At 46.7% G+C, this 121,896-nt stretch overlaps 12 protein-coding genes and 1 pseudogene across 23 annotated transcripts; 7 read left to right on the forward strand and 6 right to left on the reverse strand.

Annotated features, from left to right (window-relative positions):
• The first annotated feature begins 13,645 nt into the window (after positions 1-13,645).
• LOC118920145 (GTP-binding nuclear protein Ran-like) lies at positions 13,646-14,496 on the forward strand (annotated as a pseudogene).
• A 17,344-nt stretch (positions 14,497-31,840) lies between these two features.
• On the reverse strand, positions 31,841-33,309 carry WFDC3 (WAP four-disulfide core domain 3). Its single transcript, XM_057503288.1, is given in 2 exon segments — positions 31,841-31,950; positions 33,168-33,309. Coding segments are annotated over 2 exon segments (252 nt in total).
• Positions 33,310-35,553: 2,244 nt separating this feature from the next.
• Positions 35,554-55,803, forward strand: DNTTIP1 (deoxynucleotidyltransferase terminal interacting protein 1). Its single transcript, XM_036902152.2, has 13 exons — positions 35,554-35,744; positions 36,295-36,365; positions 37,029-37,125; positions 41,226-41,324; positions 46,340-46,408; positions 46,670-46,726; positions 46,984-47,042; positions 47,933-47,978; positions 50,149-50,207; positions 50,309-50,369; positions 53,655-53,726; positions 55,272-55,327; positions 55,425-55,803. Exons 1-13 carry the CDS (start codon positions 35,640-35,642, stop codon positions 55,561-55,563), a joined length of 990 nt encoding a protein of 329 aa, XP_036758047.1. The 5' UTR covers positions 35,554-35,639; the 3' UTR covers positions 55,564-55,803.
• A 583-nt stretch (positions 55,804-56,386) lies between these two features.
• UBE2C (ubiquitin conjugating enzyme E2 C) lies at positions 56,387-59,715 on the forward strand. Of its 3 annotated transcripts, none has more exons than XM_036902153.2 (6): positions 56,387-56,832; positions 57,380-57,407; positions 57,925-58,011; positions 58,612-58,816; positions 58,937-58,996; positions 59,470-59,715. In XM_036902153.2, the coding sequence occupies exons 1-6, from the start codon at positions 56,654-56,656 to the stop codon at positions 59,526-59,528; spliced, it is 618 nt and encodes a 205-aa protein (XP_036758048.1). In that variant the 5' UTR covers positions 56,387-56,653; the 3' UTR covers positions 59,529-59,715. The 3 variants fall into 3 exon arrangements, with proteins under 3 accessions (XP_036758048.1, XP_057359012.1, XP_057359011.1); XM_057503029.1 differs by having other exon boundaries at positions 56,398-57,234; XM_057503028.1 differs by having other exon boundaries at positions 56,398-57,035.
• Positions 59,716-63,702: 3,987 nt separating this feature from the next.
• On the reverse strand, positions 63,703-66,615 carry TNNC2 (troponin C2, fast skeletal type). Of its 2 annotated transcripts, XM_036902150.2 has the most exons (7): positions 66,468-66,615; positions 65,281-65,407; positions 64,968-65,019; positions 64,688-64,831; positions 64,481-64,595; positions 64,182-64,318; positions 63,703-63,878 (listed from the first exon to the last, which is right to left on the reverse strand). In XM_036902150.2, the coding sequence occupies exons 2-7, from the start codon at positions 65,284-65,286 to the stop codon at positions 63,847-63,849; spliced, it is 486 nt and encodes a 161-aa protein (XP_036758045.1). In that variant the 5' UTR covers positions 65,287-65,407; positions 66,468-66,615; the 3' UTR covers positions 63,703-63,846. The 2 variants fall into 2 exon arrangements, with proteins under 2 accessions (XP_036758045.1, XP_036758046.1); XM_036902151.2 differs by lacking the exon at positions 65,281-65,407 and having other exon boundaries at positions 66,468-66,572.
• Positions 66,616-69,902: 3,287 nt separating this feature from the next.
• On the forward strand, positions 69,903-75,328 carry SNX21 (sorting nexin family member 21). The gene is made up of 3 exons (XM_036902143.2): positions 69,903-70,555; positions 71,027-71,184; positions 74,227-75,328. Exons 1-3 carry the CDS (start codon positions 70,294-70,296, stop codon positions 74,899-74,901), a joined length of 1,095 nt encoding a protein of 364 aa, XP_036758038.2. The 5' UTR covers positions 69,903-70,293; the 3' UTR covers positions 74,902-75,328.
• Positions 75,321-86,078, reverse strand: ACOT8 (acyl-CoA thioesterase 8). 3 transcript variants are annotated; one of them, XM_036902145.2, is made up of 6 exons: positions 85,879-86,077; positions 84,426-84,562; positions 79,962-80,187; positions 77,748-77,905; positions 77,087-77,184; positions 75,321-75,566 (listed from the first exon to the last, which is right to left on the reverse strand). In XM_036902145.2, the coding sequence occupies exons 1-6, from the start codon at positions 85,995-85,997 to the stop codon at positions 75,507-75,509; spliced, it is 798 nt and encodes a 265-aa protein (XP_036758040.1). In that variant the 5' UTR covers positions 85,998-86,077; the 3' UTR covers positions 75,321-75,506. The 3 variants fall into 3 exon arrangements, with proteins under 3 accessions (XP_036758040.1, XP_036758039.1, XP_036758041.1); XM_036902144.2 differs by having other exon boundaries at positions 76,990-77,184; XM_036902146.2 differs by lacking the exon at positions 77,087-77,184 and having other exon boundaries at positions 85,879-86,078.
• Positions 86,079-86,386: 308 nt separating this feature from the next.
• On the forward strand, positions 86,387-99,049 carry ZSWIM1 (zinc finger SWIM-type containing 1). 2 transcript variants are annotated; one of them, XM_057503032.1, is made up of 2 exons: positions 86,387-86,619; positions 97,312-99,049. In XM_057503032.1, exon 2 carries the CDS (start codon positions 97,459-97,461, stop codon positions 98,827-98,829), a length of 1,371 nt encoding a protein of 456 aa, XP_057359015.1. In that variant the 5' UTR covers positions 86,387-86,619; positions 97,312-97,458; the 3' UTR covers positions 98,830-99,049. The 2 variants fall into 2 exon arrangements, with proteins under 2 accessions (XP_057359015.1, XP_036758034.2); XM_036902139.2 differs by lacking the exon at positions 86,387-86,619 and adding an exon at positions 96,309-96,547.
• ZSWIM3 (zinc finger SWIM-type containing 3) lies at positions 86,465-95,022 on the forward strand. Its single transcript, XM_036902133.2, has 2 exons — positions 86,465-86,619; positions 92,950-95,022. The coding sequence occupies exons 1-2, from the start codon at positions 86,465-86,467 to the stop codon at positions 94,853-94,855; spliced, it is 2,061 nt and encodes a 686-aa protein (XP_036758028.2). The 3' UTR covers positions 94,856-95,022.
• Positions 99,050-99,988: 939 nt separating the features above from the next.
• Positions 99,989-101,023, reverse strand: SPATA25 (spermatogenesis associated 25). Its single transcript, XM_036900570.2, is given in 3 exon segments — positions 99,989-100,096; positions 100,098-100,615; positions 100,972-101,023. Coding segments are annotated over 3 exon segments (678 nt in total).
• Positions 101,024-101,944: 921 nt separating this feature from the next.
• On the reverse strand, positions 101,945-103,730 carry NEURL2 (neuralized E3 ubiquitin protein ligase 2). Of its 2 annotated transcripts, none has more exons than XM_036902148.2 (2): positions 102,989-103,730; positions 101,945-102,186 (listed from the first exon to the last, which is right to left on the reverse strand). In XM_036902148.2, the coding sequence occupies exons 1-2, from the start codon at positions 103,728-103,730 to the stop codon at positions 102,071-102,073; spliced, it is 858 nt and encodes a 285-aa protein (XP_036758043.2). In that variant the 3' UTR covers positions 101,945-102,070. The 2 variants fall into 2 exon arrangements, with proteins under 2 accessions (XP_036758043.2, XP_036758044.1); XM_036902149.2 differs by having other exon boundaries at positions 102,079-102,200.
• Positions 103,731-103,970: 240 nt separating this feature from the next.
• Positions 103,971-109,989, forward strand: CTSA (cathepsin A). 5 transcript variants are annotated; one of them, XM_036902136.2, is made up of 15 exons: positions 103,972-104,121; positions 104,309-104,487; positions 104,631-104,742; positions 105,002-105,052; positions 105,140-105,226; positions 105,458-105,613; positions 105,950-106,041; positions 106,384-106,468; positions 107,026-107,117; positions 107,199-107,277; positions 107,368-107,507; positions 108,181-108,256; positions 108,929-109,018; positions 109,126-109,263; positions 109,538-109,989. In XM_036902136.2, exons 2-15 carry the CDS (start codon positions 104,309-104,311, stop codon positions 109,619-109,621), a joined length of 1,461 nt encoding a protein of 486 aa, XP_036758031.2. In that variant the 5' UTR covers positions 103,972-104,121; the 3' UTR covers positions 109,622-109,989. The 5 variants fall into 5 exon arrangements, with proteins under 5 accessions (XP_057359013.1, XP_036758031.2, XP_057359014.1 ...); XM_036902138.2 differs by having other exon boundaries at positions 103,975-104,121; positions 109,159-109,263; XM_036902137.2 differs by having other exon boundaries at positions 104,069-104,167.
• PLTP (phospholipid transfer protein) lies at positions 109,803-119,404 on the reverse strand. Its single transcript, XM_036902134.2, has 16 exons — positions 119,245-119,404; positions 118,533-118,643; positions 118,348-118,447; positions 117,560-117,688; positions 117,106-117,261; positions 116,075-116,138; positions 115,930-115,993; positions 115,129-115,220; positions 114,045-114,221; positions 113,896-113,955; positions 112,591-112,755; positions 112,431-112,498; positions 110,980-111,022; positions 110,818-110,881; positions 110,658-110,734; positions 109,803-110,237 (listed from the first exon to the last, which is right to left on the reverse strand). Exons 2-16 carry the CDS (start codon positions 118,630-118,632, stop codon positions 110,106-110,108), a joined length of 1,491 nt encoding a protein of 496 aa, XP_036758029.2. The 5' UTR covers positions 118,633-118,643; positions 119,245-119,404; the 3' UTR covers positions 109,803-110,105.
• Positions 119,405-121,896: the final 2,492 nt, after the last annotated feature.

The following is a 121,896-nucleotide window of genomic DNA, read 5'->3' on the forward strand; positions in this document are numbered from 1 at the left end:
CTGAGATCCTAATATAATGGTGGTTCCAGGGCCCAGCTAGGTTAAGAAGTGTACAAAAACAGGTACAATTGGACTTCCCAGAGTTTATTGTTTTCCCTTCTTCCAATACACCCTGAGAAACAGATGACTAACCCGAAGAGAAAACAGATTTCCATAGGAAACATATCTAGGGCAGAAGTATAGGTATGTTCCCAGAGCAGGGGGAAGAAAAGGGCCTAGTGTTACTTAGGAAGTGGTAAGTGGGTGTAAATAAGATGAGACTGAATTATTGTGGAGTCTCTGACTGGAATTTTCCACTACCCACTGTAAATCAACCAGGAGAAATGCAAGTTAAGAGCTTTGGGCTTTGGCCCTTCTTCCCTGCACTGCCTCCCACTCCTCCATCCTTCCACCACATACACGATAATAGCAAAACAGTTCATATTCCCAAGGACAAATATCACACACAAAAAATCGACCATAAGCATGCCAACAAAGAGAAACAAGCTAAATAGCTAATATGACATAACCCAGAATTAATGGAAGAGATAAATAGGGATGACAGTGGATATATTAGGATGTTAAAACAAAAACATATATTAACAAAGAAGAGCCAATAAAAAACACAAGTTTTGGAAACTACAAAAGTGATCTAAATGACATAATAACTGAAATAAATATAAAGGATATAAAATAGCCAAAGAATGAATTAGCGTTGGCAGAAGATTAGGTTGAGGAGCCCTCAGAAATATCTGAAAACGATAAAGAAATTTTAAAATATAAAAATTAAGGCAGGGGAAGATGGAAGACTAGGAAGAACCAAGAATCTGTCTTCCCACATAGACAGTGCTGGCATCAGCAGAATCTGATATAACGATTTTGGAACTCTGGAGTCTATTGAAGGCTTGTAAAAGTCCAGAGAAAGACCTTAGATGGTAACTGTAGTTAATTCCAGTCAGTTTCAGCTTTTAGCACAGTAGCAGCTACACATTCCCTACCCCCCGCCACATGACAGGCTGCTGTGCACATCTCCCTGGGGCAGCTTAAACACAGCTGTAGCAGCCAGGTGAGCCAAAAGGTGCTGTCCTCCAAATATTAGGAATATTGTCTGATTGCTAATTGCTGCTTCTGATCACAGAATGCGCACAAAAAAACACCTCCCCTCATTGTTGTATGCCCCTCCCCCTCCAGCTGAAATGTCCTCCAGGGATTTAAGGGACCAATGCCCTTTTTCATGCCCTTCATTTTTGTCTTCTTCTCCTTTTATGAGCTAGACAGTAACGACTAGACACATTTGAAAACAATGGCATGTATTGGGAAAATTGTAAAGTGACCGTTCCTGCCCAGGAAAAGGCTCAGAAAAGATGTTGGAATACCTTAAGTTTACATTTCAGGCTGATGCTCAGCTCAGGGACAGCTTAAAGCAATCAAAAAAACAAAACATACAAACAAACAGACACTTTGCAAAAATAGTAACAAAATAAAACAGCATACCCTGGAGGGGAGAATTTGATTTCTGGAGTTAATCACATTATGAGATTTAAATATCCAGTTTTCATTTTTAAAAATCACAAGACATACAAAGTAACACAAAAGTATGGCCCGTTCAAATTAAAAAATAAGTCAGTACTAACTGTCCCCCAAAAATATTTGATGGCAGATCTGCTAGATAAAGATTTTAAAACAACTGTCTTAAAGATGCTCGAAGAACTAATGTGGAGGAAGTCAAGAAAACAATGTATGAACAAAATAGAAATATTAATGAGGAGATATTTTTTAAAATAAGAAGAAACTGAAAAGAAAATACAGAGCTGAAAAGTTCAATGACTGAAATGAAAAATTTCAGAAGAAAAAAGCAGCAAACTTAAAGATAAAACAGTGGAAATTATTGAGTCTAAAAAACACAAGGAAAAAAGATTGACATGAATAAAGGGACTTGTGGGACCCCAAAAAGCAGAGCAACATATGCATTATGGGGAGTCTCAGAAGGAGAGAGGGAGAGAGAGAGAAGAGGGTGGAGAGAATATTTGAAGAAAAGTGACTGAAAACTTCTCAAATTTGATGAAATATATGAACATAAACACCCAAGAAGTTCAACAAACTGCAAATAAGATGAACTCAAAGAGATGAACACCAAGACACATTATAATTAAACTTTCAAAAGCTAAAGACAAATAAAGCATCTTGAAAGCATTGAGAGATAAGACATCACATATAAAAGATTACAAAAAAAATAACAGCGGATTTTTCATCAGAAACTTTAGGAGCCAGTAGATAGGGAGCCAATATAGTCAAAATGCTAGAAGAAAAAAACCTGTCAACCAGGAATCCCATTACTGGCAAAACTGTCCTTCAAAAATGAGGGAGACAGGGATCAACCAAGACAGGAAGCTGCTGAACTCCCCTTTCCCACAGACACAACAAATGGATCAACTACTTTTGAAAGAAATCCAGAATCTGAGTGACTCCTACACATTCGGTGAATGAGAAAACAGCCATATTGAAATAGATAGGAAAGCCAGAGACACACTCTCCCCATAAACCCCAACCCAGCACAGTGCCACACAATCAGGGAGGAGCTCCCAACTCTCAGCTTCTCCCTGAAGAACAAAGTGTTTGGAACCCAAATTTAGTGCCCCAACTTTTAAGACTCCCAACTAAGGGATGGGCCCCCCAAACACCTAGCTCTGAAGGCCAATGAGGCTTTCATCCACAAGACCCGCAAGACTATAGTAAACAAAAAAGCAGTTGTTAATGGGCACTTGCACACTCACTGAGACTATGCCTCCAGGATTCAGTGCAGAGGCAGCAGGCAAAATAGCCTTCTCAACAGTCTTCCCTTGAGGGGTCCATCTGCATACTTTGAAAGCTGCTGTCTGAACATCAGGCTTCTAATTTAGCATTGAAGAGGTTAGCTGTACTCCTTCCCAGATAATAGAGAAACCAGTGGTCATCTGCCCCCTCATTTCCCTATAGCCTACAATTCCGCCTCTAGGTATATACCCAAAGTAAATGAAAGTAAGACATGGAAGAGATATCTGCACTCCTGTGTTCATTGCAGCATTAGTCACAACAGCCAAGATATCGAAACAACCTAAGTACCTAAGTGTTTGTCAACAGATGAATGGATAATGAAGATGTGTGTGTGTGTGTGTGTGTGTGCGTGTGTGTGTGTGTGTGATGGAATATTATTCAGCCATGGGAAAGAAGGAAATCCTACCATTTCTGATAACAAGGATGGACTTTGAGGGCATTATGCTAAGTGAGGTTACCTCAGAGAAAGGCAAATACTGTATGTATGATATCACTTTTCTGTGGAATATAGAAAAGTCAAACTCTTGAAAACAGTGAGTAAAATGATGATTACCAGGGACTGGGGGATGGGAGGGATGGGGAGATGTTGTTTAAGGGAACAAACTTGCAACTATTAGATAAATAGTTCCTGGAGATCTAATTATAGTCAACAATAATGTATTATAAACCTCAAAGATGCTAAGAAACTAGATATTGTTCTTACCAGAAAAAAGAAATTATAATTATGTGATATTATAGAGTTGTTAGCTAATACTACACTGGTAATCATATTGTAAAATATACATGTATCAAATCGACACATTGTACACCTTAAACTTTCACAGTGTTATATCTCAATGTAAAAAAATAATAATTATTATGGTCCCAGGAGCTCCCAAGGGAAGGGATTTGATAGGGCCGGGATCATGGAATCTTGCACAAAATCTAGTTGTCACTCAAGAGATAGATGCTCTTGTTATATATATCTACAACTTCAAATCCAGATGCAGACCAAAATCTGATAGGTGAGGTAATGGAGAGAAAATCTTATTGTCAGCACAAGTGCAATGAGAAAGCCCATTTTTCAGACTCTAAATATCTCCCCAAATAGATATTTATTAATAACAAAGGAAAAAGAGCAATTTTGCAGTAGAGAAGCCTGTCAGACAGGTTCTTAATCAAGTAATTAAAATCATTATCACCAATGGGACAAATAAACATTGTGAACCACTTAATATGATGCCATGACAAGAACACAGTATCTGTAATATTCTGGTCAATATTCATAACCTAGGTCTAATCATGAGGAAACATTAGAAAAACTCAAATAGAGGAACATTGTACAAAATGCCTGGCTTGTGGTCTATAAAACTTCAAGATCATAAAAATCAAGAAATTGATACAGATTAAAAAAGACTAGAGTGACATTATGATTAGATGAAACACATACTGGATCAATCCTTTCTATTCAAAAGGAGGATACTGGAACAATTGGCAAAATTTGAATGGATCTCTGGACAAAGGGCCTAAAAGAGTTCTCCATACTAGTCTTATAATTCTTATGTGAGTATGAAACTCCTTTAAAATAAAATATTTTTTAAAAACTGGACAGTGACTGTAATTGGGTATGTGATGGGGACTTGATAATGGGGGGAATCTATTAACCACAAAGTTGCTCATGTGATTGTATATTAATGATACCATAATAAAAAAAATAACAAATATTTTTAAAAATTACTCTGGATTCAGATATGAAAGCAACCAAAATGCCCATCAATAGATGAAGGGACAAAGAGTGGTACATATACACAATGGAATATTATTCAGCCATTAAAAATAAATCCTGCCATTTGTGACAACATGGATGGACCTAGAGGGTATTATGCTAAGTGAAATAACCCAGGTGGAGGAAAACAATACCATATGATTTTATTTGTGGAGTATAAAAATAATGCAAAACAGAAGAAACAAAATAGTGGTAGACGCATAGACACTGAGAAGTGACTGGTGCTTGCCATGGATGGGCTTAGAGTGGGTGAGTGGGGAGAGTGAGGGGGATAAAAGAGCACAAAAATTCTCATTCATAATATAAGGTGGTCATGGGAATTGTAGTAAAATAAAATTGTTTATATTTATTTGTATTTTCACCCACGTGATCTCTTAGTTTCTCATAAAGGTACAGTTAAGCCTTGAACAACATGGATGGAACTGTGTTAGTCCACTTACATGTGGATTCTTCTCAATAAATATACTGGAAAACTTTTTGGAGATGTGTAACAATTAGAAAAAACTTTTCTCTAGCTTATTTTATTATAAGAACAGTATACAATACATACAGCATACAAATATGTGTTAATTGGCTGTTCATGTTATTGGTAAGGCTTCTGGTCAACAATAGGCTATTAGTAGCTAAGTTTTGGGGGAGTCAAAAGTTATACATGAATTTTCAACTGTGTGGAGAGTTGTTTGGGGTCAACTTTTATAAGTGTTCACCAATGACAGACACATAATGCTACAATAATAAAGAAAAGAGAGCTTGACCCAATCAGGGAAGCCATGGAATGTGTGTGTGTGTGTGTGTCATGGAATATTATGTCATGGTTCACAGAAGAAACGGCCATTGAGCCAAAACCTCATGAATGAAGCAGAGCAATGAAGAGATAAGGGAAGAAAAATCCAGGCAGAGAGAATACTATCTACAAAAACCCTGTATTGAAGGAAAAGTAATGGGTATAAGAGACCGAAATAAATTCCATAAAGTAGGAGATGGAAGTATAGGAGGAAGCTTTGAGCAAGACAAGATGCCTCTAGAAATGGGAAAACATAAGGTAAGTGAATATACAGGCACTGATAAATGCCCTTACTTCTTGTGCTGTGAGGTAAATTTCTAAAATTCTCGGAGCAGTATAATACTATTTACTACAATGACTGTAAGGCATTCAGTATGTCCATTAAGGTTGGCATTGACAAAGATGTAATGGACCAATAAAAAGCAAATCTAATGGGATGATTAAAAAGTTCTAGAGATGGGCAGTGGTGATGGTTGCACAATAATGTGAATGTACTTGATTCACTGAACTGTACACCTAAAAGTGGTTAAAATAGTAAATTATGTATCATGTATATTTTAGCACAGTAAAAATGTCTAATCATTATAACAATACATATCTAGCAAAGGTCCCAAATAATCTACTATTTGTCCTACTATAGAATGGTAATAAATTGGTTTCAGAGCAAATAGGACACTTATAAGTTGGAAGTCTCTTTTGTTAAAGTATGCATAGCTTCCATGTCTAAGACTGTGGCTATGGTTATCACGAGTTTATTGACCTACTGATGGGATATTCAAGCAAGATGATGATGACATTTACAAAGTGCCATATCTGGTCCACTTGACTATTAGAAGTACCTTCTATACTGAGAATCTCTAATGAACAGTTACATGGGTTCTAATGAACTGTTATGGGTCCATTTATTCAACAAATTATTCTTGAACAACAATTACATGTCATAAATGAATGCTCCATCCACATTTCCCTTCTCTAAAATTTGTTCTTACCAATTTTCCAATCTCACTTTTTCTACTATCCTTGCAATATAGTCAGGCCATCACAACTGCTCACAAATCCACGAATTAGGCTATCTTTGCTTCCAGATAAAGTAGACAAGGAGGGATATTTTCTCAAGTTCTTCCCACTGGGAAAATGTCCATTCCTCACTGTCCTCAGGGCAATGCAGCTATAAATGTTGATGCAGTTCATTTCCAATTGACTCTAACACACATATCATAGAAAGATTATGCAAAACAGACAATGTTCTTCCCATTAGTCATCTGGTCTTCCAGGAATCCCTGAAGAAGCCATAAGTGTGGATTTTAAATTCTGTGCCAGTACAACAAGAAAAGGGTATTTCATATATTGAGGGTGTAATTTGCCTGCTCATAATATTTACCTATGCCTTGGGGGCCATCTCATACCTGGTCTAAAGTGGACGCCTTCCTTATTTTGATGGACTGTTAATGGGTTCTCTAGGTACTCCAAGTTTTCTCAAGCACCTTTTTTTCATAGACTTTTACCAGACAAAGCACAGAGTTAATGACCCTCACTGTTTTCTACCTCGTAACATTTTCACCCAATGTCTTAGACCCCACGCACTGGAATAGAACATTTCATCTTCTCTCCCTGGGGACCTGCAGTTCAGAACGTTCACTCCCATGCTTGCACATGACCATACAGGAACTTTAGGAAACCAATATTTAAATAATAGTCTTCAGGTAACCCTTCTTCTGAACACATGGGGGAAGAATACAAGGCATCCAGCACTCCAAAACACATTTATTACTCCATCATAGCCTAGGGCCTCTCCCACTCAGCCCTGCTACCACTCAGCCTTGTCCTAATAGGGGCAATGGAGCTGGTGATAAAGAAAAGCAAAGATGTTGACCCTTTGGAAACATGGAACCAGTACCTTCAGATTCATTTTACTCCAACCTCTGACCCTGATCTTTCTCCACACTATGGAAAGTGTACTCCAGCCAACACCAGACACTTAGGCTCTACCCATTGACTATTAAATCAGGTTTCAAGGTCTTTAGACAATTTCATTATGAAAGCCTTAAAAAAAAGAATCATGTCCCACTTGGTTCCAATAAGGCATGATCTAGCAAGGCAGAGAAACTAACTGTATATTGTGCACATTATCAATGCAGGGCAGGATCATAATTTACACAATAGAACTCAAATATGGAAAAGCCATTAGATATTATCAGAAATTTTTAATATGTTTAACATTTTTCAAAAATAATGTCCCACTCATAACCATATAGAGGTTACTCAGATTTGTTACTACATGGAATTTACAATATAAATCTTATGATAACAGGGAGTCATAAGATGTAATGGAATTGATATAGTCTCTGCATACAGGCTGGACTTTTTTAATCCCTTCTTATTTATAGTGTTGAAATACAAAATAATAATTTATTTCCTTATCAAAGCAAAAATATCCCAGTACCAAAAGAGAATAGAATTAAGATTTGCCCAGTATGAACCAAAATCCCTGAAGATTAAAAGACTGGGTTCTCTGACTCATAACTAAATACGTGCAGCTCCCAATCCTCCCATTCATGATTTATTCCTGTTCACACTTATGGGAAAAAAGGGACACCATGACTGAGAGCCCAATATGTGGATGGACAGTTCTACAAAGAAAAACTGGGATGCTACTACCAGTTGAGGGCTATAATGCTGAGCAGACAAAACCAAAATATTTACTACATTCTACCCCTTGACTCTTCAACTCATATGCACTGCCTTCCATTCATTAACTTTTTTAAGGCTTCTGATTAACATAGCCAAAAGATTTACCCACTCCCCAGAAAGAGACAATCAAAAGTCCCATTTACTACCTCAACTAGCTTTAAGGCTAGAATTTCACAGGTGTAAAGTCCCTTCTTTCTTTGCACTATCTGAATCCTGCCTGGAAATTCTACAACCAGGATATCAAATGGCAAGTTTCTACATCAACCAAAATATCTTAAATAAAACAGTAGGTAAAATGGAAAAGAGGAAAGTGCATTTAATTCCATAATAGAAGCAAGGAAAATAGGTAGCATACATAAGGACGTAGTTAGTTTTAATAATATCCCTCCTCCAGATACATTCCATATCCCCCCACCTCTGGCCAGAACCTCCATTGTACACACTGGTAAACCAAATCAACATTCTAGACAAAAGAAATATGAGCTCATGGCAGGATTTCCTGGGTAATTTTTAGTCCTTGCATCTTTCAGGCCTTCATGTCTTCAAGCCTCCATGAGACTTTACCACTTAGAAGGATGTACGATACATGCTCTAGGGCTTAGAGTCCCTGCAGTGAAGCATTAACTATATCCCCCTTTATAATCAGGTTCATACACTTTAAATAAAAATATAACCCTTCTTTTCCTGTTTTTCCAGGTACATGAGAATTCCCATTGAGGCCATAAGTATGGGTTAAGGAAGCTGTGACAACACAGCACAAAGAGGCAGAACTGGGAGTGAAATATACCGGCAGCGACATTGCCAGGTTCAATACAGACTCCTGCTCTGTAATGCAATGCTACCGGGCACATGGGCATTTCTCAAAAACCTTCAAGTATCAGTTTTGTACCAGACAGAGAAGAAAATGTAATAGCAAAATAAATAAAGTCACCTCACACCAGACAAAATAGCCACTATCCAAAAGACAAGAAATAACAAGTGCTGGTGAGAATGTGGAGAAAAGGGAACCCTCCTACACTGTTGGTGGGAATGTAAATTGGTCCAGCCACTGTGGAAAATAGTATGCAGGTTCCTCAAAAAACTAAAAATAGAGATACCATATGACCCAGCAACTCCACTTCTGAGAATTTACCCGAAGAAAACAAAATCACTAATTTGAAAAGATATGTGCACACCTCATGTTCACTGCAGCATTATTTACAATAGCAAAGATCCCAGGCACCCATTGATAGATGAATGGAAAAAGATATGGTGCATATACACAGTAGAATATTATTCAACCATAAAAAAGAAGGAAATCTTGCCATTTGTGACAACACAGATGGATATCATACTAAGAGAAATAAGCCAGGTGGAGAAAGATAAATACCATATGATTTCACTTATATGTGGAATCTAAAAAACAAAACAAACAAGCAGATGAAAAAGAAATAGACCCATAAATATAGACAACAAACTGTTGGTTACCACTGGGAGGAGGCTGGAAGGATGGGTAAAATAGGTGAAGGGGATAAAGAAGTACAAACTACAAATTATAAAAATAAGTAGCCATAGAATGGAAATACTCCATAAAGAATATAACCAGTAATATGGTTATCTCTTGGTATGATAATGGAGTAATTGCATTTTATCATGGCAAGCATCTACTAATGTGTATAATTACCGAGTCACTATGTTACATATGAAGCCAATATAATATTGTATATCAATTTTATTCCAACAAAAAATGCAATAAATAAATTAATTTAATTAATAGCCCTTGTTGCTGTCTGCCTCACATCTCTCTCATCTGAAGTTTCATGCTCTATGGCTTCCACTAAAATACAACATCCTCCCAGGGACATGCAGTGCCAGGCATTCACTACATGACAGCAGAGAGATATGTTATGCAAAACACCAAGGCATCCAGCATCACGGGAGATAGTCACCCAACTCATCATAGCTGAGGCTCCCTCCCATTCATTTCTGCTGTCACCTAGCATTTGCCTTACTGGTAACTGAGCTGGTTAGCAGGCTACACAAAAAACGTTGGCTCTATTGGAACCATAGAGCAAGTCACCTCTTTCCCAACTCAGGCATTTCTCAAAAACCTTCAATTATAAGTTTTCTACCAGACAGAGCAGAAAATGCACTAGCAAAAAAATAAAGGAAAGTGAATGACCTTTTTGCTCTCTGCCTCACATCTCTTTCATCTAGAGTTTTATGCTTATGCCTTCCACTGAAGTAGAACATCTCATTTTTCCCCCCAGAGACATCCAGCGCCCTCTTTCCCACCTGGCCCAACAATGAGGAATAAACATCAAGAATTTAGCTTCTACCAGGTAGTTCTTAAGTGCTCGCACCATACACACCAAAAAATGATAACTAAATGAGGTGATGAAATGTTAAATCACTGATTATGGTGATTATTTCACAACGTACACATATATCAAAACATCAGGTGGTACATTATAAGTAGACACAATTTTTATACCTCAATAGAGTTGAATAAAATCAGTGAAACCTAAAATAAATAAGTAAACAAAACCTGAAGTTCTCTAAGAAATAAAATACATTGGAATAATGGAGAAAAAAAAGAGACTTTAGCCTTATCCTTTACCTGCTGGATCAAGTTTAAATACCTTTGCATAAATTCACCATGAAAGACTTAAACATGTCTATTTAGTTCTCTAAACCCAGAACCCAGCACAAAATGTGTCATGGAGGTATAATTTGGTAATAGTGCATTGACTGTATGGATAAAGTAGAGCAGTATCCGAACCAAGGCACAGAAACTCAGAGATGCTAAAATAAAATTTATTTTCTATAACTGAACTACACTTTACAAGCTCTCAGTCTTCCTAGACATCTATGGATGTTTCAAATTTAAATATTATCTTTCCAGATTAAAGTATTCATTTTGGATACTCACACTTCCTCTCCCCTCCTTTCTCATTTTTTCCTCTCCATTTGCCCTATGTGTGGTTTACATTATTTGGGGCCTTATGTATTATAGTGTGTCAGAAAAAGAAAAACAAGTGTCTGGTCGTCACTGGCCTCACACTGGCCTTTGTGCCTTGACCCCTTTGTTTGCTGCCTTCTCTCCAGCACAGTTTGGCCCTCTGAACAGACACTTATTAGGCCCCCTACACTGGTATATAATGTGCTGCAGTTCCTTCCAAGTGGTCATTTTAGGTTGCGAATGCAACCGGTACTAAAGAACACACACTTCGCTAGTGTCTCTTTCTAAAACAACCAAAAGCACACACCCATACCCCAAAGGGAGACAAACAAATCTCCATCTGCTCTTTTAACCATTTCCAAATCTAAGGTATCTGGATCTCAGCTCTCGGGTCTTATAGTACTATACAAATCTTAACAAAAACTAGGCAACATCTAAACGGTAACTTTAACCACTCACATAACCTAAATAAATATATATATATATATATATATATATATATATATATATATATATGCACACCCTAAATAAAACATTGGGAGAGTTTTCTTTCAATTTTATAACACAATGAGCAAGGAAATACAAGTAGCTTTATTTGTGTCATTCAGTATAAGACTATAGCTCATCTTTATGCCACCCCTCCTCCATCATATACCACATTTCCCTGCCTTCATTCAGCACCTCAAATAATCTGGGGTTTTTTTACCCTGTCATGGACCAGACCTTCATTCCTGAAGAATAAGATGTATCCCTGATGGAAACCACCTAAATGTCCATTGATGGATGGATGGATAAGGAAATAATTTTGTATATTTACACTGGAATATTATTCAGCCATATAAAAGAGGAAATTCTGCCATCTGTGATAACATGGGTGAGCATAGAGGGGATTGTGCTAAGTGAAATAAGACAGACACGAAAGGACAAATACTATGTGATCTCACTTATGTGTAGAATCTGAAGAAGTCAAACAATAGTTGCCTGGGGCTGAGAGGTGGGAGAAATGGGGAGATGTAAGTCAAAAGGTACAAATTTTCGGTGATAAGATGAATATGTTCTGGGAATTTGATATACAACATGATGATTTTGTAGTTAATAATATAGTGTTTTATAGTTGAAATTTGCTAAAACAAAAAGGTAACTATGCCAGGTGATGGATATGTGTTAACTTGATTGTGGTGATCATTTCACAATGTATATGCATATCAAAACATCACATTGCACACCTTACATATGCACAATTTTTACTTATTAATTATATCTCAATATAGCTTGGGCGGGGAGGGGAGGGAACAGTAGGCCTGACTTATCATTTCATGTTTTTATATCTCAAGTGTTCTAGCTTCTATTAAGCTTTACTACTTAATACAGTAGTAGTTAGGTACTCCAGGAAACCCATTCATATCTTTCACTTGTCCCACTGTGCCACATTAGCCCCATTTTCCCCTGATAGAGACAATTGAATAAAATTGAGAGTCCAGAAATAAAGTCTTACATTTTTGATCAGTTAGTTTTCAACAAGGGGACCAAGATAATTCAATGGGGAATTCAATAGCCTTTTCAACAAATGGTACTAGATAATTGGATATACACATGCAAAAGAGTGAAGTCAGACTTCTACCTCATCTCATATACAAAAACTAACTCAAAATGGATCAAAGACCTAAATGTAAGAGCTAACATTATGCAGTTCTTAGAAGAAAGCAGGCAAATCTTTGTAACCTTGGGATAGGCAATGGTTTCTTAGTATGACATCAAAAGCACAAGCGACAAAGGGAAAAATACATACATTGGATTTTATCAAAGTTAAAAACTTTTGTGCTTCAAATGGCACCATCAAGAAAGTGAAAAGATAACCCACAAAATGGTAAAACTATTTGTAGATTATATCTTTGATAAGGGACTGGTATTCAGAATATATAAAGAACTCTTACAACTCAAAAATAAGAAGACATGGGGACTTGATGATGGGGGGAGTCTAGTAACCATAATGTTGCTCATGTACTTGTAGATTAATGATATCAAAATTAAAAATAATGATAATAAATAAATAAGGTAATAAATTAATTAAAACAACTAATTTTAAAAATTGGCAAAGAGTTTGAATAGACATTTCTCCAAAGATATACAAATAAACAATAAGCACATGAAAAGACACCCAACACTATTAGTCATTACAGAAATGCAAATCAAAACCATAAGATATCACTTCACATCCACTAGGATGGCTATAATCAAAAAGTTAGACAATAACAGGTGTTGACAAGAATATGGAGAAACTGGAACCCTCATCCATTGCTAGTGGGATTGTGAAGTGAAGAGCTGCTTTGGAAAGTTGTCTGGAGTTCCTTAAAAAGTTGAATACATAGTTACTATATGATCCAGCCATTCCACTTCCAACTGTATACTCAACAGAAATGAAAGCATATGTCTACAAAAAAAGTTGTAGATGAATGTTCATGTAAGTATTATTCATAATAGCCAAAAAAATGGAAATAACCCAGCTATCCATCAGTTGATGAATAGATAAGTAAAATGTGATATATTCATACAATGGAATATTATTCAGCAATAAAAAGGAATGGAGTACTGATACATGCTACAACATGGGTGAACCTTGAAAATATTATGCTAAGATGGGCACAGAAATACTTTTGAAAGAAACATCATGATGGCTTCCCAAGGACAACCCCAAGTTCAGTTCAAACTTGTATTGGTTGGTAATGGTGGTACAGGAAAAACTATATTTATGAAACATTATTTAACCCTTGAATTTGAGAGGTAAGTAGCTGCCTTGGGTGTTGAGGTCCATCCCCTTGTGTTCCATACCAACAGAAAAGCTGTTAATTTCAATGTATGGATACAGCTGGTCAGAAGAAATTTGGTTGACTGATTTGGCTATTATATCCGAACCCAATGTGCATTATATCTTATGTAACATTTGATTTAACTTACAAGAATGTGCCTACCTGCCATGGACACCTGGTAAGAGTATGGGAAAACGTCCCCATTGTGCTATATGGCAATAAAGTGGATATTAAGGACAGGAAAGTTAAGGCAAAATCTATTCCACTGAAAAAAAGAATCTTCAGTACTATGTCATTTCTGTCTAAAGTAACTATGACTTTGCAAAGCCATTCCCCTGGCTTTCTAGAAAACTAATTCAAGACACTAACTTGGAGTTTGTTGCATGTCTTCTCTTGCCCCCACCAGAGGTTATTATGGACCCAGCTTTGGCAGCACATTATGAGCATGACTTAGAGGTTGCTCAGACAACTGCTCTCCCATACGATGATGATGACCTGCGAGAAAATGAAGCCAGAGCCAGTTTTAAAGGAAACTTTCCTGTGATGTCAGTGGTGCAGAATGTGTTGACACTTTACAATGTAGCTGAGCAAACATGTGCTTAATCTTTGGGATGCTGAAAGAGATGAATGGGCTTTGGAGTGAATGTAGCAGTAAAAAAAAAAGAAAAGTCTTCATTTTTTGGGCCCATGTATTTAGCTGTTTTAGAATGTATCTATTTCCTTCTTGAGTTTCAAATATAAGACTGCTACAGTCACATCACAATATTCAGTGGTGAAACCTTGTTATTGTCATTCCCATTCCTTTTCATTTACAATCAGGATGAAGTTGTATTTCAAATATCTAAAAAGAAAGAAAGAAAATATTATGTTAAGTGAAAGAATTCAGACACATAAGCCCAGGTTGTATGATTCCAATTATGTAAAATGTACAGAGAAGGAAAATTTATAGAGACAGAAAGTAAATTAGTAGTTACCATGTCCTAGAGAAATGGGAGAATGGGGCAGGGGGTTTCTTTTTGAAGTGATGAAAATGTACTGGAATTAGGGGTGATAGTTGCACAATTTTGTGGATATACTTAAAACCACTTTAAATTTGTGAATTTTTAGAGTATGTAAATTATATCACAATTTTAAAAACAGTGTGGTGCTTACACAGGAATAGAAATATTTATAGATACATCAAAGAGAAAATCTAGAAATAGATCCAAGCATAATTGAGAATCTGATGAAGTTTGCATTTCAAATCAAGAGAAATTTAATGTATTCTTCAATAAATGATAGAACAATTTGCTATTCATTTGATATTATAATAAAATTAGATTCTACCCCACATCACATAAAAAAGTAAATTTCAAATAAATTAGGGCCGTGAATGTAGAAAAGTAAAATGATAAACTAATAGAGAAAGTCCAAGAAAATGTTTTTCTAAATTTGGAGTGGTAAAAGACTAAGAAAAAGAGTAAACTTAGAAGACGCTAAATTTGTTTATGTGTTTATGAATGACATTTAATTATAAAATTCTATAAATATTAAAAGTACTCAATTGAAGAAACTGCAATAGGAAGAGAGGGCAAATGATATCCGGGGGAAAATATTCATAGCAAATATAACTATTAAGATTCATAATTTATAAAGTATTCTTGTAAATCAGTAAGAAAAAAGATATCCCAAGATAAAAATAACCAAAGGGTAGGAAGAGGCAATTCAGATTCAAAATGTCAGTAACAATGCTAAAATATTTTCATCCCCACTAGTAGTCAGGGAAATGTAAATGAAAACAGCAATGGTCTGCCATTTTCACTTATTAGATTTACCAAAAGACAAGTGTTGGCAAGGTAGTCATGAACTGGTCAGTATCTTCTGTATTTTATATTGCATATGCTTTTGACCCGGAAGCCCACCTCTAAAAATTTATGCCATAGAAATAATTGTACATAAAGATCCATGTACAAGAATATTCACTACACTATTATTCGTAATTGTTATTTAAAATAACCTAATTGGCCATTAATCCAAAAAAAGTTATGATACATTGATACAGCTATTGATATAGCTATATATAGCATTATATAGCCTTGAAGCTCTTTTGAAGTTCAGCAATATAATAGTTTTTAAGGGATAAAACCAAGTCCCAGATCCATCAGCATAGCATGACTTCAATTATGTCTTTGATTTTTTAAAACTAAGATTGAAGCTCTCTCAATGAAACCCACTTAATAAATTAATTGGCACCCCATTTCCTATATAAAATATACTGACTGATGACTGGTAGTTACTATGCGGGAGGGGTTGGGGTGGCTAGGTGGGAAGTGTGAGGAGGATAAAAGGGCACAAAAATTCTCAATCATAATATAAGTTAGTCATGGGGATAGTAGTACGCATGGATAATATAGCCAATGACTGTAATACCTTTCTATGTTGACAGATAGTAACTGCTATAGTGGGGGTGATGATTTAATAATATGGGTAACTGGCAAACCACTGTGTTGTATACTTGAAACTAATTTAAGATTGTGCATCAACTATACTTCAATTAGATATATTATATATTATTGTATATAACATATACAATAATATTACATATTTTATAATTATATAATTATAATATATAGTATATGTGTAATGTATACTATATATAAAAATGATGTTTTTATGTATTATTTATCATTGTAATATATAGTATATATATGCAACATATATACTACATTTTATATATATATATATAGGTGTGTGTGTGTGTGTGTATATATATACTGACTTATTTGTTCCCACCTTGGGAGACATGGGTAGTAGATGGCTAGAACATAATTTATCCTCAAAAGGGTGATGTTAGCATTTAGAGGAGCAAAGAATACTACTATACCTCGAGACAGGTCTCTAAGCATATGGCGGGGAATGGAAATTGGATGCAAGGGCTGAGAGAAATGACTTTCTTTACTTTCTCTGTTTCAATAAAGAAACTGATGGGAATAAATACAGATGGTCCCTGAGTTACAAGGTTTGACTTAGCATTTTTCCATTCAGTGAAAATCATACTTTGAATTTTGAATTTTGATCTTTTTCCCAGGCTAGTAATGGGTGGAATGATATTCTAATGCTGGCCATAGCTGTGAGCAATTCTGAGTTAACATTCATGCCATTCATACCATTAGAACCATTCTGCACCCATATAAAATTCTGTTTTTCACTTTCAGTACAGTACTCAATAAATTACTTGAGATACACAATACTTTATTATATAATAGGCTTTGTGTTAGATGATTTTGCCCAGCTGTAGCCTAATGTGTTTTGAGCATGTTTAAAGTAGCCTAAACTAAGCTATGAAGAGGAAGCTAAAGGAAACACAGACAGTAGGTTAGGTGCATTAAGTGCATTTTCAACTTACAATTTTCCATTTACGGTGGGTTTTTGGGGCTGTAACCCCACCCATGAGTTGAGAAAGATACGTACCTTTTTATCTTTCTGCATTTTTAAAATATTTTCACTAGAACAGATTAAAAGACACAGAAAAATGTCAACAAATTTTGATAGAACTTACCAGTGTAATCATCACTCCAGTAAAATCAGCATTTATTTAAATTTCATTCATGTTTATTAATGGCTCAGGCATTCTGTATTTTGAATCATTTTGAATAATTTTATTTTGTGGAGAATTTTATACTTTTAAGCATAAAAAACGCATAAGCTATTTCCTAATACATTTTTTGTCTCTTCCATGTTTGAATTCTACCCTTCTTATTAATTAAATGATTAATGTCATTGCCATTATTGAAAATGTTTATTTCTTCTCCATGTTTCTTGGCCATTCTTGCCTAAGTTTTGTCTATTTTAATGGTGTTTTTAAAGTACAGACTTTTTATCATATTTGGCAATTTTAGTGCTTTTTTCTAATTCATTAATTTCAACTACTGTCTTCATCAATATCTTTTGTTTACTGTCTTTATGTTTATTTTGCTGGTTTTGCTCCAGTTTCTAAGGTTCAAGGCTCCATTAACTTACTTCCAATTTTTCATATTTATATACCAAAGCACTGATTATAGTTTATTCACAGCAGTTCATCATAGAGATCCTGAGCCATGCATAGTCATGATCCCTGGATGTGGAGGAGAGAGGGGGAGGCTGGGGCTCACCAGCAGAGCTCTGACAAACCGTGACTTTGCAAGCTAAACGGCTGGTAATCCAAGCACACACTGTCCTGCTCACTAGGCTGACTCTGGCTGCACCAGAACCCTGCTCAGTCTTGGGCCCTGGGGAGATGAAATCAGAGACATGGGTTCAACTCCTCACAAGAAAATGAGCTCCACCCTAAGATATAAAGTCAGTCCAGTCCAGGATTCTATCTGCCGTCTGCAACACCATGAAGCCTGAATGGATCCACTTTTCTTCGTGTCTCCTCTTTTCCAAGCCCCTCCATACCCATTCAAGTGGCCTGTTTCCTGGACACCTCAGACAAGAATTGTGTGAAAGTGGACATCTTGGAGGTAAAGCAAAATAAGAAGGCAACCCCAGAGGACACTGTGAAGGAGAAGGAGGTCCACGCAGCCTGGGCGATCCTGCAGAATCAAGTCCTCTTATCTCAAAACGTTTGGCTCTAGAGCATCTGAGTCCAAGAATTATATTGAGTTTCGTCTATGGGTTGGAAAAGGAGGAAGACAGAGAGTAGAATCAACTTAAATTTTTTCCAGGGGATTTCAGTATATGAGGAGTGGGAATTAGGAAAATTGGATTAATGTCAGGAGTGTTCAGGAAATTCCTTTGTCAGTATGGCCATGTGTGCCTGTGTATTAAATGAGTTGCAATTCTATTTGACATGTGTATAGGACCACTGTGTTGCATTCCAGAGACAAAGAGTAGCAGAGGACATCATTCGCACGCTTGGGGCACTCACATTCTACTTATTTAAATCAATTTTCTCAATTCAAATTATAATGGACACATATGAAATACTTAGGGTAAATGTTAATTCCTAATTGTGGATAAGGGCTGTAGTTTGACTTCAAGACTGACATTAACTCCTTCTTTGTCTCCAACATGGTCATCACTGCTCACTCTAGCCACCTATCTCCATGGTCCCAGTACGCCCATGTGAGTCTGAATGGGCAGGCACAAAGCGGGGCTGGGTGGGAGAGGACAGGCTCCAGTGGAGGAAAGGAAGATCTTCTGCCAGGCTAAGCATTTCCAGCCTATCCTTCAGGAGTAACTGCACAGTGTCAAAGACCTTTTTTAAGCATGTGTGTTTGCAGAGATCCTGGAGGTGAAAGTAAGGGCTCTGACCTGTGTTCTTGGGGGAGCAAAACAGAGGTTCACTTCCAGTGTCATGGGAAAGCACGTGGCAAGTCAGGAAACTGGGATATATTTACCAAGAAGGAATGCTGTGATAGACAGAGGGAGCCTCAAGCCTTTCTTGCTTTCAGCTCTGTGATAGCAGTTACCTACTTTCCTTCTCCAACCGACCCAGGGAAGCCTAGAATGAGCATTAGGAGTCTGAGCCCAGGAGGAAAAGAACGCCAACTCGGTAGCAGAAAAGAAAACCTAACTATGGGATTCTCATGTGCAGAGATCTGCAACTACCCTCCAGTGACTGGCCGCTGTAAGTCCATTTATGTCCAATTCTACTACAACATCTTGACATTTTTGTGTGAGCCCTTCATCTTCTCTGCCTGTGGAGGCAACAGAAACAACTTTAAACATAAATATGTCTGTGAACATTTCTGTCTTCCGGCAAAGTAAGTCTCTCAGCTCCTCACCTCACCTCCAATGACACCAAAAACAAGGAACCACAGTTTTTTTCAGGAGAAGCCAGGGGAAACTGAGCCATGGGATAAGAAATTCAACCTGGGTTGGGCACAATCAGTCATAGGCTTAAACTTCAATGCCACAGGCCATTTAGTCGAACAAATCTCTTTTAAAACTGTGAAAATTGAAGCCAGAGAGGCTAATGACTTCCAAGCTCCCTCAGGAGAAGGACACAAATCCAGACCCACTAGCTCTCCACCCAGCACCTCACTACTACGACGATGGCCCAGGTCTTCAAGATCCTGTCCAACAAGTTCCTGGTGCACAGGTGAAAGCTGTGAGTGTCAGGAGAGCAGAGGAAGACCCGGATTATGGTTCAGCATCTAAGGTGAATGACTAAACAGTAACTTATGCTCAAGAGCAGAAGACATTACATTATTAATTTACATATCCTCAGAGTGTACTATATTTTTGCTCATTGGTATTTTATGGATAAAGGTATGGATCAGGAGAGACATGAGTATTAAAAACAGCTGTGAAGTTCTGCTAAGATCTAAGGGACCCACTGATTCTACCAATGACCATAACAATCACTAAATTTATCTATTTATTAACAGGGACTGAGGTGAAGGAAGACCAAATGCTTACTACAACAGAGGAAACAAGGAAAAAGGAATATTCTTTATGAACGATTCTGTCAAAATTATTCTGAGTAAATTTCTGGAAGTTTTTTTGTATTTCTTTTTATTGAAGGAGAGTTGATATACAATATTATACAATATATTTTCAAGTACACAACACAGTGGTTCAACAGTTACCTCACCCCAACTGGTACAGTTACAGTTTCCGGAAGTTTTTTGAATGAAGAATTCTTGCTAATTTCCTTGCCCAGATTTGCCTTTCACCTGATTGGATATATAAAATTTTAACTGAAAAATTCCTGTATGTCATCCCTGGTCTAATTTCCTTCATCTCTCCCATCCTAGGTTCTTCCAAAGTAAACTACAAACTATCTCTTTGAAAGCACCAACCTACCTATGTAATGAGTCAGTCTGTATAAAGGCGATCATTGCTGGTATCTTCTTGGCATGACCTGCCAAAACTGAGTTTCTTTCTGTATTTTGTTACTGATCTCAGGGGATTTCCATGTAAGTGACACAAATAATCATCATTGAATTATTCCCAAATAAATGAGTATTTAACTCCCAACAATGCACATATTCTAGGGAAGTGGCTCTCGTACCCCAGGTACCAGCAATATAGAAACTGTGACTTTACAGCTGGGAGCTACAAGTCTTGAACCAAGCTGAACCTCTACAGTCCAAGTATGATGGGTTTTTCCCCTTTGCCTGAATGCCCCATTCATATTCTCATCAAGAATCCACCCTCACAAATGAGTCCAGTGATACGACCAGTCTAGGCCAGTATTCTAAGGTCTCACCAGCAGGGGGACCTGTAGCCCAGGGTAAAGCAACAAGTGGGTATCTAGCTCATCCTAGCTCAGTCCCAGCAATGGCAACCCCCTGCTTCTGGACTATGGGGAGAGGCTTAAAGAAATCTTGGAAACTGGTAGAAAGCATAGGTTATAAAAATGTTACTCTAACGCCTCACTCAGGAGTTACTCCTGTGCAAAAAAGGACAAATGAAACAAGAAGGTAGCCTCTGGGTACTGAGTCAAAGTCTAGTACCCCACACCATTCTGAGCACATGTAAAACTTTGTTCTGGGCCTGACATCATAAGTACAACCCACCTGGTGGCCATTCATGGATTCTAAAGATTATTCTCCCTCTAACTATCATGAAACATAGTGTTACACAAAAGTGCCTTTAAAAATCTTTCAGAAGTATATTCTAGTATTCCAAAGAATTACTATAAGTAAAATATTTCCTGGAGACCAAGAATTGGTAAGAATGACCACCCAAAGTCCATTTGAGCCTCAGGTTTTCACATTTCTTCTGGGCACTTGAGTGATTGCCTGAGTTTCCTTCTCATTCGGTTCTAATTTTGTCTCTAAGAAAAAGGCGTGTGTGCGCGCTCTCTGTGAGGCAGAAGGAAGATATGCAGAGTGCTCACGGAGGTCAGTGAAAAGGCACACAGCCATATGATGTTTGCAAGCCTTCCTGCAGAACTACGTACTCAAGGGGAGACCCAGGACATAAACCTACAAGGTGCCCAAATGGGTATCGCATTGAATTCAATAAGATATTTTGAAGGGATGATCACTGACAAAAACGGGACATATAAAATGCAGAAAATAAATAAAACAAGCTCTTAGGGTACACACCAATAACAGAATGAAAAAGACTCTGGTCCTGACTCTGATCTCTTCCCCAAGGCACATCTGATTACTAGAGAAACTGAGAGGGGAAAATTCCATTTTATAGGACAGAGAAATTAAAAGTAGTTTACCAATGATTTGCTTTCTGGTTCCATGAGCCCTAAGAAAAAGGATTCAGTGGTACAGATCTTGGAATGTGGCACAAGTTTGAATGTCATTCAAGAGATACTCAGTGCATTTTGTCCTCACATCTGCATGCAGAGCAGGACCTGAGAGAAAATGTAATGAAGGGGAAATCCCATCATCATCCCAAAAAACTGATCTCTTCCCCATACAACCCTCCCCTTCCATCTCCGGTAGAGGAATAAACAGATCAGGAGAAAACCTCCAATCTGATAGATCTTTCCTTCCTGTTATTTCCACGTCCAGTACCCTGACACCAGTTCCATCCCGCCAGGGTCTCCTCATCAGAGCCATTCATGATCTGACAACTTCTAAGCCTCTTTAATTCCATCTGCTGCTGTTGGAAGAATTGTCCTCAAGTGCCATTTCTGTTTTTCAAACCCTTGATCTAGGACATTCTGTGTCTGTGGTTATAATCTTAATTCCACCCAATACCCAAGCCCCCATGTCTGTCCTCTATTATTACTGTTTCTTATCCTGTGTTTTGTCTCAACTTCACTAATCTTTTTGTATCATGGATATTAGGAAGGGAAAGTGACTTAAAAGATTATCTAATCCAGTGGTGACCTATCGTACATCCTGGAACTAAAGATCTGAAGTGTGAGCCGACTGGGCATCAGTCTCATAGTATTTCATAGTTTCATGTCATTTATATCCCAGCACCTTGGCTTTCAGCTGGGAACTTTCTTCCGTGCATGATGCAATCTCTCCCTACTTCTTCATTCATTCAACACCTTCATTGAGCACCTATTATAAGCCAGGTACCACATGAGACATGGTGTAAAGTAGTGAGCAAAGAGGGCCTTACCCTGTCCTCAAGGAACTGACAATCTGGAGAGGAGATAGACATTCATCTAATAACCACTCAAGTACCTGATGATAAACTGTGATACCTAATCTACAAGAAGCACATAGGGTGTTATTAATAGGTAGAGGTGCTGAACTTGATCTACCCATGACTTGGTCTGGGGGACTATGTAAATAGATCTGCCCTAGCAAAGCATAAAACCAAATCTTCACAAATTCAACATGATCCAGCAATAATTCCATTGTCTGCTAGAAAAAAACACAACATGCTTCAGAGGAAGATGACACAACCCCAGTCCTCTTCCATGTATCATCTGCAATGTATATTATTTAATAAAAAATTATGATATATTCAAAGAACAGGAAAATGTGACCCATAGTCAGGGAAAAAATTAGGTACAGATACACAAGTTATCTATATGTTGACATGAGCAAATAAGACAAGATAATTATGATAAAGCTATTTAAAATCTACAGAAAAAGTTGGCTATAATAGATGAAGAGTTGAGGGATTTGAGGAAACATCTGGCAAATGTAAAATGTAAAAAAAGGAAACAAATTCTAGGACTGGAAATATAATACCTATAATTTATTGTATGGAAATAATAGCACAATCGTCAGAGCAGAAGAAATAATTAATGAAAGTGAAGATAACTCAATAGTAATCATCCAAAGTGAAGCACAAAGAGAAAAAAAGTTTTGAAAAGGAACAAATTCTCAATGCCCTCAATGCATGTAGTATCATGCACACTACCTGCATGTAAATAGTAGTCCTAGAAGCTGAGGGCAAAGAGAAAGGGTGAAGAGTACCTTCTTCCAAACAGGATTTAAGGAACTTAATACTATGAAACACATTGCATGAAACTGGAAATCATTAAGCCAAGGCTTAAAAACAGCAGAGACAAGTAATGAAAGAAGGTCACAGGAAGAAATTAATTTTGACAGAGAAACAGAATAGCAATAGCTAACATTTGTTGAGTGTCTTCATTTTGTGTCGGGCTCTGGGCTGTGTTCTGTTTATATATTGACTCTTCCCAGCAATCCTGAGAGGTGGGTAAAATAACAGTGTTATTATCCTCATTCATTTTGCATAGAGCTAATAAGCAGCAGAAGAGTCTGCATTCAAACCCAGCCCTCACTCCAAAACCCAAGCTCTTGACACTCTGGTAGCCAAAGCAAACATAAAACATGGGCACTAGGGCACCTGCCTTTCTAGCCAACTCACCTTTGGCAACACAGTGGGTGCCCAGCAACTTATTTCCCTCTTACTCCCATGGAAACGTTTTCCTGACCTTGAGCTTCCACAAAGAATTTGCCCTGTGCTTTTCTACAAGAAATACTGATACAATGTGATGGATAATGTCCCCCAAGGTGAATGTTACCAAAACCAAAGAAGCTTTGCACATTATATGAACAAGAGCATAGTGTTAGATCTTAACCTATTCCATGCAATTCAGTAGACATCTGGAGTAGAGACCCAGGCTATGCAACTTTTTCTCAAAGTGGCTTGAAAAAACTGAGAGGAACTCAGATTTTTCCCTTCCCTATAAAACTATCATTTTGTTTCTCTTGCCTGGAAATGTTCTCTGACTTAGACCTCTGCTGCTCTCTGGCGGCCCTGAGAATGAAAGTACCCAGCAAAGAATTTCCACTCCAAACTCCAGGCCCAGTTCCTGCTCCCACACAGGCCCCCAAAGTGAGCCCACGATCCAAGGCAAGGAGCCTCTGATCTCCCCACCACTCCAAATAGGTCTTGAGCCCTCACCAAACACCCTTCATCCCATCTTCATCCCTGCCCCACCCTCACAAACTCCATTGCATTTCCCTGTCCTGGGTGCACGGACATCCTGGTCCATACTGGGCCACCATGGCCAGGTCACTGTTGGAAGAAAACTATTTGAGAGCTGCTATGTGATGGTCAGTACATAAGAACAGGATGGCAGAGTGACCAGAGAATGAAGATGAATAAGAAAGGATGAAAGGGAGAGTATGAATGGGTCAGAGTTCATGCTCCGAGTTCCTTGTCCAATGGGCTGAGTTCCTTCCACCTGGGACCTGCTCTCAAGGCTGGAAGGGACCTGAAATCTCATGGAGCCTGACTTTTCTCTCTCTCTTTTTCTTTCTTTCTCTGGCTACAGATTTGCCCCAGTTCACGCAGCCGATCTGGACTAGGACCCAGAATTAGTCCTGCCAGTCCCTCTTTTCTGTCCCAAGCTCTCACAGTTGACCCTGAACCACCAGCCTACTACTTTATAGTGAGACAAAGAGAATATCAACATCAGAAGGGTTTTGAAGTCACACAGACCAAGGTTCAAACCCTAGCCCTGTGACTCACTGGGACCTGGGACACTTAAGTTATTTAAAATTTTTCATGCTCAGGTTCCTCATCTGAAAAATTCAGGGACCTCACAGAGTCACTATGAGGATTAAATAAGATTGTGCATATGTTCTTAACTCAGAGCCTGGGACACAGTGCTCAGTATTACCCGCTAACTTGTACTGGGGGCTTCTTCACTCTTTCCCTTAAGCTTGTGAATCTTTATGAAGCTGGCCTTCTATGCGCCAACCCCCTTGACAAGGGGGCTTAACTTGGGTAGGAAAAGGAAAGTTACCCTCAAGGGCAGCTCCTTGCCAAGGGCATGGGTTGAGCCTCCCACCCCTCTCTCTGTACATACTCCACTTACCAGTGACAATATGTCCCACCAGAAAGCAGTGAGACCAAGAACAGCAGCAAGGACAGGATACAGGGACCCATGGTGTTGCTGGGGCTGAGGGTACATGTGGAGCCAGGGATTTCTACCACCAGATGGTCAAGGAAAGGGATGGAGAAGGGAGGAGCTGCAAGACGCACTAGCTCTGGTCAAATAACAGGTCTTGGTCAACCCAGGGTTGAGGACTGGCAAGTGTCAGAGCCCCAGAAATTCTGCCCTACTGCAAGAAAGTATTGGAAGAGGTCATCAGAGGACACGATCACTGGTTGACCCTCAAGTTGGCCCCAGGCAATCAGGGGCCCCTCACCCCTCTCCCCTATCCCCTATCCCCTGTCCTCGGAATATTCAGAAGCCAGAAGAGAGAAAGGGAGGACAAAATCATAGCATGTATGGGGAAAAGTTTCTTAAGGTATACCTACCTCACCTTTTTCCACTAAAGTTGGAAATTACAAAAGCATTTTTGCAATATTCAAGGTGAGCACTGAAAAACCTATTTTCCTTTGTTATAAAAGTCCTGCCTACTTAGCAATTTCTGTCCAAAGTTTAAATGCATATGTCCTTTGACACAGTATGGCACATACAGTTCATTACCTACCTACCCCCAAAGCATTCTCTCCTCCTCCCTTGATTTTTTATATCTACTTGGTGACTTCGCCCAACAGAAGTGACTCCATGTCAGGCCTGTTGATTTCAGTTGACACCCTAAAATTAGCTTCTGACAAGGCTGAAAAGCCACAAACCTCCCCCTCCCTGATCTTCAGTTTCCTGTTGATTCACCTTGGGAGCTTCCCTGTATGCCGAGGCCTGTACGTGGAGGGCAAGGAGAGACTGAAGGAGGGGCAGATCCACTCCAGTTCGCGGGTGGTAGTTTTAACAAGCAGGGGAAATTACATATGAGGCTTGCCCTGGGTGGCCACAGATGAGGAGAACTCTACATCTGCCCACCAGAATCCTCAAAGCTTATATAGAGCCTTAAAGGGGTTCAAGTCACATCTACTGTCCCGATGGTCCCAACAGCACATTGGTCTCCCAAGGCCACATCCTTGAAATGGCTCCGGCATGTTAAAAATGTACATGTTTATATGCACACATGTCCATGCAATAGTGATACTTTATATTCTTTCTTTTTTTTAGTGCTGGCCATAAACTATTGAGTTCATTTCAAGACTTGCAGTTTGAAAAACACTGCTGAAGAATAACCCTCTGTGGCCAACATATGATTTGCCAACTGCATATCCATTCTCCTTCCTTCTTACAGTGGTAGATGTCTACACTGGTGGCCTCTGATGAATCACAATCCCTGAAATTCATGTCCTTGTATAGTCACCTCCCATACTGTCTCTGGGCTGGACCATGTGACTTGGTTTGAACACCAGGACATCAGCAAGTATGATACACACAAAGACTTGATAAGCACTTGTCCTCTTAGAATACTCCCTCTTGGAAACAGGCTGCTGTGCTATAAAAGTGAGATGCCCCATAGGGAGAGAATGTGGATAAAGAGAGGAACCCTGGGCATTCCAGCCACAGCCAAGTTCCCTGATGAGCCACAAGCCGCACGCAACAGCGTGAGTGGCCTAGCTACAGCATCTGGGCATAAGAACTACCCAGCTGAGCCCACCCAACCCACACAACTTTGAGAAGGAATAAACAGTTATGTCAAGCCAGTAAGTTTGGGAGGGCTTGCTATGCGGCAGTAGGTAACTGAAACACTTGTAAAACCCCCTGTTTGTTGCAAAAGGCAATGAGCTCAGCCAGCTAAAATGACTTGCTTCCCCATATTCCCTTGTAACTAGGGGTGACCAAAACCAAGACATACACTGGGAAAACTTTTGTATTCCAAATACAAGGAATATACTTTTCAAACTGCCCCCCTGGCTTCCTCTTCTTCCAGTACAAGGGCAGACATGACACAGGGAGGCAGAGCAGCCTCCTGTCAACCATGAAGCAACTGGTATGAGGATAAAGTCAAGCACTGCAAAGAAGAAAGAGAAATAACCCCACCCTGTTAGCATTCTGGAGCCACGACACCAGCCCTGGCACCTACTTCAGACCTCCTGTTATGTGAGAAGACAAAGCCCTGTTAGGTTAATTTTGTGTTGTGGACAGCCAAACTCCCTGATGTGCCCCTTCACCACCCCTATGAAGATAAACTCAGAGAAGAGAAGGGGTTTGCCCAGAACTACAGAGTGAGTCAGCAGCAAAGCAGAACAAAACTCAGCCTCTTGGTTTGCATGAAGCATTCTTTCTGCTACACCATCCTTAAAACACACAGGCACATGGCCAGGCCCTCAGGAGCAGGCGCGCCCGAAGACACCACACCCAAACTGAACCAATGCGCTGTGACCCAGCCATCTCAGTGTGACCGACTCCAGAGCCCTTTAAACCATGGCCACATGCACTTCACTACCCTCCCCAGAGGCTCTGCCAAAGCCAAATCAGCAAGTGCTGGGACTCAGCCCAGTTCTGCCAAAGAGAAGACACAGTGGTGGGCAGTTTTAGGGGTTATGAAAACTTACAAACGAACCAATGTGCTGGAAGTCCCAGAGGCAAATCCTAGGCTTGGTGATTCACTAGGACTCACAGATGCACTGGCTAGTTACACTCACAGCCATGATTTATTACAGCAAAAGGATACGAACAGCAGAGTCATCAAACGGAAAAGATGCATGAGAAAAAATCCAGAAGAAACCAAGTACAAGCTTCCCAGAGTCCTGCAGAATTGTGAGAAATAAATCTCTGTTGTTTATAAGCCACCCATCCTGGGGTATCCTGTTCTAGCAGCCTGAACAGACTAAGACACTGCTTTATCACTCTATGAGGTAAATATCCGTATCTCCACTTCACAGAAAACAAAAGTGAGGTTCAGAGAAATGGAAGAACTTGTCCAAGGCCACACAGCAAGCAGAAGAGCCAGGATTCAGACTATGCTCAGACCAGTACTGCCTCATGGGAACAGGTCCCAGCAGCTGCCCTGTGCCCTCAGGCAACCTGTCCCTCCACCTTACAAACAGACCAGCCCTGGCTACAGTAAACCTCTGGCAATGGCAGAGCTTAGAGAAAGCAGGAAGTGTTCATTGCCCAGGACAGAGAGCTTCCTGGGATGGGATGTAGCCACCAGCCCTCTCTACGGCTGGAGCTGGAGCTAAGTAGTTAACTCCTAACACAGCAGCTGATATCGCATCGCACCACCCTATGAACCCCACTCAGCCAGTACGCTCTGGGAGATCTGTGGGGATACCACTATTCCAGCCTGTGTAGCTCCAAGGAAAAAGGAAGCCTCATCTGGGCTGGCCAGGGTCCAGAGCAGCTCACAGAGGTGCCTTGCCTGAATGCCAGCCTCACCCTCAGCCCCAGCAATTCAGCCATCAGCTTCAAAAGCTGGGAAGACTGTGCCAGGCCCTGGAAGCTGGCAGTGAGTGACCTACCCAAGACAGATTCCCAGGCTCTGTGCAGAACTGGGTCTCAAGAGTCCTGGCAAGGAGTACAACCCTCTATTCTCTCTTGTGGGCAGACTGCCCAAGGGAGCTGCCTAGGCCACTGGATTCAGGGAGGCGGCCTGCTACCTGAGGAGATTCGGCCTGAAGAAAAGCGGTTGTCACATATTATGGAGCTTTAGGGTCTCAGAGAGAAAGTCATCAGGGGATAAGAAAACAATCTTGGTTCTCAAAAAAAGGGGCTGGTTAGAAATTGTGCTACTGATGAAGCCTACCTTAGCAGGCACGAGGAAGGGTGTTAATGTATATTAAAGGCCAAACATTTTACATACTTTGATTCATTACAACAATCTCTGAGGTTTATTCTTCTCCTTTTATAGAGAAGAGAACTGAGGCTCAGAGAAGCAGAAGAGATTTGACCAGGGGCTTGCTGGCCAGTAACTGGCGAGCCTCAGGCTTGAACCCAGGACTCTGACAGCCAACACCGAGGCTGTTCCTCTGTAATATGCTCCCACATGCACTCAGGTGAGCGAATGGTTCCAGTTCCTTTAGAAAAATAATGGAAGACCCCATTTCAGATAGCAAAGACAATAAAATAACCTAGACGTTAACTTACCAAAAAACATGTTAAGACTACAAAACATCTAAATACACTTGGACAATGAGAGGATTTAAATATTTAACATTATAAAAATGTCAGTTCTCCCTATGTTGATTTACGCATCTAACACTTCTCCAAGAAAAGTAACCTCAGTATAGGGAGCAGGGGGAGTGAGGAGTAGAACAGATAATATGATCATAAAACATATTTGGAAGCACAACCAACCAAAAGCAGCCATGAAAATCCCAAAATGGAAGGAAAATGGGAAGGGGCTAGCTGTAGGAGACACATCAGCAACTTCTAATACCTTCTGGGGACCTCTCAAGGGAATGGGCTTAGACAGGAATAGAGCAGAACGTTCTGGTCACTTTTACTTCCAGATTCTCTCAACAGTGTCACTGCTTCTCCATCCCCACTGCCACCTCCTTGTCTAACTGAATCCCACCAGGAAGACCCTCTCCCGCCCTATCTCTAAACACGCTAGCTTTCCTCCAGTTACTCCAATGTGGCAAGCTCCTCTTCATCCTAAGACTTTTGCACTTGCTTCTCTCTTTTCCTCGAATATTCATCACACCCCTTACCTGGCTAACCTCAACTCCAGGGTGCGGGTTAAAAGTCACTACCTCAGATAGGTCTTCCTTGACTCCCCAGGCTAATGCAAGTGCTCTGTTACTCTATCACCCCGCACCCTTCCGTTTTCCTTGGTGTCCTTACCACAGCTTCAAATTACATATTTATTTGCAGGCTTATTTGTTAAAGCCTCTTTCTCCCCAATAGACTGTGAGCCAGATGAAGGCAGGGATGGGATCTGTCCGTGAATGGGAGTAACACCATCTTGTCAGATCCGCCATAGTGATGGACGGATCACCTTGACACTCCCTTTCCTTTGACATACTAGCACTCTTTAGATAATATCCAGCTTGGAACAATTAAAATTGTTCCCTAGGGGAGGACTCCTTGCTCTAAATTCCAGTGATGATACTAGATGTCAGCCCCTGTCCCGTTGTGCACACAAGTGGTTGTCCTGCACATAGGCCCTTTCTCCCCAGCCGCTATAAATCAGACTCCCTAAACACAAAGACCTGCAGAGACCTATGCGCCTTGAGGCCATCCAGGACAAGCTTCTGTAGGTAAGCTCCCCCATAATAAACCTCTGTTGAATTCCAGTGGACTTGTCAGCCTCTTCCTTTGGTCTCACAGCCCCATTAGCCTTTGGGGGGCAGTTTGCTCCTACCTCCAGGAGGAACAACCTCGAACCCATCATTGCATCTGGTAAACAGTAAACACTCAACAAATATTTGTTGAAGAAATGATGTATAAATGATGAATTAGGTCATGAGGGCCCTTTCAGAAAAGAAATCTCTTTCAAACACCTCTCTCTACCAGAACCAGAATAAAATAGGACACATTTCCAATAGGAGATGGCCTTCCTGTGTGTGGACAGAGGGACCGAGTCTCAGAAGCAAGTGAGTGGGGAGAAGAATAGGTATTCTCAAGATATTTTAGTAGAAAATGCTGTACTGACAGTGGGAATTGGGAATTATGCAACAACTTTTTAATCTGCCTGCAAATAAGGATATGCTGAGATTTCCCTTCTAGCAGCCTCCTCTGCTTGCCTGGACCACATACCACAAATCATCACAGTCAGGGTACCCTTTGTGTATCTACTTTCAGGGAAGTTCTTAGCATATGGCAGGCACTCAATTACTGTTTTTCAAAGTAAAGCAAAACCAACAGTCAGATGGTGTGTGCTGGTCAAAAGAAAAAATCACAGGCCTATAATGGAGTCACTTGAAGTTATGGTCTCCATGTCAGTAAACCAAGATTTAACACCCAACTTAAGTGCAGTTCCAACCCACTCAGGAATGTATCCTTTACCAGCCAAACTGGAATTTCCTGGAGGTAATTATCTGGGAGACCCTTCCCTCATAGGAGGGCAATCTTGGCCTAAACAATGCCTTCCTTGCTTATAAGTTATTTTCTTTTTTCTGTGGTCTCTTTACCTTTATTGTTTTAATATGCTGTTTATTGAAGTGTAGTTGGTATACAATATTATAGTGGTTGCAGGTGTACAATATCGTTATTTGACATTTATTTATCTTTAAAAACCTTTCTTTCCTATAGCCCATTGTAGCTGCCCTCTGTGTGCTAGAAGGGATGCTGCTGTATTCTAAAGCCAATTAGATCTTCAAATTTACTTGGTTGAATTTTATGTTTTAACAGTGCATATTTGAGAAAGAAACAAGCAGGTCAGACCACGGGATATGGCGCAGTTTCTTACCCAGCCTCTGGTTGAAGAGTGGGGCTACATAGCTCTAGCAGCCGAAATACAGCATTTCCTTACGCCTGGACATGTCTCCTCAGTGACACACCTTTTAAAACAGGATTGTTTCTGAACAACCCTGGGACAATTGCCTTATGCCCCTGTAGCAAAATAGAGAGACAGCCACAAAAAAGAGATAATGGCGCCTTGTCACCGGTGAGCATAGCAAAAGGGAAAGTCAGGAAGGAAGCCCTGAGCTTCTTAAGGCCTCTCAACTCTTCTACTAAAGCACAGATGATAGAAACAACGATACTAGCTCACATTGTAACATTTAGGGAGTTTCCCTTGTGCCCAGAACCTCTCCTCTGATCCTCACAATTCTATGAGGAACCAACAATGATCCCCATTTTACAGATAAGGAAATTGAGGCTTAACAATTTAACACTTAAAAAGGACTATTTATGGCTTACTTAAGGCTTTAAAAGGCCTGCCTGGTCCTAGGGTCTACTCCTTTCATCACTATATTAAACAGGCTTCCCTTCACAACTTCGCCCTCCAGCCTCACAGGAGCACTGAGTTCAAAGTCCAAGACAGAGATAATCAGTTATGTGTTCCTGCTGGAAGGCAAAGACCTGGGAATGCTGAGTCATTAAAGGAGGAGAGGCCCCAAAAGGGGGAAGAGGTGCAAGCTAGATTTCAGGAGCCAGCTGGGGAGGCTGGAAGCACTCTTGGTCGTTCTAGCCCAGAGGAAAGGTCAGAAAACATCCTTGGGTTTTGCCCCTCATGCCAACTTACCATTAGGAATGATTTGGCAGACCCAACCGCACAGTCTGGGGCAGCCTTTCTGTCCAGCCAGACACGATTCATTCACCCCTCTGGCATAGGACTTCACAACCCGGACGGCATTCTCCTTCTCTCACTGCAAAAGACAGGACGCAAGGTTGGGGTTACTGACTAGTTATAGAAATGGGGAATGGAAGCCAAGGGCACTTCAAGGACTTTGAGCCTCTCCAAAATATCTCTGCAACTACTTTCCCCTCCTCCTACACAACCACTAACATGCCCACCACTACTAAATATCCAACCATTCTGCTGATAGAGAAAGTTTAGGGTGATCCTGTTCTCATTTAAGGAGCTCTAGGGGAAAACTAGAACCTCTACTAAGACGGGCTGGAAGTTATATCTCCATGTCCAGAGAGGTTAAAGAAAGCCAAGAAGACCTACCCTGGCTGTTGCAAGAATCTACATCGTGTCCTACACAAATGATCATCTCCATAAATGAGGCCCCTGGCTCTGGGAAGAGGCAGGGGGTGACTTCTTCTCTACTTACTTTCTGTTAGTTAGCCAGAGATCCCAAATGATAGCTCACCATACTCTCCTTCAGATGCCCAGGATGTCAGGGACCTAAGAGCAAGAAGGGCCTTCAGGTATTAGAGACAGTTCAACAAAATGACAATGCTGAAAGTTGTAATGAGAGGCCCTCTCCAGCCAGAGATGTACACCCAACCCATCTTCCTTTTCACAATATTTATTCCCCAAGGAAGTCTCCTGACAAGAAGAGTGATTGGGAAGCTCTCCTGACAAGCTGGTGTGTGGGAAAATTCCTGGCACTACTGTTAAAAACAAAATTCAATCTTGTAAATTTAAAGATCTAATTGGCTTTATTAAAATGATTCATGACTCAGTAGCAACCCTTCTAGCAAACAGAAGGGAACTCTGGCAAGCTACAGAGTTCTTGCCTGTAAAGGCATAGAGAGAGAGAGCATTTAAAAGAATTTATTAGCAAGGAATTCACTGTTTAGGCAAGGTTATCCCCCTAAGGGGAAAGGCTCCCCAAGGGGATTACTGCCAGAAGGTTCCAGTTTGGCTGGTTAAAGGTTACATCCCTGAAGGTGTTGAAACTACAGTTAGGTTAGATGTTACATCTTGATTGACTGATATGGGGGTCTTAAATTTAAGTGACTCCATTATGGGCCTATGATGTTTCTTTTTAACACCAACGAAGGACACATATGATGGTGGTGATCAAACTCTGTAATGCAATATACATAACACCAAAGAGGAACAGAGTGGGTAGCTAGGAAAATGTAAGGGTGGCCCTCAAATAAAGGATCAAAGGACTTTGGAGGAACACAGCTGAAATGAAAGAGGGAAGGACCAAAAGAATCAAGGCTAATAAAATGCACTGTGGCTCCAGTTCATCCTAGCAACCTAGAAAGCAGAGAATGGAACAGACTACTTAGAAATCCTCAAAAAGCTACAGTGAAACTGTATTTGAGTTTGTTCAGAACAAATACAAATGCACCAAAAACCTACATCTTGGTACCCTCTGGCCCACACAGTCCATTCTTGGACTGTATGAAGGCTAGTTGACAGGATCCAAAAGAAGAGCTGCCGTAACTCAATTAGTCTAGACCATATATACCCCCTTTTTCTTTATCTCCTCTTCCTCTACCTCTTTTTATTTTTCAATCTGTCCTGCTTATGACTTTGGTCAGCCATAATACCTAATGGTGCTCACTGATACTGCTTAGTCCAGTGAGGTTAAAAGGCAGAGGACATTAAAGGCCCAAGGTAAAAACCTCCTTAAGAGGACCGAAGAACTTGATGCCACAAAGTTGTTTTATTGTTTTAAGGCTGATATTGGAACGTGGAGATAATGACTATTTGTTGATGATCTAATATGTGCTTTAGGTACATTATTTATTTTAATCCTCACAATAACCTTGCAGAGGTAAGAAAGAGTTCAGAGGGGCTAAGAAAAAATGCCCAAAGTCATAAAGCTAGTAAGTGATGGCTGTTGGAACAGTAACAACAGATAGCACTGTTTTGGGTATTTACTTGTGCCATAGTTCTAAGTGCTTCATAGGATTTAACTCAATCCTCACTATAACCTTGTGAGTTAGGCATCCCACATTCTACAGATGGGGAAACTGAGGCACAGAAAGAAACGTAGGTCACACAATAAGCAGTTAAACAAAGGCAGGCAGTCCAATTCCAGAGTCAATGTTCTTAGTCACCGTATCAGACTGGATTTGAGCTGTCTTTCTAAGTGCAATATTTATGCACTTTTTCCTACCCCGTATTTTGACCTGGTAAAAGCAACTTTCTCTACCACCCATAAATGGATTTAATTCTATTCGGGGACATCTCACTTCTAAGGCCGAGCCATGGAGAGTCTGAGGTACTCCACAGCTGTTAAGTCCCTGCATCCCCAGCCCACACCAGAATCACCCATCTAGGGAGAGAAGCCCAGTTCCCTGGGGCTGGGGAAGTCCACGGTCTGAGATCCACCTTGATGCTGATGCCTCAGATGCAAGAGGCCCCTGGAGACAAGGCTTGGAGAGAGCCGGTGGGTGTATTCTTGGATGGCTCGGGCCAGACCCATCTTGTTGGGTTTCTGGGTCCCCGCAAGAGGCCCAGTCCAATTATGTGGGCCGGGAAACGGGCATATTAAAATCTACAGTTTTCAAAGACTGAACGTCTGGAGCCGCGATAACACTGCCCTCTGCTCCCCAACCCAGCCCATGAAAACCTGTTCCCCTCATCCAGCCCTGCATTTCTCCACCGGCCTCAGACCAGCCGGAGAACAATGCTTGACTGAAAACCCCCAGTCCACACCCGAGGTGCCACCGGTCCAGAGAGGAAGCCCCAACCACCCCACACACACATCTCCGGGCGTCCGGGAACCCCGCGAGATGTGGGAGTTTGGTTCCCAGGGTAACTCCTCAGCGCGCCGCGTCGCGCTTCCGGGTCCGCGAATTGAGCGCTTCTGTGACGTCACGAGGTCCCTTCCCGGCCGGTGGCAGAGTCGGACTGAGGTTGCGGTGGCGGGGGCGTCATGGGGGCCACTGGCGATGTCGAGCAGCCGCGGGGACCCGGCGGGGCTGAGCGGGTAGGCCCCGAGCCGGGAGATGCGGGCGCAGCGGGGCAGCTGGTTCCCAAGGTGAGGGCGCCCCCGACGAGGCCACAGCCGGGCCGGGGCTCGGGCGGGCAGGGCCTCGGGGTCCGCGGACTAAACGCGGGGGCTGGCGCCGCCGAGGGGTTTTCGCTGTCCAACGACCTGGATTCAAAATCTGTTGCCGCCCTCCTAGCTAGGTGACGTGGGCCAGTCCTGTCAACCCCCTGGGCTACAGTTTCCTCTTCTATGATATGGAGGTGATTAGGACCTGTCTCATAAAGTTGTGGGGACGGGATATAAATGCGGGTAAAGCGCCCAGCACCTCGGCTGCCACAGAGTAGGCCCCCGTGAACACTGGTTCCCTTCCTCCTGCCGTTCCAGAAGAGGTGGAGTTGGGACTTTTAAGGCAGGAAACTTGCTCAGTTCTCTTCCCAGGCAGGGCCTACCAACTGCTGCCCTCTCGCATACCCCAAGGTGAGAGAGGTAGTGAAAGCACCTGAGAAGCAAGGATGTCTAGGTTTAACTTCATACTCAACCTCCACCTCCACCCCAGTGTCACGGGCCTCACTGACACCTGCTCCCTTGGTTCCCACAGAACCCTTGGAACCTAATGATAAAGCACCGGCAGGTGCAGCGAAGGGGCCGTCGCTCACAGATGACAACAAGGTAAGGCTGGCCCTGGGTGGGACTTAGGTCCCAGGCATTGGCTTGGATGGCAGCCTTGGGGGCCCCTCTGCACAGGACTCAGAAGTGCTTGTCAGCCAGTAGAAAGAGCACTGGACTAAGAAAGAGGAGACTCAGATTCTGTAACTTTAGTGTGACCTTGAAAGCCACTCTCCCCCACGCCCTGTCTCACACTGAACTCTTGTACAAAACCGGTATAGTAGGGTGGGGAGCATTGATTAAAAAGTGCCTGAGATCCCTAACACCAGCTCCATGGTTGAGGGCTCTAATGAGGTGGACTTGTATGGAGGTTAGAAAAGAAAGTGGAGCTAATACTAGTATTCATCTCAGGGAGGGAGAGAGCACAAAAGAGCCTTTGGGATGCTGATTATATTTCTTGATTGGGAAGTGATGAAATGGTTGTTCACTAAAATGGTTGTTTATATTTCCTAAAATAATACCCATTTCATAAAGTTATGGTGAGAAGGAAATAAAGCCATACATCTCTGTGGTTTGCCTAGAGAATACAGCTGGGAATACAGCTACTTTTCAATAGAAGCTGTCTATTATTTTTCATTAACGGATCCTATATCAGTAATTGACTGGGCAGTCTAGGAGAGGATATGTTTGGGATGTGGCCCCCAACTGTGTCTCTCTTGAATGCAGTTTCACAGACCCTTCCATCTCCATGGACCTCCTCCGAGCTGTCTTGCAGCCTAGCATCAATGAGGAGATCCAGACTGTCCTCAACAAGTACATGAAGGTGAGACAAACGATAAAAAAATTAACAGGGAAAAAGACTCATAGGCAGTCCTTTCTTGCACACTCTGGTTCTCTCTAGTACACACAATTGTGTAAAGTTTTCCAGTTCTGAACCCCCCAGAACTTTGTTCCTTCTTTGGGGGTAATTTGAATACCCCTTTAGCTGAACTATTACGAAGATAAAATGACTAAGTGTAATGTACTCAGCACTGTGCTTGGAACAGAACAAGTACTTTGATTACTCATTTAATATCATCATCATTTTTGTTACATAAAATTCTTTCCTAGGCCTATAAATAAACTTCTGCATGACTCCCCCTGACTGTCCCATGGATGCTTCAAACTCACCATATTCAGAACTAAACTCTGTTTTTCTTCCTAAACCTCTTCCTCTTATGTTTATTCATTCCAAGAAGAATTTCCATGCTGGTAGGCACTGTTCTCAGCACTGGAGATGAAGTAGTGAGCAAGATGAACAATATCCTTGACCTTTATAAACAAATATATACTATGTTAGAGAATGTCAGTGAGCGTGACCAGTGGGGAACAGGAGTGCTAGTTTATAGATGGTGTCTAGAAAAGCCACATCTGAGCAGTGACCCAAATAAAGTGAGGAAAGAACAAGCCATGCAGATACCTGGGAGAAAGCAGTCCAGGCAGAAGGAACAAGGGAGCATGCTTGGCACAGTCAAAGCAACAAAGTAGCCAGTGTGGCTGGAGCAGACTGAGCCAAAAGAGTGGTAGGATAGGCCATCAGAGAAGTAACGGGCCCAGTTCATGCAGAACCTTTGAAGCTGTGGTAAGAACTTTGGACTTTACTATGTGTAATTTGGAAGCTCTTAGAGAGTTTTGAGCGGAGCACATGATATGAACGTTTTGAAGGGTCATCCTGACTGTTATGTAGAGAAAAGACAGCAGGAGGCTGAGTTAAGAGGCCTAAGATGATAGTGGCCTTTGGTATTAGCAGCAAAGATGTTGGGAAAAAGTCAGATTCTGTATATATTGTAAAGCAACAGATATATTTTTAGCAATAGAATTTGCTGGTGATTTGCATATTCAGGATAGAAGAAAAGGAGAAGTAAATGACTCCCAAGTGATTGAGAAAAATAGAACAAAATAGAATTACCATTGACTTAATGTGAGGAAAACAGGAACAAGAAGGTGAAATCAGAAACTTGGTTTTGGACATGTTAAGTTTGAATAGGACAACCATTCACTTAAAAACCAGAAACCAGGGATGCTGCCTTCTTTCTTCAGCTTCATCTTTGATATCCAGCCGTGGAGTCCGTGCATCCCACCTCACCATCTGTCAAGTGTGCCCCTCTTCTTCCCTGCCTCTGCCTGGGCTCAGGCCTTCATTATTTTCCACCCAGGCTCCTGTTATAATCTGTACCTGCCTCTGTTCTTTCCCTCATTCAGCCCATCCTCCATATAGCTGCCAGTGAGCTCTAAAATGTAAATCCAGTGGTCTCACTCCCCTATTTAATTCCCTCAGCAACTTTCCATTGTTTTCTGGGTAAAATAAAGATTCCTCAGTATGGCATACATGGCCCACTGTGATCAGACCCAGCCACATTCCCAGTATACCCTGTCATTACTACCCCTAATTTTTGTATGTTCCAGAATGTGCCAGGTGTTTTCATACCTCCACACCTTTATATGTGCAAAAATAAGCCACTAGGAAAAGGCTAGGCCAGGATTCAGTCCAGGATCACCTGCCTCCAAAGCCCTTTCTTTGTTGTTTGCCAATAGTGGTTAGTGATTCAAGAACTTTATCTCCTAGGCAAATGCTAGATAAATACAATTTGTGGCTCTGGGCTCCTTTTCTATATCACACTTGTTTTCAGACAAAGCACAAAGGACATGATTACATCACAGCTTCAGATGACTTCATGCTCTTGATTAACCCTGATCACTTTGATGACCTCCCCAAGTCTCATTCTCCATTTTCTTAAAAATATTTAGGATAACTTCTAGATATGGCCAATCTTATCTAAGACATCATTAATCTTTGTTGATTTATTTCTGTGTTTACTAAATGCATGCCTCTTTTAAAAAATACATTTTTATAAAATGGATTGATAGATGGACAAAGGGATAAGTCAGTAGATATGTGATAGCAAATGTAACAAAATGTTAACTGTGGAGGTGGGAGTATTAGATATTCATTGATTGAATAGTTCTTTCAACCTGTCTATATGTTTGAAATTTTTCATAAAATATTGAGAAAATAATATACAGATATTTTAAAAAGTAAAAACCAAAAGTCACTAAAAACTCATCTCCCAGAGATACCAAACTGTTAACAGCAACTATATAGTCTCATATTTGTGTGTGTGTGTGTGCATGCACATGTGCATCTTTAAAAAATTACATAGGCTCATTTTACAGAGTGTTCTGCAATTCAGTATTTTCATTTAACAATATATTTTGTCATATTTCTAGGTCAATACATAATAGCTCAACCTGATTGTTCTGTGGTAGTTGTAGAGTAGTCAGTTGTGTGAATGAACCACAATTTAATGAGGTAGTTTCTGGGACATTCAGATGTTTCCCACTTTTTCTCTACTACAAACAGTGTTAACACTAAACATTTTAAATATTCATCTTTATTCACTTATGAGAGTATTTCTGAGTGTAAATTCCTAGAAATGGAACTGGTGGGTAAAAGGGGAAACAGATTTTTCTGTCAAGAAAATTTCCCTCCAAAAAGGTTGTGCCATTCTGTATTTCTACCAAAAGTGTTCGGGAATGCCTTAGTCATGACCAGAGTTCATTCTCAGGCCCAAAGGCAGCTGGCCCAAAGATAGCTTATACTATAGTCATCCCTATTGCACTGCCCACCTCACAGGCTGATTATAAAGTATCCAAATTATTTTAAGTAGATCTCAGCCAGTAATCAATATTGAACAACAGTATTAATCTCTAGTTTTTACTTTTTTGAAGTCAAGTTCATCTGATCATTCCATTTAATTTGGCCTGAAGAATTTTATTCTTAAACTCATGAGGTTTCTAATCCAATGCTTTCAGACTCTTCTCCTTGGTTTGATGTTAACAATGAAGGCACTTGACCTTGCTAAATATAAAAAGACAGTGCATCCCCATAGTTGTCTCCCACAGTAGGAGAATTGGTTATAGGTTCCAGAATTTTTCTCAATGACACTGTATCCCAGAAACACAACTTGGATTCTCACTATGAGTGGGATGTGTTCCCTGTGCCTGGGTCCAGGGCCTTACATCACCTCTCCCTGGGTGTTTTCAGGCGCAAGCTCTCCTTCTTACCTAGTGGAGGAGCCTTCTGCCTTCTCTTTCCCCCATCCCACTGGGGCTGCTGGTATCCTGGGCCCCTGGCCTGGTCTCATGCCTCGCATCCCACCAATGTTTCTTTGGATGGGCAAAGCCAGAGTTCAAGTAGGACTTTCTACTCTCTGCATCTTTTCTGGCCTGTCTGACCTGTTTATCTTAGGCAGTGGCATTTGTATTTCTTCTATAGAGGTAATCCATGTACATGATAAAACTGAGAGACCACAGATAAGCAAAAAAATACAAATATACATAATGTCACCACTGTTACTTTAATATTTCTTCTGTCTCTGTTTGCTTTTGCTATTTTACATAAATAGGATCATACTATACCAACCAAACTATTTTATACCCTGCTTCCTTCACCTAGCAATATAGCATGAATACATTTAATCATCAATATACTTTTTCATGTCAAAGTATATTCTCCTATACCACCCTTACTGTGATTTTTAGTATTTGCCTGTTACTTTGTGATATGGATATACCATAATTTATTTAAGCTATACTTGGACATTTAGGTTAGTCTTTGATTTTGTACTATTTACACATTAATGCCATAATGATCTTCCTCTGGGCACCTCCATGATTATTATTATCCTCCTTAAACAAGGATTGAATGGGGAAGTAGAGCCTGGGATTTGAATCTAAATCTGTCTGATCTCAAAGCCGTGTTCAAAATCACTGTTCCCTACTATATGAAGGTGGGAAAAGAGCTTTTCTTTTATGTCTGTTTCCTTCAAGTTGATGCAAATAAGTAGGACCTCTGACCTTGTCCTCTGTTGTACTTCTCCCTAGTTCTTCCAGAAGGCAGCACTGAACGTGCGAGAAAATGTCGGGGAAGAGGTGGATGCAGAGCAGCTGACCCAGGAGGCCTGTCGGAGCTGCCTAGAACAAGTGAGACCAGAGGGGGCAGGAGGTGCAGGTACAGGGTTAGCGCTCGGGGCTCAGCTAAGAAATGTGATCCTGTCGTCACCGGTGTTTGGGGGATGCCAACAAGCCACTCACACCCAAGCAGGACTTGGAGCTGTTGCTGACAGAAGGGAGGTAGCTCCTCTGTGCCAGGTACGTGATAGATGCTTTCACACGCAGTAGTTCATTGGCATCTCCAAAGGCATGTTTTAGTCCGTGCTTTGATGAGGAAGTGGTAGCTTAGGACAAGCATGAATGGGAGTAGCTAAGGTCTGCCTCGCCTCTGCAAGTGCTTGGTGATGATCCTGCATGTAGTCACAGCCCCTTTTGGTATCACAGGGACTACCACCTCTGCTGCCTCCCTGCCTCTCGAGGTGTGGTCAGGAGGCATGGCATCTGGCCTGTAAGTGGCTGTGTTCCCAAGACAGTAGTGAACCTGTTTGTATGTGTCAACTTCTGTGATTACTAGGAATTGTCAGCATCACTCAGATTCTGTGCTTGACTAGGAAACCATTAGCTGTCAAGATGGAAATTTCTTCATAATCAGAGCCACCAGGGCTGGTTTGAGTTCAGTCCTATGAGGGTGATTATCATGAGGTAAGAAAGAGTAGTGTCTTCTGGGAGACTGGCTAGCCAACTACTCAGGCAGAGCCACAGAAAAGAGCAAGACCAGGGCCTGGACCTCAGCTTTAAAAGGGCAGAACTCCATCCTGTCAGTGCAGTGAAAGCCGATGTGATTCTTATAGAATATTAAATGTAAGTTCACCAAATTCATAAGAGGCCAGCTCCCTAATTGACTCTGGGAATATAGTATATTATCATCAGTTGTAATATTTGCTGGCAATAAAACATGGAAGTTTGCTAATTTCTTAAAAGTCTGAGCTGAATCAAGATTAAATTGATAAAACCTTCACTCTCACATCCCACAACACTTTCTTGAATTTATTTAAATCTTCAGCTGATATGTATTGAGAGCCAACTATATGCCCAATGCTATTCTAGGCCCCAGCAGTGCTGTGCAAAACAGACATAGCCCCCAGAGCCCTGACATTACTTCAGTAATCACACAATAGATCTGTAATTACAAACTGCTGTAAGTGCTATAAGCATAGGAAGCAATGAGAAGGTATGCTAAAGGGTACAGAGCCCAGGGGCAGAAGGGAGCTTAGTATTTCTAAGGAACAGAAAGAAACAGTGTCACTGGTTCTCAGAGGTGGAGAGGTAAGCAGAGGCCAAATCAGGCAGAGCAAATGCAATTATCAGTATGGAGTTCTAAGCAGAAGAGCTGCCTGGTGAAAACTGAAGTTGAAGTGAATCGGGCATAACCTACATGCCGTGAATGGTTATACCTTCCAGTCTCCTGAATCCCCATGTCTACCTTGCAGGGTTCCCCCTTTCCAATACTGATGTAACTGGGAAGCCAGAGTACAGACCAGATCAGGTGGTCAGAACACATAGAATCTGAGTGGGAAGGCAGAAAGCCCAACATCCAACTTGAAACCAGATGAATCAAACTTTTAAGAAGTCTCTTAACCTTTTTGACCCTCAATTTCCTCATCTCTAAAGTTGGGCATAAGACCACTCCCTGCCACCAGTGGTTTGCTATGAGGATGAAATGGCACAGTATACATAAACTACAACACAGCGTGGGTACATACAACAGAGAACATACTAGATATTAAACAAATACTAGTTATATTCAAAACTACACATAATACATATTGCTGCCTCATCACAGAGCCTAGCTCTCAGGTGGCCAGGGACTTGGAAGCTCTTTGGGGTCCCCTGTCTAAACTGCATGCAGAACTTCTTGTTGCATTAAAAGAATCTTGAGGCTGGACATGATAGAATTAGAGTAACTTTTAATAGTTTGAGTTGGATTAAGATTTGATTTGCTGGTTGTTACATCAGATCCCACATTAGGACCATCTCAGTGTTATTCCCAAATCTCCATTGCTGCCCCTTTACATGTATTTCATAGGGAGAAATGGCTGATCTTACCTACAGCCCGTTGCCTTGGGTTTTTTGTTTGTTTAATTTTGTTTTGCAGGGTAGTTGTTTTTATGCATTTTATTTATGCAAGTATAATACATTCATTAAGAAAAGTTTTGCATGTTGGTTAAGAATTCAAGCTTTCTCTTGATTTAGACTGCCTAGATACAAGATACCACTGCTTAGCTGTGTGACCTCAGCCAAGTTACCACATCATACTAAGCCTCAGTTTTCTCGTCTGCAAAATAGGGAGTTTCTACCTCGTAGGATTGTTGATTAATTTTGTTAATTCAAAGTTTCTTGTAATTAAATGTGCAAATACTCTTAAAGCATTTAGATCAGTAACAAAGACTCAATAAATATCACTTGATGCTAGTGCTATATTAAAATTTAAAAATACAAATTATAAAAAAGAAAATGAAAACTTCTCATAATCTCACTACCAGCAATAACTTCTATTACCATTTTGATGAGTTTCCTTCTTTTCCCAATGTATTTTTTTACACATGTGTTCATTCACTGGGGCACCAGGAATACAGCAGGGAACAAAAACAGACCCCTCTTGAACTCACAACCCCCTTCAGCTGCCACACTCTCTCTCTGTTCCCTATTACAGCCAGGCTTCGGGAAGAGGGGCCACCATAGCTCCACTTTGTCACTTCCTGTTCATTCCTGTGCACACTTGGTTTTGGCTTCAGTCCTCACCACTTCACTGCAGCCCCTCTTTTCAGGGTTACCAGTAACCTCCATGTTGTCCAGTCCTGTGGACACCCACTGTCCTTAGCTAACTCTGCTTCTGTGCGGCATTCGTCCCTGTGGGTCATTCCATGTTTCTTGGAACACGCTTCCCTCGGCTCCAGGGCCTGGACTTGGCTCCAGCCACACTGGCCGCCCCTCCTCGGCCTCCTGGGCCAGCTCAGCTTCTCCACCTGGCCTCCAACTGCGGGGGCATTCCTGAGTTGTGCCCTCTCACCCATTCTCTTCCGTGGCCCACTCTAGGTGATGTCATCTGGTCCTGTGGCTTTGAAGCCAACTTAGCTGCTCTTGAACTCCAAATGGATATCTCAGCCCTAAGCTCCTTCCACTCTTACCTTCCTCCAGACGGTTTTCACAATAGTCAGACCCATCTTTTCAAAGATGAATCAGATTGTGTCACTCTCCTTTTTAAATCCCTTCAGTGACTTCCCATGGTGGGCAAAGTAAAGCTCTAATGCCCTACTGTGACCCACAGAGCCTTATGTGAACTGGCCCTTTCTATTTCCTTAACTTCACCTCACACCCCACCCACCCCCACCCCCACCCCCACTTACTGACTCTCTTCTGACTGTGCTGGAGTCCTTTCTGCTTCTGCAGCACACCAAGCTCGAGGGCCTTTGCACTTGCTGTTCTCACTGTCTGGCACACTTAACTCTTCACCCAGCTGGCTCCTTCTCTTCACATTTAGCTTAAATATCACCTCATCAAAGAGACCTTCCCTGGCCACTTCGTTAAGGTAGCCCCCATCTTACTCCCTTCCTCGCCTCCAGGTAATCTCTTATCTTCACTTGTTTGTTTCTATTATTTATTTCAGTCTGAAATTATTAATAGTTCATACATTTTCTGCCTCTTCCCACTCCTAACTCTGCTAAAATCTTGAGCTTTACCAGAGTTGAGACCTGATCTTGTTCACTGCTGTATTCCCAGCCCTAGAATATGACTCTTAATATGTATACAGTAAGTGTGTGTTGAATGACTGAGTGAATGCATGGATGAACAAATGGCAAATGAACAAACAGGGTTCCTGCTCTCATAGAACTTAGAACCTCATTAGGCAGATAAGTATGAATTAAATTACTATACAAACATGTGCCTAGTTACACATTGAGATTTGCATACTCTTCACTGAAAAGGAAAGATCATTTGGAGGAGATCATGAGCTCAAGTTTGGACTTTAGCAAATTTGGGACATCCATGCATAGACATGGGGCAGACTGTTATATAAATCTAGAGCTAAAAGGAGAGGCTACAGCTGAAGATAAACCAGGGCTTCATCAGTTTACAGATGTTAATTGAAGCTGTGAGCATAGGTGAAAGCAGATAGAATACCCAATGAAAGTAGAATGAACCAGACTGAGGAGGCTGAGCCAGCAAGGAAGGCTGAGAAAGATGGCCAGAGAAGTGGAGGAAGGCCAGCAGCCAAGAGCAAAGGGGCGTGCTCGGGCTGTGTGGTGCTGCTCCAGGAAGCCCCCGGATCCAGCTCTTCAAGGGGCCCACAGGCCCTGCCAGCCTTGCCGCGCTCCTCACTCACCACTCTGCCGCCTGTTACTTGCCAGGGCATCATGTTCTTCTTCAAACAAGCCACATCTGTTCCCACCGTAGGGCTGTCATGCTCCTCCCTGCTGCTACACTTCTCAGCTCTTCTGGCCGCTGCCTTTTCCCATCTCAGCCTGGACACTGCCTTCCCAGCAAGGCCTCCCCTCTCATAATCCTGTCATATCTGCCTGGGTTTTTTTCTTCAGAGCATTTATCATGATCCAAAACTATCTTGACTACATGTTTATTTATTTGCTTATTGCCCGAATCACCCACAGAATATCAGCTCCACAGGAGCAAGGACCTTGCTTGTGCTGCTTGCTGCTGTGTCTCCAGCGCTTATGTACTAGGTGCTCAGTACTTAGGAAATGCAAAACAGCTTACTGAGGAATATATATTGTAGTAATGCATTTAGAAAACATATTTACATGAAAATTAATAATTTACATTGCAATATTAATGATATTCTCTGGGTACTGATATTGCAGCTTTGATTTTTTTTGCTTATTAACATTTTCTAATTTTTCAACAATGATCATTAATTACTTGAGCTTCTCTTCTTTTTTTTTTAAGATACCTGTATGCATATCTTGGGATGCCCTTGCCCTGACCATAGAAAAGTTTTATCCCAGCTTGGAGTTATGTCTATAAAAATGGAAGTGGAAAGGCTTACCCACCAAAATAGTGACTGTTAACACTTGGTCTTTTCCCTTCAGGCGAAACTACTGTTTCCTGATGGAGAAAAAATAATGCCCAGATCGATCCATGAGCTTCCAGGAATAAAGGTCAGAGTCACTGTGTCCTGGGGTATTGGAGGGGCAGACCCATCAGGCTGGCAGGCAGGTGACCTGTATGGGCCCAGGGAGGTTCCATGTACCACCCGTTTGTATGCCCAGCTCCAAATAGCATCTATGCTGGGAGGACTTCTAAGGCCTGGCTCAGGGAGGGGCTGAGGATGTAAGCCAGGGACTCTGTCTTCTGCAACTCAGGGCACCTGTTGCTCCCAGGCACTGGCCTTCCACTGACTCCCTTCCCTTCTTTTCCAGCGTGCCAAGCAGGCAGAAGAGGAATGTGCCCATCGCGGAAGCCCCATTCCCAGAAAGGTAAACCATCTTGACTTTTTCTGGCTGGGAAGAGGATCTAGAGCTCCAGAAGAAGGTAGTGGGCTTCCTTAATGCACCTGTGGACCTTTTGAGCACAAGAATCAGGAACCCTGGAAACTGTCACTCTCCCTTTTCACTCTCAAGAGTCATTTGGTCTCTTTGGAAAATTATCTCCACCAAGTGACCCAGGACCTACCAGTGGGATGGGAAGGGGCTTCCCACAGGGCTGGGCCTCTGACAGCTGTTCTTTATGGCAGAGGAAGGGACGGCCTCCTGGACACATGATCTCAAATGACCGGGCAGCTGCCGGCATGGTGTAAGTAGGGGCCGCCCCGTGCTCAGAGCCAAAGGTGGGAAGGGGAGTGGGCCCGGAAGGGAGGAGGCCAGAGTTCTGTGCCAAGCGATTAAGTTACCATGGAGGAGGGTTACTCTGGTTTGAGGGGTAGGGAAAGAAGGCAGCAAGGAGACGGTTTTACCCTGTTTTTACCCCAGAGCAGTTCAGCCCAGCTAGATTACACACCAGTTTTTTTTTGTTGTTAGTAGATATTGAATGCTTATAATGTGCCATAACTGGTCTGAACACCTTACGTACTTTACCTTTTAATCCTTACAGCCACATTCTAAGGAAGGTATAATTAATTTTTGCAAGTAAGAAAACAATTACTTGCCCAAGGTCATCAGCTAGTCAGGGGCAAAACTACTGCCTCACCTCCACAGTGGTCATTTTCAAAGATTCTTGAAGCAACAGAATCTTTTCAGACAAAACTTTATGTGGAAGTCCAATACATAAAGCAGATACAGCCACAGTGGTCTGGTTGAGAGCAATGGGGATAGTGTGAAACCACTTGAGATGGAATAATATTAATCCTCCTGCCTCAGATTTGTATCCCACCTGCAGCACTCCAATTCCGCACAAATGCTAGACAGTTAGGGCAGGTGCTCTCATCTCCTCTCAACAGATGAGGAAACTACAACTCAGGGAGATTCCTGGACTTGCCCACTGGCTACATAATTTTAGAGCTAGTCCAGGAATGGCTTCAAGCCCATTGCTTTTGCCTTTGTACCTCCTCTAGTGGGTTACTAGGCAGAAGCACAGCCAGAGCTAAAGGGAGTGTGTGAGGAGCCCCCCGCTACCAACAGCGAGCTTTCCTCCAGCCCCAGGCCTCACCCTGGAGTGCTTCACCTCTCTTCTTTCCTTCCAATCAGATGGAAACCAAAATCCTGTGAACCAATTCGCAGAGAAGGCCCCAAGGTATGATTATGGCAGTCACTGCTATCCCGGGAAGACTCAGTCAAGGCTCTGGGTCGCCCCAGGAGGCCAGGGCAGAGAAGGCGTGTGCACACCATCCCAGAGCTGTCTTGCCCCTCCACCTCCCCCCACCTCCATATCTGGCCTCTCAGAAGGATTCAAAGTAGGGATTGAAATTAGGGGCAAAACAAAGAGAGGGCTTGAGTCTTCACCAAAACCTCCCTGTAAACACTAATGGTCACTAATACTCACTTTTTTTTTTAATTGTACATGTTTATTTTATTTATTTATTTATTTTTAATTTTTTTATTAAGGTATGATTGATATACACTCTTATGAAGGTTTCACATGAGAAAACAATGTGGTTACTACATTTACCCATTTTATCAAGTCCCCACCCATACCCCAATGCAGTCACTGTCCATCAGTGCAGCAAGATGCCACAGAGTCACTATGTGCTACACTGTTCTCCCTGTAATCCCCCACACCATGTGACTGATACTCACTTCTTAACATATGACAGGCATTGCCCTAAATTTTTTTATATGAATTATCTCACTTGATCTTTATAAAGATTATGAGATAGATTCTGTTACCCTTCTGTAGTCGAGGAGCTTTCTTTCCTGACTAGCTTGCTTGTGGGCAGAAATTATTTTATCTAGTTACACACTTAAATGCACTTGAGTGTGTATTAATGCTTAGAGACTTGCTCAGAGTCACGTACCTAGCCAAGTCTCAGACCTGAGGTCCACTGACACCAAAGCCTGTGCTCTTAACCATTAGCCCCTACTGCCTCCAGAACAACTGCTCACAACCCTTTTAGCAGTAGAATTCTTTCATCAAATAAAATCATATATGGAAGCCCAGTAAGGTAGGTGAAAGCTCTACTGCCCTGTGGAGGCCATGTCCAGTAGAAATGGCCCACCTCTTCTCTGACTGGCCTCTCTGCCTTCAGAGAGGTGAGCACACCTTTCTTCTGAAATTCTGCTCCCTTAGAGTGATCCTACATTCTCTGAGATCATTCTGCTCCTCCTCAAACATCCCTTCTCTCTTCTGAGTTGTTCTTCCTGAGCAGCAACCCATATAAATAGGTATTTTCCAGAATTCTCTCCTTGGCCCACTTCACTCCCTAAAGTTTCTCTGGATTATCTAAGTCACTCATGCTTATGGTTTCAGGGACCAGTATGTGCTAAAGTTGCCATACCTCTTTGTTCATCCCTTAGCTCTCTTTCCTACTGTGTGCTAGACCTCCTTGCCTAGAATTTGCATAGCATTTCAAACTCAGCATATCCAAAATTGAAATCAGAATCGTCCCTCATAGACTTTTGACATCATCTACTTTAGTCATCTTTCCCTCTCCCTTTCCTTCCCCTGTCTACATCCAGTCACATCCTGGATGATTCTCTTTCCTAAATATATCAGGGCTCCTGTTCGTCCTACTGCTCTCCCAGCTCAGACCCTCATCTTCTTTCAAAAATGCTTTATTAAACGCTCTAAACTGCTCTCGCTTCCTCTAGTGTTGGCACTTCAAATCCATTAACCACACTGTGGAAGAGTCAGCTCTCTTTAAAGCAAATCTGGCTGTCCCTGTTTAGAGGCCCTCAATAACTCCCCAGGGCCTACAGAAAAGTAAAATGCAAACCTCTAAACAAAGGGTCTCCAGCCCCTCTCTGCTTCTCAGCTGATAGCAGCCTCATCAATTCCACTCCCTAAATTGCTCTCTTTCCTTTAGCAACACCATGCTTGAGGTTTCTCCAACATGCCAAGCCAGCTCTCCCCTGCCTCTGTTCATGCTGCCCCTTCTTCCTCCCTTCGGCCCTAACTTGTGCTCATCCTTTCAGAATTAACTTGGGAATTGCCTCTTCAAGGAAGCCTTCTTGTTACCCCTTCTTTTGGCTCCCTCATGCCCTGCACTCATCTGTGTCATTGTCCATCTCATGATGGTACAGTTATCTGTAGAGATGTCTGTGGCCCCTGGAGAAGAGGCAGAATTTTATTCATCACCTATCCCTGTGTCTAGCACAGGGCCTAGCATACGGTCCGCACTCGGTTTTTAGAATCAACTGTTTTGAGTGATGGACAAGGATGGTGGTAGGAGAGGCAGGAAGAGGAGTGTTTCTGTCCTGCCCACCAGATAAACCTTACCCTCGCCAGCCCCTTTCTTTTTTCATAGTGGGACCCAGCTCGGCTGAATGAATCTACCACCTTTGTGTTGGGATCTCGAGCCAACAAGTAAGTCTAAAAGCTTTGGTGTGAAGGGAGGGGAAAACTTGAGAGTCTACCACTGGCCCTGCAGCTGCTGGAATCCTTACCACTCATCTGTTACTTTGCAGGGCCCTGGGGATGGGGGGCACCAGAGGGAGAATCTACATCAAGCACCCATACCTCTTTAAGGTAGGTGAGTGCTGGGAGTTAGGCCATTGCAGGGGGAGTAGATGGCTCTGGGAAATCTAGATGGCAGAGCAGCTTGGAACAAGCACTTATCCCAAATCAGGACACCTGGGTTCTAGTTGCCCTCCTGCCCTTAACCTTGACCTTCTGTAGTTTACTCAACACCTCTGTGCTTCAATAATAATAGCTCCTTTCCAGATATGTTTATTGTGCACCAAATCACAGTTTTAATTGCTAAACTTGAATTATCTCATGGAACTTCTCTTTAAGAGAGGTATTGTTATCCATATTTTACAAATCAAAAATAAAGGCAGTTTAAAATAAATAAATAAAGGCAGGTTGAGAAACGCTAACTTACTTGCCCAAAGTTTCTCACCTAGTAAGTGGTGAGTCAGGATTCAAATCTGGGTCTGTCTGCAGCAAAGCCTGTTCAGTTGTCTATAAAATAAAGAGATTGGAAGAAGCAGCAGTTCTAACCCTTTTCAAAGAGGGGACTCCTCACTCAGCAGTTGTGCTTCCGTCTCCACTACTTAAGAAAATACTGGGGTGGGGGGGACCATGAAGTCACTCGCCCTCCAGAATGAATCTGTATTTTATCAGTCACAAAAGCATCCAAATATATTAGAAAAACAGTAGTGTGCATGTGTTCAAGACATGGTTTTTTGCACCTATACATAAGACTTGGTACCCCTTGCCAGACATACAGCTCTTCTGGGGTCCCAGAATCATAGGCTCTCTCTACCGCATTCTATGTGAGTTCAAGTTCTTTTAAGGGCAGACCTACTTCCTCCACATTTTTGATCTTACATCCTGGGATTCCCAACACATAGACAACCTGACCTGCTTGGTACTTCATTTTCCTCTGGTAGTGTCTCCATTCCTGCCATTCCCATCCTGCTGTTGATGACCTCCCTCCCCAACCCTTAACTCTGCTGGACTATTCTTTAAGATCCACCTCTTCCAAGACTCTTGCTAGTATTGTCCCCCAAATATATTGTGCTTTTGGACCTACTTTGAACTTCTCTTGCACAATGGTTAAGAGTGTGGTTTCACTCCTGTTGCCATTACTTACTAGCTGTGTGACCTTAGGCAAAGGGCTCCACCATGTCTGGGCCTTTTGTCGTCTATAAAATGAGAATGATTCAGAACAACCTTTTAGGGTAGATAGAATTAAGAGAGTGCAGTAAAGCACCCAGCACAATGCCTGGCACATAGTAAGGGCTCAACAAATGTTAAGGATTATTACCGGCATACATTCCCAATTCTTAGACCCACCATTTGTAATCAGCTCCTGACCCACACTCTCATGACCAGTGAATACTCTCTCTCATTTTGATCTTTTCAGTCTAAGAAGTAGAGGGAAAATGTTGTCTTACTTTTAATTTCTATTAGTGACAATAAGTATCTTTTCACTCATTTAGTGTATTTTCTGTAAACTGTATCTTTTGCCCATTTTTCTGTCCTACTAAAGGCATTATTCAAGTTTTTCCTCTCCTTTTTAAATTTTTTAAATTATAGAAATAATATATAAACTAATTCTTGTAAAAATATTCAAACAGAAGCTAATAGGGAATAAAACAAAGTTCCCCTTCACCCTTGATTCTGACTCTCCTTCCCTAGAGGCCACTACCAACCACATGGTGGCATCTTTCAGTCCCCTGCTGATGCACATATGGGTGTGATATTTCATTTATGTTATTGAGATCAGACTATATATATTATTCTCTGATTTTATTTTTTTCCCCAAAAGATTCATTCATTCATTGAACATATATTTATTGAATGCTGAGAATTCTCAAAGTGCCAGAGTACAGAAGTGAACAAGACACACAAATATGAAGTTCTTGCCTGCATAAGCTTCCATTCTAATGCAGGGCAAGCTATGGCATGTGGACCAAATCCAGCCTATAGCCTGTTTTGTCCAAGTCTGGGTTTTTACGTTTTTAAAGGGTGATTAAAAAAAATATGTGACAAAGGTAGATGTGGCCACAAAGCCTAAAATATTTACTGACTGTCATTATAGAAAAAGTATGCTGACCACTATAAATCTAGTAGATAACATCCTACAGATTTGTCCATGTTATTAAATTAAGTCTCCCTCATTTTAATTCTTAACAGCTATGTAGAATTCATAGGATAGATATTCCATAACATTACTTCCCTGTTAATGGAGTTAAGTTTTCTACAACAGTTTTGCTGTTGTACATGAGGCTGTTCCAAACATCTTTGTGCACATGTGTGGGTGATTCTGAAAAATAAACCCTGGAAATGAAATTGCTGGGTCAGAAAAACACTTTAAAATTTTTTATTAATATTTGAATTACTTGGGTTTATGCACTGAAACAGATATAATACTGTATGTCACCTATTCTTCAATTTTTAAAAAGGAAAAAAAATTTTTATTACTTGGGAAATGAGATGGTTAAACTCCAAAGGTTAATAACCATAGATTTCACAGCTTGATCTCTATTTCAGATGTTCTAACAATTTAGAAACCCTACATTTACTGAGCACTTACTGTGTGTCAGTTACCATTTTTATGCGCTATCTCGTGTATTCTTTCTTTTTTTTAAATTTATATATGGATTTTCCCGTTTTATTGAGATATAATTGACATAAAATATTATATAAGTTTAAGGTGCACAAGATAATGATTTCACATATGTATATGTTGTCAAATGATTACATTACATTTAGTTAACAACCATCACCTCACATAGTTACAGATTTTTGTGTGTGATGAGAATTTTTTGTGTGTATCTCATGTATTCTTAACAGCAACCCTATAAGTATTAATACTCTCTGTTTTACACAATCTAATAAGTGGAAGAAACCAGAATTTAAACTTTATTTGTCTAACTCTAAAACCATGTTCTTAGTCATGAGGCTCTTCTCCTCCCCCAGAGCAAGAAATGTCCTGATTTTTTGTTTTAGAAAATATCTAACAATAATCACATGCTGTAAGCCTCCTCAGCTCATCCTTTCCAAGAGGATTAGAGCTCTAAAATAATAGCCATCAGTCTCTACCAGTTACCAGAGATGCTGTGATTTGAGAAAGGAAAGGGGTAGGAATTAGAAGTGTACTAAACCTCTGGGAATTGGGACCCATACCCTGGCCTCCTGGGTGTGGCTCCGCCTGCTCAGAAGGGTTTGATGCACCCTCTACACCCACCAGGCTAGGGAGAGCTCTTGTTAAGAACTGCTCAAGGGCCAAGGGTATTCTGCGGGACCACAAGAGAAAAGCCCTCTCACAGGCTGATGTCTCCCCTGTAACTTCCTCCTTCACAGTATGCAGCTGACCCCCAGGACAAGCACTGGCTGGCTGAGCAGCATCACATGCGGGCAACAGGGGGGAAGATGGTAAGCAATGGTGACATGTGCCACTGCCACAGAGCTCCCCAGCTGAGGGAACTGGGTTTTGGTTATTGGTAGCACTGAGACTCTCAAAGACTGATGAATGTGGAAAGGGAGACTTGTGAGGATAGAGAGGGCCCACTCCTTCCTGCTAAGGACGAGACTGTAATCCCAGAATTCCCTTCCCTGTCCCTAGGTCTCCCACACCACCCCCTCACTGTCCCACATCATCCCCCATATTCAGATTGTATTAGCTGTGCAGGTACAAGACACACTTAACACTACTTTTCCCTTGTGCCCATTGACAGATTCACTCATCAATCTTAACTCCCTTGTACCAGACACAGCTATAAATCTTGTCTCAACACAGTGCTCCAGGCAGCATCCCTTGTCAGGAGGAGTTAGCACATGCCATGAAACTTGTCTGCCACACCTGGCAGCTCCAGAATCCTCTACTTAGAGTTCTCAGCTCGTACCAAGCAACTACCTTAGGAAAATCATCATTACATGTGTTCTAAAACTATCATGGAGGGCTTTGTCCATCACGTGCAGTGTTCCCACTCACTCAGTTCCACTGCTGAAACTGCTCCTTTTAGAATCCAGTGGTCTTGCAAACCAGTATGTTATCTTCTTTCTGACAATGAAAGCTGTCTGTTATTTTACTACTCTATTTATCCCTATACTGTTTCAAAAAAGATTGCAGGGTGCTTACCATTGGTACATAAAATGCAACATAGCATAAATAAGAAATAGGGAGGAAAGGGAAAGAGAGGTTCTAGAATTAATCCATGAGCAAGATTAGTTTTAAAAGGGTTTTTTTTTTAGTTCATTGCTGACCTGGGAGACCTGTATACTCTTAAGGGTTTTCACAAATTCAGCTCTAGCCTCTTCTCAAGGACACCTGATCTACTACATAGTTCACAGTGCCCATAACGTGAAGACAATCAAATTACTATTCAAGGGACACAATTATTGCTAACCCTAAGACTAGAAGGAATTCTCTCCCACAGAAGACTTTCTCATGTAATGAACATCCCCTACAGGTAAGCTCACGAGAGTGCTTTCTCCACTGTGGACTGTGGCATTGTGCCCAAGCAGGTCTTCAGACACCAGTGCAGTACAGCCCAGTTACTAGACAGTGGTGCCGTTCCTCGTGTTGTTCCTTTTGCCATGAAGTTCCAAACCGAATTATCTTAGTTCCTAGAGTTAATGTATGGCTTCCTCCTCCTGATTTCCTGTTTCCCTGTGTATTTTACTAGCTCTCTTGACATTTCACTTTAAACTAACTCAGGGTCCTTCTTTAAAACAGGAGGCTATAAATCAAGTAGTCACCAGTCCCCACTCCTCCACCCGTACTTTCTATTTGAGTGAGATGTTGGTGCAAGGAACTATATTTCCCAGTCTCTCCCTAGTTAACTCTCCCCTACGAAATTGTAAACTATGCCCCCTACCCTTTCAGCCCTTAAATTAAGCAGATGTTTAATAAAGTGTTACTAATTTGGACTGAAATCAGTCTGAAGCAGTGACCACTCTCCTTTGCTCCTGCCCCAGGCCTACCTCCTCATTGAGGAGGACATCCGGGACCTCGCTGCCAGCGATGACTACAGGTAAAACAAGTGGTCTGTCTCCTGCCTGCCCCCTGACCTACCCACAGCAGACCCTGGGATGATCTTGGGTCTACATTCTCCTCCATGTCTGTTCCAGAGGATGCCTGGACCTGAAGTTAGAGGAGCTGAAGTCCTTTGTCCTACCCTCCTGGATAGTTGAGAAGATGAAAAAGTACATGGAGACACTACGGACAGAGAATGAGCATCGCGCTGTTGGAGCATCTTCACAAACCTGAAGCCCACTCCCCTGGGGACACTTGGCAGCTCCCCTCCATGGCCCTCATAACCCACATACGGGTGAGGCCACTGCTGGGACTGCTCCTAGATGATCTCAGCAGCATTAAGCTGTGCCTGGGCTAGTTTGTAGTGACTCACTGCAGAGCACCCCCAGACTGGCATGTAGTTAGACCTTTGTAAAGTTATTGGGGTAAGATAGCTTGTAAATAGTTTGTAATAAACACAGACGGCGAGCCTGCTATTTGGTCTGCTTTATGGGGGCTGACAAACCATCAAGGGTTGTAGAAGTGGGAATGGGAAAAAAGGACCTGGTAACTACCCTATTCCAAGTTAGACCTAGGAAGGTCCCACTGCCCCATGCATATTTGCTTTAGGAGATGAAACGAATCACCATGTATCGTGCCTACCTTCCCTATTTCTTCACCCAACCAAGGTATGAAAGTAGAATAGGATAGCTGACACTATGGGGGGTTGATGACAGACCAGAAGAAAAAGTGGCTTCTATTACCCCCATTTCACAGGTTAAAACAGTAAGTGATGTGCCCAAGGTCACACAGCAAACCGTTGGAGAAGCAGCATATGAACCTGTTTTCTAATAGGGAGTCTCCTCCAGCCAACAGCCTCTAGTCTTTACCCTCGCACGAATTTTCAGACACTTACGGCCCTAACAGAGGTGCCTAGGCATTTTAATAGGACGAGCAGAGGTTTCTGGTTTGAGGGAAAGGTACCAGGGCCGCAAGACTGGAGACCCACCCTTTCCCTGGGAGTAGGGATCACGGCTGTGCGTGCTGAGTGTTCCCGGCCAAGCCAGGGATTTGACCTGAAAGGGCTCGTCCCACGTGGACTTATTCTCAGCCCTTTAATGGCTGGCTTTTTCCAAAGGTCGCCAATCCGCTAGGATTTGTTAGTTAGTGGCAGCCTCTTCTGCCAATTGTCCCTCAGAAGTAGGATCCCGCTGTCCAATAGTGGTCCGCTGGTAGGCGGGTCTGGCACTTGCGCGGTGACAGAGCGCTATGGCGCGCTCCATTGGCCGGATCAAACCCAAGCGAGGCTCTAATTGGCCAGTGCTTCCGGAGGGTTGCAATTCAAATGCGGGCGGGTGGGCCCGACGCCCTGCAGTTGCAGTCGTGTTCTCTCAGTTCCTGTCCTACTGCCAGCGCCGCCCGGATGGCCTCCCAGAACCGCGACCCGGCCGCCGCCAGCGTCACCGCCCCCCGGAAAGGAGCTGAGCCCAGCGGAGGCGCCGCCCGAGGCCCCGTGGGCAAGAGGTGAGCAGTGCGGAGGTAACACTTTCTGGGCCTAGCACGTTCTGGGCACTGGGACCGAGAGCGAAGAGTTCCAGGGCCCCCACCTCTTCCTGGAGCGAGTGAGATAGGGGAGGTGGGGGCACCCTCCAGGAGCTCGGGCTGCCCTCCGAGACTCTCCTGAAGAAGGACCGAACGGATAGGGACGCTGTCAGGATGCTCCATGGGTGAGTCAAGAGGAAGAGAGAGGCTCCGGGCGCCCTCGGTGGCTTGACGGCGCGGAGGAGGTGAGATATTGACGTCCGACACGGAGAGAGACTAGACACCAAAGAAGCAAAGGGAGTTAAAAACAAGCCAGAACCGTTCTTCGGGAGCCTGGAATTTGGGAGGGTGAGGGCTCACTAGGACCCTCCCGTGGAAATGGGGGTGAGTGTGCCCCAGCTGAGGGCGACCTCTGGGTAGGGGGGACACCTCCAAGATGGCTCCTCCAGAAAGACTGGGGTGGGAGGAGATGCATCACCTGGAGCCCTGGCCCATCCAGACTCCCAGATGACTCACGCTCATTTTGCAGGCTACAGCAGGAACTGATGACCCTCATGGTGAGTGACCGGCCCAGATCCCCCCCCAAGCTGGCCCACCCTGCCGCCTCCCACTCACTTATCAGTAGCCTCTTGCTACGTCAGGCGCTTTGCTAGACACGGGTAAAAAGATGAGTCAGCTCTCTCCTGGGAAGAAGTTAGTACACCCCACCCTTCCAGCAGTCTACTCCTGTCTCCCACAATGACGTTCTCTCTAAAAACTCAGCCCAGAAGTCTTACTAGGTCTTCCCCCAGTCCTACATTTCCCTACTTCCCTGCCCTAAGAGTTACCCACACCAACTCTCCACCCTTCTTAATATTCCTAGTCCTGTCATCCCTCAAATCATCCAGTGCTGATACTGTATCTCTCTAGCCTGTGCATAGTCTCTGGGCCTTGAATATCACAACACTCGACATCATGTTGAACTGAATTCCCAGCAACCAAGACTGGGGAAATGTAATGAGATTAGGGGGAAGGGGTTCACCCACTGACCCAAAAGTGTACTCTGCAGCCCAGCAAGTGTTGTTTCCTCCCCAGATGTCTGGCGACAAAGGAATTTCTGCCTTCCCTGAATCAGACAACCTTTTCAAATGGGTGGGGACCATCCATGGAGCAGCTGGCACAGTAAGTGTAGGATCAGGGTAGGTGAGTACGACTTTGCTGCGAGAGGGGGTAGGTGAAATCCAAGTGCCAGGTCTGCTTCAAGTCTTCAGTCTGGCAGACACTCTCCCGTGTCTATTCCTGTACTCGAGCCTGTGGCCCTGGTCTCCCTCTGTCTTGTAAGAAGGTGGGTTTAAAGCTGGGCTCACCATCATAGATGCCCACAGGGGGCAGTCAGCACAGCAACAAATGGAGGGCAAGTGAGGGCTTTGGCCAATGAGAGGGCATAGGTCTCAAAATGGCAGCTTCCCTTTGCTTCACATTTGGATTAAGATTATTGAGAAATCCAGATCTGTGTCCAAAATCTAATTTTAACACGTTAGCAACTAATGTTCTAATTGGACTAATAATGCCCAGCTGTGGTATCAGCATCGCCAGTTGGCAGCTCTTAGACCAAAAGATCACTGATGTTCCCACCAGATAGGAGGGAAGGCGCCAGAACCAGTGTAATACTTAGTTTCTGTCAAGTCCCACACAAACCCAAAGGTCCTAACAAGCCCCCCTTATGTGGGGCTCGGGTTGGGACGTGAGGTTCACTCTCCACCTCTGTTTCTCTGATGCCAGGTATACGAAGACCTGAGGTATAAGCTCTCTCTGGAGTTCCCCAGTGGCTACCCTTACAATGCGCCCACGGTGAGGTTCCTCACACCCTGCTACCACCCCAACGTGGACACCCAGGGTAACATCTGCCTGGACATCCTGAAGGACAAGTGGTCTGCCCTGTATGACGTCAGGACCATCCTGCTCTCCATCCAGAGCCTGCTCGGAGGTGACTTCTGAAACCAGCCCCTCCCTTGCAACCTGGAAACCTGTCAGGACACCCCTGGGCTAGCCTCTTACACCCCCATCCATCTACCCCCAACCATTCTCCTTTGCTCTCCACCTGCAGAGCCCAACATTGACAGCCCTTTGAACACACATGCTGCCGAGCTCTGGAAAAACCCCACAGGTGGGTCCTTCATCCTCCGGAGCACTGGATGATCCCTCCCCAGCCTTCAAAGGCTCCCTCAAACAGCAGAATCCCAGTGACATGGGACTGTGTCCTGAGAACTGGGTTGGAGATGGGGAAGGGGGGTCAACCGAGGTAACCCAGTTCTGCCTCTGCCTTGATGTTTCTGGTTTGCCTGTTTGCTATAAAATCAGAAAATTGGCCCTTTCCACATTAATGTAGGCTGAGGGGCTTTTTAAGTAGAAGGCAAAGCTTTGTGCAAATAACTTTGCTCACCAAGGCACCCTGGTCCTCTCCCCCACTTCCCTGGAAGCAGAACCCATCCAGGACACCCAACTGGGTGAGCAGTAGAGGGAGAATCTGCTGTGCTGGAAACCCCGCCCCAGCTCCCCAAACTCCTCCAACCCTTGCATCCTTGCCGCTCTCCAGCCCTCCTTCCCCATCACTCCTGAGACCTGCCTGTTCTCTTCCAGCCTTTAAGGAGTACCTTCAAGAAACCTACTCAAAGCAGGTCTCCAGCCAAGAACCCTGACTGTCCAGCCTCTCTCCTGTGTTGTCTTTTTATTTTTTCCTTAGATGGTCTGTCCTTTCCTTGATTTCTCTATAGAACTCTGTATCTTAAGCTGTGGTGTCATTTTTGTTTTGTTTGTTTTTTAAATTAAGTCTCTGGTTGAGCCCTTGTGAATATAGTAAATAAATACATTTTGGGTTTTTTACAAGTTGCCGCCTTGTAGTTGTCTTAGAGTTAGGGGTGCTCAGGGTCGGTGGAGTTCAGGCTTGGGATCTGGGCTCTTGCCCTGCTCCTCTCCAGGGAGTAGAAGCGGCTGATCGGTTGTAGGGCTGAGCAGCGGGATGCAGGATTTATTCCCTTGTGACCTTAGTTATTTTATGACTACATCTGTTTCCTCATCTATAAAATGGGTGGCACAAAATGCCTATTTCTATGGAGTTGTAACATGCACCAGGAATGTTAGTGAATGTTGGAGCTGGCCCAGCTGTTAAAGATTAGACAGAAAGACCTAAAGCTGTGTAGAGAGTGTGTGCGTGTGCAATAGATGGTTCTGGCCCTGGAAATGGAGAAGGAAACCACTCAGGCCTGAGCTCACACTTGCCCGTTGCCCAGGCCCCCCATGGATGGCTCCACCTCTGAGGGGGCACATTCACCTCCTGCTCCATCTCCACCAGAAGTTCCTCCAGCCACTGCATCCACTGGCCCAGGTCCCCACCCTGCAAGCCTGGACCCCTGGCCTGACAGCTGGGTTGCAGTAGGAGCAGGCAGGGGGAAGAGCAGGCTGAGGTAATGGTCAGGTCCTGGTCCTGCAGGAAGATCTCCAAGGTGGACAACTCAGCACCCAGCACACTCCAGGCCTGGGTCTTGGCCTTCTCATCCAACATGGAAGTCAGGAAGTTGGGCAGGGAGGGGGAGGAGATAGCAGAGGGGCCAACAGCAAGGTTCTCACCTACCCCTTCCTCTTACTCCTGCAAGCCCAGGCCCTTTATTGCTTTGTGTCCCCACCAAGCAGCCACATGTGAGAAGTGACCTTGTCTGGGACTGAAACAGACGTCCTCTTCTGCTTCCTCCTTTTGGGTTGTGCTGTTAGCTCTCTCCAGGAGGCTTCAGCACTGCGTGTAAATCTTGGGATCTTTTTCAAATGCATATTTTGGAAGATGGTGCGGCCTGAGGTTCTGTATTTCGAATCTGTTCCCAGGTAATAATCATTGCTGTGGTCTAGTTAAACAGGTGTAGAGCAGTGTTCTCTATGTGTGGGAGTTCCACCTTTCACCTGGAACTTGTTAGAAATGCAAATTCTTGACCCCAACAAGCTCTCGGGGCTATTCTAAAGCTCTCACAATTTTGAAAATCGCCAGGTTAGAGGATGTTGGAGAAGAGCAGAGCCCAGAACCTGGCACTAAACTAGTTCTTAAATGCTGGCCAAAGTGGTTGTGTTTTTGCCTGCCTTATGGAGCATGTCCGTGTGATCCTTGACCTTCCTGTTTGGTCCCCCAGATGATCACTTGGCCTACCAGTTTCAGTCACAGTGACCCAACTCTACATTGTAGTTCAGAGCCAAAGTGTTAACCTGAAATTAGTCCCTGGGAGAAAGTAAAATTATTTTACTAATTGAGTTAAAAGAGGAGGGAGTCATCTGGGTTGCTGGTGGAGACAGTTGCCAACGGAAGAAAGCCACGCAGAGACCAACAGCTGAGAGATGAAGATGACATTGCTTGAGACTCTGGCCTCTATGTCATGACTGTGCATCCCAGTCTCAAGACCCAACAATCCCTTTTTAGTATAAGTCAGTTTGATTGGATATCTGACACTTGCAACAAAAAACCTAGTATAGTAAGTATTAGAAGGTAGGATTGTTCTGTTCCCATTCACCTGGCAGGATTATCATTTGCCTACAGGGTCAAGACCCTATGCCTAGGCTGTGGGTAAAACAGAAAAGGACACAGTCTTGTCCTCAGAGGTTAAAGTTCAGGGCATAGATAGGCATGTTGACTGGGCCAAATGCCCTATAGAGTGATGAGCTCAGACCTGCTGGGCAGAACAACTTGTGTTAGAGTCCCTGTTCCACCCCTGTGTTACTGGTATACACTTGGGCATTTAGACTTTAACCCCTCCATAAAATGGAATTATTAGTAGCTTTATCATAGATGGAAGACCTTAGAATAGTGTCTGGCACATAGTAAGAACTCAATAAACAAGTACTAGACTCACATGTGGCTATGAAAGCTCAGAGGCAGAGCACCTAACAGACTAGGAGGGTCAAGGAAGGCTTTCTGGAGAAGGATTGGGTCAGGAGGGAGGAAAAAGAAAGCACACTCCTTGGATAGCAGGAAGTTCAAGGATATGGGAGAGAGGGAGGAACACAGACTGGTGAAGTAACAAGTTGGTTCACAAGGGCTCAAAAGGCTCTGGCCTTTAGCTCTAAAGGCTAAGGCCTATTAAAATGCTTGGGCTTTATCTTGAGGGCAACAGGCAGCTAATGAAGCCTTGAGCAGAGCAGTGACATGATCAGATTTGGTGTTAGAAAGATCCTTCTGGCTGCCACCTGAGAAAGGAATGGAAGGGAGGAGTTAACTGTTCTCAGGGGCCTGGTAAGCAATGGCAGCAACCATATTACATTGGGTGGGGGAGACGTGGAGAGCAGGGACAGAATGGTGAGGAGACAGAGTAGCAGGGCATAGCAAGGAAGTTGGAGTGAGAAATGAGCTCCAGAATCCCTGACTCCAGTCCGGTCCCTGAGATAGGAAAGAGGAGAACAAGACAGCTGGAGGGGCAGTTACCAGTTTAGAGCAGAGCCAGTTTGAAGTACTCAGGACATCCAGGTAAAACTGTCAACAGGTAGGTGGCACCCCAGGTAAGAGACTTGCTCCTGTTTGCACCATAGAGTGATATGTCTCCTCACTATGCCTTGTTTCATCAACTGAATGTAAATGGAGATAATAACAGCATCCAGCTCCAGGGTTGCGCAGAAGAATGAGACAATCCCTGCCAGGCACAGCACACAGTAGGCAATCAATGGGGATTACTGAGCTCCAGCACTGATCCTGGCCAGAAACAGAAACTGGGAAACATGAATGAGACAGAAAGGGGAGAAAAGAACATGAAGGAGCTGGAGAGGAAGCACTGTGACAGTAACAGTAGAGCCCAGTGTTTCAAGACGGTGGTAATGTTAATAATAGCATTTATTAAATGCTGACAACGTGCCGGGCTCTGTTCTAAGCACTTTACACACAGTAACTAGTTCTCACAACTCTGTGAGGTGAGTACTCTCATTATCCCCATTTTAGAAATTAGAAAACAACCAGAGTTGTCACTGGCAGTGGGGCTTCAAACTCAGGCAGTCTGACTCTAAACTACCATTGCACCTGACACCTGTTATATAATTGGGTTATGGACAAAGAGCCGTGGAAGTCACAGAGTGCAGCATGTCCCCCTAGCAGGGATCAAGAGAAGAGAAGATGGTTTCTGAGCTGGGTGTTGGTATTTTGGAGATGGTATCTGAGCTGGGCTGAAGAATTTTCCAGGCTTATTAGAGGAGCACAAGCATTCCAAGGAGAGAGAACAGCATGTGCAAAGGCCCAAAGGCTGGTAAGTATACCCCCACTATCCACAGCAGGAATGATAAATTGCCCCGTGTAGCAGGAGCTCTGGAGGGGAGGGGTGGCTGTGACAGGGAGGGCCAGAAAGGAAGGAATTTAGATTTCATTCTAGTTGCAGTGGAGAGCGCCTTGAAGAACTGTCAGCAGGCAAGTGGCCAGATCAGATTTCATTTTAGCTGATGGCCCTCTGCTGTATGCATGGATGGGGATGGAAGGCAGGGATGGGGTGGAGATGATGAGGTCAGGACCTTCCTGGCTATGTGCCCCCAACTTCCCCTACTATGGCCAGGACGGAGCACCTATAAGCGCTCAGAAAAACAGAGGAATAGAAAAAGTCAAGTATGAGTAATGCTTCCTGGGATGGATGGACAACAACTCCCCCCACCCTAACCGTGTGCACCCAAGACCAAAAGGCTCCAGAAAGGACGGTGGGAAAGAAAGGGGCTGTGCCCTCACCCTATCAGCTGTCGGGCACTGCACTCTCCCGCAGGCCGCCGGCTTACCCAGGCTCGGCTCGAAGCCCCTGTGGCCGGTCTCCCTCCTCCAGCGCCCAGCGCCACCCGCTCCTTCGGTTCTCCCCTCACTCAGGCCACGGCTTTGCAGTGTTTGCTTTTATTTCTTCCAGACACAGACCCCGAAGGGGCCGCGCTTTGTCCTGGGACGGGGAATGAGTGCCGGTGGGGGTGGCGCCCTCTGCGCCCAAGGGACGCGCGGTCTCGTGGCAGGCGCGGGCCGGCTTCTTACTGCACGCCCTCCATCATCTTCAGGAACTCTGCAGGTAGGGAGAGGGAGGGGAGGTCAGGCGCCCTCGGAACACCGAGGCCTGTGCCAGGGGCTCAGTGTCAGGGAAGAAGTAAGGCCTGGCCAGGGCTCCGGCCACGCGGAGAGATGCCGTGGCGTTAATGGGTAAATTGCACAAAACCGCGCAGAGCTCACATCTCGCCCCAGAGTCCAGAAGAACTTGCCCTCGCCCCTAACAAGGCTAAGGACACGCGCGTCGGTGCCAGCTGCACGGGTGGCACGCCCTGGCCTCCCCCGCGTGGCGCCTAGCTCCCCTCGCTCCCGCAGCCCTCACCGTCGAAGTCGATGCGGCCGTCGTTGTTCTTGTCACCGTCTTTCATCAGGGAATCGAGCTCCTCCTCCGTCACGTGCTCCCCAGAAGCCCTGAAAATCTCGGCCAGTTCCTCCGCGTCGATGTAGCCGTCCGCGTTCCTTCGGGGCGGAGGAACCGGGTGGGGCTCAGGGAAGGCTGGGCGAGCTGCCCTGGCCACGCGGACGCCCCCTCGCTCATCCCCCAACCGTGGGACCTAAGTGCCCTGCCGGCCAGACCAGGGCTGCTCAGCGCCTTGCCCGAGCCGCCTGTGCCCAGTGCACCTGTCAAAGATGCGGAAACACTCGGCCAGCTCCTCCTCGGTCTTCCCTTTGGCGTCCTCTTTCATCTGGCGCACCATCATGACCAAGAACTCCTCAAAGTCGATAGTGCCGCTGCCTAAGGGCAGCAGGTGGTGAGTGAGCTTCGCCCTGGAAGCCTGCGTCTCCCCACCACCCGTGCATCCCTGCCTGGAGGGGCCACCTACTCACCATCTTCATCCACCTCCTCAATGATGGCGTCCAGCTCCTCTTTGGTGGGTGTCTGGCCCAGCATCCTCATCACGGTGCCCAACTCCTTGACGCTGATGTCTCCACCGCCATCAGCATCAAACATGTCAAAGGCAGCCTTGAACTCTGCCAGAGGAAGGAGGGCAGAGGGCTGGGGTGAGCCTGGCTGTGAGGTGGCCTCACATCTTCCCTCCCACTCCCACGTTGCCCAAACACTCCCCAGCATACATCCACCAGACAGCTGGCACCCACTCCCACTCACCAGCGATCATCTCCTCGCTGAGGTAGGACCGGGCCTCAGCCTGCTGGTCGGTCTGCAGAAGACAGGAGAATCAGCGGGCAGAACGGGCAGCCAGGAATGCGTTCTTGCCTTAGCCCTGCGCCCCTCAACCCCCACTTCTGCAGGTGCCCCTCGGTCTGGAAGAACAACTCCAAACTAGCAACACCTTCTGCATGCTCCCACAGCACCCAACCCCCAGTTTTGAAGAACTAAGGAGGAAACAGACTATGCCCAGAACCTCTCACTCGTCAAGTCAGGGATCCCCCAGGAACCTTGGGCAAGCCACTTAATGTACCCTCATCTCTTCTCAGCAGCTTTTCAGGGATGAGATGAAATCAGGGATGTTGAAAGGCCTTTGTGAAGCGCCAGCACCATTCCAGCGTGACTCTCCAGTTCTCCCCAGCTCCTAACAGTGCCTAGTACTTTAATAGGTGCCCAATAAATGTTCGTTCTCAAATAAATAATGCAACACAAAGTTACTGAGCACCTACTAAGTGTCAGGCCATAGACAGGGCACTGTACCACCAAGAAATGTCAGACACATCATCCCTCCCGTCCAAAATGTGCATAGATGGAAATTTTAAGCCTTCTTCTTATGATTCAGTCACTGGAGTAAATCCCACTCATGCTGGGCAGAAAGTGAAGGGGGGGCATATAGGGCGAAAGTGATATTTGTGGGGGTTTCTGGTCACATCTAAGCTAAGTCATCTGGGTAGGGGGCTTTGGACTGAGGCCAGGGGTGAGGAGGGGCTGAGGCACCCAAGGAGTTCGGCTGCCTGGCCGCTGGCCCTCCTTCTTGTTCCCCTCCCTCGCCCCTCCTCCTTTTCAAGCCAGGCTATTCTTAGTCTGGCACAGGCAACAGCAGCCGTCCTCGGTGTCTGGTTACTCCTTGAAGTGAAGTGGGGAGGAGGATCTCGGAGGAAAATGACAGCCCCAAATCAGAACCCTCTCTGGGAGGCTGGGTCTCTTCACTCTGGTTTGTCATCTTCTGCCCCTTCCCATCACCCTTGGAGCTCGTGGGGTCCTGCGCCCCCTAAGAGCTGGCTCAAAGTCCTGCAGGCCTCCCGTCTTGCAAAGGAGTCTTTCTTCTCTCACTGACAGTACGAGGGTTTGGCAAGTCTTCTAACCCGCCCCTGCCATTGGATTGCTGGGTGTCTCACTCGGGCCCTCAGGGTCCCCATCTCTACCATGAGGGAGACAAATTAAACCTCCTTACAGTTCTATGACTGACATTGCTGGACGCCTCAGAAGGTCTGCAGGGCCTCGGCACACCCGGAGGATCAATCCCTAGAATATCACAGCCCTCTGCTTCCAAGGTCCAAAGCCTTCTTCCTAGGCTTCCTCCTAGACACCTGGGCTCCAGGAACCTTCATGTTTCATCTTCAAACATGCCAGTTACTGCCCTACAGAGCACCCATCTTGCCTGAAAGAGGCCCAGAAATGCTCCAGTAAACTAAGGATGAAGACCCTTCTTGTCCTTACCATGGTCGCTAGTCTCAGGGACTCCTCTGCTCCAGGTCTGCACTCCACCACCCAAAGATGCCCTGACCCACTCCAGCCCCTAGGATTTGTAGGGGCACCCCCTCCTCCCACCTCCCTGCACCCCAGGACTGGATGCCCTAGCCAATCAGATCCTGGGGTCAGCAAGCACCCCCCCCTCCCAGAATCCTAGCCCATTACCTAATTTAGCCAAGGGCCCTTGCAGAGAAATTTAAGCCTCTGAGCAGGTGGCAGGCCTTGACGTCCTGGATTCTTGGGAGGAGAAGCCGCCCTGCTCCCAATGCCTTAGCAAGCCCCTGCTCAAGAAGCACACTTGCTCCCAGATGGGTGAGGATGGTCAGAAGAGATAAAAGCCAGGGAGCCTGCTGGAACCAGAAGAGGACAAGCCTTCACATTCAAAACCAAAGATCAAGTCCTGTCTCTGCAAGCTGTGTAAACTTGGGCAGGCAGCAATGGCACGCTGAGCTTCAGTTTCCTCATCTGTAAGATGGGGATAGTCATAACCTCCCTCCCAGAGAGAAACTGTGGTAAATGGGAGCCCAGGTGTCATCCGGCATGGGCCAGCTACATAGGGTTGGCGCTTGGCAAGTGGAATGTCCTGTCTGAATCATGGTCCTGTCTTTAAATCTAGGGGTAGGGAATAGGAGGAGGGGAAATTGACAGCCACAATTATTGAACCTCTACAGCATGCCACATGCTGTGTGAAGCATTTTAACCACATGATCTCATCTAGTACTCATCCTATGAGGTAGCAACTATTATTATTCCCTTTTTACTGAGAAGTTTTGTAAATCATAAAGGTCTTTAGTCATGTTGATGGTTCCTACTAATCCTGACTGAGGGGAACCTGGGACAGACAATCCTTCAGGGGCCTGTCCAGAAGAAGAAATGTATGGAGGGGTCTGGGAAACAGGATGGGCATTTGGAGAAGAAATAAACACTGAAAACAGGTTCTTCTCCAGGGAAAAGGTGTTTGGGATTCACATTTTTGGGGGGAGGGGGACCATGAGAAGACTCTCTAAGCAGATGAAGGGGCAGCTGGCCCCTTCCGAGAGCTTGGCGAAGAAGTCTGGAGGGGCTCAGCTGGAGTGAAGGGGGAGATCAAGTGAAGTCCAAAGGGAGCCCAAGCTGAAATTCCACAGGGTCCAGGCTGGGTGTTTTAGGGGTAGGCAGTGCTCATGGATAGCAGCTAAGTTAACAGAAAGAGCACTGAGGTGACTAAGCACTGAGCCTGGAGCCAGTGGACAGGGGCTGGACACCAAGGAAGGCAGAGGGACAGTGGCAACTGGGCTGCTTGCTGTCTTCCTCTATATTTAGACATTCCCAAGAAAAGCTCATTGGAGTGAGGCCAGGCTAAATAAGGCCTCCCCCAGTCAGGCAGAGGGCTAAGGGGCAACAACACCCAGGGGATTCCAATTTGGACACAACACTAGAACCTCTTGATCCCTTTGGAACACAAGAATGGAACCCTCAGCAATCATTTGCTCATTAATAGAAAAGGTCCAAACTTACTCCATTCTCACTCTTTTCCCCTCCCTATCTTGCATGCTGATCTGCTCTGATCAGACTAAAATACAACTCCAGACACCACCTTAATAGCCTCCAGGCCTTTGCACATGCTGTTTATTCTGCCAGGAACTCCCATCACCTGCCTACGTCCCTATCATCTTTCTCAGCTTTAACATCACTTCCTCCAGGATGCCTCCTCTCCTACACCAAGGCCAAAGGAGTTCAAGGTGGTCTCCAGTAGTTTTTTCAGTTGCAGCACTGAGCATGCCACATGATCACAACCTGTTCTGAGTTCCTGACCAGACACTGTTACCTGTTCACCATTGCATTCCCCAGTACCCACCACTTGACACTTAGCAAGTGTTCGATAAACACTGTGTTCTTATAAGAACAACTGAACTATGGCATATGGTTTGATATAAGGAAGAACTTCCTAATAGTCACAGTAGAATAATGAGAATGCAAAGCCTCACAAGGTAATGAGCTTCCTGTTCCTGAATGTATACCAGCAGTCTGATGACCATCTCCCAGAGGGCTATAGGGAGATATCCATACAGAGTCTAACAGTAGTGGAAAATACAAGACGTCAGATCTAGTTCTGGCCCTGTTTATATGACCCCAGGTAAGCCCCTTCCCCTCACTTAGCCTCAGACTACCAATCTGTAAAATGGAAGTGCTAGACCAGATTTCTGACAACACATAGTTTTATGAACACCTGCTTTGTACACAGACTTGCAAGGCCTATGCCAAAGCACAAGTTAATATTCAGCCAATATTTGTTGAGTGTTGAATGAATGAAGTATGTCTTTTTTGCCCTAACACCCTGCCTATAAGATGAAGAGTGGGTTAGAGCTTTGAAATTATACAGACTTGACCTTCAATCCCAGCTCCCCTATTTCCTAGCTGTATATTTTGGGAAAATTAATTTGCCTCAGTTTCTTCATCTTGGAAGTGGACTGTTATTGTCTAATAACAGCCTCCTCCCCAGGACGTTGTAGAGTTGAGATGTGACCTATGTAAAGTGCCCAGAACAGGATGTTGGACACAGTGGAACTCAAGAAATGAGAGTCCTGCCCTTTCTGCACACAGGGAGGTCAGGGAGTCTTTTCCATTCAAAACTTACCCCCCACATCCCTCTATCCTGTGCCATTCATGAAAGGTAGAAGCCACAAGAGATTTTGTTATATAACCAACAGTATCTGCCCTGCTAGGGACTGGTATCTAGGCCTTCTGATAGGAAGTGACAATAAATTCTTCCTGACCTACTGCTACCCTCCGGATAAAAGATAAAAGCCCTGCAGAGGAGTTACTGAGATTACCAGGCCGTGCTTGGGAAAAGAAGAGGATGTGGAACTCAGGAGACCTGGGCTGCAAGGCCTTACACTCAAACCTCTTCCCCTGTTTGCCTACTTTCTTTGTGTGAAGCTCAAATGAGATTTGTGAACACTATAAAAACAATAATCATTATATAACTGGTCATTTTGTCAGCCCTTGCTCTGTGCCAGGCACTGCACCAGGGTCCTCACAAAAGCTGCAAAATTAGTATTGGTATTAACTGTTCCTGTTTTAGATATGAGAAGACCTAGGCTTAGCGAGGTCGGATTCCAACTCGGACCAGGTGTCTTCTCTTGGCCTCAGTTTCCTCACTGGGGCGAGAGATGAACTTCCTACTGTTGCATAATGACTTCAGAAAGTTAGGAGCGCTGGGTGGAAATTGGGGGATGGCTCAGCTGGGTCTCCGGGAGAGGAAGGAGGTTTCAAGGAGGGTATGAGGCCCTCCGATTGGGGACCATCCCGCAGGAGGCCTGGGGCTGGCCCAGGCCTATCCAGGATTCCCAAATCCGTCCTGCAGCGAAGGGCCCAGGATTCCCGGGCGACTCCAGGGAGCAGGCGGGGCCGGAGGCGGGGCGGCGGCAGGAAGGGGCCGGAACGGCGCTTGGAGCGGCCTGGGCCGGGCGGAGTGTGGCCGGCCTCTGTAAGCCGCCGGGGGCTGCATCGGGACCCCTAGGCGGCGGCACGCTCCCGAGTGTCCCCACGGGACGCAGGAGGTGGGGACGCGCCAGTGGGATAAAGAGACGTGGAGAGGGGCCCGGGCCCTTCCCGGGAAGGCCGCACTAATCTGCGCGGGTGAAGGGAGGGCGACGCGGGCCGGGACCCGGACGCGCAGGACCCCCCAGCGGGCAGGGGCGGGGCCTCCGCGGCGCCCCTCCCTCCCCCGGCCCGGGCCCTCCCCGCCCGGGGCCCGGGTCTCCCTCCCCTGCCGGCCCGACCTGGTGCCGCGCGCTCCCCCCGGGGTGCCATGGCCTCGCGGCTCTTGCACCGGCTGCGGCACGCCCTGGCCGGCGACAGCCCCGGGGAGGCGGCGGCCGGCCCCGAAGCCGAGCAGTTCCCGGAGAGCTCGGAGCTGGGGGACGACGACGCCGAGGGCCTGTCCTCCCGCCTCAGCGGCACCCTCAGCTTCACCAGTGCCGAGGACGAGGACGACGAGGGCGAAGAGGGCGACGAGGAGGTCGCCCCCGACCCGCTGTCCCCCGGTGACGGAGCGTCGGGAGAGGACGCAGGCGAGTGCGGGAGGTCAGCGGCGAGAAGTCCGGGCAGGGCTAGGCCTCCGCCCAGCCGCGTTCCCGAGGGCATCCGGCGCGCTGAGCTGACCCGGCCCGAACTCGGCCACCTAAGTGCCCCAACCGCCCCTCGGCAGTGTGACCTTGAGGGACTCAACACCTCTCTGCGTCGTTTACCCTTGGGTCAAATAGGGGAAATCACGCCCATCTCAGGGCTGCTGCAGGCCCTAAATGTCAGGGACCTGGGATACAAACGGTAACCAGGTGGCAGGGATGTTCTAGGGGCGGAGTTATTTAGAGCCCACTGTCTGCCAGGCACCCTGTTTGGCCCTCTCTGGCCCCCCAGTTTACATTTGCGTGAAATGGGGATAAACCTGTCACCTGTTGGGAGGATAAATGAGGTCATGGCACATGGTTTATGTCCATCCCGGCCCCAAGCCCGCTGAGGTAACTGGTCTTGGGTTCATGCAGAACGGAGCCCTCCACCCGATGGGCAGCGGGGCAGTCAGCTCCTGACCCGGCAGTTGCAGGATTTCTGGAAGAAGTCCCGGTACACCCTGGTACCCCAGCGGCTGCTCTTCGAGGTGACCAGCGCCAACGTGGTCAAGGACCCACCCTCCAAGTACGTGGTGAGTGAGGGTCCAGGCACCTCTGGGCTGTGAACAGTCCCCAAGTCTAATGAAAAGTAGGGTAGACTCCCAATTTCCTGGGAGGCTGGGGAGGCAAGATCTGACTGTGTAATTATAAATGGCTGCCCCATTTTACAGACGAGGAAACAGAGGCCAAAAAGGGGACAGGGCTTAAACAAGTTCTCAGGCAAATATCTTAGGTTTTCTGAGGGATTATAGACTTCCTCCTTTACTGGTTTTGAGATTAAGAGAACTGGTGTGTGTGTGCCCCGCCCTACCCAGGGTTTTGCAAATTGTAGTAAGATAAAGATACTCAAGAAAGAATATTATCTGGGTCAGACGTGAACCCAAGTTGCATCAGTTAGTGGTTAAAAATACGAGTTTTGGAGCCAGACCTTGATTCAGATCCCTTACTTCCAGTTGTTTGACTTTAGGTGCATGTATAACCTTGATGACCTGGTTTCCTCTGAGCAACAGGGCTAATGCAGAGGATTGATGAATTAAATGAGACAGTGTTCAGAAAGCCCTTAGCATTGTGGCAGCATTATGAAGGTCTCCATAAAATGGTAGTTCTATTATGATTACTTAACTTTGGATGGAAAATGCCTGGGATCTGGGGCCTGTTGTGACCTTACAACTTACGTGAATCAATTCTTGAGCACCCACCCTGTACAGAATAATCTTGTCCTTAAGGGCTAGATTTAGGGGGTTGGGGTAAAGGGCAGTGTGGGGGAGGGCCTGGAGACACTGATGTAAAGAAGGACGTCTCTGAGGTCCTGAGAGGCAGGTCTGCTCTCTGCTCTCACCACCCTCCTCCATCTCTGACTCAGCAGAAGGGGCCTGGAGCCCTGTCCCACATCTGGACCTCTCCACTCCTTTCTGCTGCTGTCAGTAAACAAGGGCCACACCCATGGGGTGACTGCTTCAATTTGAGCAGGGATTGACTCCAACGAGCAAGTCTTAAATGCAGAAGTTCTGGCCTGGTGTCAGGCACAGGAAGGGGGTCCCAAGGATCAGTTATCAAGTTGCAGCCAAGAAATAAGGAATGTGGGTCTTTCTCTGAAGAGAATGACAAGATAAGAGTAGGATGGCCAAGTGTGCCCTGGCCTGTGTCTGGGGAAACAAAGCACCTCCTTTGTCCAATGGGGACCCTAAATCCCGATTTAACTCCTGGTGGTTAAGAGCACAGGGTTTGGAATTAGGCCGGCCTGGGTTTGAATCTCACCTGGGCCATTCACCAGCTTGTGACCTAGCATAAGCTTTGGAGCCCTTCGCCTCCTCTTTGAGCCCACTTCCTCTGCTGTCAGACAGAGAGAGGGAAGGATACCTTCCTTGCACTGCTGTTGGGATGATTAAGTGAACGGGGGAGACTATAAATTACTCAGCACAGCACTCAGCATGGGGTAGCTGCTCACTTAATGGAGCTCCTGTCATTACCCATCTCGAGGGGACATAACAAGGACGAGAGATATGCATATAAAAATTTTTTTGCCAAAAAAGTAAAAAATAAAAACCAGATGACTATATGGGTTTGTTACAGACCAGTGTCCCTGAAGTGTGTTGGGCAGAAAACTGTTTTCCTCTAATGTTAATAAATGTGCCTTAAAACAAGAAAAGATTTTGCAGTCAATGCTCTTTGGGAATGCAGAGCTGAATGAGAGTGAAATTAAGTTTCTTTATGGTTAAACTTTTAAACCTTAATACTGATGTGCACTGTGCAATCTTTGTGCCGATAAAGAAAGCAAACTTAATTAACCAGAGGTGTCTATAACATTGGCAATTTCACAGAACAAACTCAAGGAAAAAATCTGGGTTTGGTGTTAATATGCCTTTAGCATCTAACACTTGCTAATCCCCCTTTTAACCCTGTTGACTCAGCATTATTATAGATTAATCCATATCGTCTCTCAGATGTGAGGGAAGACGCTTTGTGGTCATTCTGTTCTGTTTCCCAAACACCAGTCATTGGGGTACCACCTTCATGATTCTTGTTGTAGCTAAATGCTACTTGTATCATTCTTTGCGTAGTATTTTTCTTTAAGTAAACCTTTTTTTCCCTTAAATTTACATTTAAAAGGCAATTTTATAACACTACTGTATACAGAAAGGCTCACTAGCCATAAAGATAACCATAAAAATAAAAGCAGTGAAAACGAAACGGTCTCAATTAAACCCTGCCTGGATGCTATTACATAAAGGCCCTGACCTGAGATTTCATTTTATGGCTTTTTTCTAAAAATGGAGCTGAGAAGTGTTGGAGAAGTGCACTTTCAAAAACAAACCAAGAGCTTCTCAATTTGTATTCAGAAAGATTCGAGAAAATTAAGGGGAGGGAGGCAGGGGCAGTCACCTCCTCTCTCTTATTTGTTTACTCTAGTACATACCACCTAAAATCCCAGGACCAACATTTGTACATTTCCCACACCTGAGTAAACACTGACCTGGGCCAAGGCTTCATTCACTGAAGAACGAAGCAGACCCAAGAGGGGGTCTGACATCACATGGTGAGGAAATAGCTGACTTGGGGTTAGAACCTGATTCTGAGTCCTGTGTACTTTTCACAGTGAGCACTGCAGGCTCGGAAGACTCCTCCAGGTTTCTTGTGGAATAACCTGGCTAAGGGTGGGGGCTCTGTCCAGAGTAGAACAAAAGCTCCAAGCTGGTCCTGAAGGTTGGCTCAGAGGCCCAAGGAGTCAGCCCAGGTTTCAGCTCACCCCTGGTTTCCCAGAGGGGCTATCAGAAGAGCTTACTGCCCAGGGGAGTACCCCCTGGAAGGGGGAAAAGGATAGCAGCTCCAGGTACTGAAGCTCATCTCTGTCTTTCTCTCCCTGTGCTGCCTTGGGCCTGGGTCATTTCAGACGAGCCTCAGGTAAGATGGGACCGGGGTCTCTAGCTGCTGCCCAGCAGCTCCCACAGCAGCTCCTGGGCACGGTCTCAGGGGTGAAGGGAAGAGGTGGGGGAACAGAGCTTCAAATGTGGGTGTAGGGAGGGAAGTGGGCCATGGGTAACTTGCACCAACCCTGACCCACACCCTCCATGCAGCTCTACACCCTCGCCGTGATGGGTCCAGGGCCATCAGATCACCAGCCAGCCCAGATCTCTCGCCGCTACTCAGACTTTGAACGGTTGCACCGAAACCTGCAGCGGCAGTTCCGGGGCCCCATGGCTGCCATTGCCTTCCCTCGTAAGCGCCTGCGCCGGAATTTTACTGCAGAGACCATTGCCCGCCGCAGCCGGGCCTTCGAGCAGTTTTTGGGCCACCTACAGGCAGTGCCTGAGCTGCGCCATGCCCCAGACCTGCAGGACTTCTTCGTGCTGCCTGAGCTGCGGCGGGCACAGAGCCTCACCTGCACTGGCCTCTATCGTGAGGCTCTGACGCTCTGGGCCAATGCCTGGCAGCTGCAGGCCCAGCTGGGCACCCCCTTGGGCCCAGACCGCCCTCTGCTGACGCTGGCTGGGCTGGCTGTGTGTCACCAGGAGCTGGAGGACCCTGGGGAGGCCCGGGCATGCTGTGAGAAGGCCCTGCAACTGCTGGGAGACAAGAGCCCCCACCCTTTGTTGGCACCCTTTCTGGAGGCCCATGTGCGGCTCTCCTGGCGTCTGGGCCTGGACAAACGCCAGTCAGAGGCCTGGCTCCAGACCCTGCAGGAGGCAGGCCTGACCCCTACGCCACCTCCCAGTCTCAAAGAGTTGCTCATCAAGGAGTTGCTGAACTAACCTTGCCTAGACTTAAGGCCACTGTGGGGAAGGCACTGCCCCAGGTTCAGCGTGGGGAAGCACAGTGAGGACATGGACAGAAGCTGGGAGGCTATGGGGTGCGCTGGGAACCTCTAGAAGTTTCACAGAGAATTTGTAGCAGATGGAGGAAATATGCTGTTTCTGTTGAGCTGGACTCAGGACAAGCTTTGGCTGGGGTTGCCTGGGATGGTGCCGGGAGCAAATCTGATGCAGCATCTCTAGCTTCTGAGTACCTGGGGGCAATGCTCCAGGTCAGTGGCAATGCTACCTTTCTGTGGGCCTCCAAGCCAGCAAGGCAGCCTGGCTGAAAGACCAGGGACTCACCCTCTGGAGTCCTGGAGTTGATGGCTGGAGAGAGGGCTGCAGTTCTTTGCCCAGGGGAATTAAAGGCCCGCAGCTCCAGCGCTATCAGTCTCTTTATTGGATATGAGGGACAGAAGGCCCAGCCTTGATTGTAACTCCTGCCTCAGGAGTTGGGGGAGGAAGGGGGATCCCTGAAGTCCCAGGCCAAGCTCCTACCTCTGGCTACAGCTTGTTGTTTGAGGCCTGGGGCTCCACTCGGATCACACCCTCCTGAGCACAGGTCACGGCCAGGACCCCGTCCTGACGCCAAAGCCGCCCATGGACCAGCCCCCGGCAGCCACCTGTGGGTGAGAAGGGTGAGAACAGCTGCTTTCTCCTTCAGCACAGCCAAACAAACTTCACAAAAAGGGAGCAACCCAGGTCGGACTGCCCCATCCAAGGGCGTGCTGAGTACTGAGGTCACTCCCAATCTCCAAGTGCTCCTTTATGTTCCTGTTATGGTCAGTCACTGGGGGCAATTCCTCCCATGGGAACTCCATGTAACAGTTTAAAAGCACTTTCATACATCTACTGGCTTCCTCAAAAAGATCATGGTGGGAGTCCTGAGAACAGTCAGATTGGCCAAGCAGATCTGCCTCACCTCTGGCCACTTCTGTTAGGAAACCCATCAGTTCCCTTTATAATAAATCAAATTAGGCCCTCCAGGCTGGTAATTCATGAAAAACTCCCACCCCCACCAGGAAGAAGGGGCTTCGAGGTGGGATGGGGAGGACCTGGGGCCATGAGGTCTGGCCACCATTCCCTCCCCACCCAGAGACTCTCTGTCTTGTTAGGCCTTGGGCCTGAGTTTAGAGTTTATGAAGGGAACTGCTGGTTCCCCTTACAAGAGCAGAGCTTACTTAGATCTCACAGCAGACAGGTGAAGTGAGCCTTGCCCCTTTTTCCACATGACTCTGAAGCCTGGAGAGGCTCAGAAACTTGGCCTTAGGACACCTGGGTCTGGCCTCATCCTTAACTTCAAAGTTGTTGATTCTGTATTATGATGCTATTGCTACTTGAGAGTCCCCCTTCCCTTACGTGTTGTCCCTGTTTTACAAAGCAAGGTTCTTCATACAAAAGTATTTCCTTGGAAAGGAACCCAGGGCTCTGAGACTAGACACTGATGGATGTGTCTAGATTCCTGTCCACTGCCTACAAGGAGTGTGCAAGTGGTGAGACCCTCAGAGACTGTTGAGTGCTCTGACCCTACCCCTGACACCAGATTCATCACCAGAATCACTTAGGGAGCTTCTTAAAAATAATGGTTTCCTGCACCTCATCTAAGACCTGCTGAGTCAGAATCTTAGGGGTGGAATCTGAGAATCTGTTTTGAAAATGCTCCCCCAAGTGGCAGTCTGATGGGCCACCAGGTTTAGAAACCGCTGCTCTAATGCTGCCCTCATTTGTTCAGATGGGGAAACTGAGGCTCAGAGAGGCAATGGACTTGCCAAAGATCATACAGAGAATATGAAGGGGTTCTAGGACTAGAGCTGGGTCTCTCTGATAAACTGAATCATATTCTTAGTAATTAAGAGCTGAGCAGGTATCCTGTCCTGGATCCTCATCCTGTCATCCTGAAGACGCAGATGCCAAAGCCTAGGGGGACAGGAGAGGAAGTGACATGTGCAGTGCCTGACGGGATATGTCAGGGCAGCATCACCCCAGAAAGCAGGCTCCCTGCCACCCCATGGGCAGTGCCCTTGGCCCACACGGCCCCACACTCACCAGCCCAGGGGCTCTCGCACTCATACAGCATCCAGTGGTCGGCTCGGAAAGGGGCATGGAACCACATGGAATGGTCCAGGGAGACCATGAAGCGCACCTGGTGCTGCCACTGATGGGGCAGCAGTGCTATGCCCAGGAAGGCATAGTCCGAGATGTAGGCAGCCACGCAGCAATGCATCTTGATGTCGCCCTCCCCTGCAACAGGTTCCAGCCCCGTCAGCCCTGGGCACCTGGGCTTAACAGCTCAGGACCTGCAGGGAGGTGGGGGAGAGAGGGGCTGCCATGCACAGGTGTGTAGACTGTTCAGTACGTAAGAACACCTGGCACGTGCACGCGCACGTGTGTGTCTGTCTGTCTGTCTGTATGGGTAAGACAGGAAGGGATGGGCAGAGGGCAGGGCAAGTGAGATCTGAAATCTAGTCTTCACTCCCCAGATCTCCCACTTGGCCCTAGAAGGGATATCTTTTTCCAGTTTGTACAAAGGCACCTTATGGTTAGCAGTGGACCTGGATAAGAATCCCAGCAAGGTGCCTTGCCTTCCCCAGAAAGGGCCTACATGAGGATTATAATCACCTCCCATCATCCCCATGCCAAAGCTGAGCTGGCCCTGGTGAGAAGCTGAGGCATCTTCCCTATCATGCAAATAAGGACAGGGGCCCAGAGAGGGGAAGTAACATGCTCAAGGCTGCACAGATCAAATGATGTGCAGGCCTAGACCCCTGCAGAGTGTTTTCTTTCAGTCCATGCGCTCCTCTTACCAATATAGCCCCGGGCTCGTACCCAGAACATCTGTTTGGGCTCCATGTTCTGCAGCTGGCTCAGGGTGGGTGGGTTTACCATCTTGATCTCAATGGGTACCTCCTGGGCAGCAATTCGGTTCAGCCCCACACGGTACTTCTCTTGGAGGTCAGGGTTCCTGGAAGTACAGGGGAGAGGAACTGGGAGAGACCCAGGAAGAGGGGGAGCCTCTCCTCTGAGCTGCCTCTTCTGACCACTCCCCCACTGGGACTCCTGGCTTATCCCCTCTGGCAGGCAGGATAGGGCAATGTTTAAATCCCTTCTTTGCCACTTAACAGCGATGTGGCCTTGTGCAAATTAGTTATCTCTCTGAGCCTATTTTCCCATCTACAAAATGTGGATAATGATAGTAACCTACCTCATAAGAAGCCTTGTGGAGAAGATAAGCATATAAAGTCAACACATCATAGTACTATGGTGTACACTATAATATGCACTGTTGCGAAGCATTTCACATACCCTGGGAGACAGTGGTATCATTATCCCCAGCTGATTGACTAAATAAGCCCATTCAGTTCAAGTAGCTTGCTCAGGAAATGCAGTAGGCAGGAACTGGACCCAGGCAGTCTGGCTGCAAAGTTCATGCTCTTAGCCACCTGCCTATTCCAAGCTTTCAGGAATCAAGCTGTCCAACTTGGACTGAGCTACCTAACCCTAAGCAACTGGGAACACTGTGTCCACAGGGGCAAGAGCCCATTTCCCGAAAAGCCCCTTTGCCATGTAACAGCCACCCACAGTGCTCTTCCCGAGTATTTCCATTTTCTTCCCTAAACTCTCACGTACTATCCCACACAGAACCTTCTGTGATGATGGAACGTTCTGCAGCTGCACTGTCCATGATGGAGGCCACTAGCCACATGTGGCTACTGAGTGCTTGAAATGTGGTTGGTAAGACAGAAACAGAATTGTTCATTCTATCTAATGTTAATTAAGTTAATGTAGCCACATAGGGATAGCACAGCTCTAGATTTATGGACCTTTAAGGACAATGTCCTCTCATTTCAGCAAATGTTTTTGAGCTTGGACTACACAGGTTCTTTACTTCTTCCTCTCTGTCAATGATAGTATGACTATAATCGATGAGCACCCACTAAGTGCCTTATCTCTTACTCACTTAATCTTCACAGCAGCCATATGAGGTAGGAATTATAACTGAGAGCACAGGCCCAGAGTGGCAAAGCAACTTGTTCAAACTCCCACAGCTAACAGAGACAGAATCAAGATTTGAACCCAGGCCTTTCCCAGGCTCATACCTACATCCATCCCATCAAACTCTGCCTCTCGGGTATGCAATGCAAGACAGAGGAGCTCTCCTCACGATACAGCTCTGAAGAAGGCAGGGCAGAAATGACCACCCCATTTTTTAGACAAAGAAACAGATTCTCAGAGGCTGGGGAGTTAGGCAGAGTCACACAGCAGGTGAGCACTAACAGAAGCACAGCCCTGCCCAGAATCCTTGTCTGGCCTGTGTTGGAACCCAGAGGGCTCTTTCCCTGGCCTCAAACATTTTTCCACTTCACTGACTGTGATCCAAGTAAGGACTGTATTTTACTAAGCGGTATTCAAAATACTTAACACACACTAAGGCGAAGGCAGTGGGTCCACAGCTCTGCAGCAGGGACCCTCACTGCCACCAGGCGTTAACTGCGAGCCTGCGGGATGGTGGGTGAGCCTGAAGAAGGAGGGGGTCACTCAGAGAATGGGGAGGTGAGTATTTACCAATTAGTTATGGGAGGATTTCAGTATTTGAATAACCAGTTAAGCTGTAACAGCACCTGAACAGGCTGAATCATAAGTATATTCTACGTCACGAACCGCAGTACACACACAACTGGAAATAAAGGTTTTACAAAAGTATCCTTACCTTTACTACATACAATATACTCCAATATCTTCTTTTCTAGTGTGTATTTTTTAAAATGCTGGTCTAGATCTACTAAAGGATTCCAGGACCCACTAACTGCAACAGACAATCAAGACTCCTGAAACCTTTTTCACTCTTAAGCTCTCCCACTCTTCTGCCTGTTCCTCTCTGAGTGACCCTCTCTCCTTCAGGCTCACCCTGATCCAGCCCCCGAGGAAGTACAGGCTGGCAGCAGTGAGGGTCCCTGCTGCAGGGCTACGCTGCTGCCTTCAGGTACACAACACTGTCCTGGAGCCTCTGGGTCTCTCACCTTAAATACTGGTCAATGAGGGCCTCGTGGTCAAGCAGCTCTTCCGGCAGGGGCACTGTGGGCATGGAGAACTGGTGCTGCACGGGGCTGGGCTGTGTCTGCTGGAAGGAGGCCTGGAAGATGAAGATGGGCTTGCCATGTTGCACAGCCTTCACAGAGCGCACCGAGAAGCTCGCCCCTGTTCGCGTTCGCTCCACCTGGTACAACACAGGCACCTTGGGATCGCCTGCAGTGGGCACAAGGGACATGGTAAGCCACATAGGCTGGGTCATCATCACAATGGCTGGACAGGCACCCTGGCTACTCGTTCTCCATTCCTTTTCTGCTCAGTAGCTAGTAAGGCTGCGAAGGCCCATGTTCTGGGCATAGACACCACCAGACCCTGTCATCAAGATACTCCCAGTGCAGGTGTAACTCCCGTCAACAGAACTGAAGGGACTTGGCCAGATTCTCTGCATTTAAATCCTGGCTGTGCCACTCACCAAGCTGTGTGACCTTGGGGAAGTCATTTAACATCTCTGGGGGGCAGTTTACCCATCTGTAGATGGGGGAGTACCACAATGTTCATACCTCCCAGGACTTTAATGACAAATTAGTTCATAGTTGTGATCTGTTTAGAATATCTGGCCCGTATTAAGTGCTCTGTGTTTATTAAATAAAATAAATACTCCCAGCTTTTGTCTTGTTCCTTCTGTGACTGAGATCATGTCATGAGTCCAGTACCATTTTTCTAGATCAAGGGTCAGCAGATCTGGCCTGCCACCTGTCTTCTTTCTTGGTTTTGGTTTTTCTTGTCTGTTGTTTTTTGGAGAACAAGTAAAGGCTATTTATTCAGAGTTTAGTACAGTAGCAAGGGGGTCAGCCACCATCACTTAGTTTGACAGGCAGAGGAACAGGAAAGCTTTGCAGTGGAAAAAGAGGTTTTGGGTATGCCCTGACTGAAGGCTGTCGGCACGGGCAAGCTGTCGGCTAACTAGAAGCAGGGCATCCTAGATAATTGGTTGAGGGGGCATATTTGGCTTTCCCTCATTGGTCCTAAGTTGGAAGCAAGGGCAAAAATTAAGGAAGCTGTCAGTTATGAATCAAGTCCTGGCTGTTTGGGGCAGATTACTAGAGGGACTTGATTTGGCTTCCTGGACTAGCTGCTAGAGATAGAGGTCTGACTTCCTACAAGGCTATCGTAGACAGTAGTAGGTTGGCTTCCTGGGTTGGTCACTACCGGCTGTGGATCATAGTGTTTTTATATCTGGTCTGGCCATTCTCTGAACATGTATTCCCCCTGAAGAAAAGCCTGCCGTCTCTTCATCCTTGATACAAACAGAAGTCATCTTCAGGTGTCCGTGCTCCCAGTGCACTGGCTCCGGGTGGAGGACTATAAGCCCTCAACAACCAGGTCAGGAGGCTTTTTAGGAGGAGACAGTCTCCTTCATGTCCCTGAAGTCCTTCACTGCCTGTCTGAGTCAAGCCGACTGTGGAGAAAACCTTGACATCTAGTCAGTGAGGCATCTGGGGGATAATTTTCAAGTTTTGGACAAAAGAAACAGGTCTCAAGAAGTGTTGCTTCCTCCACCCTGATCCAAATGGGGAGCCAACCAGCACTGGAGGCTCCCTCAATAGCAACGTACACCACTGTCTGCAGCCAGGTTATTTGCTTAGTGGTCTGGTATCTGGCATCGCTAAGGAGCATTTTTATCAGAACAGGGCTGCACAAAGTCGAAGGCCTTTGAGAAGGGCATCCCAAGAGTCCAGACACTGGAGACAGCTACATGTGCTGTCTCAAGGGCTAGGAAGGAAGCCTCCCTTCCCAACCAACCCTAACAAAATCCTTGGGGTATGGCCACAATGCAGTACTTTCAGTTACTAGGGATTTTCCTTTCAGTGTGACTGAGTTCCGCACCTGTTCTTGGTCATGGTTATTAGAACAGAGCAGGTAGGTCCTGGAGGCTATTGAAGGATGGGAGCTAACAGTTATGAAGGGGTTCTGGAAGCCAGGCAACATCTGTCACAAGGTTATGTTTGTCCTGTGGGTCTCATAATTACGCAAAGTGGGTTTTATCCTCATTGAATAGATGAGGAAACTGATGCCCTAAATAACATTTTTTGGAACACAGACAAGCCCATGTGTTTACATATTCTGTTGCTGTCTTTGTTTTCAAAACCTAAAATATTTACTATCTGCCCCTTTATAGAATAATGCTTGCTGACTCTTGCTTTACATTCTCCAAGCTCTAAACCTATATCATATACTAAGTCAGACGACTCCCATACCACATTCTTCTACCTGTCTGTAGAGAAATACTTCAAAACAAAAAAAAATTAACATTCTATCCTGGGCTTTTACATGAAGAATTGATACGATGAACGGCCAAGGAGCAACACTCTGCCCTGCCCCCACCCCACCCCCAGCATCTTTTACTTCAAAATATTAGAACATCATTATTGGTTATATTTGGTGTATACTGCATATAAGGTCACATCACAAACTGGTAAGAAAGCTTCCCTTTTTACCTTGCTACCAGGAAGCTCAGAACTAGTTTGTGTACAAAACTGCAACAATATGACTTACCATATGTTAAGTCATGACTTAACAATATGACTTTGTTTTTTTGACACAATCATATCCCCCAAATCCCTTTATCACTAACCTCCTGTCCCTTGACTTTTATAGTCCTATAACAGCGGCCAATTTTTTAAAGCTGTCCTGCAGCCTTTCTAGGAGGAGGTAGGAACACAAATAATTGATGATTATTTTGACACAGTAGCATGGGGATGGCTCATTCCATGATACCCCTAGATGCAGAATTCCCAAGGAAGAGAATCCTTTCCCCAGAGCCTCAGATGGGCACCATGGCAGCTCTCCCATGGTCTAGAATTATCTCCCAGGAGAAAAGCACACGAGGAAAGCGTATGGAGCTTGGAGACACACAAACTCAGTTTCAGATCCTGGCTCTGCGTGCCTGGGGTCTGTGGGAGCTGGCTATGTGACTTCTTTGAATACGTTTTCTGAAAGGTATAATGGTGGCAGGAATGCCCATTATATTTATGAGGACTAAATATTTTTATTTATGAGGAATAAACAAGATAATGTATTTGGCTGTGCTCTGTATCCTGCACATTTTAATTATTCCCATAAGTTCATCATCAAAAAATGAATTATCATTTATGGAAGAGCAGCAATGTGCCATGCTCTGTACTCAATACTTTACCTGCAAAGACTCAGAAATCTTTGAGAAACAAGATTTCTTATAAACCCAGTTCAGAGGGATCAAGTGATGCCCCACACCCCACCCCACAAAATAAAACTGTCTCACTAGGCTAGAAGGATTAAGTATCAAAAAGCCCAGCACTTTTGGAGCTTACAACCAAATTGGAGAAATAAAGAACTCTTTTGCTCCCAATTAGCATAAAGGTAAGAGCAGTGCTGGTCCAGTTAAGTAATCAAACCCTTCACAGGCAGGGAAGGACAGACAATTAAAGGATGGGGAGTGAGGGGCATGGAAATGTAGTATATGAAAAGTTATATTTACTGTTAGAACTATTTTATATTTGTAAAATGAAGGGGGAAACCCCCACTATTTTTTTTCTTTTCTTTTTTTAATTGAAGTATATAGTTGACATACAATGTTGTATTAGTTTCAGGCACACAACAGTGGTTCAACAATTATGTTACGAAATGCTTCCCATGATTTAAGTGTAGTTACCACCCATTATTTTTTTTTAATAGGAATCACGTATCATAAAGTTCCATAAATTCTCAGCTGATGGGACTATGCAGAAGATAGTGACTCTTAAAACCGGGGGGTGTCTGCCTGAGGAGTGAGACAGGGAAGGAATGGGAGTTTTTAATGTTTGTCAAAAAAAAAAGCCCATGAGCTTTAAAAGATTATTCTCCCAATTCTGTATTTGATCCCAGGGCTGTAAGCAGCTGTAGATCACCTCCCTTGGTCTGGCCCCTCCTCCATTTTTTGGGTGGGACAAACCGAGCCTGGTGAGTGGGTAGGCAGCCTCATCTCAGGTCTCATGGTGAATGAGCCGCAAGGCTGAAACTAAGCCCGAAGTCTCTTGATTCCCAGGGCTCTCTTCTCCAAGCCAAGTTGCCTACCTCCAAACTCTAGCAGCAGTGCCAGCTCCCCTATAAGGGTCCAGCACAGTACATTCAGAGTGTCAAGAATGGGTAAAGGAAGAACAAAAGAGCCGCAGAGAGCAGTTAGGCAACAAAGCCTTATGTCGTTACCCTCCAGTTAACAAGTACCCAGTGAGTCTCAGCAGGTGTGAGGTTTAAGGATCTTCCGGGGGTGGGGGCCGTAGGCCTAGTTCCTCTCTACACTCCCCCAGGGCAATCAACTGTCCCTCACTCACTCCTCCACTTCTCTCCCTCTCTCCTCAGTCAACCCTCAAATCCAGGAAGTGGCTGCAGGGCCACCAGAGCTGAGGATAAAGGTAGGAGTGGGGGCGGAAGTTTACCTGCCCGTACAAAGTAGCAGTGCAAGGAGTGCACATGGACGTCTTCACTCACAGACTTGGCTGCAGCCACCAGAGCCTGGCCCACGATCTGACCCCCAAACAGCCGCTGGGTTGTGGGCACCCAGTAATGCCTTCCTCTGTGGGGAGAGAGGGAAAGCAGGAAAGACTTGAGGGTTGTGCCGAATCCTACCCCGATCAGTGAACTTCTAGTACAGGATCTCTGAACCTTATTGGGATTTAGGATCCTTTTGAGAATCTGGTGAAAGCAGTAGACCCCTTCTGCAGGCAAATATCCTTACATCACTCTGCATACAGCATACAACTTCAGGGACTTCTGGACTGCCCCACCCTTCTGTTGACTACGCTTTGGGATAATGAACCAATCTGATTATTTTACACTAGAGAACAGAGATCAGAAAGGGAAGGTGACTTGCACAAGATCAGAGAGCTTAACATTGCCAATTCTGGGCAGTATCTAGGTCCTTTGACCCCCAAGTCCAGAGTTTTTTCTACTGCCCATACCAGGGTAAGACAGAAGTCTCTCAACGCCTTGAGTGGGCCAAGATGAACCCCAAGAGCTGGGGGTGGACTGCATTAAGACCTGCCACTTACACCCCTCAACTGTGACAGCCGAGTTCTTCCAAGAACTAGATTTAGATCTCAAAGTGTCCTCAGACTTCAAGTCTAACCCCTTCAGTGTACAGATGAGAAAACTAAGGCCTCGGAGGTAGTAAACAGGACTGCCCCAAATGGGACCCTTGGGGAAGGCTCAACGATTTAGGTCTCCAGCTTCCCACCCAGCCCAAGTTTAGCATTTTTCATATGCTGCATTGAAACAGCCCTCCAGGAAGTTACTTCTAATTCCTCAAGTAGGGGAAGGGAAGTTAACAACAGATTGCTTCCAATAAACCAGCAGGAGCCTTGGAGACCAAAACTGTTAAATCCCCAGCTGCTGAAAGAATTTAAGTGGCATTGGGAGGGAAAATGGCACAGGACTCAGAATGAGTAATGAGCTACTAGACCCCACCAAATAGTGGGGGGAGGAGTGTGTAAGAGGAAAAGGATAGCGAACATGCAGGGAGCTTCGGGTAAGTTTTATACCTGAGCAGCTGTGTGGACAAATCACCGCCCTTTCTGGGCTGAGTTCCCCAGGCACATAGCTCATCAAGGGAGGCTGCTGAGAAGGCTACCTACGGTCACCACTTCATTTGTCCAGATTGCTAGGGATTCTTTGGGGTAGGGCTGGGCGGACCTGGCGAGGAGAGGGAGGAAGCTGGGGCAGTGAGGGCAGCTTTGTTAGGGACAAGTTCTCCTATGCAGAGCATGAATCCCGCGCAGCGCCCATCCTTGTCCAGCGGACTAGGAGCAGGGAGTTACGCGGTGACGGCAGTCAAGATCAGGAGTCAATGTCCCAATGCGGGGGCGAGGGGACGGGCAGGATGCAGCTGGCTACCTGAAGAGATCCTCGTCCAGCGGCTCGAGGTTGAGCACGCTGGTGACCAGGACGCTGCGAAGGTCCCCAGCGGGATCGCGGTCGCCCTGCCCGTCCTCCGTGGCCCGCGGCGACGACATCTTCGCTTGCTGCCCGCAGGGGACTTTGCGCTGGACGGAAAAAGCTGAGACATGGAGCTTCCGGCAGATTGTTCTAGTAACCGGAAGCCCCCTGCGGACCCTGAGAAAGCGGAATGCAGGTCATGATTGGTCAGTTTTCGGGAGAGTGTGGCCCTCTTTCTCTAGCGATTGGAGAATATGAGTGCCAGTCTGAGAATCCCGTGTGTGATTGGATGTGGTATTGGAGGGCAGAGCCCAGAACTGGATAATAAGGGCTGAGAATCACTTCCCCTCTTGTCAGAAGACGCCCCCAGACCCTTGTATGTTTTAAGCTAGCGCTCCTCCTGAGCTCCATAACAGGCCAACCAACTGGGGCCGACCCTTAAGGCATCCTGGTCCCACGCCAGCCTGTAGACCCTCATAGTGTGACCTCTGAACCCTGGTGTTGATCTTGGGGCCAGCCCCTGGTGTGGGCTGAGGGGGCGGCCATGGAGCTGGGCAGCTGCTTCAAGACCTATGAGGACTTCAAGGAGTGCTTCAGCGCCTATAAAAAGGAGAACAGGTGCTCCTTCATTCTCAGGGACTGCGTCTCCGTCCGCTTCCACAACCTCAACCGTGGCACCTCCATCCGCGAGGACATCCTGTAAGGGCGGGGCGAGGGCGGGGCAGGAGGGCGCGTGGGCGGCCTGGAAGAGGAGGCAGTGTTGTTGGGACCCAGTTCTGTGAGCACTCAGCAGGCACTCAGCACTTGCTGTGTGTTTGGTGAAAAGAGCAAAACGTTCACAGGCTTCGCTTATTGACCACCCACTTCACCTTCACTCAGTCCCTCATTTAGCTTTTCCGGAATTCATAACTGCAGTTTGTCCCATTTTTTTTGAGCACCTGCAGTGTCCCAGAAACAAAGTATTGTCTTCACAAATCGATAGAAACGCCTTGGCGATAGTTTCCTTCATCAGTCTTCTGTTTACTAAGCAATCATGCGGTCATTTGTTGGTTAGTTCATTCGTTCCTTCATTCATTTGTTTTTTTAAATGGTTCTTGGGCTACTGAGATCAACAGCTGTTTTTCAAACACTTCCCACGGCCTAGGCAGTGTTCTCTAGTCTGCATGCTTTTACCCCATGGGGCTGTATTGAGAATTAAAGATAATTTTTTTGCCCATTTATTAGATGAGAAAAGAGGCTTCGGGGCTAAGATAAGGGCGGCAAACTCAGTTGGCTTCAGGCCGCAGGTGAAAGAGCCCAATGTGAGAAAGTCCAATTTTTAATTTTACTGGTAGAAAAGGAATGATGAGAGAACAGTCAACACCAGGTCTTTATGCTAGGGAGAACAGAAGTGTCAAGTGGGCAAAATGGGCCTTATCAACTCCAGCCAGTGGCTGCCATGTGAAAATGAAGACCGTGTTGCCAGAGTTTTGGGAGAAAGGAGCCAGAAATCCAGCCTTGTGTGAATTTGTCTGCTTTTGAAAAATTGAGTATCAGTTCAAATTTGAACAGTCTATGTGGGCCAACTCAGAGAATCAAAGTTCTGTAGCTGTTTTCGTGGTACAGACTCCCCATCTAAATCCTTTTAGGCAGCCAAGGGGGGAGGGAAAAGGCTCTTTTTGGGCTTAAATTGTTTTCAGCTTGAAATAATCCTCAGGCCAAAGTGGCACGTTCTAGAGCAGCCTATCCTGAACCCCAATAGTGGTTAAAAGTGGGAGTTTGGGAGTCAGACAGGCCTTCCCCTTGACGTTGGTAAGACTTTTAACCTCTGTGACATAATTTCATCCATTTTTAAATGAGGATATAGTGAAGATTAAATAAGAAAATGCAGGTAGTGGCTGAAATGCAGTGCTCAGTGAGTATTTGCCAAAGTTGTAACTGTAGTAGTACATGATAGAAAGCGGTACTTTAGAGTCAAAAAGTGTGCTGTGAGAATTATCACTAAATGACCATAAGTCCCAATCAACAGGGTGATTCTATGATTTTATGTCTTCATTACCCTCTCATATTTTTATATATGACTGTTACATTTTTCTTCTTGTTACGGCTTTTGAGGTATTGATGTTCTTCAGCCCATTAAGTATTCTGGTGTCTCCATTGTTATTCAGTTTAATAGCTACCTTTTCTGGACATTTTTTGGGAACACATTCCAGCCACTAAGAACTTTACAGGCATTGTTTTATTTAATCCTCATCATACCCTTTGAACTAGGCCCTTGTTTTACTAAGTTTTCATTTTCCATGTATCCATAGTCACAAGGCTGTGTAGGAAAGCAAACGCCATTACACAGAAGTCTTGCTAATAAACTAGCCACTTAGAAAATTAGTCATGACTTAATCATTCCTTCCTACTTAATCCTTACCAGTCCCATCAGCATCTTTGGCAGCCAGTTTCTGGCTAATGAATAGATGTGGTAAATAGCAGGATAATACAGTGCAAGTAAAACTAACTGCAAACTGAAATTGCACATCTCCTGAGAGCTGTAGGACTTAGGTGAAGTCCTGGAAAGTAATGGAGAGAGAACTCCTGGATCACCTCTCAGCCTTACACCAGTTAACAAATGGAGAAGGGAAATCAAGGATGATGATATGATAGGGGTGTGAAAAGCAAAGAATTTGCCTAACAAACAAATTAGGCCCTTGGGAAATCTGATAAAGCCTGAAAATATTTTGGTAAAACTGATCTTTACATATTGGAATAGTGAGACAGAAAATAAACTACAGTGTTTGGGAAAAATACACTGGGATGGGATGGCGGGGCAGGGGGAAGGAACAGGGAAAGCAACTGACACATTAAGTCATTTTTGATCTAAGAATTGGCATATAGCTGCCATTATAACGTACATTTGGTTAAATATATAAACTTCATAATTTTAGTCTCATTTTAAGATAAATTCCACTCAATTTTTTTCATCACCATTTACTGTGAAGTGTTGTTCCTGGGGATGTGTTTGGCTGCAGTTAACTGAAAACTGAGGATTTTAATTGTTTATTTCTTAGAAACCCAGAGATGGGCTTTTGAAGGTGATTGTTACAGTGGTCCAAGCTATTTGTATCCTACTCTGCCATCCTCAGTACTCAACTTTGCCCTCAGGATGGGTCCCCACATGGTACAAAGGCAGGAGTCAATTCAGAAGAAAAAGCCTTCCTTCAGTTTCCTAATGAGATTTCCTTAATTGGCTTAAACTAGCCCCGAAGCACTTAGCTATGTAGGGCAGGAGTAGCAGCCTCTGGACATTTTTTGGGTGGGACATAATGTGTTACAATGTGTTCCCAAAAAATGTCCAAACTGCAAACTGAAATTGCACATCTCCCGAGAGCTGTAGGACCTAAGTGAAGTCCCGGAAAGTAATGAGAGAGAACTCCCAGATCACCTCTCAGCCTTACACCAGTTAACAAATGGAGAAGGGAAATCAAGGATGATGATATGATAGGGATGTGTTCCTAACTTCTGTTAGGAAGTGAGAAGGGGGCTAAATGATGTTGGTTTGGCACCAACAGATCTTGTAGAGCCTTTAATTCACTTTTAGTGGTACTGATTATTCTTGGATGGGTTACTGATGATTTATAGATCAGTGCTCTTGTTATTTCCATGTTTATAGATAAGGAATTGGAGGCTTAGAGGAAGTGACGTGACATGTCCAAGTTTACACAGCTAATAAGTGGTAGAGCTGGAATTTAAACGCAGATATTCTGACTTGAGTCTTGTTCATAACTTAGGTGATATGGTCTAAATGGCTTTATCCCACCTGTTACAATCCTGTTTGTGGCCCAAGATGCAGTTTACATACAGTAAGGGCCCAGATCTTAGGCAAAATGAATCAAAAGCCTTTAGTTAATCTGTATGAATCCTTATAGAGTGAATCACTCCTTATTCAGTTGTAAGTATGTTGCCTGTACTTGTAACCATTCACTTGATTTTGACTTACTGTCTACCTATGCGACAATCTCTCTGCTCACTAGATTTAGAGAATAAAGACTATCTAATTAGACTTTGTAGCATTCTGAGCAACTCATACAGTGTTTGGTACATTGTAGGACTTAGTATATGTTTAAACTTTACCAAAGATCTTGTCCAAAGTTATTGTTAATAATAGTGCTGGGACTGGAAGCTAGGTTATCTGACAGAACTCTCCCAGTACCCTCACTAGTATACTATTCCTCTTATAAGACCTTCCTCTGCCATACAGTTGCTCATTTAAAGTTCATTCTGTATGTGTGTTTGGAGGAGCTAGTCTGTGCCTGGTACAGTGCTCTGGGTGTACACTGGCTGCACTCTCCACCAGGGGAATATAAACATCTGCAAAGGACATTGGGAGGAAGCTGTGACTCATTCCTCCAAACCCTGGTTGGGTGCTCTTAGCCATAAGCTCTGAGGGAGATTCAGAAAAGTATAAAACCTATGCCTGTCTTAAAGGGAGTCTGCATTAACTTGGGAGACAGAAGTAAGTACAAATGAAAATAACTACAGTGCTCAGTGAATTCTTACAAAAGATTTGTGTACTTCTCTGTAAATTATATCTCAAGAAAAAAGATTAAAGGAAACGGGGAAAAATTAACAGGCTTCAACTATTACCCATGAAATTTGAAATGCATGATGCCAACAAGGAGAGAATGTTTAGAGATCTTTAAGAAAGTTACTGAACCTGCCTAATGCATTGAGGGTCAAGTTGAAGAGGGTGAAAATGAGAATGTAAAGAGATATTTCGAAAGAAGACAGGCAGCATAATGGTTAACTACACCCTCTGTAGCTAAACAGGCTTAGTTCAAATCCCAGATCTTCCAGTTTTAGTTTGAGGATTAAATCCCAGAAATTAATCTTTGAGAACCTTTTAAGCCTATTTCCCTATCTGTAAAATGTGGTTGAAAATAGAACCCTTGGCCTACTGAAAAGAGATGTGTGTTAAGGGCTTAATATAACCTGGCATATAATACCTTAATATTTGTAGTAGTGCTAGGAAAGAATGTAAAAGACTTGTTCACATATTGCATATAGATAGGGAGAAGGAGAAATGGAAAAGAATGCCCAGGTTTCCACCTTAGGAGGTGCAGTTGTTAATGGAACCAGGAAGAGTAGAAAAGAGCTTTATGTTGGTACTTTGCCAGTATTGTTTCTGTGGACTAGCTTAACAAACATGCCCTAAGAGCATTACATCAATAATTATATTGACACAAGAGCAATACAATCTGATGCGTTAGAGCTGTGCTAAGTTAATATTGAGCCAGCAGAAGGGTAGGGCCCAGTCTAAGGGCTTGGGGAAGGCTCCTTAGAAAAGATGGTGCTGAGTGTAGTCCTGAAGGATGAGTAAGCTTTGATGGGGAGGGCATTCCAGACGGAGACAAACATGAGCAAAGGCACAAAGGTGACACAGCACAGTGAACACAGGAAGCTGTAGGCAGTTTGTCTTTGTAGGGCACCAAAAGCAAAGTGGGGACAGGTGGAAAACAAAGCTGGAGAGAGAGGCAGAGGCCCCACCACCATCACCCCTTACAGGCTGTTCGTGCCCCTTCCTTACCCTGAGCTAGTGTTGGCATTGCCACCCTAGCACTGTGCACAGGTACAGGCATTTTCAGCACCAGGCCCCTCCACCCTGTTATTGTGGCCCTGGCATATCCTGCTTGCCCTACAGGGTGGGCAGACAGGACCAGCTGGATTAGAGTGTTTGGAAAAGGGTTGGTGAGGTACCCAGGCTGTGTCATGTCACAGCAGGGGTTAAGGTTTTCTCTCCCCTCCCCTGGTCTGGGACACTCCTCCCTGAGGAGGCCAGGGTGTGACCCATCCCACCACTGGGGTTCCATGAGTCATTCACCCTTATGCCTTTGATAAGTATCTATTGAAGGAATAGCACTGTGTTGGGTGCTTGGACTGCCCTGATAAATAACTCAGTCCTGTCACTTGAAGCAGCACCATCCAATTGGAAAAGTAGAATTTAAACACCCAAGGGAGTGTCAACAAGGCATGAGAGATGTAATAATAGTAACAAAACTGCAGGACTTTTATTTAGCCTAAATAAAAGGCTAAACCAGGCTTTGGGCTAGATATTATGTCTGTGGCTTACCTAATCTTCAGACAACCCTAATAAGATAGTCTCATTTTATGATGAGAAACTGCAGAGGTGAAGTGACTTGCCCAAGGTCACACAGCTCCCCAGTGGTGAAGCCCTCATTCAAATCCAGTCAGTCAGTCCTCAGCATCCGCACTGTTAAATTGCTGGATATACAGCTCCCCAGAGAATCTGGTAAGCCTTTTATTTTAAATAAATGCTATGAATTCAGAGAAAGGAACAATTACTGTGGCTTGAGGATATCCATAAAGGCGTCCTGGAGAGGGCGGACTGATTTGGCTTTTGAAGCATGGGTGGAATGGGGATAGGAAGAGAAAAAGACAGGCATTCAATTTACCCTTCTCCTTTGAATCATCCCTTTCATCCTAGAATGGCAAACCTAGCCAGGACCCTGAAGATCATCCAGGAGTTCTCAGACTCTCTTAGGATTTGGATGTTTTTCTTTAAATGAAAGATGAACAGAGATGTTCCCTCTTAGAGATGAGGCCCAGGCACACCCTAACCCCTGAGGGCCACTGTGACCCTAGCAGTCTGGAGAAGGAGGGGGCAATGGGTCCTAAAAGGCAAAATGAAGGAGACATTTTAAACAGTAACCAGCTGGGCTCTCTGCTGATGCCTCTTGTCAATTTTCCCTTGTATCTTGCCTCAGATTGAATTGTTGGCATCTACAGATGGGCAACAGAGAGGGAATGAGTGGAAAGAGTTGGGGGGCTTAGAATTGTTGTAGATGAAAATGAAGGGAGTTTTAGTTAGTCAGTAGCTTGAAGAACTAAATGCTGGTGAGTGAACATAAATCTTCCTTACGTAATCCTATGCTGCACTGTGGTCTCCAGGAAACATATCAGCCCCATGAGGCCAATACAGGGCCTTGCCTTGTGAAAGAAAGAGGGTGGTCACCTTTCTCATTGTCACCTCTACCTCCCTAGATATGTGCAGGTGAAATTTGTCTGTATTCAGACCCAATCAAACACGAAGAGAACACCCAAGGCGGACATGTGCCCAGCATACTTGCTTCTGCGGTACAATGAGAAACTGGATAGACTGTTTATCAGTGAACTCAACACCCAGCATATACATGTTGACTCTAAAACTACCGGTCCTGGAGAAGACACTGCTAGCAATTCTAACAGGACGCTGTGCCTGCAGAACCCCCAGCGTGTGCAGCCCGCAATCAAAAAAGACCTCGAAACTGCCAAGAAGTCCCCAGTGGAATCATCATTTGGCTTAGGTAAGGTTCAAGCACCCTCCAAGCCAGAGCAGGAGGGCATCAAGTCTTCTGACCTGACCAAGATAGCAAAGGTGATGAAGAACTTTCTTAAGGTCAATAAGGGTTCCATGGCCTCCCTCAGTGTGGGCAACAGCCAAGACCTAGACCGGCTCAGCTTTCAGAGCAGCAAGATGAGTGATCTGTTCATCCGCTTCCCAGAAAATCTCCTGCTGCACCGGGTGGAGAACACCCAGGGCCACATCCTGTATGCCTTCTTGGTGGAAAACAAAGAACGAGAAGGTCGAGTAGTACACTTCGCTGTGCTTAAGACTGAGACAACCACCTCCGTGGCCAAGATGCTGAGTATCTTCACAGAGTTCAACTCAGATTGGCCCAAGGTCAAGGTGGTCTTTGTGGACCCGTCCTTCCCTCATCGAGGCATCCTGCAGGAAATCTTCCCTGCTGCCCGTATCCTCCTTTCCATCTACCACACAACCCGACTCTTAGAGAAGAAGTTGCATCATAGTTCAGCCAATCCATCCTTTAAATGGCTCATGAAAGAAGCTCTGCGGAAGGCTGTATTTGTCACTTCTGATGCCAGCCTGCAAAATCTCTGTCAGATGTCCCAAGCCCTACTAGATGAGGGGCTCTTCAGCTTCCTGCAGACCCACTGGTTCTCCTGTGAACTGCTGTGGTACATGCATGTTAGGAAAGGCCTGCATGCATGTAACACATACATGGACAGCCTAGACGTTGTCACCAGCAAGGTCTCAAGCCTCTTTCGGGAGCAGCAGTCCCTACTGGACTGTATCCTGCGCTTTGTGGATTATATAGACTTCTTTAATATCAAAGGCTTGAAGAACTTGCCCACAGCTCCTCTCAGGTTAAAGAGAGCCCGGCCAGCAAGCATGCCACCAAAGTCTAAGAAAGCTTTTTCAATCTGTGGAGAGAGGCTTCTCAGGCTCCCTGTGGAAGAGACAAAGCCAGAGCAGGTGCAGGCCTCCCAGGGTGGCATGCTGGACACCTTGCAGCAGAGTGGCTCTGCACTGGCCTATAAGCTGTGCCACAGTGAGTGGGAGGTGGTTCAGAACTCCACGCACTTACTGGACATTGCTGGCTCCTCAGTGGACATTCAGCTGCTAGAGGATTCTCATCAGGTTAGCAAAGACGGCTGTAGCTGCAGCTGCTCCTTTCAACAGTGGTACCACCTGCCATGCCGGCATATTCTGGCCCTGCTGTACACCAGCCAGAGGCCCGTGGGGGAAGCCATGGTGTGCCGCCGGTGGCAGAAGAGGTACCAGCACCTCCTTGGGCCCAGTGGGGAGCTCCAGGACCCTGTCGTGCTCCCAAATACAGGCCAGCCTGGGAAGCAAGGACGGAACAGCATGATTCAGGACCTGAGCCGGGAGCTAGCAAACCTGCTAATGCAGAGCGAGGGGCCAGAGCTGGAGGAACGCTGTTCCACCTTGCGCAAGATTGTGGACATCTGGGCTGACCCCTGCCAGCCGCCTGAGCCCATTCAGCAGCCAGGGGACTTCAAGGATGTGGGCTGCCTCCCTTTCCTCTGGGGAAAGCAGGAGGAAGGGGAGGGACTCCCTCTTGCTGGAGCCACACTTAGTGATTGAAGCTCTCATGCTGGTGCATTGGGCCACAAACCCCTTTCCTTGTAAATCTGAGAGCTCAAAGTGGGCAGAGCATGCTAGGGGTCTGTCTGCATTTTAATCAGTCTTCCCAGGTAGGGCTAGGAGGATTGTTACAATAGGGAGAAGAGGATCCCCACGGAGTGACAGTCCTTTGAATCTGCCTCTTTTCTGCCCTACCTTTGTCATTCCTTGGGAGCCTCATTCATTGTTCAAGGCCAAAGTTATCTCCGTGCTGAAAGGTCACCCCTCTTTCTCCCCCAACTCCTGAGATCAGATCTTACTCACTTTACGTAGATAAGCTCTCTGTTCCAGGATAAGGTGAGACGAAATGGACCTGACAAAGGGGCCTGTTTGCGGAGACAAAGGAAAGGAGGGCGATCCTTTGGCTGTTGCTGCTATTTACAAAGAATCTGTTATTTGGACTTATTTTTATTCATATTAAATAAAGTTTGTTTTTAATAAAATCAAGTAAGTTGAGGAAATGTAGGGTGCTTGAATAGGGAGGGAATGTAATGGGGTTTGAGGAGCCAAACATCCTGATACCTCAAGTTCAAAGACTTAACAGTTCACCACACACTCCACCCTCTTCCTGCTATCCAAGACGTCAACACTGATTTCAGGCTGCCTTGTGTTCTGGCAGGTGGAGGCCAAATAGACTGGGAGGGAAGAACCTGAATCCTAGAGTTGACTGCCCCAAAATTGCTGGGGGACTATGAGCAAGTCCCTATTCGTTTTCCTCATCTGTAAAAATAAGTGTGTTGGCTTCTTCTAGTCTTAATTTCCCCTGGAGGTTTATATAAACTGAACATTTTCATTGCAGTTATAAGTACTTATTGTTGCTGGTTTGTAATCTTAATCCTCTAAAGCCACCCAGTTTTCCAAGATGTGTTTTTTAGGGGAACTGAGGTCAAAAGATGTCAGGTGGTCTTGGTTCTTGAGCCAATCCACGGTGACCTAAAACAAGTCACTGTGCCATTCTGGATCTCTTTTGGGAAATACTGGAGGGGGTTGGGCTGGGCAACAGCTCCCTCAATATATGGATTTCCCCCACTCCAAGAGTTGAGCCCCTCACCCCTAATGGAGAGCCAGGGAGACCTGGGACTTCGTTTGCCCATAAGGCAGAAGACACAATACAACTACCTAGGCCCCTTTTCCTACCCCGCTAGAATCTGAGATTTGACCAGAAAGGGAAAAAAAAAAAACCGTATTTATTTTGCTTTTCATTTTCGGCCCATGAGGGAGTTTCCATAGCAACACGCCGTTCCAGGGCCGCTCCTGGATGCAAATGTCCTCAGGTTCTCGTTGGTTATCGCCAGCCGAGCGTCGTAACCATGGTAGCAGCTCCCGCCCAGGAGCTGCTGGACTGCGATTGGTCTGTGCTCCAAAGACCGATAGCGAATTCCTCAGGCCATTGGCTTGAGTCACGGCGGAAAGCTGGCGCCGCGGTTGGTGAGCCTAGAGGTCAGTCAGACTGAGAGGCAGGGTCAAATAGGGAGAAATGGCGGCCGAGCCAGACTGTGGGTGAGTGAGTTTGGGAGGAGTGAAGGTGTGAAGCAGCTGGTGACCGCGGTCAGCCATGACGCAACTCCCAAAGGGGTGGGAAGTTGACTTAAGGCTCCGGCCGTACTTCGAATAGGAATGTCAGACTGCCACATCCTCCCACCCCGATGAGAGGTGAGAGGTCAGAGGCTGCATCTCCTCTCCATCTCTGAATCAGGATCTCTTCCAGCTACTTAGTAATGGTGGACAAGTCACTTAACACCTTTGAACCTCAGTTTTTCATCCGTAAAATGGGACAGGGACCTGGTTTGGAACCAAATAGAGGAAACGTGAACAGAGTATTGCAAGTAATAGAGGGATTTACATAGAGGAAGGAGAAGCTATGCACATTTGCTAGCCCCAGTTCATGGTTGAAGGGATTGAGGTTCAGAGGCAGTCACCGGCTTGCCCAAGATCACAAAGCAAGTTTGGGGCAATTGCAGTTCCCTTGTATATACCAGCACCAAAAGAAAGAATGGGTGCCAAGAAGTAATTTGTAAATAGAAAGTGCTATACAGATATTTAAAATGCTATTTAAGGAGAAAAAAAAAGACCAGGTGCAGCTTTGGCCTTCAGAGTTATTTAAATTTCTTGGAGCCAAATCTTCCCTTGGCTGGCTTCTTATTAATTAGGTCTCAGCTCTAATGTCATTTTTCCCCATCCCCACCAGCTGGGGCTTCCCTGGCCACCTTAACTAAAGTATCCCTCCCACCCCCAACTTACTCCAGTTCTGTGGTCTTTGTAATCTTCATTATCTGATACATACTTGTTTGTTTATGTGTTTATTATGTATCTCCCCAGAACAGTGCTGATACATGGTAAGCAATAAATATTGTCTGGATAAATCATTGTAGAGCCAAGCCCTTACTGTCTCCTTAAACCTCTGTCCTTCTCCGTAGGCCCATCTTTGGAACAAGATTTGGGAAGTACAGTCTAGCCTCAAGCCTCAACTTAGTTGGAGTTTTGAGAGACTGAGAGCCTTCTAGACAGCAGCCTCGCAGAGAAAGTATTTTTGCCTTGGCATCTAGAGATCTCCCACCTCCCCCATGGCCCTGACAATGCTGAATGAGTTCCTGATTGAAGACCCAAGCCCACCTATGCTGCTGTATCAGGTTAGCAAGACTGCCCAGTTAGATACCCTCAACTATCAGAGCTGCTTGATGCAGAGTGTTTTTGCCCATTTCCCTGAAATCTTATTTATCCACCGGACCTATAACCCAAGAGGCAAGGTGTTATATACCTTCCTGGTGGATGGACCTCGGGTACAGCTGGAGGGTCATCTGGCCCGAGCAGTCTACTTTGCCATTCCTGCCAAGGAGGATCCTGAAGGCCTGGCCCAGATGTTCCAGGTGTTCAAGAAGTTTAACCCAGCATGGGAGAGAGTCTGTACCATCCTAGTGGATCCCCACTTCCTCCCCCTGCCCACCCTAGCTATGGAATTCCCTGCAGCCGAGGTCCTGCTCTCAGCATTTCACATCTGTAAGTTCCTCCAGGGCAAGTTCTACCAGCTGTCCCTTCAACAGCCTGTAGAGAGGGTGCTCCTGACCTCCCTGCAGAGCACAATGTGCTGTGCCACAGCTGGCAATCTGAGGAAGTTATATACACTCCTAAGCAACTGCATCCCGCCAGCTCAGCTGCCTGAGCTTCACTCACACTGGCTGCTCAATGACCGAATCTGGCTGGCTCACCGCTGGAGAAGCCGAGCTGAGAGTAGCCGCTACTTCCAAGGCCTGGAGGTCACCACCCGCATCCTCAGCCAGTTCTTTGGCACTACCCACTCCATGGAACAAGGCATGGCCTCTCTGCTCCGATATATGCAGCAGAACTCTGGAGACAAGGCAAGCTTCAGCCTGGACCTGAGTCGCCAAGACAGTCATGCCTCCTCAGATGTCAGCCCCAAAAGCCCCAAAGTGGAACAGCTGGTAGAAGCCCACATCCAGCAGTCTCTCAATGCTATCTGCACAGGGCCAGCAGCCCAACTCTGCCTGGGTGAGCTTGCCGTCGTCCAGAAATCCGTGCACCTCATTAGCTATGGCTCAGAAAAGGTGAACATACAGATCCTGGAGGACGCCCACAGGGTGCAGCTCCAGCCCCCTGTCAGCTGCAGCTGCTCCTTTCACCAGGTCTTCCGTCTGCCTTGCCGCCACATCCTAGCCATGCTCAGTGCCCACCACCAGGTGCTCCAGCCTGACATGCTGCCAGCTCAGTGGACAGCAGGCTGTGCTGCCAGTCTAGATGACATCCTGGGGAGCAGGTGGAGTGAGACCCTGGATAAGCGCTTGGCAGTGGCTCTCCTCACAGAGGAGGTGGGTCAGCTCTTGCAGCACTGCAGCCAGGAGGAGTTTGAGCGGCGGTACAGCACCTTGCGGGAACTGGCCGACGGCTGGATCGGCCCTTATGAGCAGGTCCAGCTCTGATTACCCTCAGTGTCCAGAGTTGCTCATACACACTCACATCCATCCCTACTCACACCCCCACACCCACGTCGTTGTACGTCCATGGGCCCTCCTTCCAGTAAAGGACAAGGGTCTTCTATTCTCTTGCAGCCCCCTACCTAAAATGTGTCCGTTTCCCTAAGACAGGAGTCAGATCTTTATCGTAAAAAACCCAATAGTAAATATTTTAGGCTTTACTGGCCATGTACTGTCTCTGTTGTGTATTCCTGGTTTTGTTGTTTTACAAACTTTTCAAAAAATTAAAAACTATTCTTGGTTCAAGGGCCTTACAAAAACAGGTGACCCCTGCTCTAAGAGATAAAGACATTGGGTGGAGATCAAGGGTTAGGGCCTGGTGAGGCTTCTCCAGTAATGAGAGGGCTCATCTGACCCACAGAGGAAGAGGCTCCTCTGAGGCTCAGCCAGGCCCCAGCCTTTGTTCCCTGTCCCAGTCCGAGTTCATTAAAGTTGAATGTTGCCTAGTCTAGCACTTGTCTACTTTCTTATCTTGCAAAAGGCAGTGTAAGAAATACCATGGAAAGAATAGACTTTGGAGTCTGACACTGCATGCGAATCCTGGTTTCTCCTCTGCCTAGCTTTTGAGGCCTGGTTCTGCCTTTTCCTAGCTATAAGACTACAGGCAAGTCACCTCTCTGAGCTTCAATTGTTCATTTGTAAACATGGAGATCCCCACAGTGTTGGTAAGACTAAAGCAGAGGAGGCATGTAATGGGCCCTGATGCCTAATGGGTGGTCAATAAGTTAACTTTCTTCCCTTGCGTTAGGTCCCATCACCTGCCCTTAGCAGGCAGGGAAATGTGAGCCAAGAGGAAAATTCACATTGCCTAGGACTTTGTACAAGAAATTTCGATTGAGTCCCAAAACTGTACAAAGAAGCCTCCACTATCCAAGCAGGGCCCCTACCAGAGTAATTTTCAATATAACTACAATGACAAGATCTGTCTCCTGGCTTAGTGGTATCTGAAGAAACTTTAACTTCCTGGAGTCTGGGCCCTGATGAAGGGCTCGTGTTCATCAGAGTGGCTCAAACCACCACCCTATCCCCATCCCTGCCCCCCCAACCTCGTCTGCCCAAAAACCATACAGAGAAGCCACCCTATTGTCTGGTGCTATTTCATCAGCTACAAGCAGGAGCCAGGAGGCTGGCCCCTCCTGGGTCTCACTAGGAGCACCTTCCCAGAGGCCTCATGGGCCTGCACCTGTTCCCACGGCGCCTCTTCCAAAGACCCCCTCCGGCTCTGGATGGGCCATCATGAAAGCTTGAGCTGCCCGGATCAGGTCCTCTTCCTGCAGGCCTGGGACTGGCACAGTGGGGATACCGGCAATCATCATGGCCAGCATGAGGATGCAGATGTCAGGGTGGGTGCTGGCCTCCTTCCCCCCTGCCTCAGCGGGCATACGCAGAACTCCTGGTGACAGCCCACACAGCAACAGGGGCCCAGGCCTGCTGGGGCCACCCAGGTGGGGAGCTCTGCTTCTGGAGCAGCCATCCTCCCAGCCCACGCTCTTTGGCTGCCTCATGTCAGGAAATTCGTGGTGGTATTGGCTGTACTCTTTCCACCGCAATGTCTCCCAGCCAGCACCCCCAGGGAAGCCCCTGACTTCCAGCACTGCCAAGGGTGGATCCCAGGCCTGGGTAGCAGGTGCCACCTGCTCAGCTTTCTGGCTCAGTGGGCCTCCAACAGAGGCCACCACTGGCTCTCTGGGACTATAGAGGCCAAGGGATGAGCCTGGAGAAGCGGCCCCACCTGCAGAGACACGAATGAGATGGTATGTTACTCTTGGTCTCTTTGAGGAGGAAGGCCTGAGGGGCAAGGCAGAGGAGCAGAAGCAATTAAGACCAGCCCAAGAGGCAGTCGAGGGACTGGGAACTAAGTTTTACTTACATTCACACCCCTATCCCCATCGAGTAGGTGATAGAGAAGTGTTACTGAATGAGTGAGCCAGTAGGCAGCTATTGGCAAGACCTTGTGAATGGCTTTTCTTCAAAGAAAATGGACTCCAGGGTCAGCTCCAAAATGCCCAGAACCTCTACCTCCCCAGGGGCAGGAAACAAGTTCTCAGAGAAAGTTGTATCCCCTCCAATTCCAGGAGCCCCTCTCACCTTGGCCAGAAGGCAGACATGGATGAGTTTGCAGAGAAATGAAATAGGACATGGCTGCCCCAAGCCTGTGTTTGTGAGGGAACAGTCCTCTGCCTTTTGTCCTACCCTCTCCACCCTTCTAGAATGTCACCTCATAGTCCCTCCCCTTTACATCTGGATCCCACCTCACAGCATTGACCTCTTCATTCTAGAACCTCTATATGACAATGGGATGGGACTAAAAGAGTGCTGGACCAGGAACTGGGCATTCTGGGTTCTTACCTTTACTTTGGGCAAGTTACCTGGACAGTTAAATTCTTGAGATCCTCGTCTGTAAAGTGGGGGTATTGAATGCCCACATGACCAGAAATTGTGAGGATTAAATGAGATCATTTGTACGGAAGCAAATGATCAAAGATACAAATAAAGGAGTCTAGTGCTTTGTGCCCTGTAGTGTGAGAGTCGGAAAACTCATTCATTCATTTGCTCTGATCTTGGGTTACATTTCCATCTCTGGGCTTCAGTTTCCCATCTGCAAAGTGAATGTTGGCCTAAGGCACTGATTCTCACACCAGGCTGCACATTGGATTCTCCTGGGAGTCTTTAGAAATTATGATGCCCAGCCTTATCACAGACCAATTAAATCAGAATCCCAGGGTCAGACCCAGTTATCAGTATTTTTCAAAGTTCCTTAAGTTGTTACATGCTGAAGTTGAGACCTCTGTTTTAGGGAAATGCTTCTCAATCCTGGCCATACATGAGACACTCCAGGGGAGCTTTTACAAAAAACCAATGTCTAGGCCTAATCCTCCAGCAAATCCAATGAGATTTGCACTGTAAGTACCCCAGATAACTCCAACAAGTTGCCAACCCAGGAACCATTCAGCTAGTTGATGTCTCAAATGCTGTTTCTTAACTCTGACCTGCTGACCCCCAGTGGTTCTAAAAGAATTGCCCCTCATAAGCTTCAGGGGCAAGGAGACCTTCCCATGACCAGTGTCAGCATCAGCTGTGTTTATTTCTAGTTCGGGCTGGCAGCAACATGGCCAGCTTCAGACCAGCCACAGCTCTGGCGCCAGGACATGCTCCTGTGGCTCTGTTTCAGGGTGGCTGCAGGCCTTCACTCATACTTGCAGAAATCCTTAAGTCCTTTGGGCAGGTGGAGCCCATCAATGGCCAGCCGGTGCACCACGCTCCTCTGGATCACCAGGCGGCACAGCGTCTGCAGGGATGACACTATGGAAGGAAGGCTGTCAAAGGCAAACTGAACAGGATGGTGGACCTGAGGCTGAGATCCAATAGATCTAAGTCTTGGACCCCCCTTGTCATTAACTGGGGCAAGTCCCTTCTGCTTTTCAGGCCCAGCCCACTCCATAGGGCTGTTGGTGTGGTTGAGAGAAGCACCTCTTTCGCAATACTTGCACAATGCTGCAGCTGTATTTCTATGATAACACTCAGCACCCTCCTTCTCCCTCCCTCAGCAGCTTCGGAGGCATAGGGCACATGTCTGATTTACCTGTGGAGCCTAGCCTCCAGCAGAGGCCAGACACTGGGTGTGTTCTAGTTCACTGAATTCATCAGATGTGAACAGAAGTATAAATAATAGACTTAACAGAGCTATAATGAACCAGACCTGGGGATTATGAAACTCAATCTGGATTCTGTGATGTCTTTAAACTGGCATGCCCAAATCTATGAGCATTTGTCTCATAAAAGAGCATACAATTCTCAAAGAGGCCCAGATCTAAAATCTGTTTAGAATCCCTGCCCTAGGTTAATACAGAAAATATCATTAAAGCCAAAGGGGAACTTGGACAGCATCCTAATCCATCACAGCCAAGATGGGTAAACTAAGGCCCAGAATCAGGGAGTGACTTGTCCAAGATCACAGGCAGAGACAGAATTTGAAGTCAGATTCCCCAACTTTTAAAACAATGCTGGACAGACCAAGGCCTTGTTAGCGGGCTTGGGAGTCCTATCAAGTTCTTATCCCCACACTGGGCCAGGAGGGGTCGCTGCCTAGGGATGGGATACCTACAGCCATATTCCAGCTGGACCAGGCGCACGATCTTGGTGGAGGCAAACACGTCCACCACTGCATAGAGAGGCTGGGCGGCAGGCAGTCCCCGGGCGCTGGGGCCCATGTCCTCGCCGTTGATAATGATGTGCATGTCTGCCGTGCCGTCCCGGCGCGGGCAGAACAGAACGCCCAGGCGGCTACCGCGCGCGGTCGGAGGCAGCACGTTCAGCTCATACAGCTGGTCCAAGAGGTGGCTGTAGAGCCCGGGCCGGCTGCGGCCCACAAGGCGGTCGCGGGGAATGCGAAACTGCTCGATGCACAGATATGGTTCCACCAGGAGGGCTGAGGATCGGCTGGGGGCTGCTGCCTCTGCCTCCGGGCGGCCCTCCTGGGGCACGCGGTTGTGATGACGCGTGATGGCGAAGACCCAAGTGTGGCCAAGGCTGACCAGGTCGGGCAGCGAAAACTCGGGCACGGCGGCCAGACCGGTGGGGTCTAGCGCAGTTAGGCCGAGGCGCAGGTGACCGCACCAGCCCAGCTCTTTCTCCTCGATCTCCACTAGGAATACCTGGCCCGGGGCCAGCGGCTCGCGACTGAAGCACACGCCGTGGGCGAAACTCTCCACGCGTGTGGCCCTTGTTCCCGAGGAGTCCAAGCGGATGTTTGCCCCGTGTACCCGGTGGAAGCGGGTGGGAGGGGGCTCGGGGCGCACGGGTCCCCAGGGCGCACCCAGTTCCACGGGGTCGAGAACAGCAGCCATCTCCCGGCCATGAGGCAGGGCAGCAAGAGCCAGGGTTATTTTGGGCGGCGGTCAATGGGTGACCGCTCGGTCACCTTGTAAGGTATTTCCCCCGGACTCCCTCCCCTGGGGCTCTGCCCGGGGGGTCCTAGTGCCGCTTGCTCAGCCACACCGCCTAGAACGGAGCTGCGGAACGCTGGGGGAAGCCTGACCGTCCACACCTGGGGGCTGCGGGTGCCTGGGATACGACCTGGCCCTGGGGACCCAACCCGGATTGGACCGCCGCCGCCCTCTTCATCCCCTACGGCGCCCCCGATGACTCACGTGACGCCGGAGCACACGTGACTCAAAGAGTACACATGACCTCCCGTCGCCGGGCACCTCCAGGAGAGCAAGGACCCAAGGAGCCGAGGTGAGGGGATCCAGGAGGCTGGAAGAGATCCCGGAGCCCCCGAGCGGTGCGCGGTGCCCCGGGGAGGAGGCCGAACGGATGGGAGCTGGGGCTGGGCCGGGGCCTCCCGGTCCTCCCCGGGGTGGGTGCACGGAAGCGCTGAGGCGCCCGGGAGCGCGGAAACAGCAGGCACCGCTTCCTCCTGCAGATGGTGCGAGCCACGCTGCCGCCGCCGTTGCTGCTCCTGCTCCTATCCTGGGCGCCCCGAGGCCAGGCCGCCCCCGACCAGGACGAGATCCAGTGCCTGCCCGGGCTGGCCAAGCAGCCGTCTTTCCGCCAGTACTCTGGCTACCTCAGAGGCTCCGGGCCCAAACGGCTCCACTACTGGTCTGCGTTTCTCCCACCAGCCCCGGGAACTGACGTGGGGCGGGTGGGGGTGGGTGGCGAAGACCCCTGAGCGGGCCTGGGAGCAGGGAGTGCTGGAAGGGGCCCCTCACCTTGCACCCGCCCTGCCCTGAAACCCCTCCCAGGTTTGTGGAGTCCCAGAAGGATCCCCAGAGCAGCCCCGTGGTGCTTTGGCTCAACGGAGGGCCGGGCTGCAGCTCCCTGGATGGCCTGCTCACAGAGCATGGCCCCTTCCTGGTGAGTGGAAAGCAGCTCTCTCCTCCCTTACCCCGGAAAGGGAGAGGAAGGGGACAGTTCCCAAAGGAAAGGAACCGGGAAGAGGGGGGAAAGAACATGGTGATTTTCCAAAAATGTATCCTTTTTCTGAGCCTCCGTTTCATTTTCGGTACCATTGGCTTGACTCTCTACATCTGAGTTTTGCCTGAATGGAAGGTGCTCAGCACCCTTTCCCTCCACCCATTTGGCCCTCCGACTTAGACCTCTCTTTCCTCTTCAGGTCCAGCCAGACGGTGCCACCCTGAAGTACAACCCCTATTCTTGGAACCTGGTATAGCCGGAGCTGTGGGTCCTGTTGGGTATCTGGGCACTTGGATAGGGTGGGGAGCCCTTTCAGCTCATTCCTCCTCCCCTCTAGATTGCCAACGTTTTGTACCTTGAGTCTCCAGCCGGGGTGGGCTTCTCCTACTCCACTGACAAGTCTTATGCTACCAATGACACGGAGGTGAGTCTGGCGCCTCCCCACATGCCCAAGCCTCCCTGGTTCTCCAAAGGTGGAATGGTGCTGGGAGAAAAAGTGTCCTTGGAGTCCAGTTTTGGTTCTGTCACGTGCCATATGGTGTGGTCTTGGCCAGGTCACTTCCCCTTGTACAAACAGGGTCGGGTCCTTACCTCTGAGTTTCTTTCCAGCTCAAATACCAAAGCCTACTGATTTCTTCCATCCTCTCATGCCCAGGTCGCCCAGAGCAATTTTGAGGCCCTTCAAGATTTCTTCCACCTTTTCCCGGAGTACAAGGACAACGAGCTTTTCCTGACAGGAGAGAGCTATGCCGGCATTTACGTCCCCACCCTGGCTGTGTTGGTCATGCAGGACCCCAGCATGAACCTTCAGGTGCAGGACCGCTGCAGCAGGGAAGAGAGGCCACCTGTGGTCATGATAGTCTTGTGGTTAGCAAGGTCCAGAGGCCAACTCCCCCATCCAGCACTGGCTCCTTCATAACATCCATGCCATTAGCAGCCTATCTCTGCTCATGTGTCTCCCATGACAGGAAGCTCACCTGTCAGGCTGTCAGCTCTGTTCTTTACCTTGAGTGGCCTCTCCCACACACCCGCCCCAACAAACCACCTTGGGTTTCAGCTTCCAGATTGCTGAAGGTCTGGGTGGAAGTCAAGGGAGGCTCCTCCTGTTCACCGTCCAGAGGAGCTCAATGCCCTGGGTGTTCCACAGGGGCTGGCTGTGGGCAATGGACTCTCCTCCTATGAGCAGAATGACAACTCCCTGGTCTATTTCGCCTACTACCATGGCCTTCTGGGGAACAGGTATGGGAGGGGGGCAGTTGGGTAATCTCCAGGGTGGGGCAGGTCATGGGATTCAAGGCTTGTCCTCCAGGCCATGCTCTGGTTTATGACCTGAAGGTGGGGGCTGGGGTTGCCAGAAGGTTTGGTGCTGAAAGGTGTAAGAATTGAGATCTGAATTTGAAGGGACTAAGGCAGACAGGCAGTATAGCCCCAGGAAAGCTGTTTGGGACTTACGTACTGCACCCTGTGTCTGTCTCCTCATGTCCTGGGGTTGCGTGGTGAGGGGAGGTTGGAGGGAGGAGGTGGGGTGGAGGAGGTGGGGTGCCCACCATGGGCCTCAGCACTTTCTCTCATCTCCAACAGACTCTGGTCATCCCTCCAGACCCACTGCTGCCCTCAAAACAAGTGTAACTTCTACGACAACAAAGACCCAGAATGTGTGACCAATGTGAGGTTCTGCTCCCAACCTGTCACCCCGGCACCCCCAATCCTAAGCACAGGACTGCATCCTCTCCTTGGGGACTCCCTGCCCCCATCTCCCATTGCTTTCCTATCCCACATCCTTTGGCGACTTGGTGTTCTCTGGGACACATGTCTCTGGCTATGTTCCCACCACCACTGCTGATGACTTTCTGGGCCAGTCCTGTAACCCCTGGGAAGGGAAAGGGCTTCTCACTCATCAGACACCTATGAGGTGCCAGGCAGTGAGCTGAGCTCTGTCAACGGAGATTTTCCTTCAAGGGAGATGGTATTATCCACATTTTCCAGATGAGGAAACTGAGGCCACAAATGTTAAAATCACTTGCCTGAAGTCACAGCATTTGGAAGCAGTGGTGCTAGGATTTGGAACCAGGTCTGCAGGTTGCTTCCATTGAGCCTCAGTTTCCTTACCTGTGAAAAAAGTGGAGAAGGATCATGACAAGAGGTGAAGTAGGAGAGTGATAAATCTCGGGGCCAGTAGGGAGGCCAGGATTCTGTATATGGCAGCTCAGTGTGTCATTGCAGCTTCAAGAAGTGTCCTGCATCGTGGGCGGCTCTGGCCTCAACATCTACAACCTCTATGCACCATGTGCTGGCGGGGTGCCCAACCATTTAAGGTAGGCCCTGCTGTGTGCCCCTGGGGCCAACTCCAGCCCCCTCTGGAGGCTCTGGCACTCATACCCTGACTTCACTTGCAGGTATGAGGGTGACACTGTGTCATTCCAGGACTTGGGCAACCTCTTCACTCGCCTGCCACTCAAGCGGACATGGCATCAGGTGTGCAAATGCACCGAGCTTCCTTCTGGTGGGGTGGGCAAGGGCGGGGCAGGGAAGGGCAGACCCTGACCCTCTGTCTATGCCCCCCAGGTACTGCTGCGCTCTGGGACTACAGTGCGCATGGACCCCCCCTGCACCAACACCACAGCCGCCTCCACCTACCTCAACAACCCTTTCGTGCGGAAGGCCCTCCACATCCCTAAGCAGCTGCCCCACTGGGATATGTGCAAGTGAGGTTCTGTGGCTGCTTGTGGCCTGGGGGGATGCCAAGCTATTTGGCTTGTGGGCATCAGAAAGATTCCCAGGGATCCTCCAGGAAGGGCTTCTCGTTGGGGGCACTATGGGCACTGGGGGTGAGAGTGAGATGCTGTATAGGACATTTGCCCCATGTTGATAGATACTCAGCAAGTTTATTCTTACATGGCCACATTGGTTGTTAAACTACCCACTAGTTCCATGGTATTTAGTACAGACACTCTCCCTAGCCCCTTGCCCCAATACCATCCCAGCTGCCCAGATCTCCTCTGACCCCTGCAAGTGAAAGGGAGCCACCTGGCACAACAGGGGCCACTCAGGTCCCTCCTGATTGGTTAGCCCCCATCCGTACCCTGCTGTACTTGCTGTGCTGTCAAACTGGATGACCCCTATACGCTAAATACAGGTTGCATCCCAGCCATTGTAACCACCAGTGTTCCCATGTGTTTCTAAATGGGAGTGGGTTGGTATCCTCTGAATTCCAGTCCCCATTCAGGTAAGTCCTAGAAAGGTGACATGCGCAAGGAGGGGGCTGAATCCCAGCTGTCTGCCTCCTAGGCTGGAACTTGAGGTTAGGAGAGGAGGTCTGATCTGTTGATTCTCTTTCTCCTACCTGGTCACCCTGGGGCTCACCCTCTGCTCCCGCAGCTTCCTGGTGAATATACACTACCGCCGTCTCTACGAAAGCATGAACTCCCAGTATCTGAAGCTGCTCACTGCACAGGTGAGTGGGGGCAGTGCAGCCAGGTCCACCAGCAGCATCAGGGCCCCAGAGCAGCAGGCAAGGCCAGGGCCTCTTAGAGCACCACTCGGGGCGGGGGAAGCTGAAACTCCCAAGCAGTGACGTCATGTGCCCAAGGTCCCGTGGTTAGCAGGGTCAGGATTTGAACCCAGCTTTGTCCTCACCCCATGCTGCTCTGCTGTAGGAGGCTAAGGGATCTGCATCAGCCAAGGAGCCTTTAGGATGAGAAGAGCTAGTCAGATGGAGGTACAAACGGGCAAACAGGTCCATGGTGGGAGAGGGCCTTGTCTAAGGTCACCTAGGAGACACTGGCAGAGGCAGGTTAGGACCAAGTTCTGTAGAGCATAGTGGTTAATGTGGGCTCTGGTGTCAGATTGCCTGGGTACAAGTCCTTTTACTAGCTATGTGACCCCAGGCAAGTTTCTCACATATCTTGAGACTTGGTTTCCCCATCTGTAAAATGGGAATAATGGCATCTACCTTACAGGTAGAGCACTGGATGTATAGGAAGCAGTCAGAAAACACGAGCATTTCCTGGTTCATGCTCTTTAGTGGGGTCCCTTGGATTCCCTGAGGGTAGGCCTTGACCTAGGGAAAGGCTAGGACCTAGGCTTATTCCAAACACTCCATTCTTTTCCCCCTGCTCTGCTCCAGAAATACCGGATTCTGCTATACAATGGAGATGTGGACATGGCCTGCAATTTCATGGGGGATGAGTGGTTTGTGGATTCCCTCAACCAGAAGGTAAGGTGGGGAGCCCAGGCCCAGGGTAAGGCGGTGTGTGCTGGCGGCTTGGCTCTGGCAGACGGCAAACCTGGAGGTGTTCCTGGGCCCTGAGGTCTTGCTGGCAGCTGCAGGCTGCTAAGTCTTTCCTGGTGGGGCAGGTGGAGGTACAGCGCCGGCCCTGGTTAGTGGACTACGGGGACAGTGGGGAGCAGATTGCTGGCTTCGTGAAGGAGTTCTCCCACATTGCCTATCTCACCATCAAGGTAGGACCCAGTCCTGGAGAGGGCTAGTTGGAGCCAGAAGGAACAGGGGGCAGGACCCTCTCACCCCCACCTTCCCTTCCCTCTGGCATCAGTTTATACTGGGTTACCATCTAGCCCCTGTAAGGGGGCACATTTTCTCAGGGGATGGGAAGAATGGACAGCTTGGGGCATGGCTGGGGGGAGAGGTCTGACTTGAGGGATCCAGAAAGGTGAAGGAAGCATCCAGGGACAGGGGTTGTCCAGGGAGAGAAGCCCACAAAGCTTTGTTCCTCAGGGCGCCGGACACATGGTACCGACAGACAAGCCCCAGGCTGCCCTAACCATGTTCTCCCGCTTCCTGACTAAGCAGCCATACTGATGGCCACAGGGACCAGTCTTCCACTGCCTGATGCAGCACCTCCCGGCCCCTCCCAGCCCCTCCTGCCAGGAGGGAGGTCCTCCTTTATGCAGAATGCCCCTGCGGGCTGGTCTCTGCCTCCAGAACTCCCCCCGCCCCCCACCCCAAACCACGCTCCAGTGCCTCACACAGACAGCCTGGGGGCAGTTAGCACTTTATTCCTAACTGGGCACATGGGGGACAGGGGCCTCGCCCCCTCCTGGCTTTAAAATGCCCTTAATGCACTGGAACACAGAAGAGCTCAGGACAGCCCACAGGAGTCTGGATAGACTGTAATTGATAGACTGACTGCAATTATGGAATTAAATTGCATACAGCTTTAAAAACCACATCTTCTCTGTGGTACTGGCACTATAGACAGGACACTATAGGCTGTGAGCAGGTGAGGGAGGGGACAAGAGGTGTCTGAGGCCTGAACACAGCTGCCAGGGTTGGGACTGAGGGCTCAAACAGCTGCCGTGGAGGGTGGCGGGGCACCTGACGCCCGGGGCGCCCTGGTGTCGGCAGGCCGGTTCTTCTCAATCACCTCTCGCAGCCCTTTGGAAAAGTGGAGGTCAGCTCCGATGGTGAGGAAGCCCTATGCAGCCAGGCAAAGAGGGGAGTCTTCATTCAGTTACTGAGGCCAGAGCTTAGAGACAGAGACAGGCTTGGGGTGGGGGTTCTCAATCTAGTGGGAGAGAGGGAGCGGCAAAATGGTCTTAATAACTCCCTGAAAGAGGCTGCCAGGAGCACAGCTGTGAGAGTCAAGGAGGGCTTCCTGGAGGAGGTCTTAGATGAGATTTGAAAAGTGAGTAGGCCTTGGGGGTGGAGTCTGAAGAGTACTCAAGGGGAGGGCACAGCCTATGCCTCGGTGGGCTGGGGGTGGGGGAGTATCTGATATAATATTAAAATGTAAGGGCAGTTGATAAGGGAAGAGTTGGAGTCATTTCTGGAGGGCACTGGAGAGCTGTGGAGGGAGAGGAAGGCCCTGCCTCCTTCCCCATCACCCTCTACTCACCGCGTGATTCGTTACCACCTCATGCACAAAGTTGATGCCCTCAGGTAGCGGGATCTGCACCCCACGCCAGGTCCGCTCTGTCAGTGGGAGCAGCTGGCTCAGTCTGGGCCTGCTCGGCTCCCCTCTCCTTTCCCCCCTCCCTCACATCCCCCAACCCTACCGTTGAGCATGGGCATCACCCCAATCTGAAGCAAGGTCTTCAGAGGGGCCTGCAGTGGGATCAGCTGGGAAGGAGGAAGAATGAAGTCAGTGAGCAGGGGGTGGGCTTGCCCTAGCTGCCCGCCCGACCCCAGCCTCTGCCCACCCACCATTCCCAACTCACCGCCAGTGACTCCAGGGCAGACTGGTTTGAGTAGATTCGGAATCTATGGGAGAGAAAAAAGTGTCCATTGGGTACGAGCCCTGGAAGTCCCCTTCTTCAGTTCACCCAGGCCTGTCCCCCAGAAACCCCTTAGTTTTGGCCTCAGATGTTCCCATCTAACATGGTTAGGTTAACACACCTTTCCCAGGGGTTTTGCCACTTCTAGGTGTGTATGGGTGTCATTTCTCCTGAGTTTGCTGCTTTTTACTTGTTTACACTGCCTATGCCAGACCTCTGCTGAGAGCTTTGCATGTGTTAATTTTTATTTAACAAAACCTACAGTGCTTACTCCCTGCCAGATTTAAGCACTTTTAAAGTTACATATTATCAAAATATTTTAAAATGCCAACTGACTTAATCCTCATAAGAACCCTACCAAGTAGGCACTATTTTGATTTGCACTTTATGGATGAGGCAGATGAGGCCCAGGGAGGTTCAGTAATTTTCCTAAGGCCACACAGCCAGTATATGGCAGAACCTGCCTCTGGAATCCTAGGCTCTTAACCACTACCCTGTATTATCCCATTTAAGCCCCTAGAATAGCACTGGCCAATAGAACTTTCTGTAACAGGCTATGTATCTGCACCGTCCACAGAGTAGCCACTAGCTACCTGTGGCTAGTGCAGCTGAAGAACTATTTAATCATGATTAATTTAAATGTAAATAGCCACAGCACAGTCCTTGAAAGTAGAGGCTACATTTTTACCTATATTGTTGACCCTTGAACAAACGTTGGGTTAGGGGCACTGGCCCCCTCCCCTTCCCATGCAGTTGAAAATCCACATATAATTTGTTTTGTAAAAACTTAATTACTAATAACTTGCTGTTGACAGGAAGCTTTACCAATAACATAAACAGTTGATCAAAGTTGATTTCATGTTATATGTATTAGATGCTATATTTTTACAATAAAGTAAGCTAGAGAAAAAAATGCTTCTTCAAGTTCTCCCAAATCTCCAAAATATTTCCCAACAGATTTATTGAAAGAAATCTGTGTATAAGTGGACCTGCGCAGTTCAAACCCATATTGTTCAAGGGTCGGCTGTATTTAACCCATAGAGAAAAGGGAGCTGAGGAAGATACAGTAACTGCTCAAGGTCACAAAGCTAAGTGTGCTGAGGTTTCTGCCATAACCCCATGCTCTTTGCTATGTGACTGTTGGCATGTCACTTGGTTTGCTGGGCCAGTGTGGACATCATGATACCTGCTGTGCCTGCCCCTGGGTTTTGAGAACATGCAGAAAAGTCACCCTTTCATAGAACACTGGTTATACATTAACAAAGGCCCCAGCTCTCTAGTGGCTTCTGGTATGAGGGAATTTTAGCTCCCCACTTGATGGGCATATGGTTATCCTGCAGACGTTGAGGCTCAGAGGTTAGGGGCTTGCCCAGGATCTTCGGATATCTTCCTACCTGCGCAGGTCTAGCTGCGTGCGCAGAGCCTTCCCCCGGAGCGCCATCTTGGCGCTGAGACGGGCATCCTAGGGACAGTGGAGAGGGGGTGTTACTGCCCCAAAGGGTCCATAGCCCACTTCTCCCTGACCCTCTGCAGCCCCCACTCTGGTGTCCTCACCATTGTCATGCTGGACAGCCGGACCTCAGGCTGGTCAGCGGGGACCAGGGCAATGGTGACACTGGCAGTGACAGAGACGATAGTACCCGAGGGCTTGATGGTGCAGCGAGGTGGTGCCATGACCTGCAGCTCCAGCTTCAGTGGGGAGTCAATCACTGCGGGGCTCTGAGGACAGCAGGAAGGGTGGATCAAGTCCCAGATTTATTGCCTGACAAGCCCCCAAGAGGGTGGGGGGGGTGTCTCAGGCTCTGCCACCTGGGAGCCCAGAGACTCAGAAAGACTGGCGTGGCTTACCAAACCCTCTAGAACTGTGTCCAACCTCGGTGTGCTCACACAAAGGAATGTCTCATTTTTTCTGCTTTCCTAAGTCCTCGGTCCTCAGGATCCATCTCCAATCCAGACTCCTTGCAACCATCTCCCTGCATTAAATATCCCAGCCCCTGCTGGACCCCTTTCTGCAAACTGCTGTGCTGTTTCTCCTACAGTGGAGGAATCCTATTAGATTCCCACACTGACCAAGTGCTTACTCTTCACCAAACACTTCCCGTGTATTAGCTTATTTAAAACTCACAGTAACCATGTGAGGCAGGTATCGCATTTTTGAAATGGGGAAATTGAGGCACAGAAAGGCACAAAAAATTGTCCAGGCCGTTATGCAGTTACTCAGTTGCAGAACTGTGATTCAAACCCAGGCAGTCTGGCAAGAGTCTAAGATTTTAACAGTGCTTGGCCATCAGAGGGTGATGACAATGCCCACAGCAGTAAGAGCAGCTTGTGTTTACTGAGCACCTAACTGTATCAGATACTGTCCTAGTTGCTTTATGTGTATTAATTCAGTTGATCCTTGTGAGCTGGTTAAACCATGTGAGCTTGTGTCATGTAGAAGAAAAAGCCAGTGTGACCTGGAACCACGCAGATCCAAATCCAGGGTCAAGTTCCAGCTCCATCATGTACAAAACTGAGGACAAGTCCTTTAATGATCACTGAAATACTTCCTTTAAATGTTTTAACTTCCACCCCCCTGCCCATTAAACTAGGGAAAATCAGCAAAAAGAATAAGATTAATTGTTCAAGTCCCTACACTTACAGAGCTTGGGTCCCCAGCCTGTCCTCATCACAGCTTCATGAAGGAGGCAGAACAGGAAGTAGCGGGCCTCCTGCACAGCCTTGGCTGCAGACAAGAGTCCAGGCCTTCTGTCTACTCCCTGGCTGCCTCCGCTTGCACATCTCACTTGTCCCCTCCCTGGTGTGCACGTGCCGTGCCCACCCACCCTGGCCATGTTCCTGTCCCCCTTCCACACTCACCAGCAGGACGATGCTCCCAAAGTAGGTGGCCCTCAGCAGCATGTCCAGATCGTGAGGCACCTGGCCAGGGGAGTCAGGAGTAAGGCAGGCTCAGCAGGCGCTCCATGGCAGGCCCCCTCTTGTCCGTCCCACAAGCAGGCCTGGCATACCTTGTTCCCCACCAGTGACAGCTGCAGGGCTCCTGCCCGGAAGTAGCTCTCCATGGCAGAGTCGAAGAAGAACTCAGAGAAAGCCACATACACCATCCGCTCCTCCTCCTGCAGCTGGGGCTCTACTGCCTGGTTAGGCAGGCTCCAGTTCCCCTCAGTCAGGGGAAAGAAGGCCCCCTGGAGTGGGGGGGATCAGGGTCAGGGTCAAGGCAGACTGGCCAAGCACCCAGATGCCTCCAGGCCTGTGCTAGGCAGTGTGAGGGATGGTGGGGAGTTGGACCCAGTTAGTGTCCTTGGGGAACTCATAAGCACAGTTCTTAAAAGGCATCAAAAGGCGGGCACCTGGAGGACTGCAAGGAAGCAGTCCCATCAGACTGGAGAAGGGAGGCTGAGGAAAGAGTTTGAGGAGGAGGTGGCATTTGAGTGGGCCTTGAGAACTAGATGGCAGTAATGATAAAGCTACTACTTACATATACATCGTAGGAAATAGGCACAGAAAGGTTAAGCCTTTCTGAGGCTTAAGATCACACAGCTAGTAAGTGGCAGAGCTAGGGCCTGAACTTCAGGTATTCTGACTCCAGCCCAAGCTCTGAAACTGCTACACTCCATTGGGAAGAGCAAAGGTAATGGCCACAAACTAGCTATGTGGCCTTGGACAAGTGATGTCACCTCTCTGAGCAAGTCTCCACATCCCTAAAATGAGTGTGTTAGTACCTGCCTCACATGGTGGTGACAGGTTGATACAAGACCATGTGCATAGAGCTGTATATGTCCAACAATACCTTCTGCAGGGGAGATTGGGAAAGGCAGTTCAAAGGCCCTGAGGTGGGAAGCGAGAGGCCTATTTGAGAAAGAGTAGCTGCAGAGAGACAGGATGTAGTTAGAATGGGGAGCTAGACAAGCTGGACAAGGCTGGAATGCCAGACCAGGGAGCTGAAACAAATTCTATGGGAAGCCATGGCATTCTCAGCAATGGAGTGGCCTTATCAGAGCTGTGCTTTAGGAAGACAAAACCAGGAACGTAGGGGAGAGGAGGGAGTCTGACTGGGTCACAGGTGACACACCAGCCAGGGAGCTCACCCACCCGGAAGTCCATGTCCAGATTGCTGGTGGAGGCTGCAGGATCCTTCAGAAGGGAGTAGTCGATGCCTACGAGCTCATCCACAGAACTGCGTACTACAGAGAGGGGCTCTAGTCACTCAAAGCTGGATGGTGCTAGGCAGGGGGCTTCACCTTCAGGGCCTCGGTTTCTCATCCATAAAATGGTGAGTATAATACTTCCGCCATAGGGTGGTTTTGAGGATCAAATTCATTTTGTATGTGGAAAGCACTTCCTGCCTGGTGGTCAGTAGGTACTCAACAATGTCAGCTGTTATGATCATTACTATTACTACAGGGGCTTCTCAGAATCACTAGATGAGACGGCAAGAAATTCCCTTTCCTTGTTGGTATTCCCTGGCTCCTGTCCCTTCCCAAGCCCTGTGTGTAGAGCATGGTGCCCCACGGTAGGCAGAGGTCAGCTTAGGAAAAGGGAATTCATGTTAATCAAGCACCTCTTAAGTGCCAGGTGATGAACACGAACGGGCCCCCAGTGATCAGCAAGCAGGTATTGAGGACCTTGACAACTGTCCTGCAGTTGTCTTCACAGCTACCAGGGCAGGGGCCAAGCAAGACACAAAGGTCCAGAGGGAAGTGAGTACTTACTAGGGTCACACAGCAGGTTGGCAGCAGAGGCCATATTGAGCCCAGGGCTGTTCCACAGTACCGCATGGATGGGGCCCATTCTGAGGTGCTGCCTGACAGCTGTCCACCCAACCTCCTCCTCACCCCCATTCCAGCCCCAGGGCCTGGCCCAGAGCTCCCCACCCCACCAGCTCCAGCTCACCAGGCACGGTGTCCAGGAGGGAGTTGAGGAGCACGGTCCCTGCATGGTAGAGCACAGGGCAGATCTGGAAGGTGGGGTGAGAGTCAGGGAGAGGGCATACCCACCCCACCCCACTCCCATCCCCCTGACCTGCCACTGTCTGTACCTGCTGGTTGAGGAGGAAGCGCATCCCTGAGGTAATGAACGTGGACAGGAATTCATACACCTTCCTATGAGAGGAAAGACCAAGTGAGCCCAGATCCTGCCGCACCCCAGCCCAGGTCCAGGAAAAAATCACGGTGACCAAAGAGATGATGGAGGGGGAACCTCAACTTCAACCTGAATTATGAGCTCCTGAATGGAGGTTTTCCATGGCTTGGGCCCAAATACTCTCTACAGACTGATTTCCAAAACCTCTCCTATCCCTGCCCCCCACTAGCCAAATGAATCTACCCACTGTTCCTCAAACTTCATCTGAGCATCCCCACGTCCATGTGCTTACTCATGCCCTCCCTTCCACCCTCAATACTCCCATCCTGTATTTCCCCTTCTCTGGGCTCATATGCATCCTCTTCCAGGCAGTCTTCTCAGATTACCTTCCCCAGAATACTTTCTTAGTCCCTCTCTCAAAGTCCTGATGACAAATGTTCTGTCCCTCCAGCAAGGCTGTGAGCTTAGGGACTGGCATATACTTGGTTTTGTTGAATAAATAAAAACTGACAGTGTACCAACACCAGATGATAAATCCACCATCTTCCCTCCCCTACCCTCTTCCAGAATCAGCACAAAGTCCCCTTAGCCCCAAACCTGGAACCATGTTATTATTTTGTTACTATTAGTAAGACCTACCAATTACTGAGAACCCTACTTATACCAAACAGCGCATGAATCCTCCCAATTACTCTTATCTAAGTGGCTAACCACTTGTCAATAGGCCAGGTACTGTTCTAAATATTTTTACACATATTAACATAAACAATCCTCACAGTATCTTATTAAAAAGGTTCTATTATCATCCCCATCTTACCAGTGCGGAAATTGAGGCACAGAGCTTCAGTGAATTGCCCAAGGTCACACAGAAAATGGTGACACTGAGATTTGGATCGAGTTAGTATGACTCCCAAGCCTGTGCACTTTGCATTGCACTAGGCAGATGGGCTCAAAGGGGGTGTGCTGAGGTTGGGAATGGGGGCTTACTTGAAGGTTCCCCCGAAGTCTACACGCATTCTGGAGACAGAGGCCTGGCAGGAGACATTGGATACTTTGATCCGGCCAGTAGGATCCCGGGAGAGCTGCAGAGCAGTGCGGATGGTGGCACCCTCAGCAGATGCATTGATATAGCCCCCGTCATAGCTGCCAAGGGGGTGCAGGGTGGGCGGAGTTAATATTCACCACAGCTTAGAGCTTGACCAAGTATTCACTGCCCCCTTCTTCACCCCCATACATCATGATACCTCTTAATAAATTTTCACTTTAGCGGTTTACCTAACATTCTACCACACGCTAAACAACCACATGAAATGGGTATGATTGTCCATATTGTAAAGATGAAGAAACTGAGACTCGGGGAGGCTAAGGGATTGCCCACAGCCCACAGCACCCCTGCCCTCCAGATCCTCCCTCTATTCTCCTAAGGGTGCCAAGTCCTCACAAGAACCAGTAAAGGAGCTGTCTCCGGAAGCGCAGTCCCAAGGAGGCGTTGGTGATTTGTAACATTAGCTCCTGCTCTGGCTGGAAATGGAGTTCAGAGGATGTCAGCTGCAGCTCTGTAACCTTCACCCTGCAGGAGGCTCAGAGTGAAATTCAGAACTATGAAAAGGGGGCTCCACCCAACCACAGGAAATTCACTCCCTCCTCCTCCAATCCAGGCCTGGGATAGGTGGAATGAATTATTCCATTGCCCTTGGGTGGCTGAGAGATGGGCTGCTTCTGACCCAGGTTAAACATGAGCTTCAGTCCTGCTGCTTGCTCTGCCTTCCCTTCCACACCCTGGGCTTGCTAGACCTGGTCTTTTATTTTGTTAGTCCTTTGATTTTATCTCTATCACGTAAGCTCCGCTCCGTATACCAATTCCCCTATCCCCACCGTCCTAAACTACAGGCCTTTATCTCTCGCTCCCTTAACCTCTCCCATTAGCTCCACCGGGGCCCCTAGACCCCACTATCATCCATCGGCAAGTTTCTTGACTCTGTGTCTTCGGTGCCCCTTGGCCACGCCTCAACCGCAACGCCTCCGCTTCGCTTTTCTAGGTCCCGCCTACATTGTGTAGGCCACGCCTACCTGTCTAGTCCCGCCTATATCGACAGGCTTAACCTTTATCTTCTCCACCCCGTCCTGTGTGAAGTCCCGCCTCGTCCATTTGGCCACGCCCCACCCCGCAGCAGCCGTCTAGTATCCAGCCCCAAAGTCGAGGCCCCGCCCTCGGACCCCCCAACTTACTCAGAAATGTTGTAGTAAAAGTGGCCCTCTCTGCCCCGCAAGTCCGGAATGGTGATGGTCTCCAGCTCTTGCTCCAGAAAGCGCAGCCCCTCCTGCTTCACTGAGGCACCAGCAGAGACTCTTAGCTCCTGTGCCCACTTCTGGACCGCCCCGCCGTCCCCCCGCCCTCAAGCACCGCACCTTACCCAGCTCCAGCGCCTTGGAGGTGATGCGGATCTTGCAGCCGGGGAGCTCGGCGTGAGTGCCTGCCAGCAGTGCTAGGAAGAGGGCCCCGAAGAGGTCCATGGCGAGCGGGCCTGGGGGTGGGATGGGGTCGCGCGAGTCAATCGGGCCGCTAAAACCACTCTTAGGATGTCCAACCAGAAACGGGGCTGGCCCGGATGGTTACCCTCGAGACAGCGCTTTGAGGATCTTGAAATCAATAATATCGCCTCCATTGGGAAGATGCAGAAACTGAGACTCAGAGAAGGGTTGTGATTTACGCTCTGACTCCCAGAGGATTTGGGACATGGGGGAGGGGGAAGGGACATCCTTGGTTCTCCGGTGCAACCGCTGTGTGACGAGTTTGGACCTCCGGGGACAAGCAACCTCCCCCTTTCCTTTAGCAGAGCGCGGGCGCGGCTTGCACGTTACCATAGGAACGGCTGCACGCGCATTCCTGGGAGGTGGCTTGCGGTCTCCCAGGACCCGCGCCCGGAAGAAGAGGGGGCGTCCGGCCAGACCTCGGGTTCCAGGGTCTCCCGGCTCCCCTGGGTTCCTAAATCCCTGCCATTGAGATTCTGCCTGGTGCCCCCCATCTCAGCGCTCTCCTTCATGGGATCTCCACCCCACCCCGGTTCAGTAAACCACGCGGCTCGGTGAGGACCTAGGGGTGAATGGGGACGAGCCCCAACTTACTCTGCGGTGGAGCTGGGGGCGCGGTGACGTGAGGCGACCGGCAGCGCAGTGGATCCTGGCGGCGGGGTCTGGCGGGCCGCACTGCTCTAGCCGCCTTTATAAAGCTGGGCTTCTCCGACACCCCCCACCTCCCGCTTTCCCCTCCTCCCTCGGGGGGTGGGAGGGGACGGGGCGGGACGCTGGCAGCCGGGAGGGTGAGGAGGACTGTAAGGAGCCCCGTGACAAGCCCGGCCTTTGTCAAGACAAGTGGGGGACCCAAGCCGGGCAGGAAAGAGGGAAGTGCAGGAGTCGACTTGCCCAGCCCCAACAATCCCTGCCCCACCGGGACCTGGTTCAAATTCCAATCACCCATCTCTTTCTGCATGATCCTGGACAAGTCACTTCACTTGGGTCACTGAGCCTCAGTTAACTCATCCAGCAAAATGTGCATGGTAATAGGAAAGACGTCTTAGGCCTTTATTGCAGCCCAGTGCAAGCCACAAAATCAATGCCCAAGGCATGTTTTCCTTCCCTTCCACCCACAGTCATCTCAAACTTCTCCTTGCCAGCTTTCACACCATGTGTCCCCATCTTGTGCCCCCCTGCCCCCACCCAAGTATCTGTGTTGCTACCCTGGGACCTCTTATCCTGGGATCCAAACAAATGCTGTCAGCCCAGGAGGACCCTGCGCAGACTGCTGGAATCACCCCAGAGGGAGGTTTGACCTTTCCCCAGGGCCTGGACTTTGTGTGTGTGAACCTTTGGAGCTGGGTTCTCTGCCCACCATCTACCTCCTGTCATGCTCCTGGCTCCTAGACCAGGCGCTGAGTAGGGCTTGCTGCCTTTTGTTGTCAAATGAATGGAAGAGGAAAGGAGAAGCAGTACTGATTAGTGAGCATGTATTTAGTACCAAGTAGTCATCTAGGTAGGATGATCAAGTCCTGATATGCCCAGGACTTTCTCCAAATGTCTCCCTTCCCAGGCAAACTAGGATGGTTGGTTACACTATATCTAGATTAACTTATTCAACTTCTTAACCTGCGAAGTTGACACTATTATGAACCTTCTTTAGCAGGAAACTAGTGGTAAAGACCATCCTGTGGTTGCTACTGGGGAACTCTGCTATGTAAGAATAGGAGGTGGGTGCTTATAGCCTGGGAGTTAAGTGCTTAGACTCTTGTGTCTGACAGACCAGGTTTCAAATTCTAGGCTGCCAATTTTTAGGTCCAGTTCTCAGACCCCTTACTTAAGCAGCTGTGAGCCTCAATTTCCTCTTCTTAAAATGGAAACAGTAAGGTTATTGCAAGAATAAATAGGCATTAGTGCATGTGCTGGGCATGGTACATGGCGTACCACTAATGCCAAATAAATGCTAGCTGTTACAATTAATGGCACAAACCACAAGCAAAAGCAAGGCAGAAAGAGCGTTGGAGGGGAAGAGAAAAAGTGCTAAGGATATCATGAGGAGGAAGTGTCTATCTGCCTGCCTTTGAACTCCAGTAACCCTCATTCTTCCTGGAGGCCTGCTCAAACAGAAAACCTGACAGACGGTAATTATCTTTCTTCTCATTTTCCTAACCAGATGCAAGTTCCGTCTTTGTATCATTGTTATCTCTTGTAGGAGATTGCTGTCCTTGACAATTCACTGTCCCCACAGCAGCCCCAGTGAGCTTTAAATTGTGTGACCTTGGGTCAATTGTTCAACCTCTCTGGGTCTCTGTTTCCTCATCTGGATTACATGTAAGGATTAAATCAGTTAATGCATTTAAAGGGTTTAATAAGCACCTGGCGTTTAGAAAAGACAAAAAATGTTAGCTACAATCATCTGCTTCATTTGTCCATCACCCAGTGGTTTTTCCATCGCTCTTGGAATAAACACCTGCCTCCATGCCCTGACTTCCAGGTATGTGATAGGCCTATCCCTGTCTCGTCTCCCAACACTCTCAACCTTTTTCATTCTGCACCAGCCACACTGGCCTTTTGCAATTTAAATTCTTGCTTAGGGCCTTCACATTTGCTGTTACCTCTGCTTGGAATACTTTTCCATTGGATCTTCCCACAGCTGGCTCCTTCTCATTTTGGTCTCGTTTAAGTGACACTTCTTCAGAGATGCCCTCCCTGCTTACCTACCTGTTACTCTCAATCATATCATCCTGGCTTATTTTCTTTATAGATCTTATTACTGTTTAATATTGGTTTATTAAGTTATCGGTTAATGGAGACATGGTCTGTCTCCATGAGATTGGAATCTGGTTTACCACTTATTCCCAGAGCCTACTACAATGACTAGCACAGAGTAGGTACTGAATTGATATTTGCTGAGCGAATGGGCTGGTTTGGAGCCTTGAAATGTCCCTGAAGAGCAGGCAATACCTACAGCACCCTGGGATTCTTTACCAGCTCCTGCACTTTGTTAGTCTCAGTCCAGCTGATTCTAAACACAGCCCTGACCTGGAGAATGAGAAAATGCAGTCACTGACCCTGATTCCAGGGACTTGCCCACTCAGCCTGCTGCTCTCTATCACATGGGTTCCTTTTCTCTAAAAACTTGTGCCCCCAACCCTCACACTTCAGAGCAATGCACACTTCAGATGTGCAGCCCAGCAGGCAGGGGCTTTGGCAGCTTCCCTGAGTCCTCACCACTGGGCTTGAGGGACAGAGAGATCAGAATCT

Source organism: Manis pentadactyla, chromosome 5, assembly GCF_030020395.1.
Source record: "Manis pentadactyla isolate mManPen7 chromosome 5, mManPen7.hap1, whole genome shotgun sequence".
Taxonomy (NCBI): domain Eukaryota; kingdom Metazoa; phylum Chordata; class Mammalia; order Pholidota; family Manidae; genus Manis; species Manis pentadactyla.

Coding starts and splice junctions, on each gene's coding strand:
- DNTTIP1 (XM_036902152.2), top strand. CDS start 35,640: ATGGGGGCCACTGGCGATGTCGAGCAGCCGCGGGGACCCGGCGGGGCT. Junction 35,745..36,294: donor CGGGGCAGCTGGTTCCCAAG/GTGAGGGCGCCC, acceptor TGGTTCCCACAG/AACCCTTGGAACCTAATGAT. Junction 46,409..46,669: donor ATGAGCTTCCAGGAATAAAG/GTCAGAGTCACT, acceptor CTTCTTTTCCAG/CGTGCCAAGCAGGCAGAAGA.
- UBE2C (XM_036902153.2), top strand. CDS start 56,654: ATGCGGGCGGGTGGGCCCGACGCCCTGCAGTTGCAGTCGTGTTCTCTC. Junction 57,408..57,924: donor AGGAACTGATGACCCTCATG/GTGAGTGACCGG, acceptor TTTCCTCCCCAG/ATGTCTGGCGACAAAGGAAT. Junction 58,817..58,936: donor CATCCAGAGCCTGCTCGGAG/GTGACTTCTGAA, acceptor CTCCACCTGCAG/AGCCCAACATTGACAGCCCT.
- TNNC2 (XM_036902150.2), bottom strand. Junction 64,832..64,967: donor CAGCGAGGAGATGATCGCTG/GTGAGTGGGAGT, acceptor TTCCTCTGGCAG/AGTTCAAGGCTGCCTTTGAC. Junction 63,879..64,181: donor CGGCCGCATCGACTTCGACG/GTGAGGGCTGCG, acceptor CCCTACCTGCAG/AGTTCCTGAAGATGATGGAG.
- SNX21 (XM_036902143.2), top strand. CDS start 70,294: ATGGCCTCGCGGCTCTTGCACCGGCTGCGGCACGCCCTGGCCGGCGAC. Junction 70,556..71,026: donor AGCGTCGGGAGAGGACGCAG/GCGAGTGCGGGA, acceptor GGGTTCATGCAG/AACGGAGCCCTCCACCCGAT. Junction 71,185..74,226: donor ACCCACCCTCCAAGTACGTG/GTGAGTGAGGGT, acceptor CCCTCCATGCAG/CTCTACACCCTCGCCGTGAT.
- ACOT8 (XM_036902144.2), bottom strand. CDS start 85,997: ATGTCGTCGCCGCGGGCCACGGAGGACGGGCAGGGCGACCGCGATCCC. Junction 77,906..79,961: donor CTCATTGACCAGTATTTAAG/GTGAGAGACCCA, acceptor CTGTACTTCCAG/GAACCCTGACCTCCAAGAGA. Junction 75,567..76,989: donor GTGCGAGAGCCCCTGGGCTG/GTGAGTGTGGGG, acceptor TCTCACCCACAG/GTGGCTGCCGGGGGCTGGTC.
- ZSWIM3 (XM_036902133.2), top strand. CDS start 86,465: ATGGAGCTGGGCAGCTGCTTCAAGACCTATGAGGACTTCAAGGAGTGC. Junction 86,620..92,949: donor TCCATCCGCGAGGACATCCT/GTAAGGGCGGGG, acceptor CTACCTCCCTAG/ATATGTGCAGGTGAAATTTG.
- ZSWIM1 (XM_057503032.1), top strand. CDS start 97,459: ATGGCCCTGACAATGCTGAATGAGTTCCTGATTGAAGACCCAAGCCCA.
- NEURL2 (XM_036902148.2), bottom strand. CDS start 103,730: ATGGCTGCTGTTCTCGACCCCGTGGAACTGGGTGCGCCCTGGGGACCC. Junction 102,187..102,988: donor GGTCCAGCTGGAATATGGCT/GTAGGTATCCCA, acceptor TTCCTTCCATAG/TGTCATCCCTGCAGACGCTG.
- CTSA (XM_036902136.2), top strand. CDS start 104,309: ATGGTGCGAGCCACGCTGCCGCCGCCGTTGCTGCTCCTGCTCCTATCC. Junction 104,743..105,001: donor CAGAGCATGGCCCCTTCCTG/GTGAGTGGAAAG, acceptor TTTCCTCTTCAG/GTCCAGCCAGACGGTGCCAC. Junction 107,508..108,180: donor CCCCACTGGGATATGTGCAA/GTGAGGTTCTGT, acceptor CTGCTCCCGCAG/CTTCCTGGTGAATATACACT.
- PLTP (XM_036902134.2), bottom strand. CDS start 118,632: ATGGACCTCTTCGGGGCCCTCTTCCTAGCACTGCTGGCAGGCACTCAC. Junction 117,689..118,347: donor TTTTACTACAACATTTCTGA/GTAAGTTGGGGG, acceptor AGCCTCCTGCAG/GGTGAAGGTTACAGAGCTGC. Junction 113,956..114,044: donor TGTCACTGGTGGGGAACAAG/GTATGCCAGGCC, acceptor TCCCCTGGCCAG/GTGCCTCACGATCTGGACAT.